The sequence below is a fragment of the Nerophis lumbriciformis genome, linkage group LG25 (assembly GCF_033978685.3).
Source record: "Nerophis lumbriciformis linkage group LG25, RoL_Nlum_v2.1, whole genome shotgun sequence".
NCBI classification, from domain to species: Eukaryota; Metazoa; Chordata; class Actinopteri; order Syngnathiformes; family Syngnathidae; genus Nerophis; species Nerophis lumbriciformis.
Window position 1 is genome coordinate 7,470,001 of NC_084572.2, and position 140,000 is coordinate 7,610,000.

The 140,000-nt window shown below is 38.7% G+C and overlaps 4 protein-coding genes across 7 annotated transcripts; 3 read left to right on the plus strand and 1 right to left on the minus strand.

Annotated features, from left to right (window-relative positions):
* Window positions 1-1,950: 1,950 nt before the first annotated feature.
* mapk11 (mitogen-activated protein kinase 11) lies at window positions 1,951-28,183 on the plus strand. Of its 3 annotated transcripts, none has more exons than XM_061983622.1 (12): window positions 1,951-2,191; window positions 4,043-4,172; window positions 8,585-8,643; window positions 8,770-8,881; window positions 12,016-12,045; window positions 12,173-12,220; window positions 19,557-19,671; window positions 19,741-19,812; window positions 20,030-20,109; window positions 22,615-22,693; window positions 22,769-22,942; window positions 27,040-28,183. In XM_061983622.1, exons 1-12 carry the CDS (start codon window positions 2,079-2,081, stop codon window positions 27,111-27,113), a joined length of 1,086 nt encoding a protein of 361 aa, XP_061839606.1. In that variant the 5' UTR covers window positions 1,951-2,078; the 3' UTR covers window positions 27,114-28,183. The 3 variants fall into 3 exon arrangements, with proteins under 3 accessions (XP_061839606.1, XP_061839605.1, XP_061839608.1); XM_061983624.1 differs by lacking the exon at window positions 1,951-2,191 and adding an exon at window positions 2,331-2,440; XM_061983621.1 differs by having other exon boundaries at window positions 19,557-19,812.
* Window positions 28,184-30,339: 2,156 nt separating this feature from the next.
* On the plus strand, window positions 30,340-40,080 carry mapk12b (mitogen-activated protein kinase 12b). 2 transcript variants are annotated; one of them, XM_061983626.1, is made up of 12 exons: window positions 30,340-30,518; window positions 33,911-34,040; window positions 34,122-34,180; window positions 34,239-34,350; window positions 34,421-34,450; window positions 36,517-36,564; window positions 36,714-36,828; window positions 36,901-36,972; window positions 39,448-39,527; window positions 39,599-39,677; window positions 39,744-39,917; window positions 39,985-40,080. In XM_061983626.1, the coding sequence occupies exons 1-12, from the start codon at window positions 30,400-30,402 to the stop codon at window positions 40,047-40,049; spliced, it is 1,083 nt and encodes a 360-aa protein (XP_061839610.1). In that variant the 5' UTR covers window positions 30,340-30,399; the 3' UTR covers window positions 40,050-40,080. The 2 variants fall into 2 exon arrangements, with proteins under 2 accessions (XP_061839610.1, XP_061839611.1); XM_061983627.1 differs by having other exon boundaries at window positions 30,383-30,518; window positions 33,916-34,040.
* A 104-nt stretch (window positions 40,081-40,184) lies between these two features.
* rpap3 (RNA polymerase II associated protein 3) lies at window positions 40,185-75,449 on the minus strand. Its single transcript, XM_061983625.1, has 17 exons — window positions 75,281-75,449; window positions 72,968-73,129; window positions 72,730-72,888; window positions 68,485-68,580; window positions 68,291-68,418; window positions 63,895-64,016; window positions 63,747-63,817; window positions 60,460-60,594; window positions 60,266-60,393; window positions 60,078-60,199; window positions 59,932-60,002; window positions 56,931-57,017; window positions 56,730-56,863; window positions 56,507-56,651; window positions 47,812-47,909; window positions 47,651-47,751; window positions 40,185-40,387 (listed from the first exon to the last, which is right to left on the minus strand). The coding sequence occupies exons 2-17, from the start codon at window positions 73,118-73,120 to the stop codon at window positions 40,302-40,304; spliced, it is 1,836 nt and encodes a 611-aa protein (XP_061839609.1). The 5' UTR covers window positions 73,121-73,129; window positions 75,281-75,449; the 3' UTR covers window positions 40,185-40,301.
* A 3,023-nt stretch (window positions 75,450-78,472) lies between these two features.
* On the plus strand, window positions 78,473-93,848 carry atp23 (ATP23 metallopeptidase and ATP synthase assembly factor homolog). The gene is made up of 6 exons (XM_061984486.1): window positions 78,473-78,803; window positions 82,877-82,922; window positions 88,283-88,364; window positions 92,354-92,491; window positions 92,579-92,662; window positions 92,735-93,848. The coding sequence occupies exons 1-6, from the start codon at window positions 78,659-78,661 to the stop codon at window positions 92,936-92,938; spliced, it is 699 nt and encodes a 232-aa protein (XP_061840470.1). The 5' UTR covers window positions 78,473-78,658; the 3' UTR covers window positions 92,939-93,848.
* Window positions 93,849-140,000: the final 46,152 nt, after the last annotated feature.

A 140,000-nucleotide genomic window follows, 5' to 3' on the forward strand; every position in this document is an offset into this window, starting at 1 on the left:
ACACTAGGGCCAATTTAGTGTTGCCAATCAACCTATCCCCAGGTGCATGTCTTTGGAGGTGGGAGGAAGCCGGAGTACCCGGAGGGAACCCACGCAGTCACGGGGAGAACATGCAAACTCCACACAGAAAGATCCCGAGGCCGGGATTGAACCCAAGACTACTCAGGACCTTCGTATTGTGAGGCAGATGCACTAACCCCTCTGCACCGTGCTGCCCTATGTTAATATAATTTAATATAATTTGTTAATATTATCTAATATCTTTTGTTAATATCATTTAATATAATTTATTAATATCATTTAATATAATGTTTTAAATATAATTTAACATATGTTAATATCATTTAATATCATTTGTTTGTATCATTTGATATCATTTGTTAATATCCTTTAATATCATTTGTTAATATCATTTAATTTAATTTGTTAATATTATTTAATATCATTTGTTAATATCATTTAACATAATTTGTTAATATCATTTAATATTATTTGTTAATATCATTTAATATAATTTGGTAATATCAATTAATATAATTTGTTAATATCATTTAATATAATTTGTTGATATCATTTATTTTTATTTGTTAATATAATTTAATATCATTTAATATAATTTGTTAATATCATTTAATATAATGTTTTAAGACTATAAAAATGGGAGCCATTACCTCCCTACTTGGCACTCAGCCTCAAGGGTTGGAATTGGGGGTTAAATCCCCAAAAATGATTTTCCCAGGCGCGGCCACCGCTGCTGCTCACTGCTCCCCTCACCTCCCAGGGGGTGAACATGGGGATGGGTCAAATGTAGAGGACAAATTTATATATATATATATATATATATATATATATATATATATATATATATATATATATATATATATATATATGTATATATATATATATATATATATATATATATATATATATATATATATATATACATATATATATATGTGCATATATGAATATATTACTATGTTAATATAATTTAATATAATTTGTTAATATTATCTAATATCTTTTGTTAATATCATTTAATATAATTTATTAATATCATTTAATATAATGTTTTAAATATAATTTAACATATGTTAATATCATTTAATATCATTTGTTTATATCATTTAATATCATTTGTTAATATCCTTTAATATCATTTGTTAATATCATTTAATATCATTTGTTAATATTATTTAATATCATTTGTTGATATCATTTAACATAATTTGTTAATATCATTTAATATTATTTGTTAATATCATTTAATATCATTTGGTAATATCAATTAATATCATTTGTTAATATCATTTAATATAATTTGTTAATATCATTTATTTTTATTTGTTAATATAATTTAATATCATTTGGGAATATCATTTAATATAATGTTTTAAATATAATTTAACATATGTTAATATAATTTTATATCATTTGTTTATATCATTTAATGTCATTTGTTAATATCCTTTAATATCATTTGTTAATATAATTTAATATAATTTGTTAATATTATTTAATATAATTTGTTAATATCATTTAATATAATTTGTTAATATCATTTAATATTATTTGTTAATATAATTTAATATCATTTGGTAATATCATTTAATATCATTTGTTAATATCATTTAATATCATTTGTTTATATAATTTAATATCGTTTGTCAATATCCTTTAATATTATTTGTTAATATAATTTAATATTATTTGTTAATATCATTTAATATAATTTGTTAATGTAATTTAATATAATTGGTTAATATCCTTTAATATCACTTGTTAATATAATTTATCCTCATGTTATTTTCTCATGTGATCCAGACAAATAAATAAAATAAATAATAACAAATAAATGGAGATGATAAACAAATACACGAGTACCAGTTTCCACCAGAAGGGGGCGTGTTTGTGCTGCAGTCATCCAGACAAAGGGAGGAAGGAGGCGGGGGTTCCGGCTGTCAGTGGCCGGTGCAGCAGCACAGCAGCTCGGCTACAGCAGGGAGCAGCAGCCCGCTCCCCTGGTCCTCTCTTCCCGGCACCTATTGTGCGTCCTGCCCGCTGACACCCGCTCCAACATGTCCGCCAGGCCGGGATTCTACCGCCAGGAGCTGAACAAGACGGTGTGGGAGGTTCCGGAGCGGTACCAGAACCTGACGCCGGTGGGCTCCGGAGCCTACGGTTCTGTGTGGTGAGTCCGCCTGCGTGTGCGTGTGCGTGTGCGTGTGCAGGGGCGAGGCTGCATGCATGTGCTGGAATGATCATTGAAATACTAAAAGTTATTCAGCACAATCATCACAATTATGCAAACATTTCATGTCTTTTGCATCAACACCTCTGAGGGCCAGTGGGGGGTCTGACGGTTGCTATGGCGACACCCATCCCTGACAGCATCTATGAGGTGTATATTGATGTGGACTGTAGCAGTGTTCCTAATGAGGTGGGGGAAATTACAAGACGGTGTTGCTTCACTTCCTCTTGGTTACGAAACATCTTGTAGTCACACTTTGGGGTTTCACAATACACAGTCAAAGTATTAACATTATTTATTTCAATGTTTGTGTACACTTTAGTGTGACGGGTCTCACCTGTGCATGCACCTGGCGTTGCGGCCAATCAGCTTCTTTGTTACTCAGCTGCTTCTAATTTTATATATATATATATATATGTATGTGTGGGAAAAAAATCACAAGACTATTTCATCTCTACAGGCCTGTTTCATGAGGGGTTCCCTCAATCATCAGGAGATTTTAATGGGAGCATTCACATACCATGGTTTATATAGGGCACAGAGTGGGTGGGTACAGGCTGGCGTAGGGGTGTGGTGATTGGCTCATGTGTTACCTAGGAGGTGTTTCCGTCTGTGGCGGCATGCTGATACAATTTCGCTGCGCTTGTTGAGGGATGACAGGTCTGGACGGTAAATAATAAACAGTTTCTCTTTCAAGCATAGGTTGCATCTTTTATTACCACTATTGTAAGGTGTGCTGGATGCAAGAATTTGCCATGTTATTGAATATTCAACAATATTCAAGCATCCAGCACACCTTACAATAGTGGTAATAAAAGATGCAACCTATGCTTGAAAGAGAAACTGTTTATTATATACCGTCCAGACCTGTCATCCCTCAACAAGCGCAGCGAAATTGTATCACCATGCCGCCACAGACGGAAACACCTCCTAGGTAACACATGAGCCAATCACCACGCCCCTACGCCAGCCTGTACCCACCCACTCTGTGCCCTATATAAACCATGGTATGTGAATGCTCCCATTAAAATCTCCTGATGATTGAGGGAACCCCTCATGAAACAGGCCTGTAGAGATGAAATAGTCTTGTGATTTTTTTCCCACACATACATATATTGCGCTCTACTACGGTATCGAGCACTATTTTTTGGATAACCTTATTAAGACATATATATATATATATATATATATATATATATATATATATATATATATATATATATATATTATTGGCTCTTGGTACATACTGAAAAAAAGCTGTAAAAAGCAGTAATTTTACAAGCTCCATACAATAATATTATAATTATAACTGTTATAATTATAAGTTTGCAGAAAAAGTCACAATGAATTAAGTGTAAATAATCTTAGAATAAAATCATAACATAAAAAGTTACACTTTTAGCAAATTAAAAATCCTAATATGACGGTAGTTAAGTTGTAAAAAATAATATTGAAACTGTAAAAATGGGGAAAAAGAGTAAGTAAATTATTTTTTATTTTTCCGAGGGAACTCTCCTGAAGGAATCAATAAAGTACTATCTATGTATCTATCTATCTATCTATCTATCTATCTATCTATCTATCTATCTATCTATCTATCTATCTATCTATCTATCTATCTATCTATCTATCTATCTATCTAAATAAAAACATTGTGTCCTCTGACCTAAAACTGGGTTATGAATATTATTGATGAAAGTCACTTTAGGATTATTGCCAGAGGGTGTGCACCATGTGACCATGTGACCATGTGACCACGTGATCATGTGACCTGACCACGTGTGTCCTCAGCTCGGCCTACGATGTGGTCCTGCGGCAGAAAGTGGCGTTGAAGAAGCTCTCCAGGCCTTTCCAGTCTCTGGTCCACAGTCGCCGCTCCTACCGGGAACTGAGGCTCCTCAAGCACATGAAACACGAGAACGTGAGTAATAATATACGCTGAAGTCAGCAACTCCCCTGTTGATCCCAGCAAGTCTCCTATTGATCCCAGCAAGTCCCCTATTGATCCCAGCAAGTCTCTTGTTGATCCCAGCAAGTCACCTATTGATCCCAGCAAGTCCCCTATTGATCCCAGCAAGTCCCCTATTGATCCCAGCAAGTCCCTTATTGATCCCAGCAAGTCCCCTATTGATCCCAGCAAGTCTCTTATTGATCCCAGCAAGTCCCCTATTGATCCCAGCAAGTCCCTTATTGATCCCAGCAAGTCTCCTATTGATCCCAGCAAGTCCCTTATTGATCCCAGCAAGTCTCCTATTGATCCCAGCAAGTCCCCTATTGATCCCAGAAAGTCTCTTATTGATCCCAGCAAGTCCCCTATTGATCCCAGCAAGTCCCCTATTGATCCCAGCAAGTCCCCTATTGATCCCAGCAAGTCTGTTATTTATCCCAGCAAGTCCCCTATTGATCCCAGCAAGTCTCTTATTGATCCCAGCAAGTCCCCTATTGATCCCAGCAAGTCTCTTATTGATCCCAGCAAGTCCCCTATTGATCCCAGCTAGTCCCCTATTGATCCCAGCAAGTCTCTTATTGAGCCCAGAAAGTCTCCTATTGATCCCAGCAAGTCCCCTATTGATCCCAGCAAGTCCCCTATTGATCCCAGCAAGTCCCCTGTTGATCCCAGCAAGTCCCCTATTGATCCCAGCAAGTCCCCTATTGATCCCAGCAAGGCTCTTATTGAGCCCAGCAAGTCCCCTATTTATCCCAGCAAGTCCCCTATTTATCCCAGCAAGTCCCCTATTGATCCCAGCAAGTCTCTTATTGAGCCCAGCAAGTCCCCTATTGAGCCCAGCAAGTCCCCTATTGATCCCAGCAAGTCCCCTATTGATCCCAGCAAGTCCCCTATTGATCCCAGCAAGTCCCCTATTGATCCCAGCAAGTCCCCTATTGATCCCAGCAAGTCTCTTATTGATCCCAGCAAGTCCCCTATTGATCCCAGCAAGTCCCCTATTGATCCCAGCAAGTCCCTTAGTGATCCCAGCAAGTCTCTTATTGATCCCAGTAAGTCCCCTATTGATCCCAGCAAGTCCCCTATTGATCCCAGCAAGTCTCCTATTGATCCCAGCAAGTCCCCTATTGATCCCAGCAAGTCTGTTATTTATCCCAGCAAGTCCCCTATTGATCCCAGCAAGTCTCTTATTGATCCCAGCAAGTCCCCTATTGATCCCAGCAAGTCCCTTATTGATCCCAGCAAGTCTCTTATTGATTCCAGCAAGTCCCCTATTGATCCCAGCAAGTCCCTTAGTGATCCCAGCAAGTCTCTTATTGATCCCAGTAAGTCCCCTATTGATCTCAGCAAGTCACCTATTGATCCCAGCAAGTCCCCTATTGATCCAAGCAAGTCCCTTATTGATCTCAGCAAGTCCCCTATTGATCCCAGCAAGTCCCCTATTGATCCCAGCAAGTCCCTTAGTGATCCCAGCAAGTCTCTTATTGATCCCAGTAAGTCCCCTATTGATCCCAGCAAGTCCCCTATTGATCCCAGCAAGTCCCCTATTGATCCAAGCAAGTCCCCTATTGATCCCAGCAAGTCCCTTATTCATCCCAGCAAGTCTCTTATTGATCCCAGCAAGTCCCCTATTGATCCCAGCAAGTCCCCTATTGATCCCAGCAAGGCTCTTATTGAGCCCAGCAAGTCCCCTATTTATCCCAGCAAATCCCCTATTGATCCCAGCAAGTCCCCTATTGATCCCAGCAAGTCCCCTATTGATCCCAGCAAGTCCCCTATTGATCCAAGCAAGTCCCCTATTGATCCCAGCAAGTCCCTTATTGATCCCAGCAAGTCTCTTATTGATCCCAGCAAGTCCCCTATTGATCCCAGCAAGTCCCCTATTGATCCCAGCAAGGCTCTTATTGAGCCCAGCAAGTCCCCTATTTATCCCAGCAAGTCCCCTATTGATCCCAGCAAGTCCCCTATTGATCCCAGCAAGTCTCTTATTGAGCCCAGCAAGTCCCCTATTGATCCCAGCAAGTCCCCTATTAATCCCAGCAAGTCCCCTATTGATTCCAGCAAGTCCCCTATTGATCCCAGCAAGTCTCTTATTGATCCCAGCAAGTCCCCTATTGATCCCAGCAAGTCCCCTATTGATCCCAGCAAGTCTCTTATTGATCCCAGCAAGTCCCCTATTGATCCCAGCAAGTCTCTTATTGATCCCAGTAAGTCCCCTATTGATCCCAGCAAGTCCCCTATTGATCCCAGCAAGTCCCCTATTGATCCCAGCAAGTCCCCTATTGATCCCAGCAAGTCCCCTATTGATCCCAGCAAGTCTGTTATTTATCCCAGCAAGTCTCTTATTGATCCCAGCAAGTCCCCTATTGATCCCAGCAAGTCCCCTATTGATCCCAGCAAGTCTCTTATTGATCCCAGCAAGTCCCCTATTGATCCCAGCAAGTCCCCTATTGATCCCAGCAAGGCTCTTATTGAGCCCAGCAAGTCCCCTATTTATCCCAGCAAATCCCCTATTGATCCCAGCAAGTCCCCTATTGATCCCAGCAAGTCCCCTATTGATCCCAGCAAGTCCCCTATTGATCCAAGCAAGTCCCCTATTGATCCCAGCAAGTCCCTTATTGATCCCAGCAAGTCTCTTATTGATCCCAGCAAGTCCCCTATTGATCCCAGCAAGTCCCCTATTGATCCCAGCAAGGCTCTTATTGAGCCCAGCAAGTCCCCTATTTATCCCAGCAAGTCCCCTATTGATCCCAGCAAGTCCCCTATTGATCCCAGCAAGTCTCTTATTGAGCCCAGCAAGTCCCCTATTGATCCCAGCAAGTCCCCTATTAATCCCAGCAAGTCCCCTATTGATTCCAGCAAGTCCCCTATTGATCCCAGCAAGTCTCTTATTGATCCCAGCAAGTCCCCTATTGATCCCAGCAAGTCCCGTATTGATCCCAGCAAGTCTCTTATTGATCCCAGCAAGTCCCCTATTGATCCCAGCAAGTCTCTTATTGATCCCAGTAAGTCCCCTATTGATCCCAGCAAGTCCCCTATTGATCCCAGCAAGTCCCCTATTGATCCCAGCAAGTCCCCTATTGATCCCAGCAAGTCCCCTATTGATCCCAGCAAGTCTGTTATTTATCCCAGCAAGTCTCTTATTGATCCCAGCAAGTCCCCTATTGATCCCAGCAAGTCCCCTATTGATCCCAGCAAGTCTCTTATTGATCCCAGCAAGTCCCCTATTGATCCCAGCAAGTCCCCTATTGATCCCAGCAAGTCTCTTATTGATCCCAGTAAGTCCCCTATTGATCTCAGCAAGTCACCTATTGATCCCAGCAAGTCCCCTATTGATCCCAGCAAGTCCCTTATTGATCCCAGCAAGTCCCCTATTGATCCCAGCAAGTCCCCTATTGATGCCAGCAAGTCCCCTATTGATCCCAGCAAGTCCCTTAGTGATCCCAGCAAGTCTCTTATTGATCCCAGTAAGTCCCCTATTGATCCCAGCAAGTCCCCTATTGATCCCAGCAAGTCCCCTATTGATCCCAGCAAGTCTCTTATTGATCCCAGCAAGTCCCCTATTGATCCCAGCAAGTCCCTTATTGATCCCAGCAAGTCTCTTATTGATCCCAGCAAGTCTCTTATTGATCCCAGCAAGTCTCTTATTGATCCCAGCAAGTCTCTTATTGATCCCAGCAAGTCCCCTATTGATCTCAGCAAGTCCCCTATTGATCCCAGCAAGTCCCCTATTGATCCCAGCAAGTCCCCTATTGATCCCAGCAAGTCCCCTATTGATCCCAGCAAGTCTCTTATTGATCCCAGCAAGTCCCCTATTGATCCCAGCAAGTCCCCTATTGATCCCAGCAAGTCCCCTATTGATCCCAGCAAGTCCCCTATTGATCCCAGCAAGTCCCTTAGTGATCCCAGCAAGTCTCTTATTGATCCCAGTAAGTCCCCTATTGATCTCAGCAAGTCACCTATTGATCCCAGCAAGTCCCCTATTGATCCCAGCAAGTCCCCTATTGATCCCAGCAAGTCCCCTATTGATCCCAGCAAGTCCCCTATTGATCCCAGCAAGTCTGTTATTTATCCCAGCAAGTCCCCTATTGATCCCAGCAAGTCCCTTATTGATCCCAGCAAGTCTCTTATTGATCCCAGCAAGTCTCTTATTGATCCCAGCAAGTCTCTTATTGATCCCAGTAAGTCCCCTATTGATCCCAGCAAGTCCCCTATTGATCCCAGCAAGTCCCCTATTGATCCCAGCAAGTCCCCTATTGATCCCAGCAAGTCCCCTATTGATCCCAGCAAGTCCCCTATTGATCCCAGCAAGTCCCCTATTGATCCCAGCAAGTCTCCTATTGATCCCAGCAAGTCTCCTATTGATGACCAGGGCTGATTCTCCTCAGGTGATCGGGCTGCTGGACGTCTTCACACCTGCTGCCACCTTGGAGGACTTCAACCAACTGTAAACTTTCTCACCATCACCATCATCACCATGGTGATGGCACCATCATCACCATGGTGATGGCACCATCATCACCATCACCACCATGGTGTTGACCTGCATGGATGTTCACTCTCTTGTTTGCAGCTACCTGGTCACCAACCTGATGGGTGCAGACCTCAACAACATAGTCAAGTTCCAGAGGTTGTCTGACGAGCACGTTCAGTTCTTGATCTATCAGCTGCTGCGAGGCCTCAAGGTGACTTTTCATCCGTGCAGAAACCGCACACGACCACACGTTGTCTGTTTCTCGCCTTCCTGTCGGTCGTTTTTTCTTAATAATGATCTGCCGGCAGCCGGCGTCATCTCACAGGACACATCATAGTCATAGTGACGTCATCGTGAAGATTGATGATCCCTCAGTTTTATAAGTTTAATTTATATATTGAATTAATATCCCAACTTAAGACAAAATAAGAACATTTTTAAATTGTATTAGTGGTATGAAATCATTTGAATCCAAATAATATACTGAAATTATAATTTTTAAAGATTTTTTTTTTACTTTAGTATTTTAAGATAATAATAGTAACTTTTATGATTATATATATATATATATATATATATATATATATATATATATATATATATATATATATATATAATTGGTAGTATAAAATAGAAGTTTAATCATTTGTACTTAAATGGTAAAAATCATCACAAATTAAATTCATTTTTTAAACCTTTTTTATTTTATTGAGAATACTATAAAGAAATGTTTTGATCGTCCAAACTCCATTTACTTTTATCCTATTTTTTGGGCTTTAATATTAAATTAGTATCACAACCTAAAATAATTAAAAAATAGGAACTTTTTTTTTAGTTCGTATTTTTATTTCATTTCACAATTTAAATAGAATTGGTGGTATAAAATAGTGTGAATCCAAATACTTAAAAAAAAAAAAAACTTTTTTTAAATTAATATTTCAACCCAAAATAATAACAGTAACTTTATTATTTTATGATTTTATTATGTTATATTTATAGTTTATTGGTAGTATAAAATATAAATGTAATTATTTATGGGACTTGTACTTAAATCATACAAAAATGTGTATTGAATCATCACACAAATTACTTTAGTTTTTTTAAACTTATTTAATTAGTATTGCAACTTATGATAATTGTTTAAAATACCAACTTTTTATTTCACATCTTTATTTAAATAAAATTGTTCATTGAGTAAAAAAGAATAAATATTCATCATTTTAGTGATGAATTGTTTATAATTATTTAAAATAGTAACTTTTTTATTTCACATCTTTATTTAAATAAAATTGTTAATTGAGTGAAAAATAAATATTCTTCATATTAGTGTAAATTAAAAATAATGTCATCTTAATTTCCTGGATTATTGAGGATGGCTATTTTGGACAAGTATCCATTATTTGTATTTTATTATCAGTCATTCCATTCCAGATGTTTTAAATTGGATTAATTAATTAGTACATGAGACTTTAAACTGTGTTTTTTTAAGTGCCTTTAATTTAACAAATTGCTCTTAAGATAATTTTTATCTGCTCTTTTTATGTACATATATATATATATATATATATATATATATATATATATATATATATATCTTAATAAGGTTATCCAAAAAATAGTGCTCGATACCGTAGTAGAGCGCAATATATGTATGTGTGGGGAAAAAAAATCACAAGATTACTTCATCTCTACAGGCCTGTTTCATGAGGGGGGGTTCCCTCAATCATCAGGAGATTTTAATGGGAGCATTCACATACCATGGATTATATAGGGCACAGAGTGGGTGGGTACAGGCTGGTGTAGGGGCGTGGTGATTGGCTCATTTGTTACCTAGGAGGTGTTTCCGTCTGTGGCGGCATGCTGTTACAATTTCGCTGCGCTTGTTGAGGGATGACAGGTCTGGACGGTAAATAATAAACAGTTTTTCTTTCAAGCATAGGTTGCATCTTTTATTACCACTATTGTAAGGTGTGCTGGATGCAAGAATTTGCCATGTTATTGAATATTCAACATTATTGTCTTTATTGTCAAAGACAATAATGTTGAATATTCAATAACATGGCAAATTCTTGCAGTTTTTCTTTCAAGCATAGGTTGCATCTTTTATTACCACTATTGTAAGGTGTGCTGGATGCAAGAATTTGCCATGTTATTGAATATTCAACATTATTGTCTTTTTTGTCAAAGACAATAATGTTGAATATTCAATAACATGGCAAATTCTTGCATCCAGCACACCTTACAATAGTGGTAATAAAAGATGCAACCTATGCTTGAAAGAAAAACTGTTTATTATTTACCGTCCAGACCTGTCATCCCTCAACAAGCGCAGCGAAATTGTAACAGCATGCCGCCACAGACGGAAACACCTCCTAGGTAACACATGAGCCAATCACCACGCCCCTACGCCAGCCTGTACCCACCCACTCTGTGCCCTATATAAACCATGGTATGTGAATGCTCCCATTAAAATCTCCTGATGATTGAGGGAACCCCCTCATGAAACAGGCCTGTAGAGATTAAATAGTCTTGTGATTTTTTTCCCCCACACATACATGCTGGGATATATATATATATATATATATATATATATATATATATATATATATATATATATATATATATATATATATATATGTTTTAAATTATATATTTTAGTCTGTCCTTTGCCTATATTTCTCTGCTTTTTGTGTGTTTACTTGTTTGTGGTGTACAGCCCTTTATTTATCTAATGTGGTTTATAAATACATTTGGTATGGTGCAACCAATTGAAATTATTATTTTAAATAATGACAGATTATTAGCTATATTGGACATTCAAATTGTCACATATTGTTTTATTTACTTCTAAAACTTCTTGTTTTGAATTTTAAATATGTGGTAAAGTTACAAAATCGTCCTATGATATGACACTTTTATTGTGTTTGCCGCTCAGTTTTGGGCTGGTTTGGAAAAAGCATCTCCGTGAGTCTTATGTCTCGTGCACTCGTCCATAGATTTACCAAACATCTGGGCTCACGTTGCAAAAGAATGGAGGTGAAACACATTTGTGTGCCAAAAAGTGCAGGCTCCAGCTGTTCAGTCTGGCCAGTTTCCATGGAAATGAGCAAAAGTAGCCATGGGTGTGTGGACTAGTGCACTAATGTCTGGACAAGTGCACTAATGTGTGGATTAGTGCACTAATGTGTGGACTAGTGCACTAATGTCTGGACTAGTGCACTAATAATGTGTGGACAAGTGCACTAATGTGTGGACTAGTGCACTAATGTGTGGACTAGTGCACTAATGTGTGGACAAGTGCACTAATGTCTGCTTCTTTGTCTCCTCCCCGCATGTGTGCAACAGTACATCCATTCAGCGGGCTTGATTCACAGAGTGAGTCAATCAACTTTCACTTCCTGTCGCTCTGACAACCACTTCCACTTTATCTCCTGCATCGTTCAACGTGTGCAAGTGACGTCACCGTGTTCAACGTTTGTGCCGTATCGTTTGTCTGCTGCAGGACCTGAAGCCCAGCAACGTGGCCGTTAACGAGGACTGTGAGCTCAGAGTGAGTCCAACACTTCGATGTCCAAAGTGCATTTTAGCAGCTCTCCGCACGTTAGGAAAAGTACAAAAGTAGCACAATTAAACATAACGGGCAAAGATGGACAAAAATGGAGTCATTTTAGGAGAAGAAAGCTAAAATATTAGTAGAGAAAAGTCAAAATAAGGGGAAAAACAAAAACTTTTTCGAGAATAAAGTCCTAATGTTGTGAAGGGAAATAAATTTGATTTCAGAAGCACACAATTGAAAATGAAAAGAAAAAAGAATCAGCAATTAAACTAAACCAACAAACAAAAAACCCTTCAAAAAAGCAGTCATTTCACAAATAAAGTCAAAATATTATGAGACTGTGGTCCTTTTTTTAGAAGCAGAAAGGGAAAAACAACAAAACAAACATAAAAACAAAACAGAAATGCAGTCATTTGACAAGGATAAAGTCAAAGTATTATGAGAATGATGTCATAAAATTAAGAGTTTTTTTAGAAGCAGAAAGTTGAAATATACAAGAGAAAAACAAAACTAACAAAAAACTTCAGAAATGCAGTAATTTTACATGAAGAAAGTCAAAGTGTTATGAGAATAAGGTCATAAAATTAAAATATTTTTAGAGGCAGAAAGTTGAAATGTACAAGAAAAAATACACAAAACTAAACAGAAATGAAGTGAATTATATTTATATAGCACTTTTCTCTAGTGACTCAAAGCGCTTTACATAGTGAAAGCCAATATCTAAGTTACATTTAAAGCAGTGTGGGTGGCACTGGGAGCAGGTGGGTAAAGTGTCTTGCCCAAGGACACAACGGCAGTGACGAGGATGGCGGAAGCGGGGATCGAACCTGGAACCCTCAAGTTGCTGGCCCGGCCGCTCTACCAACCGAGCTATACCGCTTCATTCATGTAAAATGACTGCATTTTACATGAATGAAGTCAAAATATTGTGAGAATGAGGTCATATAATTAAAATATCTTTTTAGAAGCAGAAAGTTGAAATTTGAATGGGAAAAACAAAACAAACAAAAAAACGAAACAGAAATGCAGTCATTTTACAAGAATAAAGTCAAAATATTATGAGAACGAGGTCCTTTTTTTTTAGAAGCAGAAAGTTGAAATATGAATGGGGAAAACAACAAAACAAACATAAAAACAAAACAGAAATGCAGTCATTTTACAAGAATAAAGTCAAAGTATTATGAGAATGATGTCATAAAATTAAAAGAGTTTTTTTAGAAGCAGAAAGTTGAAATATACAAGAAAAAAACAACAAAACTAACAAAAAACTTCAGAAATGCAGTAATTTTACATGAATGAAGTAAAAGTATTATGAGAATAAGGTCATAAAATTAAAATATTGTTAGAGGCAGAAAGTTGAAATGTACAAGAAAAAACTACACAAAACTAAACAGAAATGCAGTCATTTTACGAGAATAAAGTCAAAATATTATGAGAACGAGGTCATAAAATTAAGGTTTTTTTAGAAGCAGAAAGTTGAAATATAAAAATAAAATGAAGTCATATAATTAAAATATTTCTTAGAAGCAGAAAATTGAAATATACAAGAAAACAACAACAAAACTAACAAAAAAAAACACAGAAATGCAGTCATTTTACAAGAATAAAGTCAAAATATTATAAGAATGATGTCATAAAATTAGGATTTTTTTAGAAGCAGAAAGTTGAAATATACAAGAAAAAAACAAAAAACAAACAAAAAACTTCAGAAATGCAGTCATTTGACATGAATAAAGTCAAAGTATTATGAGAATAAGGTCATAAAATTTAAATATTTTTTAGAGGCAGAATGTTGAAATATACAACAAAAAACTACACAAAACAAAACAGAAATGCAATAATTTTACATGAATGAAGTCAAAATATGAGAATGAGAAAGTTGAAATATACAAGGAAAAACAACAAAACAAACAAAAAAACTACATAAATGCAGTCATTTTACAAGAATAAAGTCTAAATATAATGAGAATGAGGTCCTTTTTTTAGAAGCAGAAAGTTGAAATATGAATGGGAAAAACAACAAAACAAACATAAAAACAAAACAGAAATGCAGTCATTTTACATGAATAAAGTCAAATTATTATGAGAACGAGGTCAAAAAATTAAAAGATTTTTTAGAAGCAGAAAGTTGAAATATAAAAACAAAACAAGGTCATATAATTAAAATATTTCTTAGAAGCGGAAAGTTGAAATATACAAGAAAAAACAAAAAAAAACAAACAGAAATGCAGTCATTTTACAAGGATGAAGTCAAAATATTATGAGTATGATGTCATAAAATTAAGATTTTTTAGAAGCAGAAAGTTGAAATATACAAGAAACAACAACAAAACAAACAAAACTCCAGAAATGCAGTAATTTTACAAGAATAAAGTCTAAATATTATAAGAATGTGTTCATAAATGTAAAATATTCTTTTAGAAGCAGAATGTTGAAGTACAAACGTATAAAAACAAATAAAATGCAGAAATGCAGTCATTTTACAAGAATAAATTCAAAATATTAGAATGAGGTCCTTTTTTTTAGAAGCAGAAAGTTGAAATATGAATGGGAAAAACAACAAAACAAACATAAAAACAAAACAGAAATGCAGTCATTTTACAAGAATAAAGTCAAAATATTATGAGAATGATGTCAGAAAATTAAGATTTTTTAGAAGCAGAAAGTTGAAATATACAAGAAAAAAACAACAAAACTAACAAAAAACTTCAGAAATGCAGTAATTTTACATGAATGAAGTCAAAGTGTTATGAGAACAAGGTCATAAAATTAAAATATTTTTAGAGGCAGAAAGTTGAAATGTACAAGAAAAAACTACACAAAACTAAACAGAAATGCAGTCATTTTACATGAATGAAGTCAAAATATTGTGAGAATGAGGTCATATAATTAAAATATCTTTTTAGAAGCAGAAAGTTGACATTTGAATGGGAAAAAAACAAACAAACATAAAAACGAAACAGAAATGCAGTCATTTTACAAGAATAAAGTCAAAATATTATGAGAACGAGGTCATAAAATTAAGGTTTTTTTAGAAGCAGAAAGTTGAAATATAAAAATAAAATGAAGTCATATAATTAAAATATTTCTTAGACGCAGAAAGTTGAAATATGCAAGAAAACAACAACAAAACTAACAAAAAAACACAGAAATGCAGTCATTTTACAAGAATAAAGTCAAAATATTATAAGAATGATGTCATAAAATTAGGATTTTTTAGAAGCAGAAAGTTGAAATATACAAGAAAAAAACAAAAAACAAACAAAAAACTTCAGAAATGCATACATTTGACATGAATAAAGTCAAAGTATTATGAGAATAAGGTCATAAAATTTAAATATTTTTTAGAGGCAGAACGTTGAAATATACAACAAAAAACTACACAAAACAAAACAGAAATGCAATAATTTTACATGAATGAAGTCAAAATATGAGAATGAGAAAGTTGAAATATACAAGGAAAAACAACAAAACAAACAAAAAAACTACAGAAATGCAGTCATTTTACAAGAATAAAGTCAAAATATTATAAGAATGTGGTCATAAATGTAAAATATTATTTTAGAAGCAGAATGTTGGAATATAAAAACAAATAAAATGCAGAAATGCAGTCATTTTACAAGAATAAAGTCTAAATATAATGAGAATGAGGTCCTTTTTTTTAGAAGCAGAAAGTTGAAATATGAATGGGAAAAACAACAAAACAAACATAAAAACAAAACAGAAATGCAGTCATTTTACATGAATAAAGTCAAATTATTATGAGAACGAGGTCAAAAAATTAAAAGATTTTTTAGAAGCAGAAAGTTGAAATATAAAAACAAAACAAGGTCATATAATTAAAATATTTCTTAAAAGCGGAATGTTGAAATATACAAGAAAAAACAAAACAAACAAAACAGAAATGCAGTCATTTTACAAGGATGAAGTCAAAATATTATGAGTATGATGTCATAAAATTAAGATTTTTTAGAAGCAGAAAGTTGAAATATACAAGAAACAACAACAAAACAAACAAAAAACTTCAGAAATGCAGTAATTTTACAAGAATAAAGTCTAAATATTATAAGAATGTGGTCATAAATGTAAAATATTCTTTTAGAAGCAGAATGTTGAAATACAAACGTATAAAAACAAATAAAATGCAGAAATGCAGTCATTTTACAAGAATAAATTCAAAATATTAGAATGAGGTCCTTTTTTTTAGAAGCAGAAAGTTGAAATATGAATGGGAAAAACAACAAAACAAACATAAAAACAAAACAGAAATGCAGTCATTTTACAAGAATAAAGTCAAAATATTATGAGAATGATGTCAGAAAATTAAGATTTTTTAGAAGCAGAAAGTTGAAATATACAAGAAAAAACAACAAAACAAAAAACTTCAGAAATGCAGTAATTTTACATGAATATAGTCAAAGTATTATGAGAATAAGATCATAAAATTAAAAATATTTTTTAGAGGCAGAAAGTTGAAATATACAAGGAAAAACAACAAAACAAACAAAAAAACTCCAGAAATGCAGTCATTTTACAAGAATAACGTCAAAATATTATAAGAATGTGGTCATAAATGTAAAATATTATTTTAGAAGCAGAATGTTGGAATATAAAAACAAACAAAATGCAGAAATGCAGTCATTTTACAAGAATAAAGTCAAAATATGAGAATGAGGTCAGAGATTTCAAATATTTTTTAGAAGCAGAAAGTTGAAATATACAAGAAAAAACAACAAAACAAACAAAAAACTTTAGAAATGCAGTCATTTTACATGAATAAAGTCAAAGTATTACGAGAATAAGGTCATATGATTAAAATATTTTTAGCGGCAGAAAGTTGAAATATACAAGAAAAAAAATACAAAAAACAAAATAAAAGAGAAATGCAGTAATTTTACATGAATGAAGTCACAATGTTATGAGAATGAGGTCATAAATGTAAAATATTATTTTAGAAGCAGAATGTTGAAATATAAAAACAAATAAAATGCAGAAATGCAGTCATTTTACAAGAATAAAGTCTAAATATTATGAGAATGGGGTCAGATTTCAAATATTTTTTTAGAAGCCGAAAGTAGATGTTTACAAGAAAAACAACAAAACAAACAGCAGAAATGCAGTCATTTTACAAGAATAAAATCAAATTATTATGAGAATTATGTCATAAAATAAAAAAAATAAAAAAAATAAATATATATATATATATATATATTTTTTTTTTTTGGTAGCAGTAAGTCGAAATATGATAGAGAAAAGACTCATGGCAAATTAACAACAAAACCAAAGAAAAACACCACCAAAACTGCAGTGATTTCTACAAGAAAAGTCAAAATATTTATGGGAATAAAAACAAATATTCAAAGAATAAACTCATAATCCTTCACACTTTTATGAGAATAAAACTGTAACAAAATGACGGGTACATCTTTAATTTAGAAGCATAAAGTTGAAATATATTAAAACCTAATGGAAATGTCGGCCAGGAAAAGTAACACAAATACAAGAATAATGTCAAAATGTATATTTTTGTAAATTCATTCTATAAATACGATACAATTAAACATCCATCCATCTATTTTCTACCGCTTGTCCCTTTCGGTGACAACTTAAAAAAGAGGGAAAAACCGCATCATTTGGCAGTAAGTCACAATTTGAGCAAAATAAAAGGAGTCTGGGTCAGTCTGGGTTCTCTGTGGAAGTCTTTGCCATGGAGTTAAAGTCACAGTCCACTTTTCTCCATAAAACTGAAAAAGTGTCTTAAGGAAAATGAGAAATGTGAGCACTAGAACTGAGTGTAGTACACTAGAGATGCGCGGATAGGCAATTATTTCATCCGCAACCGCATCAGAAAGTCGTCAACCATCCGCAATCCACCCGATCTAACATTTGATCAGAACCGCATCCGCCCGCCATCCGCCCATTGTTATATATCTAATATAGACGATGCAAGGCATTAGTGAGGTTATAAAGCTTTTGCCTGTTAAAGAAAGGAGACTGATCCAATGCAGCACAGACATTCGCGTGCCACGCTGTCACGACCCAGACGCACACCAGTGCGCAATCATATGGGAGCCGCGCTGAGCGCACCTCCAAGCGCGTCTCGCTGCAGGCGACGGCCGGGTATATGGGCCCGACGCTCCAGCGCCATCCATTTTCAGGGCTAGTTGATTCGGCAGGTGGGTTGTTACACACTCCTTAGCGGGTTCCAACTTCCATGGCCACCGTCCTAGCTGCTGTCTATATCAACCAGGGTGAGCCCCACCCCTTTCGTGAGCGCACTGCGCGTGGAGTGACCCCTGTTACGCGCCCCCGGCAACAGGGGTGGCGGGCAGGTAAGCTGCGCGGGCGGAGCGCGCGCAGTGACCCCTGTTACGAGCCCCCGGCCACGGGGGTGGCGGGCAGGTAAGCTGCTTACCTGCTGCGCGTGACGCCGGCCGCGGCGAAGGCGGACGAGGCGGGGTGTCGGTGCGGTGGGCGCGGTGGTGACCCTGGACGTGCGTCGGGCCCTTCTCGCGGATCGCCTCAGCTACGGCTCCCGGTGGGGCCCTCTCGGGGAATGGGCCTCGGTCCCGGACCCCGGCGAGGCGTCACTTCTCCGCTCCGTAAAAGTGTCCATCTCTTTTCTTTTTTTTTCTTCTGTTGTGGCATATGCAGCAGGTGCCTGCTCGTTTTTCGTATGTGGGTAACAACATTTAACTATGTATATATATTTCCGAATTGGTTTAACTGCCACCCGCCTGAATCTATTTAAAATCTAATTTTTTTTTAACCACCCGACCCGACCCGACCCGCGGATAAAATCTAATTTTTTAAAATTTCATCCGCCCGATCCGCGGATAATCCGCGGACTCCGCGGTTGTGCCCGCAAACCGCGCATCTCTATAGTACACACAATTATTTTGAATGTTTTTTTTATTTTGTACTTGTTTTGATCTCTTTGTATGCGTTTTTCACTTTTCTCTAAAAGCCTAACCATTGATTGATTGATTGATTGAAATTTTATTAGTAGATTGCACAGTTCAGTACATATTGCGTACAATAGACCACTAAATAGTAACACCCCAATACGTTTTTCCACTTGTTTAAGTCGAGTCCACGTTAATGAATTCATGGTAAGTGACGAGGGTTGCAAGAAGTCTTTGAAGTACTTTGCCATCAGTTACCTATGAGCAGCAATGTTTCATTGACCTGTCCCTGTCAGAGAAATAAAGAAATAAACATAAACAAATTGCTGGTAAAGTTGAAATATTCATAACTGCAAAAACGGGAGAAAAAGTTACTAGTAATAATTGGACTTTGTCAGCTACCGTAACACAAACCTGGGCTACAGATCCTGGACTTTGGCCTGGCGAGGCAGACGGACGACGAGATGACGGGCTACGTGGCGACTCGCTGGTATCGAGCGCCAGAAATCATGCTCAACTGGATGCACTACAACCAGAACGGTGAGAGCTCCTTCTTTCTGAGACCTTCTGAGGGAGGAAAGAACTTCACATGTAGGCTTTGTCTTCCAGTGGATATCTGGTCAGTGGGATGCATCATGGGAGAACTGCTGAAAGGGAAAGTCCTCTTTCCCGGCACGGACTGTATCCTTATAGCAGCCATCGTTCCTTCCCCCCGCCCCCGAATCCTCACCCTCCGTGATCCCTTTTGTATTAGCATGACAATCGGAGCGGAGAGAAAGACCTCAGGGAGTGAATGGAAGCTCCCAACAAAAGGCTTGTTGTTGTTCCGTGTCGGAACTGATCTTTGGCGACTCCCTCAATAGACTTGTTCTTTTCCGTCAACCCGCCCCTTGCGCAGATATCGACCAGCTGAAGAGAATCATGGAGATGGTTGGGACGCCGACGCCTGACCTCCTGAAGAAGATCTGCTCCGAGCATGTGAGGAGGCGCCGGCGGAGGCTTCCCTTAGGACATGTTTACATTAAGCCGGATAACTCCTTAAACCAATAACTATTTAGCCTAAACCCCGTGTCAGCCACACTAACCCATCATTTAAGGTTCCCGTCCTGGGATCATTTTTTAGTATTTCTTGAATCCCCGGCTCTTAGCTCTGTGTAGACTCCATCCATCCATCTTCTTCCGCTTATCTGAGGTCGGGTCGCGGGGGCAGCAGCCTAAGCAGGGAAGCCCAGACTTTCTTCTCCCCAGCCACTTCGTCAAGCTCTTCCCGGGGCATTCCGAGGCATTCCAGGCCAGCCAGTAGACATAGTCTTCCCAACGTGTCCTGGGTCTTCCCCGTGGCCTCCTACCAGTCGGACGTGCCCTAAACACCTCCCTAGGGAGGCGTTCGGGTGGCATCCTGACCAGATGCCCGAAAAACCTCATCCGGCTCCTCTCCATGTGGAGGAGCAGCAGCTTTACTTTGAGCTCCTCCCGGATGGCAGAGCTTCTCACCCTATCTCTAAGGGAGAGACCCGCCACCCGGCGGAGGAAACTCATTTGGGCCGCTTGTACCCGTGATCTTGTCCTTTCGGTCATAACCCAAAGCTCATGACCATAGGTGAGGATGGAAACGTAGATCGACCGGTAAATTGAGAGCTTTGCCTTCCGGCTCAGCTCCTTCTTCACCACAACGGATCGATACAGCGTCCGCATTACTCAAGACGCCGCACCGATCCGCCTGTCGATCTCACGATCCACTCTTCCCCCACTCGTGAACAAGACCCCCAGGTACTTGAACTCCTCCACTTGGGGCAGGGTCTCCTCCCCAAGCCGGAGATGGTACTCCACCCTTTTACGGGCGAGAACCATGGACTCGGATTTGGAGGTGCTGATTCTGTGTGGACTCATCGATGGTTTATTAACGGAGTTCTGAGAGGGAGTGACGTCAGAAAGAACAAAAACATACCTTTAGTCATTTCCTCCTTTTGGTGGCGAAAATCTTTGGTGCTTGAGTTAGCCTCCAGGTAGCACTCCAGAAATGGCGACAGAATGTCCCCATACTTGGATGGCGAGGACCCCCGGTCAATGTTTTTCGCCGCCATGGAGGCTTTCTAATCATTGGTTACTTTCAGTAATACCTTGTCGTCGGTCCAAACAAAGAAATCTCTTTCCTTAGTAGAAAGAGCAGCCATTTTCGGTATTTTCGCACAAGTCGCAGCTAAGAAAGAATACAGATCCGGGTCAGAGGTGACTATTACGCACGCATTTTCCGCGCTTGCGTGTTGCACCGGCCGACGGAGATGGGGAAGGGGATCTTAAACGATGGCATTGTGCGTGTGTGGACAGGGATCAGCTAGGTGGGATATATCCTGTATAACCTTAGGCCCCTTCTAAGGTTATCCAGGGTAAATCCCACCTAACCTTATCCTCGTCCACACACACACAATGGTCGTTTAAGACCCCCTCCCCCCCATCCGTCAGCCGGCGCAACGCAACCTAGTACGTATGCATGAAAAATGCGCACTTCATGGTCACCTCCAGTGTTGCTTTGTGTGCAACTTCTTAAATGTAACTTATGTGAACAATATCCAGTGTTGTGCTATTTCAATGAACTGGAATCCAGTGTGACTATTGTAGTGAATCACACCTGAGACATCAGCACTTAAATCTTTTTTAGACACGTAAACAATGTGATAAAGAACATTTTACATCAATCAATCTAGGGCTGTAGATATCTGGTCGGGACACTTCTCACTCTTTTGCCTTCACCTTCCTTGTCCATTCCTTTTTGCTGACTTGATATACTCTGGACCTAGACGTTGAGTCCGCGACATACATGGCGGACAATAACTGATACAGTCTGCTTTGCCGGTCCAAAAGCATTCGCCGTTTTCCGTAGTATTACCTCGACGGCCAGGTAATACAAAGCACACGCTACCTTTTTTATCACATCCACGGGAGCCCGCATTGTTGTTGTCTCTCATTGGACAAATGGACAAAGTTTTTCGCTAAGTAGAACAACAGCTGACCTGGACATTGGAAAGTTCTCTTGCCGTCTGAGAAGTGTTGTATCCCAAATAGCTGCAATCGCTTTCTCTTAAGGTATTTATGTGTGATTTTCACAAGCGTCTGTACAGATGGAAGGAGAAACACAGGCATGTCTGGATGACTCGCCTCCATACTTCCAGTGGTTATCTCCGGTTGTTTCTGACGTCACTTTCTGTGCGGTCTTTCTGACTTCACTTCCTCTCCGAACTCAGTTTGTAAACGATCAATGAGTCCATACAAAGCTAAGAGCCGGAGATTGAAGAAATAGACGGCGCACTTACCCGTGTAAAAAAATATCCAAGCAGGGGAATCTTAAACGATGGTTTAGTGTGGCTGAAACGGGGCTTAGGCTAAATAATTATTAGTTTAAGGGGTTATCCGGCTTAGTATAGACATAGCCTTAGTGTAGAAGCAGCCTAAAAACCCGTCACTGACCCTCGCTTTATGTCGCAGGCTCAGAAGTACATCCAGTCTCTGCCTTTCATGCCCCAGCAGGACCTGGAGAAGATCTTCAGGGGCGCAAATCCACTCGGTCAGCACTGCGTTACATTGTCACCTGTTCTTCATTTACCCACTTATTGCCCTCATTTGTCGCCCGCTGTAACAGCTGTGGATCTGCTAAAGCGTATGCTGGTTCTGGACTGCGACGGCAGAATCTCAGCCAGCGAGGCACTGTCCCACCCTTACTTCTCTCAGTACCACGACCCGGACGACGAACCAGAGGCGCCGCTTTACGATCAGACGCTAGAGAGCAAAGACCGCACTCTAGAAGAATGGAAAGGTGAGTATGATACGGTATTTCGTGTAGTGCAGAACTGACACTTGCATGTGGAGGGTATTGGGACGAGTCCACCCAGATCTTTTGGTTTTAAAATGTTCAAGAATTTCTTCCCCAAAAATGATAACAATAGCAGTTATCAGCGCCGGGAGGGCCAACTGAGCAATCTGAAGTTTGGAGCAATCTCTACAATGGTTGCCCGCCTCTCATGGTTTTGTCCATCCTTGCCTGCACCGCCTTGTTAGGACTCAAAACCCAAAGTTAACTTGGCTTGTGTGTACCAAGCGCACACACATTCTTTTCCACTCACTCTACCGCACCTGGTACTTCGTGACAGTTCTTCTCTTCTTGTCTTGGGGTGGCATTCACCCTGGGCGGCTTCCTCTCTGGCCCTGACAACATCCCAAACATGTGTGCGGTCGCAGGAAATGGCCAACCCAATCTCCGTTCCACCGACGCAGGCCGACCGCATGTGGAGCCAAGAGTTTGGAGAGGTCCTCCTTGATCGTTGTTGCCCAGGTCTTCAGTTGTCCGCCAATTCACTTGAGCCAGTGAGGCAGTGGGGGCTGGAGGAGGACGTCGCGAACCATCTCACCCTCCGACCGTCGAGCCGCATGACCAAAACATCCTAGTTGCCATTGCAACAACAGAGAAGGAAGAGGCCGTAGATTGAGGCGTTGACGAAGACAGGCGGTATGTACACGATCAATGCGTCATTGTCGAAGACCTCCAGCCTTCATTGATCAGCTACCCTCAGAGGCCACGTTTCCCAGCCGTAAAGGAGGAAAGTTCGAACAATGGCCTGGTAGATTCTCCCTTTGGTCACGAAGGCGCTCTCTCCCTCCTGTCCCACAGACCGGCAGAACCTATGTGAAGCACCATTTGAGCTGCACCCTGTCCTGCCGGAACTATCATTAACTCAAGGTAGACTAAGGACTCCAGGTCGACTCCCTCAAGAGGGGTTTGGTGCCAGGCATCTGTATCAACAACGTCGTCACCTTTGACTTGGCTGCATCAATCCTGAGACCGACCACGGCAGCGGCATTGTGTAGACTGTCAAGGTCACCTTGCCACTTGTGGAACCTATCAGGACAATGTCTTCTGCGTAGGCCAGGTTCGCTACCACGACCTCTTTTCCCGACATCTACGCCCGTGTAATGAGTGTGGAACTCTTTTAACAGACCCAAGGCCAAAACTAGGTGCTTTGTTCGGCCAATATGGGTACTGAATTCAGTTCTTTTATAGGTACTGACCGAGGTCTGTCGGTACTAATGGATGCCAAATCATATCAAATCCAAAAAAATGCCATTTTTGGAAACCTTTGTTGCATGTTTGGTTGCAAACTTGGCATTGGCTCAAGCACTTGGTGGAAGAATAAGTGGCCAAGCTCTCGAACCGTACGAATCCTGACTGCCTTAAGGAGGTGATACAAGTTTCCAAAGCCAGGAGAAGGTGCTGAAGTATGGCTCCACTTTTCATAACTTTTGTTATCATCAGTCATCAACAATTGAGAACAGAGAAACGGATATTGGAACAGTGTAGGTCTGACTTGGTAGGATATGGACAGCAAGTAGTAGAGAGACAGAGAGACAGAGAGAGAGAGAGAGAGAGAGAGAGAGAGAGAGAGAGAGAGAGAGAGAGAGAGAGAGAGAGAGAGAGAGAGAGAGAGAGAGAGAGAGAGAGAGAGAGAGAGAGAGAGAGAGAGAGAGAGAGAGAGAGAGAGAGAGAGAGAGAGAGAGAGAGAGAGAGAGAGAGAGAGAGAGAGAGAGAGAGAGAGAGAGAGAGAGAGAGAGAGAGAGAGAGAGAGAGAGAGAGAGAGAGAGAGAGAGAGAGAGAGAGAATCTGCATTATATATGTATATATATGTGTACAGGTAAAAGCCAGTAAATTAGAATATTTTGAAAAACTTGATTTATTTCAGTAATTGCATTCAAAAGGTGTAACTTGTACATTATATTTATTCATTGCACACAGACTGATGCATTCAAATGTTTATTTCATTTAATTTTGATGATTTGAAGTGGCAACAAATGAAAATCCAAAATTCCGTGTGTCACAAAATTAGAATATTACTTAAGGCTAATACAAAAAAGGGATTTTTAGAAATGTTGGCCAACTGAAAAGTATGAAAATGAAAAATATGAGCATGTACAATACTCAATACTTGGTTGGAGCTCCTTTTGCCTCAATTACTGCGTTAATGCGGCGTGGCATGGAGTCGATGAGTTTCTGGCACTGCTCAGGTGTTATGAGAGCCCAGGTTGCTCTGATAGTGGCCTTCAACTCTTCTGCGTTTTTGGGTCTGGCATTCTGCATCTTCCTTTTCACAATACCCCACAGATTTTCTATGGGGCTAAGGTCAGGGGAGTTGGCGGGCCAATTTAGAACAGAAATACCATGGTTCGTAAACCAGGCACGGGTAGATTTTGCGCTGTGTGCAGGCGCCAAGTCCTGTTGGAACTTGAAATCTCCATCTCCATAGAGCAGGTCAGCAGCAGGAAGCATGAAGTGCTCTAAAACTTGCTGGTAGACGGCTGCGTTGACCCTGGATCTCAGGAAACAGAGTGGACCGACACCAGCAGATGACATGGCACCCCAAACCATCACTGATGGTGGAAACTTTACACTAGACTTCAGGCAACGTGGATCCTGTGCCTCTCCTGTCTTCCTCCAGACTCTGGGACCAAGATTTCCAAAGGAAATGCAAAATTAGCATGGTTGGGTGATGGTTTGGGGTGCCATGTCATCTGCTGGTGTCGGTCCACTCTGTTTCCTGAGATCCAGGGTCAACGCAGCCGTCTACCAGCAAGTTTTAGAGCACTTCATGCTTCCTGCTGCTGACCTGCTCTATGGAGATGGAGATTTCAAGTTCCAACAGGACTTGGCGCCTGCACACAGCGCAAAATCTACCCTTGCCTGGTTTACGAACCATGGTATTTCTGTTCTAAATTGGCCCGCCAACTCCCCTGACCTTAGCCCCATAGAAAATCTGTGGGGTATTGTGAAAAGGAAGATGCAGAATGCCAGACCCAAAAACGCAGAAGAGTTGAAGGCCACTATCAGAGCAACCTGGGCTCTCATAACACCTGAGCAGTGCCAGAAACTCATCGACTCCATGCCACGCCGCATTAACGCAGTAATTGAGGCAAAAGGAGCTCCAACCAAGTATTGAGTATTGTACATGCTCATATTTTTCATTTTCATACTTTTCAGTTGGCCAACATTTCTAAAAATCCCTTTTTTGTATTAGCCTTAAGTAATATTCTAATTTTGTGACACACGGAATTTGGGATTTTCATTTGTTGCCACTTCAAATCATCAAAATTAAATGAAATAAACATTTGAATGCATCAGTCTGTGTGCAATGAATAAATATAATGTACAAGTTACACCTTTTGAATGCAATTACTGAAATAATTCAAGTTTTTCAAAATATTCTAATTTACTGGCTTTTACCTGTATATGTATAATTAATACATCTGGATATTAAGAGTATGTGAAAATTTGATTTCTACCTTGTTTACTTCCGTGAGTACCACCTTAAAGTCTATTAAGCAAACGTGTAGAGTGTTTTGGGTGTAAATTACAATTCTCTTTAGTGAGTGAACTTTTTTTAATAATACCCACAAAGTTTAGTGACCATTTCTGTTGACATTTTGTGCTGGTTGGATTTTATTTCTTTTTTTTTTTTGCTCCATGACTAGGGAAGGTTGTTTGTATTGGGTCATATAAATAAATACTGCACATTTAATGCTTGATAAAAAAGGTATTTAACCAGGAAGGACTCGTGTTGGTCACTCGTGAAATGTTGGCAAACAAGGTTTGTACACTAAAGCGTTTTTTTTTTTTTTTCATTCTGTTGTTCGTACTTTTACTGGTAACGAGTAATCTGATTACTTTTATGCATGTGACAACGCTGTTTCTGCTACTTTTGACGTGGTTTATTGTTCAATGCAGGAAATGTCCTTCTACTAATGAAAGCACCAACACCACACACTCCGCTCTCATGAAACGTCTCACTCATTACGTGTGATTCTATGTTTGGCAAAGTAACAAGTGAAGTATAACAACATGTGAGCGTTTCTTCTTCACCTGTGCAGAGTTGGTGTTTGCGGAGGTGAGCGGCTTCAAGGCGTCTGGCGGCAAGACCGGCGGCCTTCAGGCGGAGCAGTGAGCCCCACCCGTGCCACACCCGCTCACCTGTACAAGTCACCTGGACTTCCCGTCAGCCTGAAAGAAGAAAAACGCCGCCTGCTTCGCCATTATTGCAACACTTTTGATGTTTTCGCCGTTTACAAAGAATGTACTCCTGCCTGCATACTACATACTACATACTACATACTGCATGAGTGTACTATGTCAACACGCCAGCCTGCAGGTCAGAGGGAGGAAATGTACCAAATAATCATTTCATCACATCATAAAAGTTGCAGAGAGGAAGTTGTAGTAACCACCGACTGTGCTTTGACTTCATTTAAGTGTTCACAGTGTGGATCGTCAACACTTATTATTTCTATACTTTATGTAAATATGATTTTAGCATCACTTTGAATTGTTTACTGTATTTGCAGGGTGAGCTGCAACTGTCACGTGTACTTAAAGTACGCTAACGTGAACGTGGAGTGTACTTAAAGTACGCTAACGTGAACGTGGAGTGTACTTAAAGTATGCCAACATGATCATGGAGTGTACTTAAAGTATGCCAACGTGAACGTGGAGTGTACTTAAAGTACGCTAACGTGAACGTGGAGTGTACTTAAAGTATGCCAACGTGATCGTGGAGTGTACTTAAAGTACGCTAACGTGATCGTGGAGTGTACTTAACGTGTGCCAACATGAACGTGGAGTGTACTTTAAGTACGCAAACGTGAACGTGGAGTGTACTTAAAGTACGCTAACGTGAACATGGAGTGTACTTAAAGTACGCTAACGTGAACGTGGAGTGTACTTAAAGTACGCTAACGTGAACGTGGAGTGTACTTGAAGTATGCTATCATAAAGTGTATGTAAAGTATGCCAACGTGAACGTGGAGTGTACTTAAAGTACGCTAACGTGAACGTGGAGTGTACTTAAAGTACGCTAACGTGAACGTGGAGTGTACTTAAAGTATGCTAATGTTAACGTGGAGTGTACTTAAAGTATGCTAATGTTAACGTGGAGTGTACTTAAAGTAGGCTAACGTGAACATGGAGTGTACTTAAAGTATGCTAATGTGAACGTGGAGTGTACTTAAAGTATGCTAACATGAAGTGTATGTAAAGTATGCCAACATGAACGTGGAGTGTACTTAAAGTACGCTAACGTGAACGTGGAGTGTACTTAAAGTACGCAAACGTGAACGTGGAGTGTACTTAAAGTACACTAACGTGAACGTGGAGTGTACTTAAAGTACGCAAACGTGAACGTGGAGTGTACTTAAAGTACGCTAACGTGAACGTGGAGTGTACTTGAAGTATTCTAACATGAAGTGTAAGTAGAGTACGCTAACGTGAACGTGGAGTGTACTTAAAGTACGCTAACGTGAATGTGGAGTGTACTTAAAGTATGCTAACGTGAACGTGGAGTGTACTTAAAGTTCGCTAACGTGAACGTGGCGTTTACTTGAAGTATTCTAACATGAAGTGTAAGTAAAGTACGCTAACGTGAACGTGGAGTGTACTTAAAGTACGCTAACGTGAATGTGGAGTGTACTTAAAGTATGCTAATGTGAACGTGGAGTGTACTTAAAGTACGCTAACGTGAACGTGGAGTTTACTTGAAGTATTCTAACATGAAGTGTAAGTAAAGTACGCTAACGTGAACGTGGAGTGTACTTAAAGTATGCTAATGTGAACGTGGCGTGTACTTAAAGTATGCTAACGTGAACGTGGAGTGCACTTAAAGTATGCCAACGTGATCGTTGAGTGTACTTAAAGTATACTAACGTGATCGTGGAGTGTACTTAACGTATGCCAACATGAACGTGGAGTGTACTTTAAGTACGCAAACGTGAACATGGAGTGTACTTAAAGTACACTAACGTGAACGGGGAGTGTACTTAAAGTACGCTAATGTGAACGTGGAGTGTACTTGAAGTATGCTATCATGAAGTGTATGTAAAGTATGCCAACGTGAACGTGGAGTGTACTTAAAGTACGCTAACGTGAACGTGGAGTGTACTTTAAGTACGCAAACGTGAACGTGGAGTGTACTTAAAGTACGCCAACGTGGAGTGTATTTAAAGTACGCTAACGTGAACGTGAAGGGTACTTAAAGTATGCAATGTTACGTCATCTGGATTTTAAACGTGTGTGTTTTACTTTTTATATTCTGTGTGTTACTTTTGTTCTTATAAACATTTGATCACCAAATCTTTAGAGTTGTTGTACTTGTGTCATGTACTTTACGACACTACACTGTAAGGTTGTACGGTACTAGTATAGTACCGCCATACTAATGAATCATATTTGGTACTACACCGCCTCTAAAAAGTACCGGTACTCTTTTTTTATTAACGGGCAGGACGTTGCTGGTTTTACGAGCAGAGGGGATCTACACCTGACATCCACTGTAATGATACCAAGTACAAGAGTCGATACTACTATGATTACAGAGATATTTTTTTATCATCACAAAATCTTTTTTCCTTTTTAAAAAAATGTTATATTATGTTTATGAAGTCAGTAAATATGTCCCTGGACACATGAGGACTTTGAATATGACCAATGTATGATCCTGTAACTACTTGGTATCACATCCATACCTAAATGTGTGGTATCATCCAAAACTAATGTCAAGTATCAAAGAAGAGAAGAATAAGTGATTATTACATTTGAACAGAAGTGTAGATAGAACATGTTAAAAGAGAAAATAAGCAGATATTAACAGTAAATGAACAAGTGGATTAATAATATTTTTTTTACAGTTTGTCCTTTATAATATGTACAAAATAATAGGTGTATAAATGACACAATATGTTACTGCATACGACTAATTAGGAGTCTTTGTTTGTTTACTTACTACTAAAAGACAAGTTGTCTAGTATGTTCAACATTTTATTTAAGGACTAGATTTTTGGTTCCAATAAAGCCAAAAGTGACATTTTTTTGTGGTCCCCTTTATTTAGAAAAGTATCAAAATACATTTTGGTACTGGTACTGGTATCAAAACAAGTGTGTTTTCTAGTGAATGCATGTGTTCTAAAAGTAAGACAATAACCTGAGCAGATGTTGCTCCACATTACTGACACACCCACACACTGCCCAGGGACACCACAATAGACCTAAGTGTGTGTGTGCGTGTGTGCGTGTGTGTGTGTGTGTGTGTGTGTGTGTGTGTGTGTGTGTGTTGGCGGTGCAGTCACACTCACACTGCAGGGATTTGTCTCCACAAACTTCTGCAGGACAAGTGTGGATCTAGTTCCCATGAGAGTCCAGGACCGAGTGGACCAGCGGGTGTGCTCACCTCCAACCTCCAGGGAATGGCTCAGCGGTCCAGGACGGGATTTTACCGGCAGGAGGTCAACAGAACCGTGTGGGAAGTCCCAGAACGGTACCGAGACCTGAGGCAGGTCGGGACCGGAGCCTATGGGACAGTTTGGTGAGTGACAACCTCAAATGTTTGGTAAAGGAAAAAGTGCAATCTGCAAAATTGAAAATAAAGAATTTTGTTCCCGAGGACCACTTTTTTATATATTTTTTAAAAATCATATAGATGTTAGTTTTTTAATAAATTATTATTTTTAGTTCTAACATTGTGCCTTTTTGGTCAATTGTTGCCATTTTTTGCTGGTTTTGTTTGACAAAGTGTAAACTATTTTATTCAGCATGCGATCTGATTCTAAATGGATTCAGTGCAAAATAAGCAAAGACATTTCTCGATGTGACTTTTTTTGCACCAAATTCCTTGTGAAATTAAGAGTCATTTTGGAGATATTCTGCCGAGTCCAGCTGGTTGGCCACTTTATTGTGTGAGGGTCAACAAAGGAAAAGCTCCCCCAGCCTCATTGTTGGTCAAAGTCCAAGAACACAACGGACCCTTTTTGGTTCTTTCTATAGCTGACACTTTGGGTGGATAAATGTGTGATTAATATCATACCGACAGCTCAATTGATACAGGGATTTTTTTAATATATTTTATTTATTTTTGTAATTATTTAAAAAAAACATATTTTATTTATTTTACTATGTAATTTAAATTAAAAAAATTGAATTATTTCCATGTCAGTTCAGCATGGGACTGTAGGATAGTGACACAGGTGGTCATCATTTGGGTGGATAAATGTTTAATTAATATCATACCAACAGCTCAGTTAATATAGAGGTTTTTTTCACATTTTATAATTATTACAACTTTTTTTTTAACATTTATTTTTACAGTTTAATGTAGGGATTTTTGTCATCTTTTATTTTTCTAATTAATTAAAATATATTTTATTCAGTAATTTTATTACATACATATTTTTAAATGTTGCGATATTTTCCATGTCAGTTCAGTGTTGGACTGTAGGATAGTGACACAGGTGGTCATCATTTGGGTGGATAAATGTTTAATTAATATCATACCAACAGCTCAGTTAATATAGAGATTTTTTTCACATTTTATAATTATTACAACTTTTTTTTTAACATTTATTTTTACAGTTTAATGTAGGGATTTTTGTCATCTTTTATTTTTCTAATTAATTCAAATATATTTTATTCAGTAATTTTATTACATACATATTTTTAAATTTTGCAATATTTTCCATGTCAGTTCAGTGTTGGACTGTGGGATAGTGACACAGGTGGTCATCATTTGGGTGGATAAATGTTTAATTAATATCATACAGACAATTCAATTAATAGAGATTTTTTTTCATATTTTATAATTGTTAAAACATTTTTTTTTAACATCTATTTTTAAAGCTTAATTTATGTGGGGATTTTTGTCATCTTTTATTTATTTTTCTAATTAATTAAAACATAATTTATTGATTAATTTTATTATGTTTTTCTTTATTTCTTGAATTATTTCTATGTCAGTTCAGCGTGGGACTGTAGGATAGTGACACAGGTGGCCATCATTTGGGTGGATAAATGTTTACTTAATATTATACCAACAGCTCAATTAATACAGAGATTTTTTTCTACGTTTTAAAATTATTAAAACTTTTTTTTAACATATATTTTTACAGCTTAATTAATGTGGGGATTTTTGCCATCTTTTATTTGTTTTTCTAATTAATTAGAGCATAATTTATTTATTAATTTTATTATGTTTTTATTTATTTCTTGAATTATTTCGATGACAGTTCAATGTGGGACTGTAGGACCGTGACACATGTGGCCATCATTTGGGTGGATAAATGTTTAATTAATATCATACAGACAACTCAATTAATAGAGATTTTTTTCATATTTTCTAATTGTAAAAAAAAAATTAAAAAAAAATGTATTTTTACAGCTTAATTAATGTAGGGATTTTTGTCATCTTTTATTTAATTTTTCAATTAATTAAAATATAATTTATTGATTCATTTTATTATGTTTTTTATTTATTTTTTGAATTATTTTTATGTCAGTTCAGTGTGGACAGGGACACAGGTGGCCATCATTTGGGTGGATTAATGTTTGATTAATATCATACCAACCACTCAATTAATAAAGGGATTTTTCACACAATTTATTTTTCTAAAGAATAAACAATATAGTATTAATTTATTTCAACCTGTATTTGTAACATTTTTCTTGAATTATTTCCACGTCAGTTCAGCGATTGATTAATGTTGATTTAATATCATACCAACAGCTTAATTAATATATATATATATATATATATATATATATATATATATATATATATTATTTATTTTTGTAATTATTTGAAAAATATATATTTTATTTATTTTAATATGTAATAAATTTTTTTTTTTATTATTTCGATGTTCACAATTAATTTTTCTAATGAATAAAAAATATTGTATTCATTTATTTTAACATGTATTTGTAACTTTTTTCTTGACTTATTTCCATGTCAGTTCAGTGTGGGACTGTTGGATAGTGACACAGGTGGCCATCATTTGAGTGGATTAATGTTTGATTAATATCCTACCAACAGCGTAATTAATAAAATATTTTTTTAAATATATTTTATCATTATTCTTAAATATTATTTTATTTATTTAAATTAATAAAATATATTTTTAAATATTTTATCTTTATTTTTAAATATTATTTTATTTATTTTAGTATGTATTTTTAACCTTTTTCTTGACTTATTTCCATGTCAGTTCAGTGTGGTACCGTTGGATAGGTGGCCATCTTTTGAGTGGATTAATGTTTGATTAAAATCATACCAACAGCATAATTAATAAAATATATATTTCGTATTTTATAATTATTTTTAAATATTATTTTATTTATTTTAATATGTATTTTTAACCTTTTTCTTGAATTATTTCCATGTCAGTTCAGTGTGGTACCGATGGATAGTGATACGGGTTGCCATCATTTGAGTGGATTAATGTTTGATTAATATCATACCAACAGCATAATTAATAAAATATATTTTTCATATTTTATAATTATTTTTAAATATTATTTTATTTATTTTAATATGTATTTTTAACCTTTTTCTTGAATTATTTCCATGTCAGTTCAGTGTGGTACCGTTGGATAGTGACACAGGTGGCCATCATTTGGGTGGATAAATGTTTGATTAATATTGTACCAACAGCTTAATTAATAACATATTTTCTTATATTTAATCATTATTTTTAAAATATTCTTTTATTTATTTTAATATGTATTTTTAACCTTTTTCTTGACTTATTTCCACGTCAGTTTAGTGTGGTACCGTTGGATAGTAACACAGGTGGCCATCATTTGAGTGGATTAATGTTTGATTAATATCATACCAACAGCTTAATTAATAAAATATATTTTTTTACATTTTATAATTATTTTTAAATATTATTTGAATATGTATTTTTAACCTTTTTCTTGACTCAGTTCAGCGTGGGACCGGCGCACAGGGACACAGGTGGCCATCAAAAAGCTGCACCGTCCCTTCCAGTCCAAACTCTTCGCCAAAAGAGCCTACAGAGAACTTCGACTCCTCAAACACATGAAGCATGAGAATGTGAGAGTAGCGCATCAAACCATAATAAATACAATAAATATCACAATATTCATACAACTATCGATGTTTTCTTCTGAGCAGGTGATCGGACTTCTGGATGTTTTCACCGCCGAAATTTCCCTGGACCGCCTTCGAGACTTGTAAGCTGAGAGTTGAAGTAACACCTGGAATGTTGATACTTACCTGTGTGGCCCACAGCTACCTGGTCATGCCCTTCATGGGTACGGACCTGGGCAAGCTGATGAAGCTGGAGAGGCTCTCGGAGGACCGAGTCCAGTTCCTGGTCTACCAGATGATGAAAGGACTGAAGGTGGACCCACGCAGACCTCCGCCAGGACTCCATTGAAGAGTTTCTCATGTTTCTTCTCATTTCTCCTCAGTACATCCACTCTGCAGGGATCATCCACAGGGTGCGTGACCTTTAACCTTGCACATTAGGCACTTTAGGGGCTGGGGCTCTAACCCTTTTTAAAACTGAAACCATTCATTCACATTCCAACGCCACACTTTGTGTTTCTCACGGTCTAACATGGAAAACTGAAATGTTGATTATTATTTCACAACAATTAATATCTAGTCTAATTGAACACCTTGGCCGAAAGGGACAAGCGGTAGAAAATGGATGGATGGACGGATGGATGAATGCATTTCATCCTTAGAAGGAAAAAATGTGAAATGTTATTTACACAGAAATATTCTGTAAATGTTTATTTACATACCTTCATTGTTTCCAGACGGTGTCTGTAACAAGGCAGTAAAACGGATGATCAACCAAAACAGAAGTCATGGTCATGGACCCACAATCAGCTAAACAGACTCAATAACTCCACGGTGGCGTTTTGCGGAATTTACTGAGGAATTTGTGAAAGTGAAACAATACAAATAGAACGCCATTGTAAATTAATAATACTAACACAGACACTCGTAAAGGTGTTAGCATATTAGGTCATTGCATTACGATAGCACGTACAAATATGCATGAAAACACTCCTACAAACATCATACATGGGACGCTTTAGTAAGTAAGAATTATTTTAGTTATATTGTAAAACTTACAAACGTTGCTTGGAGTGATGAATGAAGAATCCATATGAGTAGAAACGCTATGGTCGGCTAGAAGTGTACTTCCGGTTCAAAGCACGAAACGGAAATAAATATTGTCAACATTCAATACGCACCACCTGCAGTGAGCAAACCCGTCTAAAAGATGGCGCCATAGCACACACCTTAGCACACCACTTCAGGGTCTCTGCTTGTGTTTGATGAAAACTATTTGCATTATGGCCGTCAGCGAAGAAAAATCCATAAATTAGCCGCACCTTCTTATAAGCCGCAAGGTACAAAGCGTAGGAAAAAAGTAGCAGTTTATAGTCCGGATTATTCGGTATGTATTTATTTTCCCAAATTATATATATATATATATATATATATATATATATACATATATATATATACACACACACAAATACATACTGTATCTATCTATATATATTATATATATATATATATATATAGATACAGTATATGTGTATATATATATATATTTATATATATACATATATATATATATATACACACACACACACACACACACACACACCCAGATAGATATACACAGTTTGTGTATATATATATAAACACACATACATACACACAGATATATATACACAAATATATATTTATATACAATATATAATATATATAAACACATATACACACACACACACATACGTATATACAGTATACACACACATATATGTATTTTTGTATATGTGTGTATATATATATATACATATATTAGATATATACATACACATATATATATATACACACACACACACACACACACACACACACACATACATATATATATATATATATATATATATATATATATATATATATATATATATATATATATATATATATATATATATATATATATACCCATACATATATACAGTATATACACTTACATACATATACATACATTCACAGTATGTGTTTATTTATATAAACACACATACATACACACATATATATATATACACCAATTTATATTTATATACAATATATAATATATATAAACACATATATACACACACACACACATATATATATTTTTATGTGTGTATATATATATATATATTTGTATATGTACATACACATATATATACACACATATATATATATATATATACATATATATACTGTGAATACATATATTTTTATATATACACTTACATACATGTATACATACACAGTATGCATATATATATATATATATATATATATATATATATATATATATATATATATATATATATACACACACACACACACATTATATATATTATATATTTATATGTATGTGTACATATTTTTTTTAATCAATTATGAATCGATTTAGAATTTGGGATGAATCAGAATGTCTATTTCTGTGCAGCCCTAAAGATCACATCTTTGATCCCCACAGGATCTGAAACCAGGGAATCTGGCCATCAACCAGGACTGTGAATTAAAGGTACACACACACACACACACACACACACACACACACACACACACACACACACACACACACACACACACACACACACACACACACACACACTCAGCAGGTAGAATTTTCCAAAGTGGACTTTTAGTGAAATAAAAATGGTGATGATTCAGATTCTGGACTTTGGCCTGGCCAGGCAGGCGGACGCGGAGATGACGGGCTACGTGGTGACCCGCTGGTACCGAGCCCCCGAGGTCATTCTCAACTGGATGCACTACACTCAGACAGGTTGGAAGACTTCCTGCACACGTGAGTGTGTGAAGGAATAATTGTCTAATGTGTGTGTGTGTGTGTGTGTAGTGGACATCTGGTCTGCTGGCTGCATCATGGCAGAGATGCTGCTGGCCAAGCCGCTCTTTAAAGGCAACGATCGTATCCTTCTCATGTCTTATTTACCCCCTTACATCATTTCTTCTGTCAACATCTTTTTGGCTTCCAAGTTATTCTGAAAAAATGTTTTTGACTAGTGACAAAATCACCCAAACTTTTTGTTTTTGGACGGCTAATGCGGACGGACGGATGGATCATTTTTCTGTTAGTAATGTGTAATTATTCATAACCAGACACCCCCGGCACGGTAATACAATAACATAAATCCTAGAAAACGTGAATAACATAATACTATAATAGACAAAAAAATGTGGCATAAATGTAGCATCAATAAATGACAAGTTTGGGGAGGTTCTGACAAGGTGGGGGCTGGTTATGAATAACACGTAAATAATGTTAAAAATGCAAAACTTTAATATAACATAAAAACTATAATAGACAAAACTTTTTTGCAGCACAAATCCGCACAAAAGTAGCACAGGGTGGGCTTGTTATGAATAGTTAGCGTGGTGAAAAGTGCAAAAAGATTACTGGCCTTTAGTTTGCGTGGTGAAAAGTGCAAAAAGATTACTGGCTTTTAGTTTGCGTGGTGAAAAGTGCAGAAGAATACTGGCCTTTAGTTTGCATGGTGAAAAGTGCAAAAGATTATTGGCCTTTAGTTTGCGTGGTGAAAAGTGCAAAAAGATTACTGGCTTTTAGTTTGCGTGGTGAAAAGTGCAGAAGATTACTGGCCTTTAGTTTGTGTGGTGAAAAGTGCAGAAGATTACTGGCCTTTAGTTTGTGTGGTGAAAAGTGTAAAAAAAAATTACTGGCTTTTAGTTTGCGTGGTGAAAAGTGCAAAAAGATAACTGGCCTTTAGTTTGTGTGGTGAAAAGCGTAAAAAACATTACTGGCTTTTAGTTTGCGTGGTGAAAAGTGCAAAAAGATTACTGGCTTTGAGTTTGTGTGGTGAAAAGCGTAAAAAAAATTACTGGCTTTTAGTTTGTGTGGTGAAAAGTGCAAAAAGATTACTGGCCTTTAGTTTGTGTGGTGAAAAGCGTAAAAAACATTACTGGCTTTTAGTTTGCGTGGTGAAAAGTGCAAAAAGATTACTGGCTTTGAGTTTGTGTGGTGAAAAGTGCAGAAGACTACTGGCTTTTAGTTTGCGTGGTGAAAAGTGCAGAAGATTACTGGCCTTTAGTTTGTGTGGTGAAAAGTGTAAAAAAAATAACTGGCTTTTAGTTTGCGTGGTGAAAAGTGCAAAAAGATTACTGGCTTTTAGTTTGTGTGGTGAAAAGTGTAAAAAATCTTTACTGGCTTTTAGTTTGCGTGGTGAAAAGTGCAAAAAGAATACTGGTTTTTAGTTTGCGTGGTGAAAAGTGCAGAAGATTACTGGCTTTTAGTTTGCGTGGTGAAAAGTGCAAAAAGATTACTGGCTTTTAGTTTGCGTGGTGAAAAGTGCAGAAGATTACTGGCCTTTAGTTTGTGTGGTGAAAAGTGCAAAAAGATTACTGGCCTTTAGTTTGTGTGGTGAAAAGTGCAAAAAACATTACTGGCTTTTAGTTTGCGTGGTGAAAAGTGCAAAAAGATTACTGGCTTTGAGTTTGCATGGTGAAAAGTGCAGAAGACTACTGGCTTTTAGTTTGCGTGTGAAAAGTGCAGAAGATTACTGGCCTTTAGTTTGTTTGGTGAAAAGTGTAAAAAAAATAACTGGCTTTTAGTTTGCGTGGTGAAAAGTGCAAAAAGATTACTGGCTTTTAGTTTGTGTGGTGAAAAGTGTAAAAAATCTTTACTGGCTTTTAGTTTGCGTGGTGAAAAGTGCAAAAAGAATACTGGCTTTTAGTTTGCGTGGTGAAAAGTGCAGAAGATTACTGGCCTTTAGTTTGTGTGGTGAAAAGTGTAAAAAAAAATTACTGGCTTTTAGTTTGCGTGGTGAAAAGTGCAAAAAGATTACTGGCTTTGAGTTTGCATGGTGAAAAGTGCAGAAGACTACTGGCTTTTAGTTTGCGTGGTGAAAAATGCAGAAGATTACTGGCCTTTAGTTTGTGTGGTGAAAAGTGTAAAAAAAATAACTGGCTTTTAGTTTGCGTGGTGAAAAGTGCAAAAAGATTACTGGCTTTTAGTTTGTGTGGTGAAAAGTGTAAAAAATCTTTACTGGCTTTTAGTTTGCGTGGTGAAAAGTGCAAAAAGAATACTGGCTTTTAGTTTGCGTGGTGAAAAGTGCAGAAGATTACTGGCCTTTAGTTTGTGTGGTGAAAAGTGTAAAAGAAATTACTGGCTTTTAGTTTGCGTGGTGAAAAGTGCAGAAGATTACTGGTCTTTAGTTTGCGTGGTGAAAAGTGCAGAATATTACTGGCCTTTAATTTCTTGTGGTGAAAAGTGCAAAAAGATTACTGGCCTTTAGTTTGCGTGGTGAAAAGTGCAGAAGATTACTGGCCTTTAGTTTGCGTGGTGAAAAGTGCAAAAGATTACTGGCCTTTAGTTTGTGTGGTGAAAAGTGCAAAAGATTACTGGCCTTGACCAAGCTGCTGCTGCTAGACTTGGACCAGCTGCGAGAAATCATGAAGATGACAGGAACGCCTGCTGCTGACTTTGTGGTGAAGCTGCAAAGCCAAGATGTGCGTTGTAACTTAAGAAGACGTCAAACACACCAAAGTGTTCAGTGACTGTTCATGGTCTCTGCCAACAGGCCAAAAACTACCTCAGAGGTTTGCCCAAAGTGCCCAAAAAAGATTTGCACTCCATTTTCTCCAAAGCTAGCACAAATGGTATGTACTGTAAACATCCACCTTTTTTCATGTCCCACTCCTGACGTGGTCTCTCTGCTCTGCAAGCGGTGTGCGTGCTGGAGAAGATGCTCCTCCTGGACCCGGAGGAGAGGGCAAGCGCGTCGGAGGCCCTGGACCTGCCGTTCTTCACAGACTTCCGCGACACGGAAGAGGAGACCGAGGCGCAGCCGTACGACCAAACCATGGACAACACCGACCTGACGCTGGAGCAGTGGAAACGTAAGAGATGCACGTTCACTCGCGCTCACCTGGGAATCCACACGGTGACTTTTTGTCTTCCTTGCAGGGCACACCGTCACCGAGGTACTGACCTTCAGACCGCCCAAGGACTCCAGAGAGACCACGCTCTGAGAGCACACACACGTTTGCACATGCACGCCACACGACTATTTTCTATGGTTATTTTTTCTAATAAATGTGATTTGTATAATACAGTGTGACGTCATTCCAGTGACCTCATCTTGTGTCAAAAGAGTGAGCAAAGCGTTAAAAAAATCCATTTTTATTTCACGATGGGTTCAATGTAGCAACTGGGGGTGTGCGGTAGGGCTTTACTATACCATGGTGTCCCTGAACGCACCCTAATCTGAGTAAATACACGGGTCACACGCCGTACTTCTTCTGCAGGGACGCCACGGATGATTTGTCCAGGTCAGCTTGAAGCAGGAAGTCGAATATTTCTTGAAGCACTGCGGGAGGGAGAAGGCCATGCATTAAAAAAGACTAATGGCAAAAAAACACAGCAGCACCCGCTGCTCGTTGAGAAGAACAATAGAAAAAGCAGGATTGGGCCGTGCATTGTATTCACCCAGGACTATGGATGGGTACCGAGTTTAGAACTTTTATAGCAGGGGTGCCCATAGACATGTTATAAGTAGACGCAGCAATGGCTGCTGTGACGCAAGAAATTGGGCCGCCATCTTGAAGTGGTGATGAGGAGCCGGCGAGCAGCCTAAACTGACAGTTGACAGGTGGAAAACAAAGATGCTAAACTGACAGTTGACAGGTGGAAAACAAAGATGCTAAACTGACAGTTGACAGGTGGAAAACAAAGATGCTAAACTGACAGTTGACAGGTGGAAAACAAAGATGCTAAACTGACAGTTGACAGGTAGAAAACAAGGATGCTAAACTGACAGTTGACAGGTGGAAAACAAAGATGCTAAACTGACAGTTGACAGGTGGAAAACAAAGATGCTAAACTGACAGTTGACAGGTGGAAAACAAGGATGCTAAACTGACAGTTGACAGGTGGAAAACAAAGATGCTAAACTGACAGTTGACAGGTGGAAAACAAAGATGCTAAACTGACAGTTGACAGGTGGAAAACAAAGATGCTAAACTGACAGTTGACAGGTGGAAAACAAAGATGCTAAACTGACAGTTGACAGGTGGAAAACAAAGATGTTAAACTGACAGTTGACAGGTGGAAAACAAAGATGCTAAACTGACAGTTGACAGGTGGAAAACAAAGATGCTAAACTGACAGTTGACAGGTGGAAAACAAAGATGCTAAACTGACAGTTGACAGGTGGAAAACAAGGATGCTAAACTGACAGTTGACAGGTAGAAAATAAAGATGCTAAACTGACAGTTGACAGGTAGAAAACAAAGATGCTAAACTGACAGTTGACAGGTAGAAAACAAAGATGCTAAACTGACAGTTGACAAGTAGAAAACAAAGATGCTAAACTGACAGTTGACAGGTAGAAAATAAAGATGCTAAACTGACAGTTGACAGGTAGAAAATAAAGATGCTAAACTGAAAGTTGACAGGTAGAAAACAAAGATGCTAAACTGACAGTTGACAGGTAGAAAACAAAGATGCTAAACTGACAGTTGACAGGTAGAAAACAAAGATGCTAAACTGACAGTTGACAGGTAGAAAATAAAGATGCTAAACTGACAGTTGACAAGTAGAAAACAAAGATGCTAAACTGACAGTTGACAGGTAGAAAACAAGGATGCTAAACTGACAGTTGACAGGTAGAAAATAAAGATGCTAAACTGACAGTTGACAGGTGGAAAACAAAGATGCTAAACTGACAGTTGACAGGTAGAAAACAAAGATGCTAAACTGACAGTTGACAGGTGGAAAACAAGGATGCTAAACTGACAGTTGACAGGTAGAAAATAAAGATGCTAAACTGACAGTTGACAGGTGGAAAACAAAGATGCTAAACTGACAGTTGACAGGTAGAAAACAAGGATGCTAAACTGACAGTTGACAGGTAGAAAACAAAGATGCTAAACTGACAGTTGACAGGTGGAAAACAAAGATGCTAAACTGACAGTTGACAGGTGGAAAACAAAGATGCTAAACTGACAGTTGACAGGTAGAAAACAAAGATGCTAAACTGACAGTTGACAGGTGGAAAACAAAGATGCTAAACTGACAGTTGACAGGTAGAAAATAAAGATGCTAAACTGACAGTTGACAGGTAGAAAATAAAGATGCTAAACTGACAGTTGACAGGTAGAAAACAAAGATGCTAAACTGACAGTTGACAGGTGGAAAACAAAGATGCTAAACTGACAGTTGACAGGTAGAAAACAAAGATGCTAAACTGACAGTTGACAGGTGGAAAACAAAGATGCTAAACTGACAGTTGACAGGTGGAAAACAAAGATGCTAAACTGACAGTTGACAGGTGGAAAACAAAGATGCTAAACTGACAGTCGACAGGTAGAAAACAAAGATGCTAAACTGACAGTTGACAGGTAGAAAACAAAGATGCTAAACTGACAGTTGACAAGTAGAAAACAAAGATGCTAAACTGACAGTTGACAGGTGGAAAACAAAGATGCTAAACTGACAGTTGACAGGTGGAAAACAAAGATGCTAAACTGACAGTTGACAGGTGGAAAACAAAGATGCTAAACTGACAGTTGACAGCTAGAAAACAAAGATGCTAAACTGACAGTTGACAGGTGGAAAACAAAGATGCTAAACTGACAGTTGACAGGTGGAAAACAAAGATGCTAAACTGACAGTTGACAGGTGGAAAACAAAGATGCTAAACTGACAGTTGACAGGTGGAAAACAAAGATGCTAAACTGACAGTTGACAGGTAGAAAACAAGGATGCTAAACTGACAGTTGACAGGTAGAAAATAAAGATGCTAAACTGACAGTTGACAGGTAGAAAACAAAGATGCTAAACTGACAGTTGACAGGTAGAAAACAAAGATGCTAAACTGACAGTTGACAGGTAGAAAACAAAGATGCTAAACTGACAGTTGACAGGTAGAAAATAAAGATGCTAAACTGACAGTTGACAGGTAGAAAACAAAGATGCTAAACTGACAGTTGACAGGTAGAAAATAAAGATGCTAAACTGACAGTTGACAAGTAGAAAACAAAGATGCTAAACTGACAGTTGACAGGTAGAAAACAAAAATGCTAAACTGACAGTTGACAGGTCGAAAACAAAGATGCTAAACTGACAGTTGACAGGTAGAAAACAAAGATGCTAAACTGACAGTTGACAGGTAGAAAACAAAGATGCTAAACTGACAGTTGACAGGTGGAAAACAAAGATGCTAAACTGACAGTTGACAGGTGGAAAACAAAGATGCTAAACTGACAGTTGACAGGTGGAAAACAAAGATGCTAAACTGACAATTGACAGGTGGAAAACAAAGATCCTAAACTGACAGTTGACAGGTGGAAAACAAAGATGCTAAACTGACAGTTGACAGGTGGAAAACAAAGATGCTAAACTGACAGTTGACAGGTAGAAAACAAGGATGCTAAACTGACAGTTGACAGGTAGAAAATAAAGATGCTAAACTGACAGTTGACAGGTGGAAAACAAAGATGCTAAACTGACAGTTGACAGGTAGAAAACAAAGATGCTAAACTGACAGTTGACAAGTGGAAAACAAGGATGCTAAACTGACAGTTGACGGGTAGAAAATAAAGATGCTAAACTGACAGTTGACAGGTGGAAAACAAAGATGCTAAACTGACAGTTGACAGGTAGAAAACAAGGATGCTAAACTGACAGTTGACAGGTAGAAAATAAAGATGCTAAACTGACAGTTGACAGGTAGAAAACAAGGATGCTAAACTGACAGCTGACAGGTAGAAAATAAAGATGCTAAACTGACAGTTGACAGGTAGAAAACAAAGATGCTAAACTGACAGTTGACAGGTAGAAAACAAAGATGCTAAACTGACAGTTGACAAGTAGAAAACAAAGATGCTAAACTGACAGTTGACAGGTAGAAAATAAAGATGCTAAACTGAAAGTTGACAGGTAGAAAACAAAGATGCTAAACTGACAGTTGACAGGTGGAAAACAAAGATGCTAAACTGACAGTTGACAGGTGGAAAACAAAGATGCTAAACTGACAGTTGACAGGTGGAAAACAAAGATGCTAAACTGACAGTTGACAGGTGGAAAACAAAGATGCTAAACTGACAGTTGACAGGTGGAAAACAAAGATGCTAAACTGACAGTTGACAGGTGGAAAACAAAGATGCTAAACTGACAGTTGACAGGTGGAAAACAAAGATGCTAAACTGACAGTTGACAGGTAGAAAACAAAGATGCTAAACTGACAGTTGACAGGTAGAAAACAAAGATGCTAAACTGACAGTTGACAGGTAGAAAATAAAGATGCTAAACTGACAGTTGACAAGTAGAAAACAAAGATGCTAAACTGACAGTTGACAGGTAGAAAATAAAGATGCTAAACTGACGGTTGACAGGTAGAAAACAAAGATGCTAAACTGACAGTTGACAGGTAGAAAATAAAGATGCTAAACTGACAGTTGACAGGTGGAAAACAAAGATGCTAAACTGACAGTTGACAGGTAGAAAACAAATATGCTAAACTGAAAGTTGACAGGTGGAAAACAAAGATGCTAAACTGACAGTTGACAGGTAGAAAACAAGGATGCTAAACTGACAGTTGACAGGTAGAAAATAAAGATGCTAAACTGACAGTTGACAGGTAGAAAACAAAGATGCTAAACTGACAGTTGACAGGTGGAAAACAAAGATGCTAAACTGACAGTTGACAGGTGGAAAACAAAGATGCTGAACTGACAGTTGACAGGTGGAAAACAAAGATGCTAAACTGACAGTTGACAGGTGGAAAACAAGGACGCTAAACTGACAGTTGACAGGTAGAAAACAAGGATGCTAAACTGACAGCTGACAGGTAGAAAATAAAGATGCTAAACTGACAGTTGACAGGTAGAAAACAAAGATGCTAAACTGACAGTTGACAGGTAGAAAACAAAGATGCTAAACTGACAGTTGACAGGTGGAAAACAAAGATGCTAAACTGACAGTTGACAGGTGGAAAACAAAGATGCTAAACTGACAGTTGACAGGTGGAAAACAAAGATGCTAAACTGACAGTTGACAGGTGGAAAACAAAGATGCTAAACTGACAGTTGACAGGTAGAAAACAAAGATGCTAAACTGACAGTTGACAAGTAGAAAACAAAGATGCTAAACTGACAGTTGACAGGTGGAAAACAAAGATGCTGAACTGACAGTTGACAGGTGGAAAACAAAGATGCTAAACTGACAGTTGACAGGTGGAAAACAAAGATGCTAAACTGACAGTTGACAGCTAGAAAACAAAGATGCTAAACTGACAGTTGACAGGTGGAAAACAAAGATGCTAAACTGACAGTTGACAGGTGGAAAACAAAGATGCTAAACTGACAGTTGACAGGTAGAAAGCAAAGATGCTAAACTGACAGTTGACAGGTAGAAAACAAAGATGCTACACTGACAGTTGACAGGTAGAAAACAAAGATGCTAAACTGACAGTTGACAGGTAGAAAATAAAGATGCTAAACTGACAGTTGACAAGTAGAAAACAAAGATGCTAAACTGACAGTTGACAGGTAGAAAACAAAAATGCTAAACTGACAGTTGACAGGTCGAAAACAAAGATGCTAAACTGACAGTTGACAGGTAGAAAACAAAGATGCTAAACTGACAGTTGACAGGTAAAAAACAAAGATGCTAAACTGACAGTTGACAGGTAGAAAACAAAGATGTTGTTCAGCATTTTCCTGCTCAAATGAGCGGACTGTTGAAAATAGGAATCGGGGGATTACTTTTCACAAGTAAGATTGAACATTAACGTACTATTGGTTGTATTTTGTGAAAAGAATATTAGCACAGAGTTGAGAAGGAGCAAAGATCTTCAATAGTACTGAAATCATAGCCGCTAGCAAACAAGAGTATGACCATAATACAATTGCTTGTCAATGAAATTAATTATATTAAAAAATGTGTATTTTTTTTATACAAATAACCCAGAGCTCATGACCATAGGTGAGGATGGGAATGTAGATCGACCGGTAAATTGAGAGCTTTGCCTTCCGGCTCAGCTCCTTCTTCACCACAACGTATCGATACAGCGTCCGCATTAGCCGTCCATAGCGTTTTTACTTGTATGGATTCTTCATTTAACACTCAAAGCAATGTTTGTAAGTTTTACAATATAACTAAAACAATTGATACTTACCAAACCGTCCCATGTTTGATGTCTGTAGAAGTCTTTTTACGCGTTCTATCGTAATGTAACGAAGCTAGCATTGTTAGCATCAATATGCTAACACATTTACGAGTGTCTGTATTAGTATTATTAACTTACAATGGCATTCTTTTCGTATTGTTTCACTTTCACAAATTCCTCAGTAAATTCACCAAAACGTCGTCGTGGAGTTATTGACTCTGTTTTAGCCGATTGGAGAGCTAGCTTGCGCAGCTAGCGGGTCCATGACCATGACTTTTGTTAAGTTAAAGTTAAAGTACCAATGATTGTCACACACACACACGAGGTGTGGCGAAATTATTCTGTGCATTTGACCCATCACCCTTGATCACCCCCTGGGAGGTGAGGGGAGCAGTGAGCAGCAGCGGTGGCCGTGCACGGGAATCATTTTTGGTGATTCAACCCCCAATTCAAACCCTTGATGCTGAGTGTCAAGCAGGGAGGTAATGGGTCCCATTTTTATAGTCTTTGGTATGACTCGGCCGGGGTTTGAACTCGGGCGGACACTCTAACCACTAGGCCACTTTGTTGGATCAGCCGTTTTACTGCCGTGGAATAAAATGAAGGTATTTGAATAAATATTTACAGAATATTTCTGTGTAAATAACTCACCTCACAACAGCTAATACATGGAAAAAATACATGTTCAAAATTTTAGTGGGTGCCGGGGTGTTTTAAAGTCTGGAAAATATGGTACTTTTAATGTGTAAAACTGAATTGAAAATGTGTTAAATAACTGCAAGAGGCACAGTATAGGGTTTGAATACGTTATTTGCCTTTTTTTGCATATTTAATAAGAGTGATTGGAGAGCTAGCTTGCGCAGCTAGTGGATCCATGACCATGACTTCTGTTTTGTTGGATCAGCCGTTTTACTGCCGTGGAATAAAATTAAGGTATTTAAATCAACATGTACAGAATATTTATTTGTAAATAACTCACTTCACAACAGCTAATATATGGGAAAAATACATCATCTAATGTGTAAAACTGAATTGAAAATGTGCTAAATAACGGCAAGAGGCACAGTATAGGGTTTAAATCCGTTATTTGCCTTTCTTTGCATATTTAAAACCTCTAAAGGCCTTAGTGGCCACATGCGTGGACAGCACCTTTTAGCTCTTATTTCCAAAATTTTGTACACTACTGAATTGGGGTCTTATGGCCGCTTATGTGGACACTTATACTGCCATCTGGTGGTGTCAGAAGAGTATAACATACAATGGCATTTGGAAAAATAAGAATTAGCATGTCACTAAACATGAAGTACACGTTTGTGTACTTATGGACTAAGTACATCATATCAAAAGATGATTCTTAGTTTTTATTCTAATTAGGGTCCAATAAGCCCAAATAGCAAAGAGAAATAAAAAAAGCATGTAAACAAACAGCTTGGGCCTTAATAAGAGTCGATGGTGTCCCACCTTTCTTCTCTGAGGAAGACATGAACATAACGGCCGTGTCGAAGCGCCTCCCGCTCGATAGACTCTTCAGAATGTCCATCGTGACGCCCGCGGCTTCGTTCCTGCACCATACGTTGGACGTTACTGCCGAGCGGCGGGCGGCACAATGCGCCGGAACTCACCGGATGTAGAAGTCCCGCAGCGTCTGCAGGATCTGACTCAGGATGTTGGGTTCTAGGGAGCTCTGGAAGATGTGTGCGTACGCCTCGGGCTTGATTTGCTGCGTGCAAGACAACACAAATGCTTTAGAGTGCGAATGACATCGCAGTAAAGCAGGAGGTTGCACCTTCAAGTAGGGCTGGGCGATATATAGAATATACTGGATGTATCGTGGGTTTGTCTCTGTGCGATATAGAAAATGACTATATGGTGATATTGGAGTATTTGTTCTCACGCAGTTGCTTTTAGCTGCGGGCATTACACTACAGGCTCTCCTCACTCTTTCTTGTCTCTCCTTCTCACAGAGACATAAAACAAGCGCACCTTCTTACATACGTCACATACGTATACGCCCTCGCGGAGCAGAGAGGTAGCGGCATGGGTAACGTCAGCTGTGGTGCGAGTGGTAATACAAGAGAAATAAGGTGTCAATCTGGTAACAAATGAAGGAAGAATTAATTCCAAGAAAAACGGCAGGGGGTCCATCGTCTGGCGGTGGTTTGGCTTCAAGCGGCAAGATGTTGAACAGACAACCGTAATTTGTAATAATAATAATAATAATATATTTTATATGTAAAAAGCACTTTACATTGAGTAAACAACCTCAAAGTGCTACAGTGTATTAAAAGAAATAAAAATAAAAACTAGAACAGCCTAATAGCTAGAACTAGTATGCATATATCTAAAAAAAATGGCTTTTTTTTAAAAAGAAGGGTTTTTAAGCCTTTTTTAAAAGCATCCACAGTCTGTGGTGCCCTCAGGTGGTCAGGGAGAGCGTTCCACAGACTGGGAGCGGAGGTTGGAGGAAGTTAGGATTTGGGGGTGAGCAGTTCTTTGAGGTAGAGGGGGGGCATTTCCATGGAGGCACTGGTGGGTTAGTAGGGAGACTTTGTATTCAACCCTGAGTGGAACAGGAAGCCAGTGAAGGGATTTGAGAATTGGTGTGATATGGTCACATTTCCGCACTCTAATCAAGATCCTAGCAGCACTATTCTGTATGTATTGCAGCTTCTGGATGTTCTTGCTGGGGATCCCGACAAGAAGTGCGTTGTAGTAGTCTAGCCTGTTTGTCAAGTGTGGGGCAAAAGCGTTGCTACAAAAAGTAGCACCACTGCTAATTTGTAGCATCATTTGAAAAGTCACCCGCTAGAGAATGAAGAGTGCTTGAAACTCCGCATGTCAACATCTCGGCCGGTGCCACACCCACAAAATGCCCAAGCAACCATTTCCACATCAACACCGTATGAAACAAATAGTCAAGAACAGAAGGAGATAACGTCCGCAGGAACCTACCACATAGTGAAGGACATACACTATTTGATTTCCTATTATGCAGCTCATTTTTATTTGACACTTATTGAAATATCTTGTGTGACATCATGCACAAAAGTGCACTTTATTTGTTTTAAACTATTGTAGTGGCGTTCTGTACAAAAAGTGCACTTTAATTGAGTGTTGTTTTGATATGTCATCTTAGTGACATCATGCACAAAAGTGCACTAATAGCTTGTTTTAAAATGTCTCTGACAATCTTGCACTTTCTGTTTGGAAATGACATGAATGTTTGTGCCACTGCGTAATAACTGTTTAATAAATACACTTTTACTTGTGATTTCCCTCTCTGCATGAAAGTTTAAAAGTAGCATATATTAATGCAGTATGAAGAAGAATGTTTTAATGTAGACACATAGAATCATCATACTGCTGTCATTATATGCATCAAGTGTTCATTCAAGGCTAAGGCAAAATATCCACATATATATGATGTATCATGACATGGACTAAACATATCCACATATATATGGTGTATCATGACATGGACTAAACATATCCACATATATATGGTGTATCATGACATGGACTAAACATATCCACATATATATGGTGTATGGTGACATGGACTAAACATATCCACATATATATGGTGTATGGTGACATGGACTAAACATATCCACATATATATGGTGTATCATGACATGGACTAAACATATCCACATATATATCCACTATGGACTGGACTCTCACAATATTATGTCAGACCCACTCGACATCCATTGCTTTCGGTCTCCCCTAGAGGGGGGGGGTTACCCACATATGCGGTCCTCTCCAAGGTTTCTCATAGTCATTCACATCGACGTCCCACTGGGGTGAGTTTTTCCTTGCCCGTATGTGGGCTTTGTACCGAGGATGTCGTTGTGGCTTGAGCAGCCCTTTCAGACACTTGTGATTTAGGGCTATATAAATAAAGATTGATTGATTGATTGATATGGTGTATGGTGACATGGACTAAACATATCCACATATATATGGTGTATGGTAACATGGACTAAACATATCCACATATATATGGTGTATGGTGACATGGACTAAACATATCCACATATATATGGTGTATCATGACATGAACTAAACATATCCACATATATATGGTGTATGGTGACATGGACTAAACATATCCACATATATATGGTGTATGGTGACATGGACTAAACATATCCACATATATATGGTGTATGGTGACATGGACTAAACATATCCACATATATATGGTGTATGGTGACATGGACTAAACATATCCACATATATATGGTGTATCATGACATGGACTAAACATATCCACATATATATCCACTATGGACTGGACTCTCACAATATTATGTCAGACCCACTCGACATCCATTGCTTTCGGTCTCCCCTAGAGGGGGGGGGTTACCCACATATGCGGTCCTCTCCAAGGTTTCTCATAGTCATTCACATCGACGTCCCACTGGGGTGAGTTTTTCCTTGCCCGTATGTGGGCTTTGTACCGAGGATGTCGTTGTGGCTTGAGCAGCCCTTTCAGACACTTGTGATTTAGGGCTATATAAATAAAGATTGATTGATTGATTGATATGGTGTATGGTGACATGGACTAAACATATCCACATATATATGGTGTATGGTAACATGGACTAAACATATCCACATATATATGGTGTATGGTGACATGGACTAAACATATCCACATATATATGGTGTATCATGACATGAACTAAACATATCCACATATATATGGTGTATGGTGACATGGACTAAACATATCCACATATATATGGTGTATCATGACATGGACTAAACATATCCACATATATATGGTGTATGGTGACATGGACTAAACATATCCACATATATATGGTGTATGGTGACATGGACTAAACATATCCACATATATATGGTGTATGGTGACATGGACTAAACATATCCACATATATATGGTGTATCATGACATGGACTAAACATATCCACATATATATGGTGTATGGTGACATGGACTAAACATATCCACATATATATGGTGTATGGTGACATGGACTAAACATATCCACATACCGGTATATATGGTGTATGGTGACATGGACTAAACATATCCACATACCGGTATATATGGTGTATGGTGACATGGACTAAACATATCCACATATATATGGTGTATCATGACATGGACTAAACATATCCACATATATATGGTGTATGGTGACATGGACTAAACATATCCACATATATATGGTGTATGGTGACATGGACTAAACATATCCACATATGTATGGTGTATGGTGACATGGACTAAACATATCCACATATATATGGTGTATGGTGACATGGACTAAACATATCCACATATATATGGTGTATGGTGACATGGACTAAACATATCCACATATATATGGTGTATGGTGACATGGACTAAACATATCCACATATATATGGTGTATGGTGACATGGACTAAACATATCCACATATATATGGTGTATGGTGACATGGACTAAACATATCCACATATATATGGTGTATCATGACATGGACTAAACATATCCACATATATATGGTGTATGGTGACATGGACTAAACATATGCACATATATATGATGTATGGTGACATGGACTAAACATATCCACATATATATGGTGTATGGTGACATGGACTAAACATATCCACATATATATGGTGTATGGTGACATGGACTAAACATATCCACATATATATGGTGTATGGTGACATGGACTAAACATATCCACATATATATGGTGTATGGTGACATGGACTAAACATATCCACATATATATGGTGTATCATGACATGGACTAAACATATCCACATATATATCCACTATGGACTGGACTCTCACAATATTATGTCAGACCCACTCGACATCCATTGCTTTCGGTCTCCCCTAGAGGGGGGGGGTTACCCACATATGCGGTCCTCTCCAAGGTTTCTCATAGTCATTCACATCGACGTCCCACTGGGGTGAGTTTTTCCTTGCCCGTATGTGGGCTTTGTACCGAGGATGTCGTTGTGGCTTGAGCAGCCCTTTCAGACACTTGTGATTTAGGGCTATATAAATAAAGATTGATTGATTGATTGATATGGTGTATGGTGACATGGACTAAACATATCCACATATATATGGTGTATGGTAACATGGACTAAACATATCCACATATATATGGTGTATGGTGACATGGACTAAACATATCCACATATATATGGTGTATCATGACATGAACTAAACATATCCACATATATATGGTGTATGGTGACATGGACTAAACATATCCACATATATATGGTGTATGGTGACATGGACTAAACATATCCACATATATATGGTGTATGGTGACATGGACTAAACATATCCACATATATATGGTGTATGGTGACATGGACTAAACATATCCACATATATATGGTGTATGGTAACATGGACTAAACATATCCACATATATATGGTGTATGGTGACATGGACTAAACATATCCACATATATATGGTGTATCATGACATGAACTAAACATATCCACATATATATGGTGTATGGTGACATGGACTAAACATATCCACATATATATGGTGTATGGTGACATGGACTAAACATACCGGTATCCACATATATATGGTGTATGGTGACATGGACTAAACATATCCACATATATATGGTGTATGGTGACATGGACTAAACATACCGGTATCCACATATATATGGTGTATCATGACATGGACTAAACATATCCACATATATATGGTGTATGGTGACATGGACTAAACATATCCACATATATATGGTGTATGGTGACATGGACTAAACATATCCACATACCGGTATATATGGTGTATGGTGACATGGACTAAACATATCCACATACCGGTATATATGGTGTATGGTGACATGGACTAAACATATCCACATATATATGGTGTATCATGACATGGACTAAACATATCCACATATATATGGTGTATGGTGACATGGACTAAACATATCCACATATATATGGTGTATGGTGACATGGACTAAACATATCCACATATATATGGTGTATGGTGACATGGACTAAACATATCCACATATATATGGTGTATGGTGACATGGACTAAACATATCCACATATATATGGTGTATGGCAGAGGTGTGGACTCGAGTCACATGACTTGGACTCGAGTCAGACTCGAGTCATGAATTTGATGACTTTAGACTCGACTTGACAAAATGTGAAGAGACTTGCAACTCGACTTAGACTTTAACATCAATGACTTGTGACTTCACTTGGACTTGAGCCTTTTGATTTGACATGACTTGACATGACTTGCCACTTTCCCCAAAATCCAAAGCTTAAAAAGTTATTTGGGAGCGCTCCGTATTTTTCATTTTCTTCGTCTGTCTATCAGCGTGTTGTTCCTATCAGCTGGTGTGCTGTCAGTACAACAGCCAATCAAATTAGATTTACGTTGTTTTCATCACGCAGCATTCATCCAATCAAATTGCAGTACAACCAATGAACAAGAGTTGTCCAACAACGTGCCAGTGAGAAACAATTATGTTAAAGTTGGTTTCGTTCGGGTATAAAAACTACGACTTGGTCAACAAAAAACGAATTGCGGTATGCAAATCACGCAGTTCGAATATTACAGACGGAGACGCAACAACTTCCAACTTCGTTCGACATTTGAAGTTGCACAAAGAAGGGTAAGTTTTGAATGTAAGATAACGTTTATTGGCTAAGTAACGTGACTTTTATTTGCTGTGTAGTTAAATCAGTGAGGCTGCAAACTCACTGCTAACGTTATAACCATAGACATCTTATAAGTAGACGCAGCATAGAGCGCTACTGCCTACTGGCACAGACGAGGCGCGTGGCCGCCATCTTGGAGTGGTGATCCGCTCCACTCAGTGCAATTCATTTGGCAGGAGCAATGAACTGTCAGTGCATTTAATTCATCTTACCTCACTGAATACCACTGATTTTCACCCCTTTTTTGTCACACGTGTAGCTATGATAACAGACACATGTTTTGGCGTGTTTTATTATTCATAATTTGCTTAACAGTAATATAATATTCTTATACGCTATAAGTGACCAGACGTCCGAGATCAAAACTGGGAATATAATCCCAGAGAAGGGGGAAAAAAACGGTAATCTATTTTTAAATTGAAGAAACAATATGATTAGGTTATATATACATATGTGTGTATCCTACATAAACAATGTATGAATACATTAGATATCTATATATCTTAGGGACCATAGACTGTATCTCTGTTGCTTCAGCAGCAGAGAGTTTATTCTGTCTTGACACTTTGTATTGATATTTTCTATTACATTCTTCCCTTAAATGATAATGTTTGCAGTGATTGTTTTATATGTATTATTTTATGTAAGTCGCTTTGGATAAAAGCGTCTGCCAAATACTTAAACATATATAAACATCTGAAAGTCTTCATATCAGCTAAAACCACCAATCTGTTTCACTGGATTCAGAATAAAACCAAATTCTGTTTTACCCAACAATGTTAGTATTTGAATATTGTTACTTGAAGACTGATTCCTGATTACAATTATACTGTTAAGAAAGTATTGTCTTATACTTTGCCTAAAATGAGAATGCATCATAATCAGTGGCGGCTGGTGAATTTTGTTTTAGGTGGGGCTGAAAGTTTGTAAAGCAAACCCCTGTAGGGGCGTCATCCTCCCACAGAAGATTTCTTTGTGATTTTCACATACAAATATTGAAGATCTTTGATCCTTCTCAACTCTGTGGTAATATTATTTTCATAAAATACAACCAATAGTACGTTAATGTTAAATCTCACTTGTGAAAAGTAATCCCCCGATTCCTATTTTCAACAGTCCGCTCATTTGAGCAGGAAAACGCTGAACACCATCTTTGTTTTCTACCTGTCAACTGTCAGTTTAGGCTGCTCGCCGGCTCCTCATCAGCACTTCAAGATGGCGGCCAAATTGCTCAGGTCACAGCAACCAATGCTGCGTCTACTTAAAAGATGTCTATGGTTATAACGTCATTGCAAACACGGCAATCTGTTGCGTCCACTGCAGTTTGCTACCTTATTCATACTTTTTGTCAAGTGATTTTTTTTTAAGCAGGGTTTCATGAGGTACCTATACATAACGTTACGTTAGTCAATGTATCACACACAGTAACGTAACGTTAGACGGCAGTCAGCAGCACCGCGTATTTTAGCCACCTACAAAAAGACAAACAGTCAAATAAAGGTCAGTTAAAATGTATACTATATTAAGAGTATGTGTACATATTGCATAGGGTCCTGACATCTAAAAAGTACAACTCTGTTCATTGTTATGTTCATATATTTGTTATGTTTTTCATGTGTACGCACACATAAACACACATACAGTATGAGATGAGATCAATGAGATAAGGTAAGAACAGGATAGAAACTGCTGTGGAACTAGTTACAATGCAATATGCCATGGAAATACAATGTTAACACTTTTGTGCAAATAAGTACAGTTGCACTTGTTTTTTTTCAAATGTGTTTATTCTGTAAAGGAATGAGTTACATGTTTAAAATTACTGGTTAATAGTGCTATTTTGAAGTGCAATGTCAGCACTATCTTTTTCCCTGCAATTTCAAATGCACTTGTTTTAATAAATAAATACAGCGTTTTAAAAGCATACACAATCTGTGTAAATATATTAGTCTGTGGTTAAATGACTTGAAAGGACTCGAAACTCAAAATGCAGGACTTGGGACTTGACTTGAGACTTTCCAGTCTTGACTTTGGACTTGACTCGGACTTGCCCTGTCTTGACTCGGGACTTGACTCGAGACTTGAGGGTAAAGACTTGAGACTTACTTGTGACTTGCAAAGCAATGACTTGGTCCCACCTCTGGTGTATGGTGACATGGACTAAACATATCCACATATATATGGTGTATGGTGACATGGACTAAACATATCCACATATATATGGTGTATGGTGACATGGACTAAACATATCCACATATATATGGTGTATGGTGACATGGACTAAACATATCCACATATATATGGTGTATGGTGACATGGACTAAACATATCCACATATATATGGTGTATCGTGACATGGACTAAACATATCCACATATATATGGTGTATGGTGACATGGACTAAACATATCCACATATATATGGTGTATGGTGACATGGACTAAACATATCCACATATATATGGTGTATGGTGACATGGACTAAACATATCCACATATATATGGTGTATCGTGACATGGACTAAACATATCCACATATATATGGTGTATGGTGACATGACCTAAACATATCCACATATTAATAAAAGGTCATGTCGCCCAGCCCTACCTTCAAGTATCTGTAAACCACTTCCGGCTGGTTCCCAATCGTGCGGAGGTCGGCTTCGAACTGAAAACTTCTGCAGGCTGGAGGAGGCAGCGGGACGGGCGGAGGATGGACAGTTTCCTCTTCGCTTTGTGTGCTTGTCAGCTCTCTTAATGACAAAACAGACATTTCATTTCAACAATAGCATGATTGGGCTTTCAAATATCATGAAACTTGTTCAACTGACGGGTTTTGGGTGTCTGTCACAGAGCCAGAACCGCCCTCGGGGTCCCTCGCCGCCTCCTGTGGCCCGCCTGACTGCACTTGGGGTACCGCCACCTTACCACTGACCTCCTCTATGTCCATCCTCCTCAAAGGTTTCTGAGCACAATTAGAAGTGACGTGTGAAAAGGTGCACAACGGGGTGAATACAAGATGGTTGACTCACTGTGGATCGCAGATGAGCTGCTTTGTCTACGGGCTGCACCGTTCTCCTGTGGCCGGATGTTTGCAGAAAGCCGTCGGGAACGCTATCCTGACACCACACCACAAAAACACTGGTATTAATGCGCAGGTAATCATTTTGTTGAACATGGAATGGACGGTAAATAGCTGGATTAACACATTATCACTCTCGCCTACTAAATAATCACCACAGGGCTACCCCCAATTATACACCTATTTAATAATACCACCTTAACATTTGACAACAAACAATTATACACCTATTTAATAATACCACCTTAACATTTGACAACCAAACAATTATACACCTATTTAATAATACCACCTTAACATCTGACAACCAAACAATTATACATCTATTTAATAATACCACCTTAACATTTGACAACCAAACAATTATACACCTATTTAATAATACCACCTTAACATTTGACAACAATTATACACCTATTTAATAATACTACCTTAACATTTGACAACAATTATACACCTATTTAATAATACTACCTTAACATTTGACAACAAACAATTATACACCTATTTAATAATACCACCTTAACATTTGACAACCAAACAATTATACATCTTTTTAATAATACCACCTTAACATTTGACAAGCAAACAATTATACACCTATTTAATAATACCACCTTAACATTTGACAACCAAACAATTATACACCTATTTAATAATACCACCTTAACATTTGACAACCAAACAATTTTACACCTATTTAATAATACCACCTTAACATTTGACAAGCAAACAATTATACACCTATTTAATAATACCACCTTAACATTTGACAAGCAAACAATTATACACCTATTTAATAATACCACCTTAACATTTGACAACCAAACAATTATACACCTATTTAATAATACCACCTTAACATTTGACAACCAAACAATTATACACCTATTTAATAATACCACCTTAACATTTGATAACCAAACAATTATACATCTATTTAATAATACCACCTTAACATTTGACAACCAAACAATTTTACACCTATTTAATAATACCACCTTAACATTTGACAACAAACAATTATACACCTATTTAATAACACCACCTTAACATTTGACAACAAACAATTATACACCTATTTAATAATACCACCTTAACATTTGACAACCAAACAATTATACACCTATTTAATAATACCACCTTAACATTTGACAACCAAACAATTATACACCTATTTAATAATACCACCTTAACATTTGACAACCAAACAATTTTACACCTATTTAATAATACCACCTTAACATTTGACAACCAAACAATTATACACCTATTTAATAATACCACCTTAACATTTGACAACCAAACAATTATACACCTATTTACTAATACCACCTTAACATTTGACAACCAAACAATTATACACCTATTTAATAATACCACCTTAACATTTGACAACCAAACAATTATACACCTATTTAATAATACCACCTTAACATTTGACAACCAAACAATTATACACCTATTTAATAATACCACCTTAACATTTGACAAGCAAACAATTATACACCTATTTAATAATACCACCTTAACATTTGACAAGCAAACAATTATACACCTATTTAATAATACCACCTTAACATTTGACAACTAAACAATTTTACACCTATTTAATAATACCACCTTAACATTTGACAACAAACAATTATACACCTATTTAATAATACCACCTTAACATTTGACAACAAACAATTATACATCTATTTAATAATACCACCTTAACATTTGACAACAAACAATTATACACCTATTTAATAATACCAATATGTTTAATAAAAAAAAAAAAAATGTTTTAATACAAAAAAAAAGTGTCTGTTTTCTCATCACCTGTATTATGATTTCCCTATCAAATGAATACATAAATATTATATAAAATAATCACCACAGTATGTTTTTTTTCAGGGCCGATACCAATTCAGGCGATGGTCTAAGCCCCATTAAGCTACTCTTTATTTACCTGAATCAGTGCTTATTTTGATAGGTTTAGAGGCAAATATAAAAGCGACCATGAACAAAAAAGTCAAAAAGGACGGAGTGGATTTTTACACTCTTAAGAAAAATATATTTTTTTAAAGATTTAAACCATTTATCATCACCTCACTTCACTTGCCACTTAGGGTCTTTAAAGAAGAAAATATTGGAGGCATCATGTCTTTACATCTGAGCGGTCCACAAATTGAACATTAATCCGTGAAAGTCAAAGTTGGACTTATTGGTGCGTCGCTAAGTAAAGTATTTGATTGACATAACGAGTGCTGCTGTGATCGTGACACTAATGAGAAAAAGTTAGTTTGCAGTTGATTTCCTGCTACAATTATTAGTCTCACTACAATTCATGTCTGCAGTTGTTATTATTATCATTTAGCCGTATATGTCCCTGTTGTTCAGCAATGTTTGCTAGTGATATCAAGATTCAGTATATGCTGTTGAGATGTATTCATCTACTTTATTAATACTATGAAGGATATTTTCTGGATGCTAACAAATATCAAATATACCAAATATCCGTGTTTGTCCTGCACAACAACTTTTTGTTTCTGTTAACATGTAGATTCGTAGATACATAACATGTAGATACATAACATGTCGATACGTAAAATGTCAATACATAACATGTAGATTCGCAACATGTAAATACACAACATCTACCGGTATATACATAACATGTAGAACATGTAGATACGTAACATGTAGATACGCAACATGTCGATACATAACATGTAGATTCGTAACATGTAGATACGTAACATGTATATACATAACATGTAGATACGTAACATGCCGATACATAACATGTAGATTCGTAACATGTAGATACGTAACATGTAGATACATGACATGTAGATACGTAACATGTCGATACATAACATGCAGATTCGTAACATGTAAATATCGTTGATATAAAAAAGGGATAACACTTTCACTACCAGAGCTCACATCTTCAGACTTACAAATTGGAGTTTCTGGAGCTCGTTCAAGGCCTGCTTGTTCCCCGGTTCCAGCTTCAACACCTCCTGAAAATCTGCATTTTTGTGCAGCAATTGTCAACATTGACATAATGGGAGTTGTTGCCTGTAGAGGGCAGTGTTGAGCGCACCTTGCTTGGCCTCCTCCGGCTTCCCCAACGCCACTCGTGCCATGGCTCGGCGCGCCAAGGCCTTGGAGTAAGTCTTGTCCAAAGTGATGGCCTTGGTGCAGTCTTCTTCAGCCTCCTTGAATCTATAAGAAAGTAATGTTTGGTTCATGTGCGTTCACATCATGAATGAGCGGTGGCAATGTAACTACTTCTCCATCTTGAGGAAGGCCATGGCTCTGTTGGCGGGCAGCAGCACGTTGAAGTTGTCCGCCTCCATGCCTCGGCTGTAACACTCCACGGCCGCTTCGTACTTGCCCTCTTTGAAGTAAGCGTTACCCTGGAAGACAGCGCACTAGTACACTCTGCACACCACCGTGTCCTTGGTCTGGTCAGGAGATCTTACTCGGTCTTTTTGGACAACCGCTTCCTGTCGCCTCTGCTGCTCCCCCAGGAGTTTTTGCTGCTCCTGGTCCAAAGTGGGATCTTCCGGAAGGGACGTTTCCTCACTCGCTGCGACTGGCTCTTGACATCCAAGAAGCTGACAAAGAAAACAAAAAACTGATGAAATGCAGATGGTGTCTTTTATGCAATTATTATCATAAATGAAAATCAAAAATTAACATTAGTATTAGAGATAAAATTGACACAGTAAGGTATATCTAGAAGATTTCCGACAAGCGGTAGAAAATGGATGGATGAATAATCATTGATAAAGTTGACAGTATATGAATACAATGTAGATCATTATTGCATACAGTATGTTTATATATACATATATATACACACACACATATAGATATATATATATACCAGTGACGTGCGGTGAGGTTGATGGCTGGTGAGGCACTGACTTCATCACAGTCAGATTTACAAACATATGAACCCTAAAGAGTATCTTATTCACCATTTGATTGGCAGCAGTTAACGGGTTATGTTTAAAAGCATTCTTCCCTGCTTGGCACTCAGCATCAAGGCTTGGAATTGGGGGTTAAATCACCAAAAATGATTCCCGGGCGTGGCGCCGCTGCTGCCCACTGCTCCCCTCACCTCCCAGGGGGTGATCAAGGGGATGGGTCATTTCACCACACCTAGTGTGTGTGTGACAATCATTGGTATTTTAACTTAACTTTAACTTTACACATACAAACTGTAGCACACAAAAAAGCACATTTAATAAAAAAAACGTTATTATGGTCTTACCTTACTTATAAATGAAGTCCATGCGCCGCTCCTTCTGAACAATAGCATCGATAACTTGTTTATAGAAGTCTTCCTTATCTTTCTTCAGTTTTAAAAGTCTCTCTGTCTCGATGGAGATCTTCCTTTAATTATTACCTCCTGCTTCCAGTGAAAGTCCAGTTTAGAAAACTGTTTTATTTTAGATATGTAATCCTCCATGTTAAAAGTCCAGGCAAGAGGAAAAAATAAATGATCGCTAACTGTTGCTGCTTGTTGTCACTTCTTCTGCAGCCAAGTAGTCGCAAGAATGATCTCTGGGATCACTAGCACCCTCTACCACTAGGAGGCGGGATTACTGCGAGCCTCACCCAATGCGTCTTCGCAACCGTTTTATGATTGCTCAGCACAAGAAATACGTTACACACATACAGTTGTTGACAAAATACACTGTACATTATATACCTCAGCTAACTAAACTATGGAAATGTATAATATAATTCATATAGCAATACGGTCTCACTGCACAGCAGGCCAGCAGTTAGCCGAGTCATTGCGCGATCCATGGCGAGGCTCAACTGGCTGCTGACTCACCGCAAGTCTCTTCTCAGTATATAAATGTGAAAATTCAGCGATTTTGAATAAAAATAATCTAAAACTCGTGAAGTTAAATGTAAAATAACTTTATAGTATAATCACTGGATACATATAACAATTTTTTTTTTCTTTTTACATTTTTTTTCTTTCCATGATGGCATGTGAGGCCCCGCCTCACCTGCCTCCCCTGACTGCACGTCACTATATATATATATATATATATATATATATATATATATATATATATATATATATATATATATATATATATATATATATATATATATATATACAAATTATATATACACACAGACATACATATATATATATATACATATATGTATATATATATATATACACACAAATTACATATTTACACACAAATTACATATTTACACACAAATATATATATATATATACACACAAACATACATATATATACACAAATTATATATATACAGTATATACATATATATATATATATATACACACAAATTATACATATATATATATACACACACAGACATACATATAATAATAATAATAACTGGGATTTATATAGCGCTTTTCTAAGTACCCAAAGTCGCTTTACAAGTAGAACCCATCATTTATTCACACCTGGTGGTGGTAAGCTACTTTCATAGCCACAGCTGCCCTGGGGTAGACTGACGGAAGCGTGGCTGCAATTTGCGCCAACGGCCCCTCCGACCACCACCTATCATTCATCATTCAATTCACCGGTGTGAGTGGCACCGGGGGCAAAGGGTGAAGTGTCCCGCCCAAGGACACAACGGCAGCGATTTTTGGATGGTAAGAGGCGGGGAGCGAACCTGCAACCCTCAGGTTTCTGGCACGGTTGCTCTACCCACTACGCCATGCCGCCCCAAATATATACATATATACACAAATTACATATTTACACACAAACATATATATACATACATACACACAAATTATATATATACATTATATACATATATATATACACACAGACATATATATATATATATATATATATATATATATATATATATATATATATATATATATATATATATATATATATATATATATATAAATAAATATATATACACAAATATACACACACACACATATATATATATATATGTTTGTGTGTAAATATGTAATTTGTATATACACACAAATTACATAAACAAACAGATATATATGTACACAAATTATATATATTTACACACACACATACATATATACATACAAATTATACATATATATACATATACACACACACACAGATATATATATATATATATATATATACATACACACACACAGATATATATAAATATACATACACACAAATTACATATATATACACACACACAGATATATACAGTATATATATATACACACAAATTATATATACACACACACACACAGATATATATACACAAATTATATATATATATATATATATACACACACCCACGTTATGTATATATATACACATACATATATATATGTATTTATATGTATATATATATATATATATATATATATATATATATATATATATATATACACAGTATATACACACACACATCCACACACACAGTATATATATACTATATATAGAAACATATATATAATATATAAAGAGATACAAATACATATATATAAATACATATATATTTATATAGGATAAACTGATAAGATTATCTGTAGAATATAGAGATGTCTTTTTTGTTTTACTATCTTTTTTCCTGTACTTAATTATTTATTTTAATATATTTTTTATAAAATTATATTTTTTTATATATGACATTCACTGTAATTATAGTTTATTTCTTTAAAAAAAGGGGCAATGTTAAAGGATAAGATATTGTATAATTTCATTAAATCATTCCAATAAAGTAACAAGAAAACAAAAAAAATCACCAGTTTGATTTTCTTCACTTCATTTTGTGCTTCCAGGTTGTCGGCGTCGAGCTTGAGGACCGTCTGGTAATCTGCACGTGAACAAATGACATCACACGATTACACACGGGAATCTGACAACGTGGTCATCATTGCAGCGGGCACGCACCTTCTAATGCGCCGTCGTAGTTCTGCAGCGCCAAACGTGCCGCTCCTCGCCGTGCGTACGCCTTGAAGTAGTTGCCGTCTAGAGCGATGGCCAAGTTGCAGTCCGACTCAGCCACAGCGTACCTGACCAATGACACAATGCGGCTGTCAAACACGTCCATACCAAGTCAATACCAACACGCAAAAAATACATCGATACCTGCTTTTTTAGGTAGTGAATACTGTAAAAGACTTTCCTCAGCAAACCATGTCAATTCTCAGCCTGTGAGTCAGCGCCGAGGAAGAAGTGTTTCCTATGTACAGTCCTGGTTTAAAGTGTACATACACTTGTAAAGAACATCATGTCATGGCTGTCTTGACTTTACAATCATTTATACAACTCTTATTTTTTTGTGATGTAGTGATTGGAGCACATACTTGTTGGTCACAAAAAACATTCATGAGGTTTGCTTCTTTTATGAATTTATTATTGGTCTACTGAAAATGTGAGGGTCAAAAGTATACATACAGCAATGTTAATATTTGCTTACATGTCCCTTGGCAAGTTTACCTGCAATAAGGCGTTTTTTGGTAGCCATCCACAAGCTTCTGCTTGACCACTTGACCACTAAATTGCTGCAGTTCAGCTAAATGTGTTGACATGGACTTGTTTCTTCAGCATTGTCCACACCTTTAAGTCAGGACTTTGGGAAGGCCATTCTAAAACCTTCATTCTAGCCTGATTTAGCCATTCTTTTACCACTTTTGACCTGTGTTTGGGGTCATTGTCCTGTTGGAACACCCAACTGCGCCCAAGACCCAACCTCGGGGCTGATGATTTTAGCTTGTCCTGAACAATTTGGAGCTAATCCTCCTTTTTCATTGTCCCATTTAAAGCAGCAGTTCCATTGGCAGCAAAACAGGCCCAGAGCATAATACTACCACCACCATGCTTGACGGTAGGTATGGTGTTCCTGGGATTAAAGGCCTCACCTTTTCTCCTCCAAACATATTGCTGGGTATTGTGGCCAAACAGCTCCATTTTTGTTTCATCTGACATCACATGGACAAAGATAAGACCTTCTGGAGGAAAGTTTTGTAGTCAGATGAAACAAAAATGGAGCTGTTTGGCCACAATACCCAGCAATATGTTTGGAGGAGAAAAGGTGAGGCCTTTAATCCCAGGAACACCATCCCTACTGTCGGTAGTATTATGCTCTGGGCCTGTTTTGCTGCCAATGGAACTGCTGCTTTAAATGGGACAATGAAAAAGGAGGATTAGCTCCAAATTGTTCAGGACAAGCTAAAATCATCAGCCCGGAGGTTGGGTCTTGGGCGCAGTTGGGTGTTCCAACAGGACAATGACCCCAAACACACGTGAAAAGTGGTAAAGGAATGGCTAAATCAGGCTAGAATGAAGGTTTTAGAATGGCCTTCCCAAAGTCCTTACTTAAAGGTGTGGACAATGCTGAAGAAACAAGTCAATGTCAGAAAAGCAACACATTTAGCTGAACTGCCGCAATTTAGTGGTCAAGTGGTCAAGCAGAAGCTTGTGGATGGCTACCAAAAGCGCCTTATTGCAGGTAAACTTGCCAAGGGACATGTAAGCAAATATTAACATTGCTGTATGTATACTTTTGACCCTCACATTTTCAGTAGAGCCATAATAAATTCATAAAAGAAGCAAACTTCATGAATGTTTTTTGTGACCAACAAGTATGTGCTCCAATCACTACATCACAAAAAAATAAGAGTTGTAGAAATGATTGTAAACTCCAGACAGCCATGACATGATGTTCTTTACAAGTGTATGTACACTTTTGACCACCACTGTATATATTTATTTGTGGAAGCCTGTAACAAATGCGGATTTGGCACTTTTCAGAAATAATCTGTGATGCACTTTAGACGTGCATATCAAAAGTGAAAGAGGTGTAGAGTATATTGTGTCATGCATTAATTCAGTAATCAAGTATTTACCGAGAGCGCAGATCCGCCACCACAAGCCCAGGGAGTGTGCATTACCACAGCGTGAAGAAAGGCTCCAGAACATGATGAGTTTTGATAATTTTATGCATTTCTCATTTTTAAAAGCAATTTTTAAGTGTCTTAATGGACTAGCCCCTGATGTGATGTGTAAAGAAATACAAAGATACAGTAGTGGGGCGGTATAGCTCGCTTGGTAGAGTGGCCGAGCCAGCAACTTGAGGGTTCCAGGTTCGATCCCCGCTTCTGCCATCCTAGTCACTGTCGTTGTGTCCTTGGGCAAGACATTTTACTCACCTGCTCCCAGTGCCACCCACACTGCTTTAAATGGAACTTAGATATTGGCTTTCACTATGTAAAGCGCTTTGAGACACTTGAGAAAAGCGCTATATAAATATACTTCACTTCGCATACAACATGATGCATCACACATGCATGCATACAACATGATACATCACACATGCATGCATACAACATGATACATCACACATGCATGCATACAACATGATGCATCACACATGCATGCATACAACATGATACATCACACATGCATGCATACAACATGATACATCACACATGCATGCATACAACACGATACATCACACATGCATGCATACTACATGATGCATCACACATGCATGCATACAACATGATACATCACACATGCATGCATACAACATGATACATCACACATGCATGCATACAACATGATACATCACACATGCATGCATACTACATGATGCATCACACATGCATGCATACAACATGATACATCACACATGCATGCATACAACATGATGCATCACACATGCATGCATACAACATGATACATCACACATGCATGCATACAACATGATACATCACACATGCATGCATACAACATGGTACATCACACATGCATGCATACAACATGATACATCACACATGCATGCATACAACATGATGCATCACACATGCATGCATACAACATGATGCATCACACATGCATGCATACAACATGATGCATCACACATGCATGCATACAACATGATACATCACACATGCATGCATACAACATGATACATCACACATGCATGCATACAACATGATACATCACACATGCATGCATACAACATGATACATCACACATGCATGCATACTACATGATGCATCACACATGCATGCATACAACATGATGCATCACACATGCATGCATACAACATGATACATCACACATGCATGCATACAACATGATACATCACACATGCATGCATACAACATGATACATCACACATGCATGCATACAACATGATACATCACACATGGATGCATACAACATGATACATCACACATGCATGCATACAACATGATACATCACACATGCATGCATACAACATGATGCATCACACATGCATGTATACAACATGATACATCACACATGCATGCATACAACATGATACATCACACATGCATGCATACAACATGATACATCACACATGCATGCATACATGATGCATCACACATGCATGCATACAACATGATACATCACACATGCATGCATACAACATGATGCATCACACATGCATGCATACAACATGATACATCACACATGCATGCATACAACATGATACATCACACATGCATGCATACAACATGATGCATCACACATGCATGCATACAACATGATACATCACACATGCATGCATACAACATGATACATCACACATGCATGCATACAACATGATACATCACACATGCATGCATACAACATGATACATCACACATGCATGCATACATGATGCATCACACATGCATGCATACAACATGATACATCACACATGGATGCATACAACATGATACATCACACATGCATGCATACAACATGATACATCACACATGCATGCATACAACATGATGCATCACACATGCATGTATACAACATGATACATCACACATGCATGCATACAACATGATACATCACACATGCATGCATACAACATGATACATCACACATGCATGCATACATGATGCATCACACATGCATGCATACAACATGATACATCACACATGCATGCATACAACATGATGCATCACACATGCATGCATACAACATGATACATCACACATGCATGCAAACAACATGATACATCACACATGCATGCATATTACATGATACATCACACATGCATGCATACTACATGATGCATCACACATACAACATGATACATCACACATGCATGTATACAACATGATACATCACACATGCATGCATACAACATGATACATCACACATGCATGCATACAACATGATACATCACACATGCATGCATACAACATGATACATCACACATGCATGCATACAACATGATACATACAAAGCAGTTGCTAACACTTTTGTTCCCTTTGTTACAAATGTATGGAAACATAAAAAAAAACGGTAATGTACGGCTTACTTTTTGAGTCTGAAGAAGCTGGTGGCTCGGTTTGTAGGAAGAACTGGATTGCACGGATCCGCACTCATTCCTCTGGTGTAACACTCTACAGCGTCGTCGTATTTACCCTCTTTGAAAAAGGTGTTACCCTAACAAAACCAAAGAAGTGGTTCATTAATGTTGTTATATTGCACGACGTCGTATGGAAAAATGACCTTTTCCTTCTCAGCTAAAGCTCTCTCCTGATCACACGCGACGCCCTCAGCGTCTGATTGGTTCTCCTCCTTGTCCACCTCTGCCAGAGCCTTGTCCTGCCATGCAGAGAACACCTGTTACTTCTGTACTCACCTGCTCTTTAATTGTGTGAATGCTCCAAAACATTCACTCATATGCTTTTATACACCAAAATTCATCTATTTATTCAATTTATTATTATTGTTATTCTGCAGATTTTGGCGCGTTCTGCCTTCCACATTTTTCACCCGATTCAAAGCGTTCCAACTTCAAACTGTTCAGCCTATTCTGGAATTGCATGTTTTCCCTTGACAAATTCCAAAAATTCCCAGATTTCCCATAATTCCAGGTTTTCCGGGACATTTTTCCCATTCAAAATGAATTGGCCACTTTTCAAATGTTCACCATTTCCACATTTTTCAACCTATTCAAACCATTCCACCTTCAACACATGCCACCATTCTGGAAATTCAAACGTCCCTTTTTCCCAGTTCAAAAAAATTCCAGGATTTTCCAGAATTCCTGCTTTTCCAAAGCCCTATTTCCACCTTTTTTTTTGGCGACTACTTATTCCACATTTTTCACCCGATTTAAAGCGTCCCAACTTCAAGCTGTTCAGCCTATTCTGGAATCGCATGTTTTCCCTTGACAAATTCCAAAAATTCCCAGATTTCCCAGAATTCCAGGTTTTCCGGAACATTTTTCCCATTTAAAATGAATTGGCCATTTTTCAAACCCTTTCCACATTTTTCAACCTATTCAACACATACCACCATTCTGAAAATTCCAACTTCCCTTTTTCCCAGTTCAAAAAAAAATCTAGGATTTCCCAGAATTCCTGCTTTTCCAAAGCCCTATTTCCACCCATTTTTTGACTACTCATTCCACATTTTTCAACGCATTTCACTCCTTCCACCGTCAAAACTAAGTTGTTTTTTGAAAATGGTTAACAACTTGAATGGTCTAAATGAGTTAAAATAGTCGGTGTTGAAATTTTTCAAATCGGTCGAGAAATGTTGAAGTAGCAACATGTTGAATTGAGAAATGGTATTAAGGAATTCCTGGAATTTCGAGAAAACCGGGAATTTTTCCAGTTCAAAAAACAACTTAGTTTTGACGGTGGAACAGGTGAAATGCGTTGAAAACTGTGGAAGGAGTAGTCCCCAGGAAAAAAAAGGTGGAAATAGGGCTTTGCAAAAGCAGGAATCCTGGAAAATCCTGGGATTTTTTGAAACTGGGAAAAAGGGAAGTTTGAATTTCCAGAATGGTGGAATGGTTTGAATAGGTTGGAAAATGTGGGATTTGTGTAACTTGGAAAAATGTCCCATTCATTTCAATGGGAACCTCCTGGAAATTTGGGAATTATGGGAAATGCGGAAATTTTTGAAAATGATTAGGAGCATGAATGTCCTAAATGAGCTGAATTGGTTGGTATTAGAATTGTTTAAATCTGGCAAGAAATGTTGAAGTAGTAAATGGTGTTAGGGAATTTCGGGAAAATCAGGAATTTGTTTGAAAATGGTTAACAACTTGAATGGTCTAAATGAGTTAAAATAGTCGGTGTTGACATTTTTCAAATCGGTCGAGAAATGTTGAAGTAGTAACATGTTGAATTGAGAAATGGTATTACGGAATTCCTGGAATTTTCGGGAAAACCGGGAATTTTTCCAGTTCAAAAAACAACTTTGTTTTGACGGTGGAACAGGTGAAATGCGTTGAAAAATGTGGAAGGAGTAGTCACCAGAAAAAATGGTGGAAAAGCAGGAATTCTGGAAAAACATGGAATTTTTTTTGAACTGGGAAAAAGGGAAGTTTGAATTTCCAGAATGGTGGAATGTGTTGAATAGGTTGAAAAATTACCGGTTTTCCCAAATTCCGTAATACCATTTCTCAATTCAACATGTTACTACTTCAACATTTCTCGACCGATTTGAAAAATTTCAACACCGACTATTTCAACTCATTTAGACCATTCAAGTTTTTAACCATTTTCAAAAAATTCCCGATTTTCCCGAAATTCCCTAACACCATTTAGTACTTCAACATTTCTTGCCCGATTTAAACAATTCTAATACTAACCAATTTAGCTCATTTAGGACATTCATGCTACTAATCATTTTACAAAAATTCCACTTTTCCCATAATCCCCAAATTTCCAGGAGGTTCCCATTGAAATGAATGGGACATTTTTCAAAGTTGCACAATTCCCACATTTTCCAACCTATTCAAACCATTCCACCTTCAACACATTCCACCATTCTGGAAATTCCAACTTCCCTTTTTCCCAGTTCATAAAAATTCCAGGATTTTCCAGAATTCCTGCTTTTCCAAAGCCCTAGTTCCACCTTTTTTTTCTGGCAACTACTCCTTCCACATTTTCAACGCATTTCACCCGTTCCACCGTCAAAACGAAGTTGTTTTTTGAACTGGAAAAATTCCCGGTTTTCCTGAAATTCCAGGAATTCCGTAATACAATTTCTCAATTCAACATGTTACTACTTCAACATTTCTCGACTGATTTGAAAAATGTCAACACCGACTATTTTAACTCATTTAGACCATTCAAGTTTTTAACCATTTTCCAAGAAATTCCTGATTTCCCCGAAATTCCCTAACACCATTTACTACTTCAACATTTCTTGCCAGATTTAAACAATTCTAATACCAACCAATTCAGCTCATTTAGGACAGTCATGCTCCTAATCATTTTCAAACAATTCCGCTTTACCCATTTCCCAAATTTCCAGGAGGTTCCCATTGAAATGAATGGGACATTTTTCCAAGTTGCACAATTCCCACATTTTCCAACCTATTCAAACCATTCCACCTTCAACACATGCCACCATTCTGGAAATTCAAACTTCCCTTTTTCCCAGTTCTAAAAAAATTCCAGGATTTTCCAGAATTCCTGCTTTTTCAAAGCCCTATTTCTACTTTTTTTTCTGGCGACTACTCCTTCCACATATTTCAACGCATTTCACCCGTTCCACCGTCAAAACAAAGTTGTTTTTTGAACTGGAAAAATTCCCGGTTTTCCCGAAATTCCAGGAATTCCGTAATACCATTTCTCAATTCAACATGTTACTACCTCAACATTTCTCGACCGATTTGAAAAATTATATCACCGACTATTTCAACTCATTTAGACCATTCAAGTTTTTAACCATTTTCAAAAAAATTCCAGATTTTCCCGGAATTCCCTAACACCATTTACTACTTCAACATTTCTTGCTCGATTTAAACAATTCTAACACCACCCAATTCAGCTCATTTAGGACATTCATGCTCCTAATCATTTCCCAAAAATTCCGCTTTTCCCATAATTCCCAAATTTCCAGAAGGTTCCCATTGAAATGAATGGGTCATTTTTCCAAGTTGCACAATTCCCATATTTTCCAACCTATTCAAACCATTCCGCCTTCAACACATTTCACCATTCCGGAAATTCCAACTTCCCTTTTCTTCAGTTAAATTTTTTTTCCAGGAATTTCCAGAATTCCTGCTTTTCCAAAGCCCTATTTCCACCTTTTTTTTCTTCTGGTGACTACTCCTTCCACATTTTTCAACGCATTTCACCCGTTCCACCATCAAAACAAAGTTGTTTTTTGAACTGGAAAAATTCCCGGTTTTCCTGAAATTCCAGGAATTCCGTAAAACCACTTCTCAATTCAACATGTTACTACTTTGACATTTCTCGACCGATTTGAAATATTTCAACACCGACTATTTCATCTCATTTAGAACATTCAAGTTTTTTAACCATTTTCCAAAAAATTCCCGATTTTCCCTAACACCATTTACTACTTCAACATTTCTTGCCCAATTTAAACATTCTAATACTACCCAATTTAGCTCATTTAGGACATTCATACTCCTAATCATTTTCCATAAATTCCGCTTTTTCCATAATTCCCAAATTTCCAGGAGGTTTTCCATCGAAATGAATGAAAGTTGCACAATTCCCACATTTTCCAACCTATTCAAACCATTCCAACATCAACACATCCCACTCATCCTGGACATTCAAACTAACACTTTCCCGAGTTCCGAACCAAATTCTGGTTTTCCTGGAAAATTAAACTCTTCCAACATTCAAACCATTCCAACATTCAAACTATTCTTCCATTCATACTACATTCTGTCAGCATTTCACTTCAACTTCAGCATTGGAGCATTCACACGCAATTCCTTCAGGATTTGCCTCTTCTAGTTCAAAGATGAGCTACCACGTCAAACTTTTCCCACGATTGGTAATCATGCGCTTTTATCCTCATCGGTGCTTTGGTTGTCTGTTCGGCCTTGGGGTCACCATTTGCCATCTTCATCCTCTTCTTCACCCTCATTTTTGCTTTGTAGTCCTTGTTGCGCACAGGTGGGAGGTTTGACTTTGAAAGCAAGACAAAATGCTCTTACTACTCAAGTAATAACCGTCTTAACGTGCAAAAATCTAGGGCAAGTACGAACCTGGTCACCCCCCAGCTCCCTTCTCTTCAACTGCTCGTCTTTCGTCTTCATGTCCGTCTCCCATGTCTCCAGATCCTTCATGAAGCTGTGCAGGTCTTCTGCATTCTGACGCATCTGGAGTTGCAAACCAAGTGCTTTGTCCCCACCAGACATGGCTTTTCCCTGCGGTGGGGTAGGAGGACGCACTTAAATGTGTACTTTCGCTTTGAAAGCTACTGTCTTGAACTGGATAAGAAGCTACTCAACCAACAGGAAGCAATACGTGAAGATAGGCGAACACACTTCCACAGAGCTAAAAAATATCTTGTGGCGTACCTCAGGGATCAAAATTGTTCAATCCCTATATAAATTACATTTGTAAAGTTACAAAGGACTTAAAAGTTAGTATTATTTGCCGATTATACAAGGCTATGTTGTTCAGGAGAGAACACACAGAGAAGCTGATACAAATAATAACAAATTAAAAAGATGGTTTGACAAAAACAGACTATCTTTGAATCTCAGTAAGACTAAACTAATGCTATTTGGTAACAGTAGAAGAGAAAGTCAAACACAAATACAAATAGACGGAGTAAATATTGAAAGGGTTAAAAGAAAACACATTTTTGGTTGTAATAATAGATGATAAAATGAATTGGAAATCTCATGTAAAGAATATGCAATATAAAGTAGCAAGAAACACATCAATAATGAATAAAGCAAAAGGAGAGAACACAAAGAAGATAATACAAATAATAACAGAAGAAATAAACAAATTAAATAGATGGTTTGACAAAAACAGACTATCTTTGAATCTCAGTAAGACTAAAATAATGCTATTTGGCAACAGTAGAAGAGAAAGTCAAACACAAATTGTCAGAATAATTGTATCTAAGTTATCACAAAACTTTGTGTTGCCGTGGGTTCCCGGCGAGAGGACAAAAGCTGTCTTTGATCCTACCGAGCAAAAGGCTTGTAAAACTCCACTGGGTAGGATGGGAAGCGACATGAAGGTGTCGGTTTCTTTGATGTATTGTAATCCACAAGAAGATTTTGTCTTGACCCGAGATCTACAAAGCGGAGAGGAAGCAGGGCCTGACCCCCCCCTCCAGGCACCTTTTTCTTTGAACTGTTTTGTGACCAAAGGCAGTGGCTGTTTACGACCCCCTTCCTTTAGAAACAGCTATTGCCATGTAATCAGGGAAAGTCCAAATAAAAGAGGAGGCGTACAATCTTTCCTCAGAGTGTGGTGGGAGACTGTACAAAAGTACAGGTGTACTCTTAATTCTCTCTCTGTTTAATTCCTTGTTTCTTTGTCTGTTTAATAGAAGTCATCAGTGTTTGAACCTGACACAAATACAAATGGACAGAGTAAATATTAAAAGGGTAAAAGAAAACAAATTTTTTTGGGTGTAATAATAGATGATAAAATGAATTGGAAATCTCTTGAAAAGTAGCAAAAAACACGTCAATAATGAATCAAGCAAAACATGTTCGAGACCAAAAATCACTTCATATTCTCTACTGCTGACTAGTGTTACATATCTGAGTTATTGTGCAGAAATATGGGGAAATAACTACAAATGTGCGCTTCATTCACTAACTGTGTTACAAAAAAGATCAATTATAATAATACATAATGTTGGATCTAGAGAACATATTTATTAAATAACAATTATTGAAACTCAACGATTTGGTGCATTTGCAAACATCTAAAATGATGTATAAAGCAAACTATAAGCTTCTTAAAACAATTCTTCTCAACAAAATAGGAGAAATAAACCTTAGAGGAAAACCTAATTTAAAACATTTGTATGCACGTACAACACTTAAAACCTTTAGCATATCAGTATGTGGAATTAAATGACGGAATGGCTTAAACAAAGAAATGATACAAAGCAGCAATATGATTCACTTTAAAAGACTAATCAAACTACAAGTGTTCACAAAGTACGCAGAACAAGAATTATAATGAACATCTTGAACCCCTTTTTTTTTTTTAAGTTAGACAAAGATTATTTATGTATTTAATATTTGTATGCTTTGTATGCTTATGCTTTGTATATTTATTATTTATTTATTCACTGTTCTGTTACAGAGAAGAAGGACATGGGATAACATTGCTATGGTATTAAAAGGGGTAGGATTAAATAAGCTCTGCTTCTTCCTACTCCTTTTCGGACGTGCTTTAATGAAACAACTGTAAATGTGTGATGCATGACATTGTGTCGTAAGCATGTTCCACATAAACTGAAACTGAAACTGAAGCTTTTCCACAGAATCACGCTTAAAAAATAGCCAATGAATTCGAGTAACTACAGCTATAAACAGTACCTTTTACTGTATTCGAGGCCGTCTCTTTCCCGCTGAGGATTCAAATTCGAATTGAGTTGTTATTATCTTTACTTCAGAAATGTATCAAATTGTAGCTTTTAATGCGCTAATGTTGTTGTTGTGCAGCAGCCATGACAGCAGTCTCCCAGCACGCATGCGCGGGGATGACTTCTTCTATTAACATCCACCAATGTCGTGGTGCATCAGCGCCCCTTCTGTTGAGCTTGGGTAATTACATGCCCTGCCGTCTATGTTTTGCTTCCGTGCCTACCTTGTACTAACGTTACGCACTCACCGGAAATGATTATAGCAATATTTATCTGCTTCTTCTTCTGTTTTCATTTTTAACCGTGAACTTCAACCACTGCGTTTAGTTAGTTACTGAGCCAAAAACGGCGATTATTAGCGCACCGGCCCCTGCGCGCATGCGCGGGATGTGGGGCAGGGCGGAAGTTACCAAATAAAGCATAGACATCTTCTAAGGAGGGCTTCACGGTGGCAGAGGGGTTAGTGCATCTGCCTCACAATACGAAGGTCCTGAGTAGTCTTGGGTTCAATCCCGGGCTCGGGATCCTTCTGTGTGGAGTTTGCATGTTCTCCCCGTGACTGCGTGGGTTCCCTCCGGGAACTCCGGCTTCCTCCCACTTCCAAAGACATGCACCTGGGGATAAGTTGATTGGCAACACCAAATTGGCCCTAGTGTGTGAATGTGAGTGTGAATGTTGTCTGTCTATCTGTGTTGGCCCTGCGATGAGGTGGCGACTTGTCCAGGGTGTACCCCGCCTTCCGCCCGATTGTAGCTGAGATAGGCTCCAGCGCCCCCCGCGACCCCAAAGGGAATAAGCGGTAGAAAATGGATGGATGGGATAGATCTTCTAAGGATACGCAGCATGGAGCGCTACTGCCTACTGGCACTGACGAGACGCGGCGCCGCCATCTTGAAGTGGTGATCCGCTCCACTCAGTGCAATTCATTTGGCAGGAGCAATGAACTGTCAGCGCATTTAATTCATCTTACCTCACTGAATACCACTGATTTTCACGTGCTTTTTTGTCATATGTGTAGCTATGATGAATGACACATGTTTTATTATTCATAGTTTGCTCAATAGTAATAGAATATTCTTATATGCTACAAGTGACCCAGACGTCAGAGATCAAAAGTGGGAATATAATCCCAGAGAAGGGGGAAAAAATGCTCACCTATTTTTAAATTGAAGAAACAGTATGATTAGGTTATATATACATGCGTATATCCTACATAAACAATGTATGAATACATTAGATATCTATATATCTTATACACTGTATCTCTGTTGCTGCTACAGCAGAGAGTTTATTCTGTCTTGACACATTGTATTGATATTTTCTATTACATTCTTCCCTTAAATGATCATGTTTACAGTGATTGTTTTATATGTATTTTTTATGTATGTCCATTTGGATAAAAGCGTCTGCCAAATATTTAAACATAAACATATAAAAACACCTGAAAGTCTAAAGCTAAAACCACCAATCTCTTTCACTGGATTCAGAATAAAACCAAATTCTGTTTTACCCAACAATGTTAGTATTTGAATATTGTTACTTGAAGACTTAGTCCTGGTTACAATTATACTGTTAAGAAAGTATTGTCTTATACTTTGCCAAAAATGAGAATGCATAATAATCAGTGGCGGCTGGTGAATTTTGTTTTAGGTGGGGCTGAAAGTTGACCCCCCTGTAGGGGGGTCATCCTCCTCCAGAAAATGTATTTGTGATTTTCACATACAAATGAAGCATTCTGGTGCATTCTGACAAAATAATGAAGACAAAATAGAACATTTCATAGGTTTGCATAGAACTATATACAATATGCACACTGAAGGCATGATGCCACCATAGGTTTGCAGAGAACTATATACAATATAGTTATATATGGATATATATATACATATATACAATATAGTTATATACCCCTGTTGGCTTTTACAATCTTTATCTTCATCATTTATTTCAACTTTATGTTATTCGAGTATGACATTTTTAAATGTAATTCATTTCATTGACAAGCAATTCTATTATGGTCATACTCTTGTTTGCTAGCGGCTACGATTTCAGTACTATTGAAGATCTTTGCTCCTTCTCAACTCTGTGCTAATATTCTTTTCACAAAATACAACCAATAGTACGTTAACGTTCAATCTTACTTGTGAAAAGTAATCCCTCGATTCCTATTTTCAACAGTCCGCTCATTTGAGCAGGAAAAGTCTGAACACCATCTTTGTTTCTACCTGTCAACTGTCAGTTTAGCATATTTGTTTTCTACCTGTCAACTGTCAGTTTAGCATCTTTGTTTTCTACCTGTCAACTGTCAGTTTAGCATCTTTGTTTTCTACCTGTCAACTTGTCAGTTTAGCATCTTTGTTTTCTACCTGTCAACTGTCAGTTTAGCATCTTTGTTTTCTACCTGTCAACTGTCAGTTTAGCATCTTTGTTTTCTACCTGTCAACTGTCAGTTTAGCATCTTTGCTTTCTACCTGCCAACTGTCAGTTTAGCATCTTTGTTTTCTACCTGTCAACTGTCAGTTTAGCATATTTGTTTTCTACTTGTCAACTGTCAGTTTAGCATCTTTGTTTTCTACCTGTCAACTGTCAGTTTAGCATATTTGTTTTCTACCTGTCAACTGTCAGTTTAGCATCTTTGTTTTCTACCTGTCAGCTGTCAGTTTACCATCTTTGCTTTCTACCTGTCAACTGTCAGTTTAGCATCTTTGTTTTCTACCTGTCAACTGTCAGTTTAGCATCTTTGTTTTCTACCTGTCAACTGTCAGTTTAGCATCTTTGCTTTCTACCTGCCAACTGTCAGTTTAGCATCTTTGTTTTCTACCTGTCAACTGTCAGTTTAGCATATTTGTTTTCTACTTGTCAACTGTCAGTTTAGCATCTTTGTTTTCTACCTGTCAACTGTCAGTTTAGCATATTTGTTTTCTACCTGTCAACTGTCAGTTTAGCATCTTTGTTTTCTACCTGTCAGCTGTCAGTTTAGCATCTTTGTTTTCTACCTGTCAACTGTCAGTTTAGGCTGCTCGCCGGCTCCTCATCACCACTTCAAGATGGCGGCCCAATTTCCCCGCGTCACAGCAGCCAATGCTGCGTCTGCTTTATAACATGTCTATGGTTCCATCTCGGTCCACACTCCATGTCAGTAAGTGGCGCTAATGCACACCAGAAGGTTGCTTGTCAACCGCCTTAAACCAAAGAAGAAGAAGTATCACGTGACATAGAGGAACAGCGTTGACCTCTCCTGCTAGCTAGCATGCTATCCTAACTGACGCCATCCTAGCCAGGGAACAAAGTTTCATTCCAATATTTCCAAATATTCAACAACACTTCAACAATGGGCCAGGCCAAAGAAGAGGCAGATTATGGATACGACTTATTTCCAGAGAGGGAGGCTAAGAATGTAACAAAAAGACCTGTATCGAGTCTGTTCCCCTTTCACCATAAGTGTCAGTTCATGTTGAATAACACTGTGAACCATAGTGAGTATACTTCATTTATTTATTTATTTATTTACCACAAGTGTCGTCTCATGTTGAAATATACTGTGGAAACTAGTAAGTATACTTCGTTTATGTATTTATTTATTTACCACAAGTGTCATCTCATGTAGAAGTACACTGTGGAAACTAGTAAGTATACTTCATTTATTTATTTACCACAAGTGTCATATCACGTTGAAGTACTCTGTGGAACGTAGTAAGTATACTTCATTTATTTATGTATTTACCACAAGTGTCATCTCATGTTGAAGTACACTGTGGAAACTAGTAAGTATACTTCATTTATCTATTTATTTACCACAAGTGTCATCTCACGTTGAAGTACTCTGTGGAACGTAGTAAGTATACTTCATTTATTTATGTATTTACCACAAGTGTCATCTCATGTTGAAGTACACTGTGGAAACTAGTAAGTATACTTCATTTATCTATTTATTTACCACAAGTGTCATCTCACGTTGAAGTACTCTGTGGAACGTAGTAAGTATACTTCATTTATTTATGTATTTACCACAAGTGTCATCTCATGTTGAAGTACACTGTGGAAACTAGTAAGTATACTTCATTTATCTATTTATTTACCACAAGTGTCATCTCACGTTGAAGTACTCTGTGGAACGTAGTAAGTATACTTCATTTATTTATGTATTTACCACAAGTGTCATCTCATGTTGAAGTACACTGTGGAAACTAGTAAGTATACTTCATTTATCTATTTATTTACCACAAGTGTCATCTCACGTTGAAGTACTCTGTGGAACGTAGTAAGTATACTTCATTTATTTATGTATTTACCACAAGTGTCATCTCATGTTGAAGTACACTGTGGAAACTAGTAAGTATACTTCATTTATCTATTTATTTACCACAAGTGTCATCTCACGTTGAAGTACTCTGTGGAACGTAGGAAGTATACTTCATTTATTTATTTATTTATTTACCACAAGTGTCATCTCATGTTGAAGTACACTGTGGAAACTAGTAAGTATACTTTATTTATGTATTTATTTATTCACCACAAGTATCAGCTCAAGTTAAAGTACACTGTGGAACGTAGTAAGTATACTTCATTTATTTATTTACCACAAGGGTCATCTCATGTTGAAGTACACTGTGGAAACTAGTAGGTATACTTCATTTATTTATTTACCACAAGTGTAATCTCATGTTGAAGTACACTGTGGAACGTAGTAAGTATACTTCATTTATTTATTTATTTACCACAAGTGTCATCTCACGTTGAAGTACACTGTGGAACGTAGTAAGTATACTTCATTTATGTATTTATTTACCACAAGTGTCATCTCATATTGAAGTACACTGTGGAAACTAGTAGGTATACTTAATTTATTTATTTACCACAAGTGTCATCGCATGTTGAAGTACACTGTGGAACATAGTAAGTATACTTCATTTATGTACTTATTTACCATAAGTGTCAGCTAATGTTGAAGTGCACTGTGGAAACTAGTAAGTATACTTCATTTCTTTATTTATGTATTTATTTATTTACCACAAGTGTCAGTTCATGTTGAAGTACACTGTGGAAACTAGTAAGTATCCTTCATTTATTTATTTGTGTATTTATTTATTTACCACAAGTGTCAGTTAATGTTGAAGTACACTGTGGAAACTAGTAAGTATACTTCATTTATTTATTTATGTATTTATTTATTTACTACACGTGTCAGCTCATGTTGAAGTACACTGTGGAAGCTAGTAAGGATACTTCATTTATTTATTTATGTATTTATTTATTTACCACAAGTGTCATCTCATGTTGAAGTACACTGTGGAAAGTAGTAAGTATACTTCATTTAGTTATATCCTACTCCTTTTCGGACGTGCTTTAATGAAACAACTGGAATTGTATGATGCATGACATTGTGTCGTATGCATGTTCCACATAAACTGAAACTGAAACTGAACTGAACTGAAGCTTTTCCACAGAGTCACCCTTCGTGTGTGTTTAGCTAAGATGCTAACCACTAAATCAGGAAGAAATAGCAAATACATTCAATTAACTTAGCTGGGTTAAAAGTATTTTTTGCAAAGCAGTAATTATAGTCTGCAAATGATGTGTCGTTGTTGAGTGTCGGTGCTGTCTAGAGCTCGGCAGGTTAACCGTGTAATACTCGGTAGGTGCCAGCAGGTAGCGAACTGCTTTGTAGATGTCGGGAACGACGACGATGCTTTGTCGTGATCCCGGCGGGAGGCAGTGTGAAGGTAAAGGCGAGTGCCGCTAAGAAAAGGCATTGAAGCTTAGGGAAGGCTATGCAGAACGAAACTAAAAACTGAACTGGCTGCATAGTATATAAAAACAGAATGCTGGACGACAGCAAAGACTTGCAGAGATGGCGTCCACAAAGTACATCCGAACATGACATCACAATCAACAATGTCCCCACAGAGAAGGATAGCGTCCGCACAACCTAAATATTCTAGATTGCTAAAACAAAGCAGGTGCGGGGAATAGCTCTCAAAGGAAGACATGAAACTGCTACAGGAAAATGCCAACAAAACAGGAAAAAATCCACTAAAATAGGAGCGCAAGACAAGAACTAAAACACTACACACAGGAAAACCCCAAATAAGTCACGGGGTGGTGTAACAGGGGGTGACAGTACACCTACTTTGAGACAAGAGTTATTGTGATGCATGCTTGGTTATGGTTTGAATACATATCCAACAATTGCGAGAACAACTTTTTACTGGTTTTTGTCCTGGTCGTGGAACTGTGGACCAGCTTTATACTCTCGGCAGGGTCCTTGAGGGTGCATGGGAGTTTGCCCAGCCAGTCTACATGTGCTTTGTGGACTTGGAGAAGGCATTCGACCGTGTACCCCGAAGTCCTGTGGGGAGTGCTCAGAGAGTATGGGGTATCAGACTGTCTGATTGTGGCGGTCCGCTCCCTGTATGATCAGTGTCAGAGCTTGGTCCGCATTGCCGGCAGTAAGTCGGACACGTTTCCAGTGAGGGTTGGACTCCGCCAAGGCTGCCCTTTGTCACCGATTCTGTTCATAACTTTTATGGACAGAATTTCTAGGCGCAGTCAAGGCGTTGAGGGGATCGGGTTTGGTGGCTGCAGGATTAGGTCTCTGCTTTTTGCAGATGATGTGGTCCTGATGGCTTCATCTGGCCAGGATCTTCAGCTCTCACTGGATCGGTTCGCAGCCGAGTGTGAAGCGACTGGGATGGGAATCAGCACCTTCAAGTCCGAGTCCATGGTTCTCGCCCGGAAAAGGGTGGAGTGCCATCTCCGGGTTGGGGAGGAGATCTTGCCCCAAGTGGAGGAGTTCAAGTACCTCGGAGTCTTGTTCACGAGTGAGGGAGAGTGGATCGTGAGATCGACAGGCGGATCGGTGCGGCGTCTTCAGTAATGCGGACGCTGTATCGATCCGTTGTGGTGAAGAAGGAGCTGAGCCGGAAGGCAAAGCTCTCAATTTAGCGGTCGATCTACGTTCCCATCCTCACCTATGGTCATGAGCTTTGGGTTATGACCGAAAGGACAAGATCACGGGTACAAGCGGCCCAAATGAGTTTCCTCCGCCGGGTGGCGGGTCTCTCCCTTAGAGATAGGGTGAGGAACTCAAAGTAAAGCTGCTGCTCCTCCACATGGAGAGGAGCCAGATGAGGTGGTTCGGGCATCTGGTCAGGATGCCACCCGAACGCCTCCCTAGGGAGGTGTTTAGGGCACGTCCGACCGGTAGGAGGCCACAAGGAAAGACCCAGGACACGTTGGGAAGACTATGTCTCCCGGCTGACCTGGGGACGCCTCGGGATCCCCCGGGAGGAGCTGGACGAAGCGGCTGGGGAGAGGGAAGTCTGGGTTTCCCTACTTAGGCTGCTGCCCCCGCGACCCGACCTCGCATAAGCGGAAGAAGATGGATGGATGGACTTTTTACTGTCGATATCGGCTTCATTTTTGAATGTTTTCTGCTGGTGGTTTGCCTCCGCATTTTTTCAATTAAAAAAATTGTGCCTCGGCTCAAAAAATGTTGAAAAACAGTTAGTACCTTCACATTGACTCATGAGTTGTTTCCTCCACCCAGGTCCATATGCCAAACTCCTCCTCAATGCCATGAGCAACTCTGGATGGTATGTAGGAATGGATTTTTCATTTCTTTCACTACATGACATTGGAAGAAATTGTGAGCTGAGATATGCAATGATGTGTGGCGGCGATTAAAGCGAGGCCCAAGTCCATTTGCCAAAAGCATAGTATTTTTTCATATTGGCCCTTGGCACGTTCTAAGGATACAACCTTATGAAGAATGTTTCCTAATGGCCCGGGGTCCATCTCTGGCTCGCCACATCATTTTATTGTTGTTTGTTGTTTATTGAGGATCCCCATTATCCGGCGTACAAACTCCAGGCTCGTTTTCCTGGGGTCCTTTTCGAAAGTTTAAAGTCAAATAATAATACACACATCCAGTTACAAATAAAAGAAAGGAAACACAAAAAGAAAATTCTCAAAATAATAAAATAAAATAACAGTACACAGATACAGTTACAATAAAAAAGGAAAACATTTTAATAATAATATGTATCAATAAAATACTTTATCTTTTCTTCCTGGGTAAATGTATTCCTCCTTTCTGTTTACATGTAGTGCATACAATTACATATATTTTTATTCGATATTATTGAATAATGTAACAAAAAATTAATTATAATACATTGTATTTTTTTCTTAAAATAAATACTCAAATGTCTGCTTGACTTATGTATAAATAATAATGTTGTTCATTGTTATATATTGTATACATGATATAAACATAATATAATATACGGTACATATATTATGTAAATATTACGTATATATGTTATATTTTATATTGCTTTTAGTCTATTTTATACCTGCATTGTCCTTTCCATCTTTTTCATCCTTTGTAACTGAGCTACTGTGTGGAACAATTTCCCTTGTGGATCATTAAAGTTTGTCTAAGTCTTAAGTTAAAGATGTGTATGTATTTAGGTTGCAAAAGTAGTTATAATCTGTAACAATAATGCACTATTACTTTCATGTTTCCTAATAATGTAACAAATACATCCACATTTGTTACAAACCGTTTTTTTGTTCAAATTAAAATAAATCTCTGATTGAATTATGATTTCCAAGCAAGTTATCCATTAAAGTTTACATTGCAAAAATGACAATACATTTCACGGTAAAAAATACCAAAAAATGGCTTCTCAGTCGTCAGAATTTTACCGTTATTAAAAAACGATGGCGTCGTTTTTCCATTTACAGTAATGCATCACAGAAACAACAATAGTTTATGCAATAAAAAACCGATCGTTCAGTGGTACCGGTTTTCCATTTACAGTAACACACCGTAAAAAAACAACAATCATAGATTTTACAACAAAAAACTGGCCGCTCTGTCGCCAGAAAAAACAAAAATGGTAGCGTTTTGCCATTTACAGTAACGTGTCGCAAAAACAGCCATGGATTTTACGATATAATAACTATCATTTTACTGTAAAAAATTGTAAACACATTTTTTGAAATAGATATTACGGTAAAAACAATGGTAACGTTTTTCCATTTACAGTAATATTCTGTAAAAAAATAAATAAATAAACACCGCAAATTGTACAATAAAATTCAGGCGACTAAGCTGCCAGTCTACAACGGAGTACATAAAAAAAATACAATGAAATGAAATACAAAGGCAGTTGAATAATAATATCACTAGGGGAATCATTGTACATTTATATTTGTATACTTAAAAACAGTACATATTAAAAATACACAGATACATTGAGGCACCTCAATGTATTACAATATTTCAAACAAACATCTTTATAAGAGCAATACATGTTAATAAAGTAGGAGACAATACAATAGGATAAAAATAAATACATTAAATATAAAATACATATTTATGAAAACATTTAAAATTCCTCCAATAAAGACAATAATGTAATGGCTTAATCTACGACTTGATTAATTAATGGAAATCATCGAACCAAAGTGAAAATCTGGGTTTTAGTCTCAGAAATGTATGTCTAAAAAATGTAGCTTGCAACATAATTTTAACAAGCATTTGTAGGTTACTATCTTTTATAAATATACCAAATGTATTATATTCTACTGTAAATGGAGACATCTTTCAGCTATCCCCTGAATCTCCTCCCAAAACAAATGAACAATGTCACATTCCGAAAATGAATGAGTCACATATTCTATAGCATTACAGATAAAACAGTTGTCAACCATAATGTTCTTTTTTTGTCTCAAAAATCGCCAGTAAGGTATATTCCATCAATAATATGAAATTGTCTTTCTTTAACTTTGGGAAGAATTGGTTAGTAATATACCATGCCCTTATTTTTTTCCATATTTCTGCTTTTATCAGCTATTGTAAGATATATTGTCTATGAATTGTGTCCCTCAATGAAAATGAGTTTGACACCCGTGGGCTAGGAGGAATAAATGTATTCAAGCGCCACCTAGTGGACAGCTCAGAGGACGTTTGTCTCACTCTTTTATCTTTCATCGAAATGGCAGTTATAAAGCTCAAATATTTAAAAAAAACCCCAAAAAAACATATTTTGGTAATAGTTTAGAAAGTGTTTGATTGCCTGTGAGTTAGAAAAAAAACATAGAAATGAAAGCTGTGGTGCCCTGACCCACCACCAAACATGTTGGGACCTCCAAAAGATCAAATGTTTCGCCATAAATAAATAAATATAAATAAATAAAATATTTCATAACTAATAGGATAAAAAGTAAAATACAAATGACTTCAATAAAATAATTAATATCAGGTAAAAGCCAAATCAAAAAGGTGGGTCTTAAGCCTGCTCTTAAAAACATGAACGTTCTCCACAGCCCTGAGGTCCACCGGCAACATGTTACATAGACGGGGGCCACAATGGTGGAAAGATGTTCCATAGACGGTGGCCATAATAGTGGAAAAATGTTCCATAGACGGGGCCATAATAGTGGAAAGATGTTACAGAGACTGGGGCCACAATAGTGGAAAGATGTTACATAGATGGGGGCCACAATAGTGGAAAGATGTTCCATAGAAAGGGGCCATAATGGTGGAAAAATGTTCCATAGACGGGGGCCACAATAGTGGAAAGATGTTACATAGACGGGGGCCATAATGGTGGAAAGATGTTACATAGAGGGGGGCCATAATAGTGGAAAGATGTTACATAGACGGGGGCCACAATGGTGGAAAGATGTTCCATAGACGGGGGTCATAATGGTGGAAGGATGTTACATAGACGGGGGCCACAATGGTGGAAAGTTGTTCCATAGACGGGGGCCATAATAGTGGAAAGATGTTCCATAGACGGGGGCTATAATAGTGGAAAGATGTTCCATAGACGGGGGCCATAATGGTGGAAAGATGTTCCATAGACGGGGGCCATAATGGTGGAAAGATGTTACATAGACGGGGGCCATAATGGTGGAAAGATGTTCCATAGACGGGGGCCACAATGGTGGAAAGATGTTCCATTGACGGGGGCCATAATAGTGGAAAAATGTTACATAGAGGGGGGCCATAATGGTGGAAAGATGTTACATAGACGGGGGCCATAATAGTGGAAAGATGTTCCATAGACGGGGGTCATAATGGTGGAAGGATGTTACATAGAGGGGGGCCATAATGGTGGAAAGATGTTACATAGACAGGGGCCATAATAGTGGAAAGCTGTTACATAGACGGGGGCCATAATAGTGGAAAGATGTTACATAGACGGGGGCCATAACGGTGGAAGGATGTTACATAGACGGGGGCCATAATAGTGGAAAGATGTTCCATAGACGGGGGCCATAATGGTGGAAAGATGTTACATAGACGGGGGCCATAATGGTGGAAAGATGTTACATAGACGGGGGCCATAATAGTGGAAAGATGTTACATAGACGGGGGGCCATAATAGTGGAAAGATGTTACATAGACGGGGGCCATAACGGTGGAAGGATGTTACATAGACGGGGGCCATAATAGTGGAAAGATGTTCCATAGACGGGGGCCATAATGGTGGAAAGATGTTACATAGACGGGGGCCATAATAGTGGAAAGATGTTACATAGAGGGGGACCATAATGGTGGAAAGATGTTACATAGACGGGGGCCATAATGGTGGAAGGATGTTACATAGGCGGGGGCCATAATAGTGGAAAGATGTTCCATAGACGGGGGCCATATTGGTGGAAAGACGTTCCATAGACGGGGGCCATAATAGTGGAAAGATGTTACATAGACGGGGGCCACAATGGTGGAAAGATGTTACATAGACGGGGGCCATAATAGTGGAAAGATGTTCCATAGACGGGGGCCACAATGGTGGAAAGATGTTCCATAGACGGGGGCCATAATAGTGGAAAGATGCCATCCCTTGACTTTGTATCCTGACTTTGGGAATAATTAGGAGATGAGTGGCGGAGGATCTCAGGGCCCGGGAAGGTTCACAGGGTAAAAGCAGATCGGAAAGATAAGAAGGCCCAATACTATAAAAACATTTATAAACCATAAGAAGATCCTTAAAAATGATCCTGAAACACACGGGAAGCCAATGCAGAGATTTTAAAACTGGTGTAATGAGAGCCCACCTTCTGTTCCTCGTCAGGACACGTGCCGCTGATTTTTGGAGTAATTGTAAAAGTTCAATAACCTTTTTAGGAAGAGCAGAAAGCAGGCGTTACAATCATCTATACCACTTGTAATAAAAGCATGCATTAGCGTCTCTGTGTTGAACCTGAGAGAGAATTGGGCAAACTCTGGCTACATTCTTAAGATGATAAAAACCTATTTTAGTCATGTTTTTTATATGTGGCATAAAACTAAGGTCAGCGTCGAAAACGAGGCCCAGATTTTTCACTTGTAGTGATGGAGTTAGAGACAATGATTGTAGTTTTGATATGTGTTTCTCTCTCCGGGTCTCAGGGCCGATGACCAAGACTTCAGTCTTGTCCTGGTTAAGCTGTAAAAAGTTATCTGCCATCCAGGACTTAGTACAGTGCCACTGCTCAGGCCCTAAAAGTATTATGTAATGTGTTTTTTTTAAAACATGTACAGGTATATCTGAAGAAATGTTTTTTTGCCAAAATATGCAATTATTTGGCTGTTTGCCAAAAAAAACAACATGTATTTGTTTTGTTTGTTTTTGTGTATTCAAAGTGTCAATAGCACTTAGATTCTGACCATGATTCACCTTCTTGGGGTTTAAAGAACCAGAAGCCATGTCTCTGCTTTAAAGATAGCTTTATATTTACTTTACTTTTTGCCAAAAGGTCAAGAATGTCAAAATGGCCATTTCATTTTTTCTGTATGTTGTCCTCAGTGGAAAAGGTTTGCCATTTATGACATCATAGCGCTTACCAAGCATCCAATCAGATGTCTCCTATAGTCTGCCTGTCATGCTAGAATTGCAATTCTACTTTCACTTCCTTCCCGAGCCAAACTGATCCATCCTCTTTTGTGTCGCAGTGAAGTGCTCAAAGACCGCCATTTTTCCTGCGAAGATTGCGATGGGACCGTCAGCGGAGGGTTTGACGCGGCCACGTCCCAAGTGAGAAGAATGACGCCAGGTTGTGGTTACTAAGGGTGTAACAGTACACAAAAATGTCGGTTCGGTACGTACCTCGGTTTAGAGGTCATGGTTTGGTTCATTTTCGGTACAGTAAGAAAACAACAAAATATAAATTTTTTGGTTATTTATTTACCAAATTTGTAAACAATGGCTTTATCCTTTTAACATTGGGTACACTATAATAATTCTGCCCAAAAATAGAAATAGCTGTGTGTGTGATGGATGTGAGCCACCACTAGGCTGATCAGTGCAATAGCAGGCAGTCATGAATGCTAAGAATAACAATAACATACATATACACACACAGGCAGTCATGAATGCTAAGCATAACAATAACATACATATACACACACAGGCAGTCATGAATGCTAAGCATAACAATAACATACATATACACACACAGGCAGTCATGAATGCTAAGCATAACAATAACATACATATACACACAGGCAGTCATGAATGCTAAGTATAATAATAACATACATAACACACACAGGCAGTTATGAATGCTATGCATAACAATAACATACATATACACACACAGGCAGTCATGAATGCTAAGGATAACAATAACATACATATACACACACAGGCAGTCATGAATGCTAAGTATAACAATAACATACATATACACACACAGGCAGTCATGAATGCTAAGTATAATAATAACATACATATACACACACAGGCAGTCATGAATGCTAAGCATAACAATAACATACATATACACACACAGGCAGTCATGAATGCTAAGTATAACAATAACATACATATACACACACAGGCAGTCATGAATGCTAAGCATAACAATAACATACATATACACACAGGCAGTCATGAATGCTAAGTATAATAATAACATACATATACACACACAGGCAGTCATGAATGCTAAGCATAACAATAACATACATATACACACACAGGCAGTCATGAATGCTAAGTATAATAATAACATACATATACACACACAGGCAGTTATGAATGCTAAGTATAATAATAACATACATATACACACACAGGCAGTTATGAATGCTAAGCATAACAATAACATACATATACACACACAGGCAGTCATGAATGCTAAGTATAATAATAACATACATATACACACACAGGCAGTTATGAATGCTAAGTATAATAATAACATACATATACACACACAGGCAGTCATGAATGCTAAGCATAACAATAACATACATATACACACAGGCAGTCATGAATGCTAAGTATAATAATAACATACATATACACACACACAGGCAGTCATGAATGCTAAGCATAACAATAACATACATATACACACACAGGCAGTCATGAATGCTAAGTATAACAATAACATACATATACACACACAGGCAGTCATGAATGCTAAGCATAACAATAACATACATATACACACACAGGCAGTCATGAATGCTAAGCATAACAATAACATACATATACACACACAGGCAGTCATGAATGCTAAGCATAACAATAACATACATATACACACACAGGCAGTCATGAATGCTAAGCATAACAATAACATACATATACACACACAGGCAGTCATGAATGCTAAGCATAACAATAACATACATATACACACACAGGCAGTCATGAATGCTAAGCATAACAATAACATACATATACACACACAGGCAGTCATGAATGCTAAGTATAATAATAACATACATATACACACAGGCAGTCATGAATGCTAAGCATAACAATAACATACATATACACACACAGGCAGTCATGAATGCTAAGTATAATAATAACATACATATACACACACAGGCAGTCATGAATGCTAAGTATAATAATAACATACATATACACACACAGGCAGTCATGAATGCGAAGTATAATAATAACATACATATACACACACAGGCAGTCATGAATGCTAAGCATAACAATAACATACATATACACACACAGGCAGTCATGAATGCTAAGTATAATAATAACATACATATACACACACAGGCAGTCATGAATGCTAAGCATAACAATAACATACATATACACACACAGGCAGTCATGAATGCTAAGCATAATAATAACATACATATACACACACAGGCAGTCATGAATGCTAAGCATAATAATAACATACATATACACACACAGGCAGTCATGAATGCTAAGCATAATAATAACATACATATACACACACAGGCAGTCATGAATGCTAAGCATAATAATAACATACATATACACACACAGGCAGTCATGAATGCTAAGCATAACAATAATATACATATACACACACAGGCAGTCATGAATGCTAAGTATAATAATAACATACATATACACACACAGGCAGTTATGAATGCTAAGCATAACAATAACATTCATATACACACAGGGTCCATTGCCAGGGTTCATGTGGTCAACATATATCAAATAAAAACTAAATAAGAAGGCTCAGAATGGTTTCTTAACAAAACCTTTCTACATATAAAGTGCTTTTTTTGATTGATTGAGACTTTTATTAGTAGATTGCACAGTACAGTACATATTCCGTACAATTGACCACTAAATGGTAACACCCCAATAAGTTTTTCAACTTGTTGTCACGACGTGGACTATGGTGTGTTTGTTTTCCCGAGATGCAAGTAAAGCTGGACTGGTCATGGCGTGAAGGTAAATACATATTTATTTATAACACTCAAAGGAACAAAAAGCGCGCTCAAGGCGGATGTACAAACTTGACAAACGAAACAAAAAGACTTGCAGGTGGGCAAAAAACTGTGAATAATTAAACAAAAAACACTAACTGTGGCATTAATAGAAAAAACTTACTTGGACATGGCATGAAGTGCGCAGAGGTAAAAGTGTGACAGGGGTATGAATCCGGGATGTCACCAGAAAGACAAACTGAAAACAATGAACTTAAATACTACAGACATGATTAACGAAAACAGGTGCGTGACTCAAAACGTGAAACAGGTGCGTGACGTGACAGGTGAAAACTAATGGGTTGCTATGGTGACAAACAAGAGTGCACAATGAGTCCAAACGTGAAACAGGTGAAACTAATGGGTAATCATGGAAACAAGACAAGAGGGTGAAAAGCCAGAAACTAAAGAGTCCATTAACTAAACAAAACACGACTAAAACAAAACATGATTACACAGACATGACACTTGTTTAAGTCGGGGTCCACGTTAATCAACATTAAACTGCCTCAAGTTGTTGCTCAGATTAAATAAAATGACAAAAAGTTTCTTCTACATGTAAAAAGTGCAACATTAAACAGTTTCAAGTCAACTCAGCCTCAGATTAACTTTTCTTCCCCCCCCCGAGCCTTTAACCATGGTGACTTTCACTCAATCTTCAGGTTTTTTGCCAGAAAAATCAGTTTATCCACATTGTGGAGGTAGCAGGTATGGCGAGGTAGTGCCTGGCTAACTTGGCAGTAAGAGGATATATGGGCTCATTGTTCTTCCACCATAGAAGTGGCTCAAAATCTAGTTTTTAATGCAATATGGCCTTAAATCTGCTGCTATAAAAACATTTGTTATTGCTTTAGCCCTGCCTGACTCGCCGAGGAGAGGCTGCTTGAATGCGGTGGTGAGCTGTGTTTGTTCGTCTTTCTCTTCGTTGAAGCGATGTTCGCTTGGGGGTGGTGCCGCTTCAAAATGGGTTAGCATGTTTGACGTGTTGGCAGAAGCTGCTGAACACTGCGAAGCCGAAATGTTCCCAAACAGGAGATCTTAACGAGGCAAGAGGGTCTTCCAGTTCTGGTTTTACATGTTGTCGTTGCTAGCATGCCGTGTGTTGTGCATTGTTTACACAACGTGCGGTACGCTACCTAATATGTCCGTGTGGAAACTCGTTCGGTACACCTCCGAACCGAACCGAAACCCCCGTACCGAAACGGTTCAATACAAATACACGTACCGTTACACCCTTAGTAGTTACCCATCCCACTCGGCTTCAAATTATTATTATTTTTTTGGGACTTTCAGATAGTTTTGTGTCAGAACAACGTCCAGAAGCAGTCCCACATGGACCGAGTGGTCACGCACGAGCTCATCCACGCTTTCGACCACTGTCGGGCTCGCGTGGACTGGTTCAGCAACTTCAGACATCTAGCATGTTCCGAGGTATGACTGTCTATAAAAGGACCTGTCTTTTACAGACTTTTTTCTTGGCGGGTAAATATCTTAATCGATTGGTTGTCCTGGTCTTAGATCCGGGCCGCTAACCTGAGTGGAGACTGCTCCTTCCCCAATGAAATGTCAAGATACCACTTCGGCATGAAGCAGCATCATCAGGTACGCTTTCATTTAAGCCCCGCCCCCTTTTTCCGCGCTCCCGCTGACCGGTCCTGTCTGCTCTCCGGCCAGGAGTGCGTCCGAAACCGCGCCCTGCGCTCCATCCTGGCCGTGCGGAAGATCAGCCGGGAGGAGGCGGAGAAGATAGTGGCGGAGGTGTTCGACTCGTGTTTCAATGACCACGCCCCCTTCGAGCGCATCCCACACTCCAAGAAGGACGCTACGTTCGACCACAGAAATTACCAGAACAGAAGTCGATACTACGCAAACATTTAGTGCACAACTTGTCCTCGGGGACACATTTTGGACATTAATTCTGTACAAGAAGATCATAAGTAGTGAAAGTCAAATATCAGAAGAGTGTTTTTTAAATTTTTGTCCCGTTTGTCCGCTTATTTTCCTGTAAATACAGCCGATTAAATTCAAGCCAATTAAATCCTTCTTAACATTGAGACGAAGCCAAAGCTTGTTCAAAGTCAATTCCGGCACACTTTAGACCCTCCTTTAAAGAAGTTTGCAAATGGCCGCCACATCGGTTACATGTCATTGTTGACATCCTCAATGGGCGTCGGCATTCAAAGAATCTTCTAATGAGTTGGACAAAGTCGTGAGGGAATTAGCGTCGTAATCCCTCCTCGATGGCCGCTATCTCAAAGGCGCCACGCGTTCGGGAGTTCCACTCCCTAATCTGAGACGCAGGATGATCACGTTTTACAAGCTCGGAGAGAGGAAATGACAACAAGATCCTCAAGAAAAGAAATAAAGAACATAAGGAAAATGATATTTGGTTGTTCCCGACACACAAGTTGACTAAACAAATCATGCAAAACAACATGATGATTACAGAATCAAATGCAAGATAATAACTTGTCATTGAATTGTATTTATTGTATTAAAACAACAAATCCCTTGGTGCATACACGTCTTCTTCCTGCAGTACTTGTGTCACACTTTAGATGGCACTGTTGCACCATGAAGTCCGATTAGATGAGTGTGTGTGACATTGTACATATGTTTGTTTTTAGTAAAATGTCAATATAATGCAGTCTGAAAAAGGAAAACAATGGTAAAAAAAACTGATGATCCCCTGAGCAAAGTGTGTTGCTAATAGAATTAACTTTAGAACAACGGCTTTATGCTTTTTTCCACTGACGCCTGCATACTAAAAAGTCACAGATAATTTTTTCATTTTTTAAAAAGGTTAAAAAATGCTATACAGCTGAAGACTAAGCTTTTTTTTTTGCTTCGGTATCAATATGTCAGCCTTTTTCTTATTTTTTAGAATATCATTTCAGTTTTTGGCAAATTTTCTTCCAGTTATATTTTATTTTTAGATTCCCCCCGCCGATTTTTCCCTAAATGTTTGCAATTTTTTTCCCACGATTTTTTGTTTGTTTAAATTTATTTTTAGAATATGTTTTAAAATCTTTACTCTTTTTATTCAGTTAAATTATATTTTTAGAATTGTCTTCCAGTTTTTGCTGAGTTTTCATTCCAGTTAGATTTTATTCCCCACCATTTTAAAAATGGTTTTGTTCAATGAAATGTATTTGTTTTTTGACTAGGACTTTTTGGCATTTTTTTTCCTGTACATTTTTGTAAATTTTACTTAAACATTTTCACAGTTTTTCCACGGATTTTATTTTATTTCTGAAAATTTCTTGCCCTCATTTAAATTTTTGTTTGTTAGTTGTTGTTTTTTTGTTTTTTTATAATTTTCGACTGGAGTTTTAGATTTTATTTTTAGAAATGTTTTCCCCAATTTTTAAAATGTTTAAAAAAAACTATTTCCCACATTTTGGGTGTGTTTTCCTGTAAAATTACTTCTCTTTTTTTTTCTTTAAGTTTATTTTTAGAATTTAGTTTAAAATATTTTATGGTGTTTTAATCCAGTTAAATTACATTTTTAGAATTTCTGTAAATTTTATTTCTAAATGTTCACTGTTTTTCTACAGTTTATTTTATTTCTGAACATTTCTTGCCCCCATTTAAATTTTTGTTTGGTAGTTGTTGTATTTTTTTATAATTTTCGACTGGATGTTGCTGAGTTTGTTTTACAGTTGATTTTATTTTTAGAAATGTTTTCCCCGATTTTTTAAAATGTTTTTAAAAAATATTACCCCCATTTTGGGGTGTGTTTTCCTGTAAAATTAATTAAAACATTTTTTTGTTTAAGTTTATTTTTAGAATTTAGTTTAAAATATTTTATGGTGTTTTAATCCAGTTAAATTGTATTTTTAGAATTTCTGTAAATTTTGTTTCAAAAATTTCAGTTCACGGTTTTTATTTAATTTCTGAAATTTTCTTGCCCCCATTTAAATTTTTCTTCGTTAGTTTTTTTTTTTGTAGAGTTTTTGTTTTCCAATTAGATTTTATTTTTTTTAGAAATGTTTTCCCCGATTTTTAAAAATGTTTTAAAAAAACATTTCCCATTTTTTGTGTGTTTTCCTGTAAAATTACTTTTTTTTTCTTTAAGTTTATTTTTAGAATTTAGTTTAAAATATTTTAGGGTGTTTTAATCCAGTTAAATTACATTTTTAGAATTTCTGTAAATTTTATTTCTAAATGTTCACTGTTTTTCTACAGTTTATTTTATTTCTGAACATTTCTTGCCCCCATTTAAATTTTTGTTTGGTAGTTGTTGTATTTTTTTATAATTTTCGACTGGATGTTGCTGAGTTTGTTTTACAGTTGATTTTATTTTTAGAAATGTTTTCCCCGATTTTTTAAAATGTTTTTAAAAAATATTACCCCCATTTTGGGGTGTGTTTTCCTGTAAAATTAATTAAAACATTTTTTTGTTTAAGTTTATTTTTAGAATTTAGTTTAAAATATTTTATGGTGTTTTAATCCAGTTAAATTGTATTTTTAGAATTTCTGTAAATTTTGTTTCAAAAATTTCAGTTCACGGTTTTTATTTAATTTCTGAAATTTTCTTGCCCCCATTTAAATTTTTCTTCGTTAGTTTTTTTTTTTGTAGAGTTTTTGTTTTCCAATTAGATTTTATTTTTTTTAGAAATGTTTTCCCCGATTTTTAAAAATGTTTTAAAAAAACATTTCCCATTTTTTGTGTGTTTTCCTGTAAAATTACTTTTTTTTTCTTTAAGTTTATTTTTAGAATTTAGTTTAAAATATTTTAGGGTGTTTTAATCCAGTTACATTTTATTTTTAGAATTTCTGTAAATTTTGTTTAAAAAAATGTTTTTATTTTATTTCTGAAATTTTCTTGCCCCCATTTTAATTTTTGTTTGTTAGTTTTTGCGTTTTTTTTTTGGTAGATTTTTTATTTTTGTTTTCCAATTAGAATTTATTCTAAAATATGTTACGGTGTTTTAATACAGTTATTTTATTTTTTTTGAATATCTTTGTCCCCATTTTTTTGGTTTGTTTAATGTAATTTGTGGAATATACCACTGGCCAACAAAAAGCTACAAAAACCACAGACACCTTTATAAGGTAAGTGACCTTCATCAACACCCTGCTTAAAAATGTCATCATTGCTTTGAATCAACGTTTTGTGTCGTCAAATGAAACAACATATGTACTATTTGACACAGAATAGAACGGGATTCTGCCTGGAAATCTTCAAATAGCGAATAGGTTTTGCTGAACTTTCAATTGTTTGCATTACGTACAGCATGGCCAAGTGATGACAACTATGGATTAATATTAATATAACATTACAGCTCCTGGGGGCAAAAGCCGGCAGCAGCCATTGTGATCTAATTAGGATGCTTCCGCATCAGTGCTGCACCACTAATGAATTCTTCACGTTAATTAAACGGCGGCCACATTTAAGCGTGTGAGGACACCTGCTTGTCTGTGTGAAATTGTAAGGTGTCTCTTCACCTGGAACATGTTGCATGAGTCATTCAGCTGGGGTTGCAACAAGAACTAACCAATATCATGTCTTCTCTTTTGCAGCAGCTGGTGTCCCACCAGGCTCCACTCTAGGACCATCTACTTTAAAGATCTATGAGTATTTACTACTGTGGACCTGTCATTGTTACGTAAAGTGCTATCATTCATAGAGTGCTAATGGTGGAAGGAAAAAAGTTGAGATGATTATAATTCGGCGCACTAATTCTCCAGAGGCGGATTGATTTGCATGCCCAAATCAGCCTCTAAGCTGACAATTAACTTCCCCGGCAGGGGAGATCTGTGGGGGTCCTGGGCATGCAAATCTAGTAATTATGAGTGCCAGTGGAGGATTCATTAAGAAGGTGTTTAAAGTTGGCAGAGAGCAGCTTTCAAACAATGCTTATGTGCATGTCAGGTGGGGAATAAATGCATACCGTAAAAGGAATAACATGTTACCTGGGGATAGGTTGATTGGCAACACTAAATGGTCCCTCGTGTGTGAATGTTGTCTGTCTGTGTTGGCACTGTGATGAGGTGGCGACTTGTCTAAAGCTGCGAACAATGGGAGACCGGGCTTTCTGCGCCGCCGCTCCCAGTCTGTGGAACGCTCTCCCTGACCACCCGAGGGCACCACAGACTCTGGATGCTTTTAAAAAAGGCTTAAAAACCCTTTTTTTTTTTAATGCCTTTTTTTAGATACATGCGTGCTAGTTCTAGTTTTTATTTTTATTTTTATTATCTTTTTATTTTATTTAAATTATTATTATTTTTTTAATACACTGTAGCACTTTGAGGTTGTTTGCTCAATGTAAAGTGCTTTTTACAAATAAAATCTATTATTATTATTAATACCCCGCCTTCCGCCCTAATGCAGCTGAGATTAGGCTCCAGCACCCCCCGCCACCCCGAAAACGGGACAAACGGTAGAAAATGGATGGATGGATGTTGAGAAGGATAATAACAATGCCGTTTCTTATTGTAGTTGACATGTGTGTCCGCCAGGTGGCAGTAATGACAAACACAAGCGCCCATCAAAGTGAAAGGAAGCAGAAAGAAGTAGTAATACCACCTTATGGTCACCAGGTGGCAGTAAAGTCAGTGTCATGACATCTGGCTCCATTCACAAGAGTGCAAAGGCGCCGATCTACATTTCTGCCAGTGGGTGCTCGAATGAGCGGTAAATCTGACGCTACTTTTCTGAAGCCGGATAACCCCTTAAAGGAATAATTATTTAGCCTAAGCCCCGTTTAAGCCACACTAAACCATCGTTTAAGGTTCCCCTCCTCGGACAAATTTTTACACGGGTAAGTGCGCCGTGTATTTCTTGAATCTCCGGCTCTTAGCTCTGTATGGACTCATTGATCGTTTACGAACTGAGTTTGGAGAGGAAATGACGCCCGAAAGACCGCGTCCCACACAGGAAGTGACGTCAGAAAGAACATTGATCGTTTTTTTGTTTGTTTTATAATTTTCGACTGGATTTTGCTGAGTTCGTTTTCCAGTTAGATTTTATTTTTAGAAATGTTTTCCCCGATTTTTAAAATGTTTTTTTAAAAAAAATTCCCACATTTTGGGTGTGTTTTCCTGTAAAATTACTTTTTTTTTCTTTAAGTTTATTTTTAGAATTTAGTTTAAAATATTTTATGGTGTTTTAATCCAGTTAAATTTTATTTTTTAGAATTTCTGTAAATTTTATTTCAAAATGTTCTCAGTTTTTCCACGGTTTTCATTTTATTTCTGAAAATGTCTTGCCCCCATTTAAATTTGTGTTTGTTAGTCTATCTGTGTTGGCCCTGCAATGAGGTGGCGACTTGTCCAGGGTGTACACCGCCTTCCGCCCGATTGTAGCTGAGATAGGCTCCAGCGCCCCCCGCAAACCCAAAGGGAATAAGCGGTAGAAAATGGATGGATGGATAGTTGTTTTTTTTGTTTTGTTTTTTAAATTTCGACTGGATTTTGATGAGTTTGTTTTCCAGTTGGATTTTATTTTTAGAAATGTTATCCCTGATTTTTTTCAAAAGTTAAAAAAAAAAGATTTCCCACATTTTGGGTGTGTTTTCCTGTAAAATTACTTCTTTTTTTTCTTTAAGTTTATTTTTAGAATTTAGTTTAAAATATTTGATGGTGTTTTAATCCAGTTAAATTTTATTTTTAGAATTTCTGTACATTTTATTTCAAAATTTTCACAGTTTTTCCACGGTTTTTATTTTATTTCTGAAAATTTCTTGCCCCCATTTAAATTTTTGTTTGTTAGTAGTTGTTTTGTTTTTTTTGTAATTTTCGACTGGATTTCGCTGAGTTTGTTTTCCAGTTAGATTTTATTTTTAGAAATGTTTTCCCTGATTTTTAAAATGTTTAAAAAAATATTTCCCACATTTTGGGTGTGTTTTCCTGTAAAAAATAACTTTTTTTTGTCTTTAAGTTTATTTTTAGAATTTAGTTAAAAATATGTTATGGTGTTTTAATCCAGTTAAATTTTATTTTTTAGAATTTCTGTAAATTTTATTTCAAAATTTTCAGTTTTTCCACGGTTTTCATTTTAATTCTGAAAATTTCTTGCCCCCATTTAAATGTGTTTGTTAGTTTTTTGTTTTTTTTGTTTTTTAAAATTTCGACTGGATTTTGATGAGTTTGTTTTCCAGTTAGATTTTATTTTTAGAAATGTTATCCCCGATTTTTTAAAAGTTAAAAAAAAAGATTTCCCACATTTTGGGTGTGTTTTCCTGTAAAATTACTTTTTTTTCTTCTTTAAGTTTATTTTTAGAATTTAGTTTGAAATATTTTATGGTGTTTTAATCCAGTTAAATTTTATTTTTAGAATTTCTGTAAATTTTATTTCAACATTTTCACAGTTTTTCCGCGGTTTTTATTTTATTTCTGAAAATTTCTTGCCCCCATTTAAATTTTTGTTTGTTAGTAGTTTTTTTGTTGTTGTAATTTTCGACTGGATTTCGCTGAGTTTGTTTTCCAGTTAGATTTTATTTTTAGAAATGTTTCCCCCGATTTTTAAAATGTTTAAAAAAAATATTTCCCACATTTTTGGTGTGTTTTCCTGTAAAATACCTTTTTTTTGTCTTTAAGTTTATTTTTAGAATTTAGTTAAAAATATGTTATGGTGTTTTAATCCAGTTAAATTTTATTTTTTAGAATTTCTGTAAATTTTATTTCAAAATGTTCAGTTTTTCCACGGTTTTCATTTTAATTCTGAAAATTTCTTGCCCCCATTTAAATTTGTGTTTGGTAGTTGTTGTTTTTTGTTGTTGTTTTTTGTAATTTTTGACTGGATTTTGCTGAGTTTGTTTTCCAGTTATATTTTATTTTTAGAAATTTTTTCCCCGATTTTTTAAAAGTTTTGAAAAAATATTTCCCACATTTTGGGTGTGTTTTCCTGTAAAATTACTTTTTTTTTTTTTTTCTTGAAGTTTATTTTTAGAATTTAGTTAAATATATTTTATGGTGTTTTAATCCAGTTAAATTTTATTTGTAGAATTTCTGTAAATTTTATTTCAACATTTTGACAGTTTTTCCACGGTTTTCATTTTATTTCTGAAATTGTTTTGCCCCCATTTAAATTTGTGTTTGTAAGTTGTTTTTTGTAAATATCGACTGGATTTTGCTGAGTTTGTTTTCCAGTTAGATTTTATTTTTAGAAATGTTTCCCCTGATTTTTAAAATGTTTAAAAAAATATTCCCCACATTTTGGGTGGGTTTTCCTGTAAAAATACTTTTAATTTAATTTAATTTATTTTATTTTTAGAATTTAGTTTAAAATATTTTATGGTGTTTTAATACAGTTAAATTTCATTTGTAGAATTTCTGTAAATTTTCTTTCAAAATTTTCACAGTTTTTCCACGGTTTTTATTTTATTAAATGTTTTTGTTAAATTAACAGGTTTTAGCAGAAAAGTTTGGGGAAGTTACAGGTTGGTGTCACCACAGGAAGTTAGTTACAGGTTGGTGTCACCACAGGAAGTTAGTTACAGGTTGGTGTCACCACAGGAAGTTAGTTACAGGTTGGTGTCACCACAGGAAGTTAGTTACAGGTTGGTGTCACCACAGGAAGTTAGTTAAAGGTTGGTGTCACCACAGGAAGTTAGTTACAGGTTGGTGTCACGACAGAAAGTTTGACACTTTATTGGTCTCTCACGCTGTTTCTGGTCAAAATAATTTCAGTCTAAGCTCAAACAACAGACTAACATAAAAAATGAGGTCAAACAACAGACTAACATAAAAAAACAGTGCTTTATTTACATGATTTTTAGCAAATGTCCGACACGATTTATATTCATTTTGTCCGGTGAGATTAGGGAATAACCCTTGGGCCGTTCCAAGTGACTATTATCAGCTTTAAGCTAGTCGCGAAAATGGACTTATTAATGACATATGCTGGCATCGGGAGGGTTTGCTTGTTTTTGACATTTTGCCGGTTTGGCATTTCAATCTTCATTTTTGCTAATGATATGAGTGGTGTTAATTAAGCCCGCGTGATTAGCATAACAACTGCTGGACATTGTACAGAGGTAAGAGCAGAGAGGCTCATTATTAAGTCCCAAGAGCATTTGCCAACTCACTTTGCCATGCATAGATCTGTCTCTGGCCTAGGCTACATTTTATGGTTTAAATAAATATATAACTTATTTTTTATTTGAAATTTTAGGCAAATTGATGCACTTTAAATCTTTTCTGTTACAGACTAAAAAGAAATTTATAATAAAGTTATTTTTTGTTTTAAGTTGATCCATGCTTATTTTTTGTTAGTAAGGATACAATGATATGCAGAGGCGTACTTATAACAATTTTACAGACCAGGGGTCAAACTGCGGCCGGATTGTTATCATATTAAATTTAAATATATGACACTCAGCCAATTTGTCACCATTTTGTGCACAATGTGTGTAATTCAGGAAAGTGGCTATTATTTGTGCTTTCTTGTCACTTTTGCACAGTATTTACACATACGACCCAATCCAAACGACTTTCCCTAGTCATGGTGCAGAAACAAAATATGAACCAGCACAAAAAGTCAAGACATGGCCACACATAACACAACATGCTCCCTGAACTTTGTGAATATCATTAAAAAAAAAAGTCCAGTCTCCATAAATAAAATCAAAATGACACTCATTTAAATCCATTACTAGGCATGATGGGAAAAAAAAGCAAAACACTCTCCACACTTATCCATGTTTGGTGTATTTTAGCTGCTTGATATTTCTGATTGATTACAAAACTTTAAGGAGGTCGTATGTATATATATATATATATATATATATATATATATATATATATATATATATATATATATATATATATATATATATATATATACATATATATATATATATATATATATATATATATATATACACACATATATATATATATATATATATATATATATATATATATATATATATATATACACATACATACATACATATATGTATGTATATATATATATATATATATATATATATATATATATATATATATATATCCATCCATCCATCCATCCATCTTCTTCCGCTTATCCGAGGTCGGGTCGCGGGGGCAGCAGCCTAAGCAGGGAAGCCCAGACTTCCCTCTCCCCAGCCACTTCGTCCAGCTCCTCCCGGGGGATCCCGAGGCGTTCCCAGGCCAGCCGGGAGACATAGTCTTCCCAACGTGTCCTGGGTCTTCCTCGTGGCCTCCTACCGGTCGGACATGCCCTAAACACCTCCTTAGGGAGGCGCTCGGGTGGCATCCTGACCAGATGCCCGAACCACCTCATCTGGCTCCTCTCGATGCGGAGGAGCAGCGGCTTTACTTTGAGCTCCCCCCGGATGACAGAGCTTCTCACCCTATCTCTAAGGGAGAGCCCCGCCACCCGGCGGAGGAAACTCATTTCGGCCGCTTGTACCCGTGATCTTGTCCTTTCGGTCATAACCCAAAGCTCATGACCATAGGTGAGGATGGGAACGTAGATCGACCGGTAAATTGAGAGCTTTGCCTTCCGGCTCAGCTCCTTCTTCACCACAACGGATCGATACAGCGTCCGCATTACTGAAGACGCCGCACCGATCCGCCTGTTGATCTCACGATCCACTCTTCCCCCACTCGTGAACAAGACTCCGAGGTACTTGAACTCCTCCACTTGGGGCAAGATCTCCTCCCCAACCCGGAGATGGCACTCCACCCTTTTCCGGGCGAGAACCATGGACTCGGACTTGGAGGTGCTGATTCTCATCCCAGTCGCTTCACACTCAGCTGCGAACCGATCCAGTGAGAGCTGAAGATCCTGGCCAGATGAAGCCATCAGGACCAAATCATCTGCAAAAAGCAGAGACCTAATCCTGCAGCCACCAAACCGGATCCCCTCAACGCCTTGACTGCGCCTAGAAATTCTGTCCATAAAAGTTATGAACAGAATCGGTGACAAAGGGCAGCCTTGGCGGAGTCCAACCCTCACCGGAAACGTGTCCGACTTACTGCCGGCAATGCGAACCAAGCTCTGACACTGATCATACAGGGAGCGGACCGCCACAATCAGACAGTCCGAAACCCCATACTCTCTGAGCACTCCCCACAGGACTTCCCGAGGGACACGGTCGAATGCCTTCTCCAAGTCCACAAAGCACATGTAGACTGGTTGGGCAAACTCCCATGCACCCTCAAGGACCCTGCCGAGAGTATAGAGCTGGTCCACAGTTCCACGACCAGGACGAAAACCACACTGTTCCTCCTGAATCCGAGGTTCGACTATCCGGCGTAGCCTCCTCTCCAGTACACCTGAATAGACCTTACCAGGAAGGCTGAGGAGTGTGATCCCACGATAGTTAGAACACACCCTCCGGTTCCCCTTTTTAAAGAGAGGAACCACCACCCCGGTCTGCCAATCCAGAGGTACTGCCCCCGATGTCCACGCGATGCTGCAGAGTCTTGTCAACCAAGACAGCCCTACAGCATCCAGAGCCTTAAGGAACTCCGGGCGGATCTCATCCACCCCCGGGGCCTTGCCACCGAGGAGCTTTTTAACTACCTCAGCAACCTCAGCCCCAGAAATAGGAGAGCTCACCACAGATTCCTCAGGCACTGCTTCCTCATAGGAAGACGTGTTGGTGGGATTGAGGAGGTCTTCGAAGTATTCCCTCCACCGATCCACAACTTCCGCAGTCGAGGTCAGCAGAACACCATCCGCACCATACACGGTGTTGGCACTGCACTGCTTCCCCTTCCTGAGGCGGTGGATGGTGGTCCAGAATCGCTTCGAAGCCGTCCGGAAGTCGTTTTCCATGGCTTCCCCGAACTCCTCCCATGTCCGAGTTTTTGCCTCCGCGACCGCTGAAGCCGCACACCGCTTGGCCTGTCGGTACCTGTCCGCTGCCTCAGGAGTCCCATGAGCCAAAAGAACCCGATAGGACTCCTTCTTCAGCTTGACGGCATCCCTCACCGCCGGTGTCCACCAACGGGTTCTAGGATTACCGCCACGACAGGCACCAACTACCTTGCGGCCACAGCTCCAATCAGCCGCCTCGACAATAGAGGTGCGGAACATGGTCCACTCGGACTCAATGTCCAGCACCTCCCTCGTGACATGTTCAAAGTTCTTCCGGAGGTGGGAATTGAAACTCTCTCTGACAAGAGACTCTGCCAGACGTTCCCAGCAAACCCTCACAATGCGTTTGGGCCTGCCAGGTCTGTCCGGCATCCTCCCCCACCATCGCAGCCAACTCACCACCAGGTGGTGATCGGTAGAAAGCTCCGCCCCTCTCTTCACCCGAGTGTCCAAAACATGAGGCCGCAAATCCGATGACACAACTACAAAGTCGATCATAGAACTGCGGCCTAGGGTGTCCTGGTGCCAAGTGCACATATGGACACCCTTATGCTTGAACATGGTGTTCGTTATGGACAATCCGTGACGGGCACAAAAGTCCAATAACAAAACACCACTTGGGTTCAGATCCGGGCGGCCATTCTTCCCAATCACGCCTCTCCAGGTTTCACTGTCGTTGCCAATATGAGCGTTGAAGTCCCCCAGTAGAACGAGGGAATCACCCGGGGGAGCACTCTCAAGTACTCCCTCGAGTGAATCCAAAAAGGGTGGGTACTCTGAGCTGCTGCTTGGCGCGTAAGCGCAAACAACAGTCAGGACCCGTCCCCCCACCCGAAGGCGGAGGGAAGCTACCCTCTCGTCCACCGGGTTGAACTCCAACATGCAGGCTCTGAGCCGGGGGGCAACAAGAATTGCCACCCCAGCCCGTCGCCTCTCACTGCTGGCAACGCCAGAGTGGAAGAGAGTCCAGCCCCTCTCGAGAGAACTGGTTCCAGAGCCCTTGCTGTGCGTCGAGGTGAGTCCGACTATATCCAACCGGAACTTCTCTACCTCGCGCACTAGCTCAGGCTCCTTCCCCCCCAGCGAGGTGACGTTCCACGTCCCAAGAGCTAGCTTCTGTAGCCGAGGATCGGACCGCCAAGTGCCCTGCCTTCGGCTACTGCCCAGCTCACATTGCACCCGACCTCTATGGCCCCTGCTATGGGTGGTGAGCCCATTGGAGGGGGGACCCACGTTGCCTCTTCGGGCTGTGCCCGGCCGGGCCCCATGGGGACAGGCCCGGCCACCAGGCGCTCGCCATCGTGCCCCAACTCCGGGCCTGGCTCCGGAGGGGGGCCCCGGTGACCCGCGTCCGGGCGAGGGAAATCTGAGTCTCGGTTCTTGCATTTCCATAGAAGTCTTCGAGCTGCTCTTTGTCTGATCCCTCACCTAGGACCTGTTTGTCTTGGGAGACCCTACCAGGGGGCATGGAAGCCCCCGGACAACATAGCTCCTAGGATCATTGGGACACGCAAACTCCTCTACCACGTTAAGGTGGCAGCTCAGAGAGGAGTATATATATATATATATATGTATATACACTCCGGCTTCCTCCCACCTCCAAAGACATGCACCTGGGAATAGGTTGATTGGCAACACTAAATTGACCCTAGTGTGTGAATGTGAGTGTGAATGTTGTCTGTCTATCTGTGCTGGCCCTGTGATGAGGTGGTGACTTGTCCAGGGTGTACCCCGCCTTCCGCCCGATTGTAGCTGAAATAGGCTCCAGCGCCCCCCGCGACCCCGAAGGGATTAAGCGGTAGAAAATGGATGGATATATATATATATATATATATATATATATATATAGTTATATATATATACAGTATGTATATATATAGTTATATATATACATAATATATAGTTATATATGTGTATATATAAAGCTATATATATATATATATATATATATAGTTATATATATATATATATATATATATATAGTTATATATATATATTTATATATATATATATATATACAGGTAAAAGCCAGTAAATTAGAATATTTTGAAAAACTTGATTTATTTCAGTAATTGCATTCAAAAGGTGTAACTTGTACATTATATTTATTCATTGCACACAGACTGATGCATTCAAATGTTTATTTCATTTAATTTTGATGATTTGAAGTGGCAACAAATGAAAATCCAAAATTCCGTGTGTCACAAAATTAGAATATTGTGTAAGGCTAATACAAAAAAGGGATTTTTAGAAATGTTGGCCAACTGAAAAGTATGAAAATGAAAAATATGAGCATGTACAATACTCAATACTTGGTTGGAGCTCCTTTTGCCTCAATTACTGCGTTAATGCGGCGTGGCATGGAGTCGATGAGTTTCTGGCACTGCTCGGGTGTTATGAGAGCCCAGGTTGCTCTGATAGTGGCCTTCAACTCTTCTGCGTTTTTGGGTCTGGCATTCTGCATCTTCCTTTACACAATACCCCACAGATTTTCTATGGGGCTAAGGTCAGGGGAGTTGGCGGGCCAATTTAGAACAGAAATACCATGGTCCGTAAACCAGGCACGGGTAGATTTTGCGCTGTGTGCAGGCGCCAAGTCCTGTTGGAACTTGAAATCTCCATCTCCATAGAGCAGGTCAGCAGCAGGAAGCATGAAGTGCTCTAAAACTTGCTGGTAGACGGCTGCGTTGACCCTGGATCTCAGGAAACAGAGTGGACCGACACCAGCTGGACTGCTGCTGAGTGGTCCAAAGTCATGTTTTCTGACGAAAGCAAATTTTGCATTTCCTTTGGAAATCGAGGTCCCAGAGTCTGGAGGAAGACAGGAGAGGCACAGGATCCACGTTGCCTGAAGTCTAGTGTAAAGTTTCCACCATCAGTGATGGTTTGGGGTGCCATGTCATCTGCTGGTGTCGGTCCACTCTGTTTCCTGAGATCCAGGGTCAACGCAGCCGTCTACCAGCAAGTTTTAGAGCACTTCATGCTTCCTGCTGCTGACCTGCTCTATGGAGATGGAGATTTCAAGTTCCAACAGGACTTGGCGCCTGCACACAGCGCAAAATCTACCCGTGCCTGGTTTACGGACCATGGTATTTCTGTTCTAAATAGGCCCGCCAACTCCCCTGACCTTAGCCCCATAGAAAATCTGTGGGGTATTGTGAAAAGGAAGATGCAGAATGCCAGACCCAAAAACGCAGAAGAGTTGAAGGCCACTATCAGAGCAACCTGGGCTCTCATAACACCTGAGCAGTGCCAGAAACTCATCGACTCCATGCCACGCCGCATTAACGCAGTAATTGAGGCAAAAGGAGCTCCAACCAAGTATTGAGTATTGTACATGCTCATATTTTTCATTTTCATACTTTTCAGTTGGCCAACATTTCTAAAAATCCCTTTTTTGTATTAGCCTTAAGTAATATTCTAATTTTGTGACACACGGAATTTTGGATTTTCATTTGTTGCCACTTCAAATCATCAAAATTAAATGAAATAAACATTTGAATGCATCAGTCTGTGTGCAATGAATAAATATAATGTACAAGTTACACCTTTTGAATGCAATTACTGAAATAAATCAAGTTTTTAAAAATATTCTAATTTACTGGCTTTTACCTGTATGTATGTATGTATGTATGTATGTATGTATGTATATATATATATATATATATATATATATATATATATATATATATATATATATATATATATATATATATATATATATGTTATCTTTAATCTTTCTTATTAAATGTATTTCTTCTTTCAGAAAAGAATACACGTTTTTTTAAACTTATCTGACCATGCAACAAACCATATTAACACAGGGGTGTCCAAAGTGCGGCCCGCTGCTACAGTTTCTTTGGCCCGCAGCATATTTTTGGAGAAAAAAACAGTAAGAAATGTGACAAAAAAAAGATTAAATGAGGAAAAAAAATCTAACAATTTGATGCTAATACCTCGGGAATGTCCAAACTATTTTCCACCGAGGGTGTCATACTAAAAAGTCAAAGTATGTATGTTTTTAATTGCTTTATTTTGTGTATTCAAAGATAGAAATTTGGGTCAGCTTTGTGTTATAAGTGATCTTAATGTATTATTATTATTATTTAGTAGTCTCAAAAAGTATGCTTTTCCTCATTACATTGTTTTTTTTGCTCTATTTTTACCCCTGTTATAATGAATAATAGTACACTTTATCAAGTGAATATATAGGTAATGTCTGTTTTTAGCATTTCTTTTCCAAAATACAAATACATCAAAATAGCCCCTGCATTCTTTGCCTTTTTAGTATTGGCGAAAAAGTTTAGACACGCCTAAATTAAAAGGAACTATTCATCAATTTGTACGCAAAACAATCAAATACGTAGGGAATGTGTAATAAAATCATGAGGAGATTATACATTCAGATTCATACATGTGCACTGTAACAAGTGGATAACTGCAATGTGGCCCTCAATGTGAACCAGTTTGACACTCCTGCTTTACACTAATGTGGAATAAAATGAGATCCAGGTCCCTTATGGGCAAAATAATCAAAACTGACCTGCAGTGTGTAACGCAAGCACGACACGATTGGATTGTGTATAAACTTGCTTCCTACTGTAATGTCACCTTCCTCTTTATTTCATTTCAAGGACGCCAGACTTCATTTTCCTCTGCCCTACTTTGTGAGATGCGGTGGACCAAACCGGCAGCCTGTGGGACTTCCTGCTCTCTGAGAGGGGGGGAACGGCCAGACAGAACTCGCCCGAAGGGTGAGTCAATTCAGTTTGACCTCTCGTCTGGTCTCCCGTGTTTGCTAGTCCTATTAGTGTCCGAGCAAGCTGCCAGATTTGTCACGGTCGTGTGAGCGAGCTCTACCTGAACAGCAACCAAGAGGATGTCTGCACTTAAATAACATTCCTTTTGCACCTAATAGGTAGACAATGTGTGTCTAATCTTGAACAGGTTTGTGGTGTATTGGAAATTTTCTAATCAAGTAGTCAAACAAATTTGTATTTCTTTGATTTTTTTGAAGATCTTCAGCTGTTCAACAAGGCACAGATCACACTCGTAGCAAGTATCAGTACGAGTGCACCCTGAGGAAGAAGCGCATTGCTCTTTTAAACTAAATATCAGATGGGAGTGGGGAGTAAGCGCAGTTTGAGAGGGGGGAGAGCATATGACACAACAACCGAGGAAAGTGCCGACCGTTTAGACAATGGTGCACTGTTAAACGAGCAACGGGAAGAGAGAAAATATACTTTCCCAGTGAGTCAATTTAGTTTGACCTCTCGTGTGGTCTCCCGTGTTTGCTAGTCTTGTTAGTGTCCGAGCAAGCTGCCAGATTTGTCACGGTCGTGTGACCGAGCTCTACCTGAACGCCAACCAATGTCTGCACTAAAAAAAACATTCCTTTTGCACCTAATAGGTAGACAATGTTTGTCCAATCTCGAACGGGTTTGTGGTGTATTGGAAATTTTCTAATCAAGTAGTCAAACAAAATTATATTTTTTTGAAGAGCTTGAGCTGTTCAACAAGGCACAGGTCACACATAACAAGTATCAGTACGAGGAAGGAACACATTGCTCTATTACACCGAATATCAGATGGGAGTGGGGAGTAAGCGCAGTTTGAGAGGGGGGAGAGCATATGACACAACAACCGAAGAAAGTGCCGACCGTTTAGACAATGGTGCACTGTTAAACGAGCAACGGGAAGGGAGAAAAGATACTTTCACAGTGAGTCAATTCAGTTTGACCTCTCGTCTGGTCTCCCGTGTTTGCTAGTCTTGTTAGTGTCCGAGCAATCTGCCAGATTTGTCACGGTCGTGTGACCGAGCTCTACCTGAACGCCAACCAATGTCTGCACTAAAAAAACATTCCTTTGGCACCTAATAGGTAGACAATGTTTGTCCAATCTCGAACGGGTTTGTGGTGTATTGGAAATTTTGTAATCAAGTAGTCAAACAAAATTGTATTTTTTTCGATTTTTTTGAAGAGCTCGAGCTGTTCAACAAGGCACATGTCACACATAGCAAGTATCAGTACGAGGAAGGAACACATTGCTCTATTACACCGAATACCAGATGGGAGTGGGGAGTAAGCGCAGTTTGAGAGGGGGAAGAGCATATGACACAACAACCGAGGAAAGTGCTGACCGTTTAGACAATGGTGCACTGTTAAACGAGCAACGGGAAGGGAGAAAAGATACTTTCAAAGTGAGTCAATTCAGTTTGACCTCGTCTGGTCTCCCGTGTTTGCTACTCTTATTAGTGTCCGAGCAATCTGCCAGATTTGTCACGGTCGTGTGACTATGACCCCGCCAACCAAGATGAGGTCTGCACTGAAAAAACATTCCTTTTGCACCTAATAGGTAGATAATGTTTGTCTAATCTTGAACGGGTTTGTGGTGTATTGGGAATTTTCTAATCAAGTAGTCAAACAAATTTGTATTTCTTTGATTTTTTTTAAGATCTCCAGCTGTTCAACAAGGCACAGATCACACTCATAGCAAGTATCAGTACGAGTGCACCCTGAGCAAGAAGCGCATTGCTCTTTTAAACTAAATACCAGATGGGAGTGGGGAGTAAGCACAGTTTGAGAGGGGGAGAGCATATGACACAACAACCGAGGAAAGTGCCGACCGTTTAGACAATGGTGCACTGTTAAACAAGCAACGGGAAGGGAGAAAATATACTTACCCAGTGAGTCAATTCAGTTTGACCTCTCGTCTGGTCTCCCGTGTTTGCTAGTCTTGTTAGTGTCCGAGCAAGCTGCCAGATTTGTCACGGTCGTGTGACCGAGCTCTACCTGAACGCCAACCAATGTCTGCACTAAAAAAAACATTCCTTTTGCACCTAATAGGTAGACAATGTTTGTCCAATCTCGAACGGGTTTGTGGTGTATTGGAAATTTTCTAATCAAATAGTCAAACAAAATTGTTTGCATCCTGTTTCAACGGATCATCCTTGAGATGTTTCAGCTTATTCGGAGTCCACCTGTGGTAAATTCAGTTGGTTGGACGGGATTTGGAAAGCAACTCACCTGTCTGTATAGAAGGTCCCACGCTTGACAGTGCATGGCCGAGCACAAACCAAGAAGGAAGTCCAAGGAACTGTCTCTAGGACTCTGAGACAGGATTGTCTGGAGGCACACATCTTGGGAAGGGTACACAACAATATCTGGTGCCTTCAAGGTCCCAATGAGCACAGGGGCCTCCGTTATCCATAAATGGAAGACGTTTGGAACCACCAGGACTCTTCCTTGAGCTGGTCTGCGGTCTAAACCGAGCGATCAGTAGGGCGAAGGCTAAATTTGTTGGTTTTCTGACATGGACTGGTTTCTTCAGCATTGTCCACACGTTTAAGTCAGGACTTTGGGAAGGCCATTCTGAAACCTTCATTCTAGCCTGATTTAGCCATTGCTTTTGTCACGGCGCGGGCTCGATCCCGCTTGTCATCTGCGTGTCCCACCAGGACACGTCCCTTCTTGCGCTGGCCGCATCACGCCCACATGCCGGCAAGGCTGTGGGCGATCAGCAATCAGCACACCTGCGACTGATGAGGACGAGCGGTATAAAGACCGGTGGACTCAAGGATCCTTGCCGGAACTTAATCTTCTGTTACCTTTGTAAGCACCCCGTGTCTGGCTTCCATGCCGCAAACTCGTTCTCCCCCTGTGACTTCCTTGTTTCCGTGTCTGACGTTCTCCTGTGATCCCTTGTGGTTCCCCTCTGGTTCTTTGGCTGCCCCCTTTTGGATTCTCGACCTCCCGCTTGGACAAGGACCTCTGACGCCTCGCCATTCGCCCTGACCACCTGCCTGCCCCACGGACTGCCTTCTTGCCTTGTCCCTCCTCTCGATTCAACACTACAGTAAAACTTAGTCTAACACCACACACTCCTGAATTTTGGTCACACTCCATTCTCTAGTTTATTTATAGTATTATTGTTGATTATTATATGTATTGTAATGTACATACTAAAATACATAGAGCTATACTGCCCCCTTGTGTCTGTGCCGTCAACTCCCTCCTGCAATAGATAACAGCTTTACCACTTTTGACGTCCTGTTGGAACACCCAACTGCGCCCAAGACCCAACCTCCGGCCTGATAATTTTAGCTTGTTCTGAACAATTTGGAGCTAATCCTCCTTTTTCATTGTCCCATTTAAAGCGGCAGTTCCATTGGCAGCAAAACAGGCCCAGAGCATAATACTACCACCACCATGCTTGACGGTAAGAATGGTGTTCCTGGGATTAAGGGCCTCACCTTTTCACCTCCAAACATATTGCTGGGTATTGTGGCCAAACAGCTCAATTTTTTGTTTCATCTGACATCACATGGACAAAGATAAGTCCTTCTGGAGAAAAGTTCTGTGGTCAGATGAAACAAAAAAATGGAGCTGTTTGGCCAACAACACCCAGCAATTGATTAGTGGAATGTCTTGCTTTATCAACGGGGTTGGGACCATCAGTTGTGTTGTGAATGAGGTGTGTCCAAACTTTTGACCTGTACTGTACACACTACTACTACTACTACTACTACTACTACTACTACTACGAGGGAATAGTAATTTATCAATTTTTTTACGTAATTTTTTTATATACATGTTACAGGTTGTATATCTTTTATTATTGAATGAATCAAATGTGATGAATGTTTAATGGACCACAATGGAAACAAGCCTTTTGGCTTTTTGTGCCATCCATTTGCATTTTGAAAGCATTACATGGCATACCTGCCAACTACTCCGGTTTTCCCGTAATTAGTACGGTTTTCATCAACCTATTCCGGGTTACGGTTGCAGTGATAAAAAATATGGTTTTTCATTAATTAAAAAAAATATATTTTTTTTAAGTTTTATTCACGAAATTGCGTAACAACAATGACAATGAATACTGCTTCCCGTAACTTCCTATCGAGCCATTCCGAATGCCATGTGCGAGGCTATTTATAGCACCGCTGCCAAGCACGAGGCACCGTTTGTTTCCAAATCATCATCATGATCATGGAATCAGCCAGAGAAAAATCGCAAACGAGTCTTAAACCGAAAAGAAAACTGCAGTCATTCCGTGAAGAATAATTCAAAAGCCTATCCGGGAATAATTATCCGTTCCAAAAAGGGTGAAAACTACGCGAATTGCACCTTGTGCAGACAAGATTTTTCGATCGGACACGGAGGAATTAGCGATGTAAAAGACCACGTTGGGACAAAAAAACACAAGTCTAATGCCGTTGCTAAATTTGGATTTTAGCCACAAAAAGGTAATGACACCAATGTTATCTATTGGAATTGTTTAGTACTGTTATACTGTTAAAAGAGTTTATACTATTTATGCTTTCAAGTCCAAGTTGAAGAAATCTTGTTAAATGTTGACAGCATAACTACCAAAATACAGAAGTATGTCCTTAATATTTTTGCAGTGCTATTTCTGTTGAAAAGTTCAAATGATTACATTAGAGATGTGATGTGCCACTTTTCAAGTGTCTAATGGCTTAAATTAATTTTCATTAATTTTTCATATTTTGAATTCTTTTGAAAGGCTTACAAAAAAACTACATTTGAATTGTAATTCCATGCTATTGACAGGACTATTAATTTTAATGAAGTTAGCTTACCATGTTTACAGTATGATAATTGTGATAGAAATGTGAATTTTAGGCACAGAATATTTTTTACAATTGAACAAGGCAGTAGATTATACAAGCTTGGACAGAAAGTTAATAATGACACCAATGTTTTTTTTAATGGAATTGTTTAGTACTGTTTTACCATTTGTTTACTGTAAAAAGTGTTTATACTGTTTATACTTTCAATTAACAAATTGAAGTCTTGTGAAAGGTTGACAGGATAACTGGCATTAACTGTCAAAATAATTTCAAACTATTGAAGTTAGCTTACAGAATAAACATGTCAATCAACCCATATGATTTTTGCTGTAATATTTTTGTTTTGAAAAGTCACTGTGACTGATAGAAAAGTGATGGTTTTAGCAACATTTTAACCTGTCTGAATGCAATCAATCATTTTGCGGCCCCTGGACCCTGGCTACTAGGTTTTTCTGATTTCAAAAGTTGGCAGGTATGACATGAATTAAATTCTTTAAGATGCCAATAAGCTTCTCAATCAATCAATCAATCAATCAAAAATAATAAAAGCAACAAATCAACGATTGCAGTGAAAATCCCGTTTGTGGACAAGGACAAAGGACGGAAGCATATTCAGTCTCCTTAATATCAAAGGCTAAAATCACTTGGCAACAAGCACCGCTCTCATGAAACGTCTCTCAACTGCCTATGCCAGATATTTAAAGTTGTTTTTATTCATTACTTTCCCAACTAATTAATGACATTTATTAACCAGTAATTTCGTTAGTAATTCAGTGACTTTTTTGGTGACTATAATGAATGACCTTTTAAAAGTAGTTTTCCCAAACACGGGCCACTTAAAAGCTCATTTAAATTGCTTTATTTTGACTCCCAAGAGCGGCCGTGGCCACTAGAGGTCACTGTTACACCTCCCAATACCACAATGTCTAACATGAACATGTGTAAGCCAGTGTCATCTACACATATTTGAATATGAACCAAATATACATATTTATTTAGTCTTTCTTGCTGAATAGCAGCTTTTTGCAAAGCACTCGTGATGGAAAATGCAGACGGTTGCCGAGAGAGAGCGGATGGAAACATCCGTTCCAAGTCTTGCCTTCCTGGCTCATGGTGGTTCTGCTGTGAGTCACGTACTCGTAATGCGATGTCTGCTGTACGCTTTGAAGGCCAGAGATAATAAGCAGACGCTGCTGGCCACGGCCATGAAAACACGCTCGCTTCGTCAAATCCAGGCCAACGCTCAGAAATGTCGGAACCGATTTGAAAATCTCCTCATAGGAGACATGAGAACATAAATGCATTTTTTTGTTAAAGTCAATCAGTATTTGCTCATGTATTACAGTAAATAGTAGAAGTGTGTCACCCCCAGGGAACTTTATCAGTATCAGCCGTGCATACAAAACATCAATCCTGATTTCTTTATTCCGATAAGCGTTTTATTCTGTTTTTTGTTTTTTTTTACAAACCCCGTTTCCATATGAGTTGGGAAATTGTGTTAGATGTAAATATAAACGGAATACAATGATTTGCAAATCCTTTTCAACCCATATTCAGTTGAATATGTTCAAAATAATCATTAACTTTAGAATTTGATGCCAGCAACACGTGACAAAGAAGTTGGGAAAGGTGGCAATAAATACTGATAAAGTTGAGGAATGCTCATCAAACACTTATTTGGAACATCCCACAGGTGAACAAGCTAATTGGGAACAGGTGGGTGCCATGATTGGGTATAAAAGTAGATTCCATGAAATGCTCAGTCATTCACAAACAAGGACGGGGCGAGGGTCACCACTTTGTCAACAAATGCGTGAGCAAATTGTTGAACAGTTTAAGAAAAACCTTTCTCTACCAGCTATTGCAAGGAATTTAGAGATTTCACCATCTACGCTCCGTAATATCATCAAAGGGTTCAGAGAATCTGGAGAAATCACTGCACGTAAGCAGCTAAGCCCGGGACCTTCCATCCCTCAGGCTGTACTGCATCAACAAGCGACATCAGTGTGTAAAGGATATCACCACAAGGGCTCAGAAACACTTCAGAAACCCACTGTCAGTAACTACAGTTGGTCACTACATCAGTAAGTGCAAGTTAAAACTCTCCTATGCAAGGCGAAAACCGTTTATCAACAACACCCAGAAACGCCGTCGGCTTCGCTGGGCCTGAGCTCATCTAAGATGGACTGATACAAAGTGGAAAAGTGTTCTATGGTCCGACGAGTCCACATTTCAAAATGTTTTTGGAAACTGTGGACGTCGTGTCCTCCGGACCAAAGAGGAAAAGAACCATCCGGATTGTTATAGGCGCAAAGTTGAAAAGCCAGCATCTGTGATGGTATGGGGGTGTATTAGTGCCCAAGGCATGGGTAACTTACACATCTGTGAAGGCACCATTAATGCTGAAAGGTACATACAGGTTTTGGAACAACATATGTGCCGTCTTTTTCATGGACGCCCCTGCTTATTTCAGCAAGACAATGCCAAGCCACATTCAGCACGCGTTACAACAGTGTGGCTTCGTAAAAAAAAGAGTCCGGGTACTTTCCTGTCCCGCCTGCAGTCCAAACCTGTCTCCCATTGAAAATGTGTGGCGCATTATGAAGTTTAAAATACGACAGCGGAGACACCGGACTGTTGAACGACTGAAGCTCTACATGCTCTACATAAAACAAGAATGGGAAATAATTCCACTTTCAAAGCTTCAACAATTAGTTTCCTCAGTTCCCAATCGTTTACTGAGTGTTGTTAAAAGGAAAGGCCATGTAACACAGTGGTGAACATGCCCTTTCCCAACTACTTTGGCACGTGTTGCAGCCATGAAATTCTAAGTTAATGATTATTTGCAAAAAAAAAAAAAAAGAAGTTTATGAGTTTGAACATCAAATATGTTGTCTTTGTAGCATATTCAACTGAATATGGGTTGAAAAGGATTTGCAAATCATTGTATTCTGTTTATATTTACATCTAACACAATTTCCCAACTCATATGGAAAAGGGGTTTGTACAAGTTCCCCAGTGTTAATGTCACTGATCAATTTTAATGTATTATTATTATTATTATTATTATTATTCATTTGGTTGATTAAATTTGATTAAAATGCTTCAAGTCGATCAGAAAATGCTTTAACTTGAAATAAAGATTTTGGAGTTTGGGGGTGGCGACTTGTCCAGGGTGTACCCCGCCTCCGCCCGAATGCAGCTGAGATAGGCTCCAGCACCCGCCGCGACCCCAAAAGGGACAAGCGGTAGAAAATGGATGGATTTTGGAGTTTGATGCACTTTGATATTTTCTGTTACAGACTAAAAATGTTCTCCTCTCTGAGCTGCTACCTTACCGTGGTAGAGGAGTTTGCGTGTCCCAATGATCCTAGGAGCTATGTTGTCCGGGGGTTTCTATGCCCCCTGGTAGGGTCTCCCAAGGCAAACTGGTCCTAGGTGAGGGATCAGACAAAGAGCAGCTCGAAGACCTCGATGAAGAACAAACACAAAGGACCCAGATTTCCCTCGCCCGGACGGGGGTCACCGGGGCCCCCCTCTGGAGCCAGGCCCGGAGGTGGGGCACGATGGCGAGCGCCTGGTGGCCGGGCCTGTCCCCATGGGGCCGGGCCGGGCACAGCCCGAAGAGGCAACGTGGGTCCCCCCTCCAATGGGCTCACTACCCATAGCAGGGGCCATAGAGGTCGGGTGCAGTGTGAGCTGGGCGGCAGCCGAGGGCAGGGCGCTTGGCGGTCCGATCCTCGGCTACATAAGCTGGCTCTTGGGACGTGGAACGTCACCTCGCTGGGGGGGAAGGAGCCTGAGCTAGTGCGTGAGGTGGAGAAGTTCCGGCTAGATATAGTCGGACTCACTTCGACGCACAGCAAGGGCTCTGGAACCAGTTCTCTTGAGAGGGGCTGGACTCTCTTCCACTCTGGCGTTGTGAGAGGCGACGGGCTGGGGTGGCAATTCTTGTTGCCCCTCGGCTCAGAGCCTGCACGTTGGAGTTCAACCCGGTGGACGAGAGGGTAGCTTCCCTCCGCCTTCGGGTGGGGGGACGGGTCCTGACTGTTGTTTGCATTTACGCGCCAAGCGGCAGCTCAGAGTACCCACCCTTTTTGGATTCACTCGAGGGAGTACTGGAGAGTGCTCCCCCCGGGTGATTCCCTCGTTCTACTGGGGGACTTCAACGCTCATGTTTGCAGCGACAGTGAAACCTGGAGAGGTGTGATTGGGAAGAATGGCCGCCCGGATCTGAACCCGAGTGGTGTTCTGTTATTGGACTTTTGTGCTCGTCACAGATTGTCGATAACAAACACCATGTTCAAACATAAGGGTGTCCATATGTGCACTTGGCACCAGGACACCCTAGGCCGCAGTTCCATGATCGACTTTGTAGTTGTGTCATCGGATTTGCGGTCTCATGTTTTGGACACTCGGGTGAAGAGAAGGGCGGAGCTTTCTACCGATCACCACCTGGTGGTGAGTTGGCTGCAATGGTGGGGGAGGATGCCGGACAGACCTGGCAGGCCCAAACGCATTGTGAGGGTTTGCTGGGAACGCCTGGCAGAGTCTCCTGTCAGAGAGAGTTTCAATTCCCACCTCCGGAAGAACTTTGAACATGTCACGAGGGAGGTGCTGGACATTGAGTCCGAGTGGACGATGTTCCGTACCTCTATTGTCGAGGCGGCCGATTGGAGCTGTGGCCGCAAGGTAGTTGGTGCCTGTCGTGGTGGTAATCCTAGAACCCGTTGGTGGACGCCGGCGGTGAGGGATGCCGTCAGGCTGAAGAAGGAGTCCTATCGGGTTCTTTTGGCTCATGGGACTCCTGAGGCAGCAGACAGGTACCGACAGACCAAGCGGTGTGCGGCTTCAGCGGTCGCGGAGGCAAAAACTCGGACATGGGAGGAGTTCGGGGAGGCCATGGAAAAAGACTTCCGGACGGCTTCGAAGCAATTCTGGACCACCATCCGCCGCCTCAGGAAGGGGCAGCAGTGCAGTGTCAACACCGTGTATGGTGGGGATGGTGCTCTGCTAACCTCGACTGCGGATGTTGTGGATCGGTGGGGGGAATACTTTGAAGACCTCCTCAATCCTACCAGCACGTCTTCCTATGAGGAAGCAGGGCCTGGGGAATCTGTGGTTGGCTCTCCTATTTCTGGGGCTGAGGTTGCCGAGGTTGTTAAAAAGCTCCTCGGTGGCAAGGCCCCGGGGGTGGATGAGATCCGCCCGGAGTTCCTTAAGGCTCTGGATGTTGTGGGGCTGTCTTGGTTGACAAGACTCTGCAACATCGCGTGGACATCGGGGGCGGTACCTCTGGATTGGCAGACCGGGGTGGTGGTTCCTCTCTTTAAGAAGGGGAACCGGAGGGTGTGTTCCAACTATCGTGGGATCACACTCCTCAGCCTTCCCGGTAAGGTCTATTCAGGTGTACTGGAGAGGAGGCTACGCCGGATAGTCGAACCTCGGATTCAGGAGGAACAGTGTGGTTTTCGTCCTGGTCGTGGAACTGTGGACCAGCTCTATACTCTCGGCAGGGTCCTTGAGGGTGCATGGGAGTTTGCCCAACCAGTCTACATGTGCTTTGTGGACTTGGAGAAGGCATTCGACCGTGTACCCCGGGAAGTCCTGTGGGGAGTGCTCAGAGAGTATGGGGTAACGGACTGTCTTATTGTGGCAGTACGCTCCCTGTATAATCAGTGCCAGAGCTTGGTCCGCATTGCCGGCAGTAAGTCGGACACGTTTCCAGTGAGGGTTGGACTCCGCCAAGGCTGCCCTTTGTCACCGATTCTGTTCATAACCTTTATGGACAGAATTTCTAGATGCAGTCAGGGCATTGAGGGGATCTGGTTTGGTGGCTGCAGGATTAGGTCTCTGCTATTTGCAGATGATGTGGTCCTGATGGCTTCCTCTGGCCAAGATCTTCAGCTCTCGCTGGATCGGTTCGCAGCCGAGTGCGAAGCGACTGGGATGGGAATCAGCACCTCCAAGTCCGAGTCCATGGTTCTCTCCCGGAAAAGGGTGGAGTGCCATCTCCGGGTTGGGGAGGAGATCTTGCCCCAAGTGGAGGAGTTCAAGTACCTCGGAGTCTTGTTCACGAGTGGGGGAAGAGTGGATCGTGAGATCGACAGGCGGATCGGTGCGGCATCTTCAGTAATGCGGACGCTGTATCGATCCGTTGTGGTGAAGAAGGAGCTGAGCCGGAAGGCAAAGCTCTCGATTTACCGGTCGATCTACGTTCCCATCCTCACCTATGGTCATGAGCTTTGGGTCATGACCGAAAGGACAAGATCACGGGTACAAGCGGCCGAAATGAGTTTCCTCCGCCGAGTGGCGGGGCTCTCCCTTAGAGATAGGGTGAGAAGCTCTGTCATTCGGGGGGAGCTCAAAGTAAAGTCGCTGCTCCTCCACATCGAGAGGAGCCAGATGAGGTGGTTCGGGCATCTGGTCAGGATGCCACCCGAACGCCTCCCTAGGAAGGTGTTTCGGGCACGTCCGACCGGTAGGAGGCCACGGGGAAGACCCAGGACACGCTGGGAAGACTATCTCTCCCGGCTGGCCTGGGAACGCCTCGGGATCCCCCGGGAGGAGCTGGACGAAGTGGCTGGGGAGAGGGAAGTCTGGGCTTCCCTGCTTAAGCTGCTGCCCCCGCGACCCGACCTCTGATAAGCGGAAGAAGATGGATGGATGGATGGATGGACTAAAAATGTTGATAAAGTTGGTCTATATTTATTTTCCCCTCTTTTTGCTTTTTTTGTTGTCTATAATATTAATTGTTTTTTCTAATGATTCTTAATCAATTAAAAAAAACATTTATTTGATTTTAATCTGTCATGTACTTATGCAACGTATTTGTATTTGACTTTATTCAATATTTTGGGTAGAATTTTATTCAACAAAACCAGTTTTCTTTGAAGTAATATTGCTACGGTGACGTTGCAGCTTGCTTTCGAGGCTGGTTCCCCCGGAATGCACACGGACGACTCCGGACAGGACTTGCAGGTAGGAACATGATTTATTCCTCAAAAATCAAAGAGGTACAAAAAACAGGAAACAAGCCGACGGAAAAATGTGCTGATCGCACTGGAAGCTAAAGCTACCACTTAGCATCGAATAGAGACCGTCAATACTCGCGTAACTTGTTGCATAAGCAAACAAAAAAATAATAATAAATAGCTCTCTGATTAGTGATTGACTGCAGGTGAGCGTGCTGACCACTAACCAGAGGCAGGTCAACCCAATTAATCGCCATAGGAACCAAAACAAACCCAGAGGTGCACAAAACAGGAAATAAGGGAGTCCAAAAATAACAGAACATAACAAAAACATGATCCGGGCCACGGATCATGACAAATATAAACATTTATTACAGCTGTATGCTTATTTTATGCAGGAGTGTAGTTCATCATAGAACTGGCGCCCGATGTTATTAAAAATGATTGATTTTGAATCGAGAATGGATTTGAATGGGATTGCTACCCCCAAGAATCGAATTGAATCGAAAGATTCACAGCCCTACTAATAAGGATGCAATGTTACGCAGAGGCGTACTTATAACATCATCAAATACGATTGTGAATCAAGCCAACATAGGGCCAAAGAAAGTTGCGAGTGCCAAGAAGGTGAGAAGCACTATGAACTTAGGGAATGTTTACCTTTGTGGTCTTCGCCAGCTAGAGTTTTCTATGAAGGTAAAAATAGTTCACTTCATTCATATTTTCGGATCAATGCGTTGTTTCTTTCGGAATTTTTTTTTTAGGTTTTTGTACGAGTCGGTCACGTCAGATTGAGACATGACCATACATTTTAATATCATGTGCACGATATTTGAATTTTTGTCATCTATTTACACAAAAATATAATTTTAACAAAATTGGCTCAAACAATTAGTTTGCTAATGATAGCATGCAAGAATGCTCATGTTAGCATGCTAACAGTTAGCATGTGTCAAGTACCAAGTTATATGACTCTGAGGTGTTCAGCTTTAAAATTGGACCCCAAAAATGTACATGCTAATGTTAGTATGCTAGAATGTTAACATGCTAACATTTAGCATGTATAAAGTACCAAGTTTGATGGCTTTGATTTAGACTGAAGGTTTCGTCTGCAAAATTGGCTAAAATAATTTGCATGCTAATGTTAGTACGCTAGCATGGTAATGTTAGCATGCTAACAGCTAGCATGTGTCAAGTACCAAGTAATATGACTCTGAGGTGTTTGGCTACATAATTAGCTATAAAAATTAGCATGCTAATGTTAGTATGCTCGAATGCTCATGTTAGCATGCTAACACATATCATGTGTCAAGTACCAAGTTATATGTCTCTGAGTTGTTCGGCTACATAATTGGCTATACAAATTAGCATGCTAATGTTAGTGTGCTGAAATGCTCACAGTTAGCATGTGTCAAGTACCAAGTTATATGAGTCAAGGCGTTTGGCTGCAAAATTCGCTAAACAAGTTAGCACACTAATGTTAGCATCCTAATGTTAGAATGCTAACAGCTAGCATGTATCAAGTACCAAGTTATATGTCTCTGAGTTGTTGGGCTACATAATTGGCTATAAAAATTAGCATGCTAATGTTAATGTGCTGAAATGCTCACAGTTAGCATGTGTCAAGTACCAAGTTATATGAGTCAAGGCGTTTGGCTGCAAAATTCGCTAAAAAAGTTAGCACACTAATGTTAGCATCCTAATGTTAGAATGCTAACAGCTAGCATGTATCAAGTACCAAGTTATATGTCTCTGAGTTGTTGGGCTACATAATTGGCTATAAAAATTTGCATGCTAATGTTAGTGCGCTGAAATGCTCACAGTTAGCATGTGTCAAGTACCAAGTTATATGAGTCAAGGCGTTTGGCTGCAAAATTCGCTAAAAAAGTTAGCACACAAATGTTAGCATCCTAATGTTAGAATGCTAGCAGTTAGCAAGTTATATGTCTCTGAGTTGCTGGGCTACATAATTGGCTATAAATATTAGCATGTTAATGTCAAAAAGTACTTAAATTCCTGGTCAGACATCTACTTCATACAGACTTGGCACTTTTAAACAACGCTAAAAAAAAGAAGGAAAAAAAAAAAAAAAAAAAAAAAAGTCCACAATCTTTCCCTGGTGGAAAAAAAATAAGTTTTTTTACGTAAGTCCTGAGCGAGCAGCTGTGGCCATAAATTACAGCGTATGGTTTTTCTCCCACTCATGTGTCTTGTGGGACCCTCGCCACGTTCTCCTCCTACTTCTGGAAAAACTGCTGAGAGCGACAACTTCTGGGCGTTTGCTTTTCGCAAGAAGGGCATTGTGGGAAATGTCTGAGAGGGCGGACCGAGGGAGCGGAGGGTGTGACGTAACTTGCGTCGTATGCCAATAAAACGCCGGCAGGGTGGTTGCTAAAAAGCAACATCTGCTTGGTTTGGAGAGTCATCCACGTGTGCTAGAGGGAGCGAGTAGTACAAATGTCCACTAACATGGAGAGGTGGGACCAAGTCATTGTTTTGCAAGTCACAAGTAAGTCTCAAGTCTTTGCCCTCAAGTCCGAGTCAAGTCCCGAGTCAAGACAGGCAAGCCCCGAGTCAAGTCCAAAGTCAAGACTGGAAAGTCTCAAGTCAAGTCCTAAGTCCTGCATTTTGAGTTTCGAGTCCTTTCACGTCCTTTTAACCACAGACTAATATATTAACACAGATTGTGTATGCTTTTCAAACGCTGTATTTATTTATTAAAACAAGTGCATTTTAAATTGCAGGAAAGAAAATTGTGCTGACATTGCACTTTATAATAGCACTATTAACCAGTCATTTTAAACATTAACTCATTCCTTTACAGAACAAACACATTGAAAAATAAAGTGCAAATGTACTTATTTGTACAAAAGTGTTAACATTGAAAAAACATGACATATACGTGAACATAACAAAAAAGTTGTACTTTTTATATGTCAGGGCCCTATGCTGCATTGCATTTGCAAAAGACCAAATTAGCCAAGAGTCTGTCAGTCATTTGTGCACGATGGGGGCGTAGTATGATGCCACCATGGCTGAAAACTCGCTCCACTGGAGCACTGGAGGCAGGCACTGCCAAGACTCTCATGGCCACTCGGAACAGTGAAGGAAGAGTCTTCATGTTCAATGCCCAGAACAAAAGGGGGGAGAGAGTTTGTTTGGGTTGGTGCACTACTTGTAAGTGTATCTTGTGTTTTTTATGTTGATTTAATAAAAAAGAAAAAGAAAAAAATATATATATATTTCTTGTGCAGCCCGATACCAATCGATCCACGGACCAGTACCGGGCCGCGGCCCGGTGGTTGGGGACCACTGAGGTAAACAACCAACAGTATGTCAGAAAGCTAGCTAAAACGGTACACATATTCATAATATAGTATACATTTTAACTGACCTTTATTTTACTATTTTTGTCTTTTTTTAGGTGGCTAAAATACGCGGTGCTGCTGACCGCCGTCTAACGTTACGTGTGATATATTGACTAACGTAACCCTGCTTAAAAAAAATCACTGAACAAAAAGTATGAATAAGGTAGTGAACTGCAACAGATTCCCGTGTTTGCAATAACGTTATAACGTTAGCAGTGAGTTTACAGCCTCACTGATTTAACTACACAGCAAATAAAAGTCACGTTACTTAGCCAATAAACGTTATCTTACATTCAAAACTTACCGTTCTTTGTGCAACTTCAAATGCCGGACGAAGTTGGAAGTTGTTGCCTCTCCATCAGTAATTTTCGAACCGCATGTGTTGCATGCTGCAAACCGTTTTGTGTTGACCACCTCGTAATTTTTATACCCAAACAAAATTATTTTAGGTATCATTTTTTGTTCACTGGCGTGTGGTTTGGACATGTCTTCTTCGTTGGTTGTCCTGCAATTTGATTGAATGAATGCTGTGTGATGAAAACAAAGTAGATCTAATTTGATTGGCTGTTGTACTGAGACCACACCAGCTGACACACGCAACGCTGATAGACAAGTACACAATGCAAAATACGGAGCGCTCACGAATAACTTTTTCATCTTTGGGTTTTGGGGAAAGTAGCAAGTCATGTCAAGTCATGTCAATTCAAAAGGCTCAAGTCCAAGTGAAGTCACAAGTCATTGATGTTAAAGTCGAAGTCGAGTTGCAAGTCTTTTTACATTTTGTCAAGTCGAGTCTAAAGTCATCAAATTCATGACTCGAGTCTGACTCGAGTCCAAGTCATGTGACTCGAGTCCACACCTCTGCTAACATGTACGCCATTTGTTTCACTTAATAAACGTAAAGTTCTGTATTAAAAAAACAACCCTAAATATGATAAAACACATTGAATGACTCAGGGTATATTAGCAGCAAATTCCATGTGGTAGAGCAACCTTTTTTCAGTGATCTACCCCCTGTGAACATTTTTTTCATTCAAGTACCCCCTAATCCAGGGGTCGGCAACCCGCAGCTCTAGAGCCGCATAGCACCGCCCTAGTGGCTCTCTGGAGCTTTTTCAAAAACGTATGAAAAATGGAAAAAGATGAGGGGGTAAAAATATATTTCTTGTTTTAATATGGTTTCTGTAGGAGGACAAACATGACACAAACCTCCCTAATTGTTATAAAGCACACTGTTTATATTAAACATGCTTCACTGATTCGAGTATTTGGCGAGCGTCGTTTTGTCCTACTAATTTTGGCGGTCCTTGAACTCACCGTAGTTTGTTTACATGTGCAACTTTCTCCGACTTTCTAGGAAGTGTTTTATGCCACTCCTTTTTCTGTCTCATTTTGTCCACCAAACTTTTAAGGTTGTGCATGAATGCACAAAGGTGAGTTTTGTTGATGTTATCGACTTGTGTGGAGTGCTAATCAGACATATTTGGTCACTGCATGACTGCAAGCTTATCGATGCTAACATGCTATTTAGGCTAGCTATATGTACATATTTAGGGATGTCCGATAATGGCTTTTTGCCGATATTCCGATATTGTCCGACTCTTAATTACCGATACCGATATCAACCGATACCGATATATACAGTCGTGGAATTAACACATTATTATGTCTAATTTGGACAACCAGGTATGGTGAAGATAAAATAAAATAAGATAAATAAATGAAGAACATTTTCTTGAATAAAAAAGAAAGTAAAACAATATAAAAACAGTTACATAGGAACTAGTAATGAATGAAAATGAGTAAAATGAAGTGTTAAAGGTTAGTACTATTAGTGGAGCAGCAGCACGCACAATCATGTGTGCTTACGGACTGTATCCCTTGCAGACTGTATTGATATATATTGATATATAATGTAGGAACCACAATATTAATAACAGAAAGAAAAAACCCCTTTGTGTGAATGAGTGTAAATGGGGGAGGGAGTTATTTTGGGTTGGGGCACTAATTGTAAGTGTATCTTGTGTTTTTATGTTGATTTAATAAAAATTTAAAAAAACGATACAGATAATAAAAAAAACGATACCGACAATTTTTGATATTACATTTTAAAGCATTTATCGGCCGATATTATCGGACATCTCTATACATATTGCATCATTATGCCTCATTTGTAGCTATATTTGAGGTAATTTAGTTTCCTTTAAGTCCTCTTAATTCAGTTTATATCTCATGACACACTATATGTATGTAATATGGCTTTTAATTTTTTGTGGCTCCAGACAGATTTGTTTTTGTATTTTTATTCCAATATGCCTCCTTCAACATTTTGGGTTGCCGACCCCTGCCCTAATCAGAGAAAAGCATTTGTGGTTGAAAAAAAGAGATAACGAAGTAAAATACAGCACTATGTCATCAGTTTATGATTTATTAAATTGTATAAAATATTGCTCATTTGTAGTGGTCTTTCTTGAACTATTTGGAAAAAAGGTTATAAAAATAACTAAAAAACTTGTTGAAAAATAAAAAAGTGATTCAATTATAAATAAAGATTTCTACACATAGAAGTAATCATCAACTTAAAGTGCCCTCTTTGGGGATTGTAATAGAGATCCATCTGGATTGATGAACTTCATTCTAAACATTTCTTCACAAAAAAAGAAATCTTTAACATCAATATTTATGGAACATGTCCACAAAAAATCTCGCTGTCAACACTGAATATTGCATTGTTGCATTGTAATGAATGGAATACCCTACTTGATTTGATGTTCAGTTTATGAACTTACATTCATATTTTGTTGAAGTATTGTTCAATAAATATATTTATAAAGGATTTTTGAATTGTTGCTTTTTTTAGAATATAATAATATTTAAATAATATATTCATGTAGTACAAATGTCCACTAACATGTATGGCATTTCTTTGACTTAATAGCATTTGCTAATAAATGTACAGTATATATATATACCGTATTTTCCGCACTATTAGCCGCACCTAAAAACCACAAATTTACTCAAAAGTTGACAGTGCGGCTTATAACCCGGTGCGCTTTATATATGGATTAATATTAAGATTCATTTTCATAAAGTTTCGGTCTCGCAACTACGGTAAACAGCCGCCATCTTTTTTCCCCGTAGAAGAGGAAGTGCTTCTTCTTCTACGCAAGCAACCGCCAAGGTAAGCACCCGCCCCCATAGAACAGGAAGCGCTTCTTCTTCTACTGTAAGCAACCACCCGCCCGCGTAGAAGAAGAAAAAGCGCGCGGATATTACGTTTCATTTCCTTTGTGTGTTTACATCTGTAAAGACCACAAAATGGCTCCTACTAAGCGACAGGTTTCCGGTTCATGAAAAGACGCAATCTCTCCATCCGCACACGGACTACTATTTCACAGCAACTGCCTAAAGACTTTCAAGAAAAGCTGGCTACTTTCCGTGCATATTGTAAAAACAAGATAGCTGAAAAAAAGATCCGGCCAGAGAACATTATCAACATGGACGAGGTTCCACTGACTTTTGATATTCCTGTGAACCGCACTGTGGATACAACGGGAGCACGTACGGTGAATATTCGCACCACAGGGAATGAGAAGTCATCCTTCACTGTGGTTCTAGCTTGCCATGCTAATGGCCAGAAACTTCCACCCATGGTGATATTCAAAAGGAAGACCTTGCCAAAAGAGACCTTTCCAGCCGGCGTCATCATAAAAGCTAACTCGAAGGGATGGATGGATGAAGAAAAGATGAGCGAGTGGTTAAGGTAAGTTTACGCGAAGAGGCCGGGTGGCTTTTTTCACGCAGCTCCGTTCATGTTGATATACGACTCCATGCGCGCCCACATCACGCTGGTTTTTAATATATTATTAAAGTTTGACTGACCTATCTGACTGTTTTTTTGACATTCCTTTAGCGCAGTTAGATGCGGCTTATAACACGGGGCGGCTTATAGGTGGACAAAGTTTTGAAATATGCCGTTCATTGAAGGCGCGGCTTATAACCCAGGGCGGCTTATGGTGCGGAAAATACGATATATATATATATATATATATATATATATATATATATATATATATATATATACATATATATATGTATGTGTATATATACGTATGTACCATATGTATTTTTTATATATTTGTAATTTTTATAATGTTATACTGGATGCTCAATCAAAAAACATCCTTTTTTTGGGGAGAAAAAATGAGTTGCTATGTCATACTTGCCAACCCTCCCGGATTTTCCGGGAGACTCCCGAAATTCAGAGCCTCTCCCGAAAACCTCCCGGGACAAATTTTCTCCCGAAAATCTCCCGAAATTCAGGCTTTCCGCTTTCCCACAGCACGCGTTATAACTGTAGAATGATGGAGGGTGAGTTCTTGGTTTCTTATGTGGGTTTATTGTTAGGCAGTTTCATTAACGTCCTCCCAGCGCGGCAACAACACACAACAACAGCAGTCATGTTTTATTCTACTGTAAAGCAGTTCGTCTGCCGTAAACAGCAATGTTGTTGTAATATATTGAGTTGGAGGCAATAACCAGGCGAGGTGATGAAGTACGTCTCTTTACTGTAGACTTCAGAACAGACTCACACACTTGACGTCAGGTGCGCAACACCACTTAAATCGTTGGCCAACCAAAAAGTAACCCCAGTACGCTATAGCCAACATTCACCAGGAGATGGCAACAGACAAACATAGATCACTCTATTACATCCCTCCCCTTTTAGAAATGGAGAAGTTCCTCAAAATAAATAAACAAACCAACCAAAAAAATGCAGCAGCTCAATTAAAAAACTGTACTTAAGCCACATTCTTTTTTTTTTTTTTTTTTAGTACTGAACTCTTAACCCTAATTTGTAAACAATAACATGCTTATTATACAAACAGTATTTGTACACCTTTAACACAGATTTTTATACTGTCTTCAGAGATTCAGTTTTTTTGGTGGTACTCGAAACCTTTCTGGGTACCTGCGAAAGGGTGTTCAGCATGGTTAGAAAAATAGTGACAGAGAATAGAACAAGGATGGACAATTCAACCCTTAACTCAACAATGAGTAGATGAGTGTTATGTGTGTGTATATGTGTAAATAAATGAACACTGAAATTCAAGTATTTATTTTATTTATATATATATATATATATATATATATATATATATATATATATATATATATATAAAATAAAATAATTATATATATATATATATATATATATATATAATAATTATATATATAGCTAGAATTGACTGAAAGTCAAGTATTTCTTATATATATATATATATATATATATATATGAAATACTTGACTTGGTGAATTCTAGCTGTAAATATACTCCTCCCCTCTTAGCCACGCCCCCAACCACGCCCCCGCCCCACCCTGACCACGCCCCCCACCCCCCACCTCCCGAAATCGGAGGTCTCAAGGTTGGCAAGTATGTGCTATGTGGAATACTCAGATGAGGTATTTACAGCCTCTAATAGGTCAATAACTCATAACACTGATTTTGATGCATTATTATCGTCAGAACAATGACATTTTTTTTTTCAAAAACTCACACAATCCCTTCTTGCCAAAAAAATGGACAAACTCATTAAAGTTGTGGTTTTTAATGTCATTTTAGTTTCATTCTATTTTTTTTTCCTGTCGTGGCAAATAGACAAAATATGTTTACAATCAAAACTAATTGTCCTTGTATTTGGAAGAGAGACTCTTGAGTCAATCAGTATTTGAGGTGGAAACTTTTCAGTATAATACAAAGATGGAGTTAGAATGGTGACCACAAAGTGTCTAGTAAATGATGATCTGTAGTAAAAAGTGTCATGATGCCATTTTAAAGGGAAACTATGTGGCCACATTCCAGCCCTCCAACCTTTAAATTGATCTGATTTGTCAAAGATGGAAAGTAAAACAAATGTAGAAAATGTTGAAAGCAGACTGGAGGGTTGCAGCCTCTCAGAGTCCCCTTCAAAGCATGCATGAACATACCAGACCAGAGGTGTAAATCACTTCTTCTCCCTGGGGAGGAACACATGTGTGTTAATATATTGGGACTTATCCATTTTCACGAAACAGGAGCGTACATGTGGAGGAAAGAAGTCTTATTTAGGTTTACTCAAACGCTGCTGGCAGCCATTGTGGAAAATCTGGGAGGAATCTGTGGATTTTTGCAAAAAAGATGTTCTTGTGTGGTACTTTTTCCACAAGGAGGCACAGAAGTAGAGGGAAAACAGCTAAATGATATCATATGTAAATATATATACAGATACAGTGACGTGCAGTCACTAGAAAAAATGGAAAGAAAAAAAAAAAATTAAATTGTTATATGTATCCAGTGATTATACTATAAAGTTATTTTCCATTTAACTTCACCAGTTTTAGATTATTTTTATTCAAAATCGCTGAATTTTCACATTTGCCGTTCAAATACTGAGAAGAGACGGTGCGGTGAACAGCAGCCAGTTGAGGCACGTCACTCAGTGCCTCAACATGGATTGCGCAATGACTCGGCTAACTGCTGGCCTGCTGTGCAGTGAGACCGTATTGCTATATGAATTATATTATACATTTCCATAGTTTAGTTAGCTGAGGTATATAATGTACAGTGTATTTTGTCAACAACTGTATGTGTGTAAAGTATTTCTTGTGCTGAGCGATCATAAAACGGCTGCAAAAGACGCACTGGCTGAGGCTCGCCTCCTGCACCCCCGCCGTAGAATTGTTATATCAACTAAAGCCCACACTTAAACTTTCCACGTGCAAGATTGAATCTATTTAAAAAAATTATTTCATAAGAAGCCAAAAAGTGCAAAAACAATAATGTTGGTGTTGGAGGAGTTGTGAATGACTGCAGGGCCGCAACATTAGATACACCTGCAGACTGCAGGTGTACCTAATTCACAACTCCTCCAACATGAACATTATTGTTTTTGCACTTTTTGGCTTCTTATTAAATAACTTTTGTAACCTATTTTCATGGGCTTTCCTATTTGTGATGTTAAGTTCCTGTTATGCGCTGTTATACAGTATATGCCTTGAGCTCTTATTTCGAAGGCGCTCAGAGTGGAAGTGATGTCACGTTGCGGAGGTTTTTGAAAGAAGGTCAATAAAGTGGTCCTCGTGTAAACTGGAGCCTCCGTGTTTGTTATTTTGTAGTTTCATACAGTATAGGCGACATTTATAAACCCTCGGTTACACTTTTTTAAATAGATTCAATCTTGCACGTGGAAAGTTTAAGTGAGGGCTTTAGTTGCGGCGCATGGACTTAATTTCTAAGTAAAGGTAAGACCATAATAACGTTTTTTTTAATTAAATGTGCTTTTTTGTGTGCTACAGTTTGTATGTGTAAAGTTAAAGTTAAGTTAAAGTAGCAATGATTGTCACACACACACTAGGTGTAATGAAATTTGTCCTCTGCATTTGACCCATTTATGAATTTATTATGGCTCTACTGAAAATGTGAGGGTCAAAAGTATACATACAGCAATGTTAATATTCGCTTACATGTCCCTTGGCAAGTTTCTGTCATGATCCGTGGTCTGGATCATGCTTTTTCTTTTTCTGTTTAAGACTCCAATAGTTCCTGTTTTTGTGCACCCTTGTTTGTTTTAGTTTCCATGACGACTGATTAGTTTCACCTGCCTCATGTGTTCGGACCACGCACCTGCTCTAATTAAGAGAGGATTATTTAAGCCTGTCTTTGCCAGTTAGTCGGCTGGCGACATTGTTCTTGTCATGCTGTGTTCATGCTGGTATTCATGCGAATGTTTCATGCTTCATGTCATGCCAAGTAAGTTTTCTTTATTCATGCCACGGTTAGCCAGTTTTTGTTTTGCCCTGTCCATAGTTTACGCTAAGTGTTAGTTTTTTCCTGCACTAAGTTGTGCCTTCGCCTCGTGCGCCTTTTTTGTTTGGTACCTGTTTGAGTTTTGTAAAATAAATATGTTCCTACCTGCTACCGTTGTCCGGAAAAGTCAGTTTGCGTCCTGGGAGAACAAATCTCGCAGAAAGCTGCGAAAACCCCCTCGCCATGACAGAATGTCGCCAGCAATCCATTTTCCCGCAATGGACATGGAGGATATGGAGGAAGGAACGTCAGAGGTGTTACGTGCCATGGAGCATCGGGACCTGATGTGGGGTCCTAGCGGCAAGTTGATCCCGATCAGCTCTGTGTGGCTTGGGGACATTGCCGCGTCGCCGCAGAGACGGAAGCTGTCAGGGAAGGCTTCTCCTAGCCGGCAGGACGCGTCGCTCCCGCAAGCTCCGCCTTCCTCGGACCGATGCAGGCTGCAGCCAGCACGGCCGCTCCCTGATGACGTCATGGACCAGGAATTCATTTTTCTAAATTGTGTTTCTTTCGATCACCCGGCCCCAAAAAGACGCTAAATCCACGATAAAACATTATCAGAAAATGTTTTTGAAAATCAGATCTTGTCAGACATGCACCTGGGGATAAGTTGATTGGCAACACTAAATTGGCCCTAGTGTGTGGATGTGAGTGTGAATGTTGTCTGTCTATCTTTGTTGGCCCTGCGATGAGGTGGCGACTTGTCCAGGGTGTACCCCGCCTTCCGCCCGATTGTAGCTGAGATAGGCTCCAGCGCCCACCGCGACCCCAAAGGGAATAAGCGGTAGAAAATGGATGGATGGATGGATCTTGTCAGTCCCAGCCGTTTCCTAAATTTCATGCTTCGCTCCTCAAGACTCAAGCCCCGCCCACGTCAAAAAAATTGTTCTTTTTGTCCTCCCATACAACCTCAGGTGGGGGATGAAGAAAGACTTTCTCAGCTCAAAGGTAAGACCTTCTGGAGGAAAGTTCTGTGGTCAGATGAAACAAAAATGGAGCTGTTTGGCCACAATACCCAGCGATATGTTTGGAGGAGAAAAGGTGAGGCCTTTAATCCCAGGAACACCATTCCTACCGTCAAGCATGGTGGTGGTAGTATTATGCTCTGGGCCTGTTTTGCTGCCAATGGAACTGCTGCTTTAAATGGGACAATGAAAAAGGAGGATTAGCTCCAAATTGTTCAGGACAAGCTAAAATCATCAGCCCGGAGGTTGGGTCTTGGGCACAGTTGGGTGTTCCAACAGGACGTCAAAAGTGGTAAAGCTGTTATCTATTGCAGGAGGGAGTTGACGGCACAGACACAAGGGGGCAGTATAGCTCTATGTATTTTAGTATGTATATTACAATACATAAAATAATCAACAATAATACTATAAATAAACTAGAGAATGGAGTGTGACCAAAATTCAGGAGTGTGTGGTGTTAGACTAAGTTTTACTGTAGTGTTGAATCGAGAGGAGGGACAAGGCTCCAAATTGTTCAAGGGGAACATTATCAAAATTTCAGAATGGTTAAAACCATTAAAAATCAGTTCCCAGTGGCTTATTATATTTTTCGAAGTTTTTTTCAAAATTTTACCCATCACGCAATATCCCTAAAAAAAAAAGCTTCAAAGTGCCTGATTTTAACCACCCGTCCATTTTCCTGTGACGTCACATAGTGAAGCCAACACAAACAAACATGGCGGAAAGAACAGCAAGCTATAGCGACATTAGCTCGGATTCAGACTCGGATTTCAGCGGCTTAAGCGATTCAACAGATTACGCATGTATTGAAACGGATGGTTGTAGTGTGGAGGCAGGGAGCGAAAACCAAATTGACGAAGAAACTGAAGCTATTGAGCCATATCGGTTTGAACCGTATGCAAGCGAAACCGAGGAAAACGACACGACAGCCAGCGACACGGGAGAAAGCGAGGACGAATTCGGCCATCGCCTTCCAACCAACGATTGGTATGTGTTTGTTTGGCATTAAAGGAAACTAACAACTATGAACTAGGTTTACAGCATATGAAATACATTTGGCAACAACATGCACTTTGAGAGTGCAGACAGCCCAATTATCATCAATTAATATATTCTGCAGACATACCCTCATCCGCGCTCTTTTCCTGAAAGCTGATCTGTCCAGTTTTGGAGTTGATGTCAGCAGGCCAGGGAAGCTAGTAGAGATGCGCGGATAGGCAATTATTTCATCCGCAACCGCATCAGAAAGTCGTCAACCATCCGCAATCCACCCGATCTAACATTTGATCAGAACCGCATCCGCCCGCACCCGCCCGTTGTTATATATCTAATATAGACGATGCAAGGCATTAGTGAGGTTATAAAGCTTTTGCTTGTTAAAGAAAGGAGACTGATCCAATGCAGCACAGACATTCGCGTGCCACGCTGTCACGACCCAGACGCACACCAGTGCGCAATCATATGGGAACCGCGCTGAGCGTACCTCCAACGCGTCTCGCTGCCGGCGACGGCCGGGTATATGGGCCCGACGCTCCAGCGCCATCCATTTTCAGGGCTAGTTGATTCGGCAGGTGGGTTGTTACACACTCCTTAGCGGGTTCCAACTTCCATGGCCACCGTCCTGCTGTCTATATCAACCAGGGTGAGCCCCACCCCTTTCGTGAGCACACTGCGCGCGGAGTGACCCCTGTTACGCGCCCCCGGCAACAGGGGTGGTGGGCAGGTAAGCTGCGCGGGCGAAGCGCGCGGAGTGACCCCTGTTACGAGCCCCCGGCCACGGGGGTGGCGGGCAGGTAAGCTGCTTACCTGCTGCGCGTGACGCCGGCCGCGGCGAAGGCGGACGAGGCGTGGTGTCGGTGCAGTGGGCGCGGTGGTGACCCTGGACGTAAGTCGGGCCCTTCTCGCGGATCGCCTCAGCTACGGCTCCCGGTGGGGCCCTCTCGGGGGAAGGGGCCTCGGTCCCGGATCCCGCGGAGGCGTCCCTTCTCCGCTCTGTAAAAGTGTCCATCTCTTTTTTTTTTTTTCTTCTGTTGTGGCATATGCTGCAGGTGCCTGCTCGTTTTTCGTATGTGGGTAACAACATTTAACTATGTATATATATTTCCGAATTGGTTTAACTGCCACCCGCCTGAAACTATTTAAAATCTTTTTTTTTTTTATTTCAACCACCCGACCCGACCCGACCCGCGGATAAAATCTAATTTTTTTCAATTTCATCCGCCCGATCCGCGGATAATCCGCGGACTCCGCGGTTGTGCCCGCAAACCGCGCATCTCTAGAAGCTAGGGTCGATATTCTTCTCTTGATCATCTTCGGTGGCATAAGGGACGGTGTGAGCCAAGACATCCAGGGGGTTTAGCTCGCTCGTCTGCGGGAACAAACTGCCGCCATTTCTTGCCGTGCTAGCGAGGTCCTTTGTCCCTGAATTGCTCACACACTCCGGCAGATTCAATGGGGGTCTGGCGGCAGATTTTCTTTGACTTTATGGTTGGAAATGCATCTGCTTTGAGTGTCGCAGGATATCCACACATTCTTGCCATCTCTGTCGTAGCATAGCTTTCGTCGGTAAAGTGTGCGGAACAAACGTCCAATTTCTTGCCACTTTGGCATCTTTGGGCCACTGGTGCAACTTGAATCCGTCCCTGTTCGTGTTGTTACACCCTCCGACAACACACCGACGAGGCATGATGTCTCCAAGGTACGGAAAACAGTCGGAAAAAAACGGAAAATAACAGAGCTGATTTGACTCGGTGTCATCGCTCCGAGAGCGAATAATAGAAAGGCGTTTAATTCGCCAAAATTCACCCATTTAGAGTTCGGAAATCGGTTAAAAAAATATATGGTCTTTTTTCTGCAACATCAAGGTATATATTGGTGCTTACATAGGTCTGGTGATAATGTTCCCCTTTCAGGACAAGCTAAAATCATCAGCCCGGAGGTTGGGTCTTGGGCGCAGTTTGTTGTCCCAACAGGACAATGACCCCAAACACACCTCAAAAGTGGTAAAGGAATGGCTAAATCAGGCTAGAATGAAGGTTTTAGAATGGCCTTCCCAAAGTCCTGACTTAAAGGTGTGGACAATGCTGAAGAAACAAGTCCATGTCAGAAAAGCAACACATGAAGTGTGAAGTGAATTACATTTATATAGCGCTTTTTTCTCAGGTGACTCAACGCGCTTTACATTGTGAAACCCAATATCTAAGTTACATTTAAACCAGTTTAAACCACATTTAGCTGAACTGCAGCAATTTAGTGGTCAAGTGGTCAAGCAGAAGCTTGTGGATGGCTACCAAAAGCGCCTTATTGCAGGTAAACTTGCCAAGGGACATGTAAGCAAATATTAACATTGCTGTACGTATACTTTTGACCACCACTGTATATATTATGGCTGGCACGTTTCTTCTGGGTGGGCCCAGTGAGCACAAAATGTTGTGTTTCTCAGCAGTTTTGCACTGACAGGTTGGCTCATGACACACTTATGATGCTCTGTTTTGACACATGCTGGGATGATAATATCAGTGGTGTTGTTTTTAGTCAACTCTGATCCTGGGTGGGAAGTGTTGGATGTGTCTTAGTGGTCAACTCATGTTCCACCGTGCTCAGGACATTTGTAATAGCATTGCATGTATTATTATTCTCATTATTATTATTATTATTATTATTATTATTCTCATTATTATTATTATTCTCATTATTATTATTATTATTATTATTGGTCTCACACATGCTTGGCAAGTTACATCACCTGGTTGGTTACTTTGCACAGTTTAGCATGTCTGAAAAGGAGTAGGAAGAAGCGGAGCTTATTTAATTTGATTGAATTGATAATTCAGCCCAATACACAGTATTTTATAGTTAATATAGACACTTATTGTACATCATGTGTTGCCTTCATTATAACACTTATATAAGACTTGTAAAGTCATTTTGATAGTAGGCTAATATAGACACTTACATCATGTGTTGCCTTCATTATAACACTTATATAAGTCTTTTAAAGTCATTTTGATAGTAGGCTAATATAGACACTTACATCATGTGTTGCCTTCATTATACCACTTATATAAGACTTGTAAAGTCATTTTGATAGTAGGCTAATATAGACACTTACATCATGTGTTGTCTTCATTATAACTCTTATATAAGACTTTTAAAGTCATTTTGATAGTAGGCTAATATAGACACTTACATCATGTGTTGTCTTCATTATAACACTTATATAAGACTTTTAAAGTCATTTTGATAGTAGGCTAATATAGACACTTATATCATGTGTTGTCTTCATTATAACACTTATATAAGACTTTTAAAGTCATTTTGATAGTAGGCTAATATAAACACTTACATCATGTGTTGTCTTCATTATAAAACTTATATAAGACTTTTAAAGTCATTTTGATAGTAGGCTAATATAGCTAATATAGACACTTACATCATGTGTTGTCTTCATTATAACACTTATATAAGACTTTTAAAGTCATTTTGATAGTAGGCTAATATAGACACTTACATCATGTGTTGCCTTCATTATAACACTTGTATAAGACTTTGAAAGTCATTTTGATAGTAGGCTAAAATAGACACTTGCATCATGTGTTGTCTTCATTATAACACTTATATAAGACTTTTAAAGTCATTTTGATAGTAGGCTAATATAGACACTTGCATCATGTGTTGTCTTCATTATAACACGTATATAAGACTTTTAAAGTCATTTTGATAGTAGGCTAATATAGCTAATATAGACACTTACATCATGTGTTGTCTTCATTATAACACTTATATAAGACTTTTAAAGTCATTTTGATAGTAGACTAATATAGACACTTGCATCATGTGTTGCCTTCATTATAACACTTATATAAGACTTTTAAAGTCATTTTGATAGTAGGCTAATATAGACACTTACATCATGTGTTGCCTTCATTATAACACTTGTATAAGTCTTTTAAAGTCATTTTGATAGTAGGCTAATATAGACACTTACATCATGTGTTGCCTTCATTATAACACTTGTATAAGACTTTGAAAGTCATTTTGATAGTAGGCTAAAATAGACACTTGCATCATGTGTTGTCTTCATTATAACACTTATATAAGACTTTTAAAGTCATTTTGATAGTAGGCTAATATAGACACTTGCATCATGTGTTGTCTTCATTATAACACGTATATAAGACTTTTAAAGTCATTTTGATAGTAGGCTAATATAGCTAATATAGACACTTACATCATGTGTTGTCTTCATTATAACACTTACATAAGACTTTTAAAGTCATTTTGATAGTAGACTAATATAGACACTTGCATCATGTGTTGCCTTCATTATAACACTTATATAAGACTTTTAAAGTCATTTTGATAGTAGGCTAATATAGACACTTACATCATGTGTTGCCTTCATTATAACACTTATACAAGACTTTTAAAGTCATTTTGATAGTAGGCTAATATAGACACTTACATCATGTGTTGCCTTCATTATAACACTTATATAAGACTTTTAAAGTCATTTTGATAGTAGGCTAATATAGACACTTACATCATGTGTTGCCTTCATTATAACACTTATATAAGACTTTTAAAGTCATTTTGATAGTAGGCTAATATAGACACTTACATCATGTGTTGTCTTCATTGTAACACTTATATAAGACTTTTAAAGTCATTTTGATAGTAGGCTAATATAGACACTTACATCATGTGTTGCCTTCATTATAACACTTATATAAGACTTTTAAAGTCATTTTGATAGTAGGCTAATATAGACACTTACATCATGTGTTGTCTTCATTGTAACACTTATATAAGACTTTTAAAGTCATTTTGATAGTAGGCTAATATAGACACTTACATCATGTGTTGCCTTCATTATAAGACTTATATAAGTCTTTTAAAGACATTTTGATAGTAGGCTAATATAGACACTTACATCATGTGTTGTCTTCGTTACAACACTTATATAAGACTTTTAAAGTCATTTTGATAGTAGGCTAATATAGACACTTACATCATGTGTTGCCTTCATTATAACACTTATATAAGACTTTTAAAGTCATTTTGATAGTAGGCTAATATAGCTAATATAGACACTTACATCATGTGTTGTCTTCATTATAACACTTATATAAGACTTTTAAAGTCATTTTGATAGTAGGCTAATATAGCTAATATAGACACTTAGATCATGTGTTGCCTTCATTATAACACTTATATAAGACTTTTAAAGTCATTTTGATAGTAGGCTAATATAGACACTTGCATCATGTGTTGTCTTCATTATAACACTTATATAAGACTTTTAAAGTCATTTTGATAGTAGGCTAATATAGACACTTGCATCATGTGTTGTCTTCATTATAACACTTATATAAGACTTTTAAAGTAATTTTGATAGTAGGCTAATATAGCTAATATAGACACTTACATCATGTGCTGTCTTCATTATAACACTTATATAAGACTTTTAAAGTCATTTTGATAGTAGGCTAATACAACTAATATAGGCACTTACATCATGTGTTGCCTTCATTATAACACTTATATAAGTCTTTTAAAGACATTTTGATAGTAGGCTAATATAGACACTTACATCATATGTTGTCTTCATTATAAAACTTATATAAGACTTTTAAAGTAGTTTTGATAGTAGGCTAATATAGACACTTACATCATGTGTTGCCTTCATTATAACACTTATATAAGACTTTTTAAAGTCATTTTGATAGGCTAATATAGACACTTACATCATGTGTTGCCTTCATTATAACACTTATACAAGACTTTTTAAAGTCATTTTGATAGTAGGCTAATATCGACACATCATATGTTGCCTTCATTATAACACTTATACAAGACTTTTTAAAGTCATTTTGATAGTAGGCTAATATAGACACTTACATCACGTGTTGCCTTTTACTTTTGGGGGGCTCCAGAGTGTTTTGTATTTTTGGTCCAATTTGGCTCCTTCAACGTTTTGGGTTGCCGAGCCCTTCTTCAACAGGATGAAAAGTCAGAATGAGAAGACTTTTTTTCCCCCCCTTCTGTTTATTCTTGACGACCTCCATTAGCGTGGCTCAACAGGCCCCACAAAGACCATTTGCCGGGTGTGGATCCACACTTGAGACAACACTCACACGCTGCTATCAGATGGGAGATTTTACAAAGAGCTCTCAGGCGGCAACAAAAGGCCTTGGAGGGAAAAAAAAAAGGAGTCTTGATTAGCGCCGTGTCATGTTAGTCTTTCTCCTCTCCCCCATTCCTTCCTGGCCTTTCATTTGTTTGAGCTGTCCACAGGCCACTTGGCCTGGAATGAAAAACCTTTAGTGTTTGTTTGCTCCTTGTCAACACCAGGCTTTACCCGCCAAAGCACCTTTTTAAAAGTGGTGGAGGGGAGGCCTCAGTAAACACAATAACA

What these genes read in the sequence shown, in the direction of transcription:
- rpap3 (XM_061983625.1), bottom strand. Translation starts at nt 73,120, where the DNA reads ATGTCTGGTGGGGACAAAGCACTTGGTTTGCAACTCCAGATGCGTCAG. An exon ending in CTTTAGCTGAGAAGGAAAAG is followed by an intron (nt 68,419 to 68,484) that starts GTCATTTTTCCA and finishes TGGTTTTGTTAG; the next exon opens with GGTAACACCTTTTTCAAAGA. An exon ending in CTACGACGGCGCATTAGAAG is followed by an intron (nt 63,818 to 63,894) that starts GTGCGTGCCCGC and finishes GTTCACGTGCAG; the next exon opens with ATTACCAGACGGTCCTCAAG.
- mapk12b (XM_061983626.1), top strand. Translation starts at nt 30,400, where the DNA reads ATGGCTCAGCGGTCCAGGACGGGATTTTACCGGCAGGAGGTCAACAGA. An exon ending in GCTCTTTAAAGGCAACGATC is followed by an intron (nt 36,973 to 39,447) that starts GTATCCTTCTCA and finishes TGCTGCTGCTAG; the next exon opens with ACTTGGACCAGCTGCGAGAA. An exon ending in GACGCTGGAGCAGTGGAAAC is followed by an intron (nt 39,918 to 39,984) that starts GTAAGAGATGCA and finishes TCTTCCTTGCAG; the next exon opens with GGCACACCGTCACCGAGGTA.
- mapk11 (XM_061983621.1), top strand. Translation starts at nt 2,079, where the DNA reads ATGTCCGCCAGGCCGGGATTCTACCGCCAGGAGCTGAACAAGACGGTG. An exon ending in TTGGAGGACTTCAACCAACT is followed by an intron (nt 8,644 to 8,769) that starts GTAAACTTTCTC and finishes TCTTGTTTGCAG; the next exon opens with CTACCTGGTCACCAACCTGA. An exon ending in AGCTGCTGCGAGGCCTCAAG is followed by an intron (nt 8,882 to 12,015) that starts GTGACTTTTCAT and finishes TGTGTGCAACAG; the next exon opens with TACATCCATTCAGCGGGCTT.
- atp23 (XM_061984486.1), top strand. Translation starts at nt 78,659, where the DNA reads ATGGGCCAGGCCAAAGAAGAGGCAGATTATGGATACGACTTATTTCCA. An exon ending in GACATCTAGCATGTTCCGAG is followed by an intron (nt 92,492 to 92,578) that starts GTATGACTGTCT and finishes TCCTGGTCTTAG; the next exon opens with ATCCGGGCCGCTAACCTGAG. An exon ending in GCATGAAGCAGCATCATCAG is followed by an intron (nt 92,663 to 92,734) that starts GTACGCTTTCAT and finishes CTCTCCGGCCAG; the next exon opens with GAGTGCGTCCGAAACCGCGC.